Source organism: Capsicum annuum, unplaced genomic scaffold (genome assembly GCF_002878395.1).
Source record: "Capsicum annuum cultivar UCD-10X-F1 unplaced genomic scaffold, UCD10Xv1.1 ctg4117, whole genome shotgun sequence".
NCBI lineage: Eukaryota > Viridiplantae > Streptophyta > Magnoliopsida > Solanales > Solanaceae > Capsicum > Capsicum annuum.
In genome coordinates, this window is record NW_025848481.1 from 197,791 (window position 1) to 341,969 (window position 144,179).

General features: G+C 34.3%; 1 pseudogene; it reads right to left on the bottom strand.

Annotated features, from left to right (window-relative positions):
* Positions 1-9,302: 9,302 nt before the first annotated feature.
* On the bottom strand, positions 9,303-106,599 carry LOC124891840 (annotated as a pseudogene).
* Between the last annotated feature and the right edge of the window lie 37,580 nt (positions 106,600-144,179).

A 144,179-nucleotide genomic window follows, 5' to 3' on the forward strand; every position in this document is an offset into this window, starting at 1 on the left:
TCCTGGACTAAGCTCAGATCTTTTCAAAAGAAAATTTACTAATAAACAGTTCAACAATTCACAACGGGAGCCATCTTGCTACCCTTTTCATAGTAATCAACATGTGAATTTCTTTTCTCATTCGAGTTCAAAAATAACTCTTTCAAGACCAAAAGGTCAAATCTTTCAAATATCAAGGTGTGTATAATACATTACTTCACCAAAGATCATAATCTCAAAGAGGGTTTAAATCCCATATATCAACACTTGAGCAAAACATTTCAAGATTCATAATTTGTATAGCAAACAAGTATAACTCATATAAAAATCTAGAAAATCAACTTGAAAAATGATATAACATCAAAAATCAAGGAATTTATCTTTAAGACATCACAAAATTATCATAGTTTCTTGAACAAGAATATAGGATAATAGTTTTCATCTCAAATTCATAATTAAACAAGTAAAATCACGTATCTTCGTAAGATAATACAAATTTTTGGGCACAAGAATGAAAGGATGTTCTTGTTGAAAACCCCACATACCTTTATGGTAAAGGATTCCTTGAAAGATTGGACCCTCAATGTTGATTGTGTAACCCTAATTGTTTTTCTCCTTTAGTGCTCTTGGATGATGAACTTAGATTGATAATAGGGTTATGATGTGTTTAGATTCTATTAAATTCGTAAGGTTAAGTTTAGGGTTGTGTATGGAGTGCCAAAAGATTTAATTTCCCTCAAAATAACCCAAAAACGGAGTGTTTAAGTTACTTGAAACCATAAGATATGCGTCGCATATGATATTGCATATATTTACATAGGTGCCGCATATGATATCGTATATAGTTACATAGGGGCCACATATGATATCGCCTATATTTACATAGGCGCCGCATATGATATCGCCTATATTTACATAGGCAACGGATATGCGATATGCGACTGGTTAGGCGATGCACTCTACTTCGCAAAGCCATAACTCTTAGCTCGGGTGTCGGATTTTGGTGAAATTGGTATCGTTGGAATGCTAATTCGATTCTCTATAATTATGTGTGTAGAAATATGAAGAAATACCATATATTTATCAATTTATGCTCATTCAAAGATGACCCTTGTGAATTTAAACACTAAAACTTGATGGATTTTGAAACTCTTAGCTTGTACTACATTAAGTGACTCATATAACCACATTTAACACATCATAAGATATATTATAACTAGGGTACTCTTGGTAATTTAGGTTCCCAAATATGGCTTACAAAATTAGGGTTTTCACATATACGAACAACGGTTCGTTTTCTAGCTTAGGAAAGTGCGGGGCATTACAATTAGTCAATTGATCACTCTACTCAGAACGAACACACTAAGATGATCGTGTAATTAATATGAGAATAATTGAAATTGTAATTGAACTTATCAATTCATCTTTAATTTTATTTATATCAATGTAGTTATTACTAATAATATCTAAATTTGAATCATTTCAAATAAAATTGGTCAATTAACACTTTACTCAAGACGAATACACTTAGATGATCATGTAAATACTAACTATGAGATTAATTAAAATCGTAATTAAAATTATCAATTCATATTTCATTTTAGTTAATTTAATTTAATTATTACCAATAATTGCTTGATTTTAATTATTTCAAATAAAATTGGTCAATTGATTATTCTACTTAAGACTAAACACTTATTTGATTATGTAATTACTATAAAATTAATTGAAATTGTAAGTCAACTTACTAATTCATCTTTAATTTTAGTTAAATCAATATAGTTATTTCTAATTATGGTTTGGTTTTAATCATCTTGATAAAATGGGTCAATTGATCACTCTACTAGGAAGAACACACTTAGTTGATAGTTTAATTACCATGAGATTAATTGAAACTATAATTGAACTTATTAATTCATGTTTGATTCTAGTTAAATAAATTTAGTTATTACTAATATAATGGCTTAATATGAATCAATAGATGACTCACATGTTGCAAAAGATGAGTAATCTGTTGAAAATGACTAAAAAGATAAAGACATCAGTTGAGAATGACCAAATAAATAAAGACATCTGTTGGAAATGACCAAACAAAAATGGACATATGTTGCAAAAGATGACTAACCTGTTGCAATAAATGACTCATCTATTGAAAATTATCAAACAAATATACAGATGTGTTGCAACAGATGACAAAGTTGTTGCAACAGTTGACTCATCTGTTTAAAATTATCAAACATATAGGATATATGTTGGAAAATAATTTAAAATACTAAAGATCAGATGTTTTTAAGAGAACTCAAATGTTTGTACCCTTGTCTAAGGTCTTGTCTTTAATTTTAGCTAAACCAATTTATTTATTACTAATAATTACTTAATTTGAATCATTAAATGAAATTTATCAATTGATCATTCTATTAAGGACAAATACATTAATTGAAATTGTAAGTGGAATTATCAATTCATCTTTAATTTAGTCAAAATCAATTTATTTATTACTAATAATGACTTAATTTGAATCATTTGAAATAAAATTGGTCGATTGATCACTCTCCTCGAGACGAATACACATAGTTGATCATGTAATTACTATGAAATTAATTAAAATTGTAAGTGAACATATCAATTCATCTTTAATTTTAGTTTTATTAATTTAGTTATTACGAATAATGGCTTAATTTGATTCATTTCAAATAAAATTGGTCAATTGATCACTCTAATCATGACGAATACACTTAGTTGATAATTTAATTACTATGAGATTAATTGAAATTGTAATTTTATCTTTAATTTTAGTTAAATAAATTTAGTTATTACTAATAATATCTTAATTTGAATTATTTCAAATAAAATTGGTCGATTGATCACTCTACTCGAGACGAATACACTTAGTTAATCATGTAATTACGATGAGATTAATTGAAATTGTAAGTGAACTCATTAATTCATGTTTAATTTTAGTTAAATCAACATAGTTATTACTAATAATGGTTTAATTTGAACCATTTAAAATAAAACTAGTCAATTAATTATTCTACTAAGGATGAAACACTTAATTGATCATTTAATTATTGAGATTAATTGAAATCGTGATTGAACTTAATAATTCATCTTTAATTTTAGTTAAATCAATGTAGTTATTTCTAATAATGATTTAATTTGAATTATTTCACATAAAATTTGTCAATTAATCATTCTACTCAGTACGAAACACTTAATTAATCATGTAATTAGTATGAAATTAATTGAAATCGTAATTTAATTTACTAATTCATCTTTAGTTTTAGTTAAATCAATATAGCTATTTCTAATGATGACTTAGTTTGAATCATTTTAAATAAAATTGGTCAATTGATCACTCTACTCAGGACGAACGTACTTCGTTGATCGTGTTATTACCATGAGATTAATTGAAAGTGTAATTGAACTTATTAATTCATATTTTATTTTAGTAATAAATTTAGTTATTACTAATAATGACCTAATGTGAATCAATAGATGACTAACATGTTACAACAGATGATTAATCTATTGGAAATGATCAAACAAATAAAAACATCTGTTGAAAATGATCAAACAAATATAGACATCTGTTGCAACAAATGACTCACTTGTTGTAACAACAAATTCATCTATTGAAAATTATCAAACAAATATAGACATCTGTTGCAACAGATGACTAAGTTGTTGCAACACATGACTCATCTGCTGGAAATTACTAAATAGACAAAATATATGTTGAAAATCAATTTAAAATACTAAATCTCAAATGTTTTTTAGGAGAACTCAAATGTTTTCGGCCTTGTCTAAGGTTTTGTCTTCAATTTTAGTTAAATCAATTTAATTATTATTAATAATTGCTTAATTTGAATCAATAAATGACAAACCTGTTATAAGCATTTACTACAGTAGATGACTTACTTGTTGCAATAAATAGGTGATCTGTTGGAAAATAATTAAAATACTATGAAACTCAAACATTTTTAGGAGAACTCAAATGTTTGTCCCATTGTCTTAAAGACTTGTCTTTAATTTTAGCTAAATCAATTTAGTTATTACTAATAATTGCTTAATTTGAATCAACAGATGACTAACATGTTGCAACAGATGATTCATCTCTTTGAAATTATCAAATAGATAGAAAATCTATTATAATAGATGGGTTATCCATTAGAAAGCAATTAAAATACTAGGAAACTTAAATGTTTTTGGGAGAACACAAATGTTTGTCCCCTCAATCCTTTTGCATTTGATGTATGATACACTATTTTTGTCTTCTTTACCTGTTTCATGAAATTTTTCATGTGTTTCATTTATTCGTTGTGCCCTTGTTAAAATTTTTAAAATTTTTTTAGGTCAAATTTTGTTCGTATATCACTTGAACATTACTTCATAGGTGATTTTATAAGTGTAATTATGATTTTTGTTGAATTTTTTATTTGGTATATTTGCTACTACTACAATGGATAGAACCTGCAACATGAATACAATATATGAGTTATTTATTGCAACAAATGAGTAATCTATTGCAACATATGACTAATCTATTGCAACAGATGACCCATATGTTAGATTCATGTTGCAACACTATAATACAAATTCAACAGATGAGTAATCTGTTGCACCAGACTAGTCATATATGTTGCAATAGATTATTCAATGTTGCAACAGATTAGTCAATATATTGCAACAGATTAGTCAATATGTTGTACCAGGTTATTCATCTGTGCAACAGAGGATTCACGTTACATGTTTTATCTACTGTTGAAAAAACAGCAGTAGCAGATATACCCAGATGAGAAATTCAACTAAAAATTATAATTTTACCTTCTAAAATCACCTATAAGTAGTTCCCAAGTGATATACGAATAAAATTTGACCTAAAAACTTTTTTAACAAGTAGCAATAGTAGTGGTAACAACAATGTTCAACAACAAGAAGATGATGACGATGAACAAGAAGAGATAATGAAGAACAAGATGATGATAATGAAGAAGAAGATGATGAATAAAGCAACAACAACAATGAACAACAAAAATCACGAAGAGAGAGAAAACTCTAATAAATGAGAAGAGAGAGAAACGTGCCTTTTTCCCCTCTATTTCTAGTTATATTAGGTTTTACATTGGATCAAAGTTTAAATTAAAAAACTTGTGGGTTATTTTCAAAATTTTCTTACTTTCTTGATCCTTAATAAATTAATTGTCACATCTACTCAATTATTAAGACTTGTGTTACTCACACTTCATTTTAAAACTCTTTTGTCACCTATAGCCCAAGGCCCCAACTTAGTTATTGTGAAAAAGAGCCTTGGAGTAACCGGTAAAGTTGTAGTCATGTGACCAGGATGTCATAGGTTCAAGACTTAGAAACAACTTTTGGCAGAAATGCAAGGTAAGGTTGCGTACAATTGACCCTTGTGGTGGGGCCCTTCCCCGGATCCTGCGCATAGCGGGAGCTTTAGTGCATCGGGATGCTATTTTTTTTATCAACTTAGTTATTGTGACATTATTGATTTAATTAGTAAGATTAAAAAGTGTCATGACATATCTAATCACTCCCCCCCCCTAAGTTCTTCATCAGCCTATCTTTACCTTTCTTACAAACTATTTCTGATAGCCTCTCATACTTTCTTAATGGTAAATTCACGCATCCCCTTTTCACATGCCCAAAACATCTTAGTATTGCTCTCCTCCTTTTGTCTTCTATGTAGGTCACACCTACCTTACTATGTATAAATATATACATTATTCCTAAATAATTCTATCTCTTCTAGTATGTCCACATATCTATCTAAATATCTTTATTTCTAAATATGTGCATTCTTGGTGTTCCAACACTCTCTCCCATACAATAATATATGCCCATCACTATGTATAACTTGCCTTTATGATTTGGTGACATATTCTTATCGCACAATACGCCGAACGTGAGCCTTTCCATTTCGTCTGCCCCACTCCAATACGATGTACAATAACATCATCAATCTCTTCATTTTTTTTGGATTGTAGACCCTAGCTACTTGAAACTTCCTTTCTTGGGAATGAATGTGTATCAATATTTACTTTTCCCTCTGTTTCATGTGTACTATAACTGTGCTTGCTCTCCAAGTACTCTATTTTAGTCTTGCTTAACCTTCCTTCAATTTTTAGGGTATTTCTCAAACTTAACTATGTGTGCCATTTTCAATACAATGTTATTTTCTAATAACACATACCATGTCACTGCTCCTAAAATATGTCGTGTAAGCTCCACCATCACTAACACAAATAAAATCAGGCTAATGGTTGATATCCGATGATAACCTATCCTTATCGAGATATGTTTTGAGCCATCTCCCAGTGCAACCCATCTTGATGGAGAAGTATTTTGAGACATCTCCCATTCTTATTACTAGGTCTTCATCGTACATCTCCTCAATTACCATCTATGAACACCATGTGCAAGTCTTTTTTTTATTTTTGTATTTTTTATTTTTTTTATCATACTGCTTTAAAAATCTCCTTACACGATAATAGGCATTTGTAGTAGATTGTCAAAAAATTAATCCAAATTAATTCTCAGAAATAAATACAACCACCCTCATCCTCATCTCGACCACCCTCTCTCGAACATTCACAAGAACAGTGAATCATTTACCTATAATATGGAGTGCACTGATATTTGGAGTTTCAGCGGAAAAATAAAATTAGTATAGTAGTAACAATACTAAGATAGGTTATGTAATTTTTTTTAGTTATGATTAGCATTCTTTTTGACAATAGTGTAAAACTATTACAAAAAAAATATAAGGAAAACTGACATCTTTATCCTAACAGTACCTAACATTTTTATAGTTAGTACATTGAACATAGTCCTAAAACTAAAAAAAAAAAAGGAATCACTACTTCTGTAACCAAAACATCTAGAAGACTATGAAATTGCTACTCCACCCAAAGTGAAAATCCATCCAGATGTTGACTGGTTATCAACAATGAACTTATCCAACTAGCATCACAAATATCTTTTTAAAACTGAAGGAAACCTTTTGTAACACCGAGAAAATACTTTTGTTCTTTTAAGGTATCCAAGTACACTAACAATTCCTTTCCAATGATCATTACTGGAATTGTGAGTATTTCTTGACAGTTTACAAACTGCAAAAGCAATATCCAGCCTAGTGCAATGCACAACGTACATTAAGCTACCGATTGCGCTAGCATAGTGTAATTGACTAATAAATCTTTTGGAGTTCTAAATCATTTTAATCGAAGCATCAAATGGAGTATTATATTTTAAAATTCAAATAATTAAATTTAGAAAGCATTGTATCAATGTAGTGAGATTGACATAAAGCAAACCCCTACTATCCTTTCTAACTTTAGTACCCAAGATAATATAAACTTCTCCTAAGTCTTTCAATTTAAATTGAAATGTTAAATATTTTTTAGTTTCATTATGCCTTTAATATTGGTTCCTGTAATTCACATGTCATCAACATAAATACGAACTACCACTCCATAATTTTTGAGACATGTCAAAAACACTATCCTTAAGGATAAAACTAGGAGCACATAAACTGACAGAGATTAAATACAAGAAAACTCAGCACAATATATAGAATATATGAGGAAGGATTTAACTTGATTTTTCTTAGAGATGTATAACAAATGAAAAGGACTAGGATATATACATAGGTAAAGAGAGTTTAGGTCCAAAATTCGGCTGACGTCCCAAACTTGAGTACTATGGTATTTGAATACGTTAAGAATTTGGTCACATGGTGCCACTGCTTTGATGAGTACTTCTCCATCAGCTTAGCCAGTTCAAGGTCAACTTTCCTCTCAAGTTCAACCTGCTGTTCCCAGTGTTTGCATCTCAAAGCCGCTATCCTATATTCGTGAGTCTGCACCAGAGTCACCCTCTCTTCCATGAACTCTTCTATTTCCTTATCCTACAATTTGATAAATTTTGTATTATCTCGGCCCTGAAATGCAAATGACAAATGAATAAGGAAAATCTGGATCTTTAGAAAACCACCAAAGCATCAATTTTATAGATAAAATATATCTGAGTTTTCCCTTGCAACATACATAGTAAGATCACGGCTATAATAAAACTGAAGTGGAGTCTGGATTGAGAATCAACTGACTTTTGTTAGGATTTTTGAAGAAATACTTTAGTGTTGTTTCATTGCAAAACAAATGTGAGTATGTAGATTTTGGAGATCATTGGGGTTTTACATAACGTTAAAGCTACTACTCAAAAAGGCTACTTTTTATGGGCGTCCCACTAAAATTTGGCTTGTTAGTAAGAGATTTTTGAAGAAAAATTTCATTGAAACATTATCGAAGAACCTAATTTTTACGAATTTAGTTAATTTTTTGCTTTACATTTTGCTATTTACACTGCCCCAAATAAAAACATATTTTGTTGATTGTATAGACTTTGGGTTTTGATTTGATTTTTTGTCTTTTCAATTTGTATAGACAAATAGATCAAATAATAAAAATGTGATTATTATTATAAAAACTATCGAAAACAACCTTTCTACTTTTCCAGAGGTAGTGTATGGACTGCATATTTTACCCTCCCCAGACCCTACTATGTGGGAATACATTGAATTTGTTGTTGTTCTTGTTATTACTATAAATTTTGTAAACAAGAGTTAAATTCAACTTATCAGTCAACGTGAAAGTACAAAATAGTTGTCAACATTCAATGGATATTTCCAATTCTATTGTTAAGAAATTATAACATCAAGCCAAACATCATTATTATAATTTACGAGGAGAGGTTAACTATAAATTTGAAGGAAGAAGGAATCTTCAACTATGTTCTACACTTAAGTTAAAAATTCTTAAACAAAGATTACCCCAAAAAAAGAGTGATTAAGTCAAGAGGAAAAAAAATTATAGAAAATAGAATAGCGATCAGAAAGTAACAAAATAATGCTAGCGTCTGGATTTGAACTCTGGTATACTACGTGAAATTTCAGCGCATTTGCCACTGACACTACTTCCTCAACTGCTGCACCGGGTGGCACTTAAATAATATACCGGTTTTCTTCAAAATATATATATACACACAGTTTTTCAATCGAAGTTTGCGGGTGCAATGCCACCCTGAACCCCATTAGATCTGCCCCTGAGTCCTAACATCATAAATCATTTTGATTTGATCCTTGAAATACTGTGAGAAACAAGAAACCGTTTAGTCAATCATTCATAAACACTGCTAAAAGGAATTTAATATCAAAAATTACAATATGGAGTTAATAATTGAAGAATAAAGCATCATTTAAATACATGAAGTGGTCAGTAACAACAGGATTTTTTAAGGTGGTCAGTTACTGCAGCATTAACCTACGTTGCTCTGATTCTCCCAAAAAATATTGTTGCACCAGTGTTTGATCCTCCAAAAAGACACTACTTTTGGAGATCCAACATGCATCCTCTTTTTGGAGAGTCCAGGTAACATTAGCATTAAGTCAGTAGCATCTCAAGGTTTCAGAATTTGATCATATGGTGCAGGTCTGTATCTGTAAAAAATTTTGCATGCCTCTTCCAGTGTCTAATGGAGTTTTGCACTCACCAGTTCTTGAACGATATCAGTTGTTGATTATCATCTCTCATCTGCTTTGCTGAATTCCACACAGTTCCTTTATATGATCTTAGGTCAAACATCAACCTTGATTTCCCTAAAAATCACACAGGAAATTAAACTATAATCAACATATTTGTTAAATACAGGGAAGATCAGTGTTTATCTGAAGAACACCAATTTTTTCAGGGTGATATTAATCACAAATACCAGTTGAATGCTGGTTAAAGTTATCTATGTCTCTTTTATCTTCCATATAACCATAAATTAGAAGTTTCCCCACAGGACCATCTCTATCTCTTCCTATTTCAGAAAAGTGCTCACTGAGATGTTCAGCCTCTGCATAGGCCTCAAAAATTAACAAACTCATGCCACGATGGCCTTGTGGACCATATGAATGTCAAGCCTTGACAGCAGCATAAAAGCTAAAATACTCTAGCAGCTCTTAATTTCCCATTCCTATCTACTGAGAGAAAGAGAAGGTTGAGAGGTATTAGACAACCATCAATTAAATTGGTAAATAGAAGTATAATAATCAAATAGAAGACTAATAATCACTAAACCTTATCATTTTCATCTTTATCAAGCCTTGTGTTCATGATCACAACCATTGGTGGCCACACTATTTCTTTATCTTTAAATTCAACTCCATCCCGTTTTCCATACATTTCACTTGGCGGTACGACAGAAGTACCTCTCTGACGCAGTTCTTCCTCCAAATGATCAGCAAGTTCTCTGTGTAATTTAACCCTTACTCATTTTGTTTTTGCATGGGTTATCAATGATTGCAACCCTTTAAACCATTTAATTGTACCTGGACCCACCTTCCATGCAGCGCAGTACCACTGTCGTTCAGAATCATTAATTTTAGTAACAGTCAAACTATCACGAGATTCTAAAAGTTGTTTGAACCAACTATTTTTCTTGTGCATCTCATAAATCGTTTCAGTCACATCTGAATCAAAGTCATCATATTGAAGGTCATCATCACTTTCATCAATAAAATCCAATTCATTATCCTCAACATCATTTTCACCGGCCTTATCATAATCAGCAGCTGGGGGGAAGTATTCTTGGGATGAGCTGAGGCAGCTCTAGCAAACCAATCCCATGCATTTTTTGAGCAGGAGGAACTGCAGCAGGCGATTGGAAACCTCCATCACCCATCTACGACATTGCAAGTTCTCGAGGACCTTTAGGTACATACCAGTTAAATCTAGAACCTCTTCCCGATCAAACATTTTTTCGCACTCCCGATATATCAAAAACATCTGGATGACCCCAAGTTTTAGTCTTCTACTTTCCCCAAGCCGTTACTTGGATGTAAAAACATATGGATTGTGTACTCATGAATCAACATTCAATTACTGTGAAAATAAAACATAGGCAGTGCAACGTTTCACCAACATATAACATGCATGACTGATAATAAGAACAAGTAGGGACTACATCAAAAATATACAAGTGATAGGTTATACATATATATTATAATTTCATCTAAATCATTTCTGATACAAAGATACCAGCCTATAAAAATTAAACTGTAAATAGATAGCAGAGACTCTAAGACTCCCAATAAGTCTATCCTTGAAAAGCCACTACTTTTGGAGACCCGACATGCCCCCGGTGGCATATTTGGAGAGTCTAAGAAAAATTATCATTAAGTCATTAACATTTCAAGGTTTCAATCTGTTCACCTATGTTTTATGTTTTGTATATTTATTTTGTTTAAATTTAAATTTATCATGTACTATTTTTATTTTTGCGGTTTCCTATTTTTTTTTGTACTTAGATATTTTTATCATTATCATACTCAGTAATTAAAAGTTTAGCGGCACGTATGTTGCACGTGTGAGTCAAGTAATTAGATAAGACTTTGTAAAATATTATCAAAATGATTAAATATGAATGCTTTTGAGTAAATAATTATTTATTAATGGATAAATAAATTTTTATGCCACTCAATATGGATCATTGTATGGTGTCTTATTTGTTAAGATCAAGATGCATGTCTTCCTAGGATGTTTTTTCAAAAATTTATTAATTTCGTATTGTACAAGTACGAAAAATGTTGTGATAAATTGTGATACAAATACTCAAGTTATATATTCATTGAGCACGTAATATTGCTATCGATTTATTTTAGTTTCATATCATCTTATTTATTGTGAAGGGAAGCCTTGGAGTAAATGGTAAAGTTGTTGCCATGTGACCAGGAGGTCATGGGTTCAAGCCTTGGAAACAACCTCTGGCAGAAATGCAAGGTAAGGCTTCGTACAATACACCCTTATGGTCGGGCCTTTCCTCGGACCCTATGCATAGCAGGAACTTTAGTGCACCGGGCTGCCATTTTTTTATCAACTTGGTTATTGTGAAAATATCGATTTAATTAGTAAGTTGAAAATGTGCCATGTCTTGTCTAGTCACTCCCCCTTCCCCACCTAGTTCTTCATCATCCTACCTCTACCTTTCTTACAAACTATTTTTGTTAGCCTCTTACACCTCCTTAATGGTGTATTCGTGCATCTCCTTTTCACATGCCCAAAATATCTTAGTATTGCTCTCCTCATTTTCTCTTCTATGTAGGTCACACCCACTTTACTATGTATAACTATATACATCATTCCTAAATAATTCTTTCTCTTCTAGTATGTCCACATACCTATCTAAGTATTTTTATTTTTAAATATGTGCATTCTTGGCGTGCCAACACTCTCTCCCATATAATAATATATGTCCATCACTATGTAGAACTTACCTTTATGATTTGGTGACATATTCTTATCATACAAAATGCAGAACGTGAGCCTCTGTATTTCATCCGTCCCGCTCCAATACGATGTATGATAACATCATCAATCCGTTCATTTTTTTTGCATTATAGACCCTAGATACTTGAAAATTCCTTTCTTGGGATGACTGTGCATCAATCTTCACTTTTTCCTCTATTTCATGTGTAATATCACTGAGCTTGCTCTCCAAGTGCTCTATTTTACTCCTGCTTAACCTGAAACCTTTAACTTTTAGAGTATTTTTCCAAACTTATCTATGTGTGCCATGGTTAATACAATGTCGTTTCCTTATAACACATACCATGACACTGCTCCTAGAATATGTCCTGTCAGCTCCACCATCACTAAGGAAAATAAAAGCAGGCTAATGGTTGATATCCGATGCTACCCTATCCCGATCGAGATGTTTTTTGAGCCATCTCCTAGGGCAACCTATCTTGAAAGAGAAGTATATTGAGCCATCTCTCATTCTTATTACTTGGTCTTCATCGTAGATGTCCTCAATTACCTTAATGTATATCATAGGGGTGCCTCTAAACTCCTAACACCTCGCTAGGAACTTTATCATATATCTTTCAAGATCGATGAACGCCATGTGCAAGTCTTTTTTTATCATACTGCTTTAAAAATCTCCTTACACGATGATAGGCATCTGTAATAGATTGTCACAAAATGAATCCAAATTAATTCTAAAAAATAAATACAACCCCTGTTGGAACAATAAAGTTTTAATGAATGATATGTAAATGAAATATGTCACTCAATCTAGTTTAATCACATGAAGACAGAGGTCAGATCTCACTAGAAGACATAGACAAGTTTACATAAAATTCGCAATAGATAATCTCTCTTAATGAACTGAGAATCTCATGTGAAGAAAGAAGTGATAATCGAATAAGAAGTGGTGATTATGTAAAACACTAGAAGATAAGCTAAAGGAAGATTTTCATTCTGATAAGAGTTAAGTTGAAAGCAGACTTTGAATAAACAACAAACTCTGATTGATTTGAAGAGTTCACAGTAAGATAAAAGACTGATGACTTAGAAGGATTCTCTGGAGAGTTGTTATATATCGAGGGAGTAACTCACTTAGTTACTTACATACTTACAAAGATAGAAATATGTAACGCCCCAAAATTTCATCTCGAGATTCCACACGGTACTTAGGGATACATGTAGCCCCAAGCTAATCCTCGGAGATAGACTCTACCTCAAGGAATTCAATTCAACAATAGTCATGCACAGCAAAGAGATATACCACATCGGATTCAAGAAAAATACTGGAGAATACTAGACTGTACAACCAAAATATATTGAATGCCTGTACATACTAGCCCTCTAGTCTGACAAAGCCTCTATACATCAAAATCAAGGAGCCATTGGGACAAATCCCCAACTGACTCAAACAGTACTGAAAGCCATAACAACAGAACGATATCACCAAAAATATAGACACGGTCCTCGAACCATGAGGACTCACCACTGAGGGAACGTAGTTGAGTCACTCAAATATTGCTAACATGGCTACGGCTGAGTACCTGAACATACATTACGAGAAAATGTAGCCCATAGGAAAATATGTGGGTCAGCACTTTCGAATGTACTAAGTATGTAGGGGTGCATGCAACAAAGCAAATATCATTATCAATTTCATAAAAATATGCATATGTACAATGATGGCTCACTTGGCTTGAGTTAGATTGAAACATACTTTTAATGGTCTCATAGTAAATAAATCATATGATAAAAACCTCATAAATCATCATAAATAGCTCAACTCTTCAACTCAAAACTCGGAATGACTTGGTAATTTAAGAAATTCAACTCTTATGGACATGGGAGGTTCTTATGCCAATATAAACCATGTGAGCTACATGGAGTCCAACATTTTGCCCTCCTAAGGAGAGAACCCCAAATTGGTGGGAGCGTCGTACTCTTGCCAGGGAGTACAACCTAAATTTAGTGATCGCAATCTCATACTCGGCCTCTAGCCCACAATTATCAATATCAATTCTACGGTGGCACGTAGTTTAGGGGAAATACCATATTTACCGCTCGGTGCTAAATACTACTCCCAGACACAAGATCAGAATGCGTTAGAAAATCCACCATAAATATCACAAGGGTCTATCATGAAGACCAAATCAAATCTGTTTCTCATTTATCAAATCATAATCAATTTGTGGATTTCTAACTCGGCTCAAATCAAATCAATCTTTCTCAATATCAAAATGTATCAATTCATTAAATCATGACAACATCAATAACTTTGAGGAAATATCTATACTTATTGTAACAACTCAATCTCATGAATCAATATACTCAATAATCCAGTTTGTCATAAGGAAGCTTAAAGATTGATGCATATCTTCAAAGCACTTGAAATATCAACTCATAGTAGAAATATGAAATTCACAATATTAAATATCAAGTCATAACTTGGGAATAGAAAAATAATCATGTATAACAAACCTTGATCAGTTTATATTCTCATAATCTCATGATGAAGTAATTTGGGTATAAACCCACTTGCAAAATCATATAAATCCATGATAGAAATCATATATCAAATCCATGATATAAATGGGATGAATTCTAGTGCTTGAGACTCTATTCACACTTGTAATAAATGATTCTCGAAGCCCACACTATGAGGAACTTTATTCTTCAAGAAATCTTGAAGATTCATGGATGATTTTTTGAAGATTAAATTTTCTTGATTGAAACTCTAATATATATTCTTAAGAAGATTGGAAGAGAGAATGAAGAAATTAGGGTTTGGATAGGGATTCTCATATTTATATAGGCCTCCAAAAGATGGAAAAAATACCAAAATACCCTTGAAAACGTCCCTTAATTGATGAAAAAAATAACTAACGACATTCATGACAAGTCGTCAGACTTGTGACAAGTCGTCATGAAATATTGTCACAAAAGGGTGGATTTTATGATTTTCAGATCAAGGTTGACGACATTTTTTGACAAGCCGTCAAACTTGTGACAAGTCGTCACAAAATGTCATCACAAAATGTTGGATTTGTGACTTTTTGCTTAGGGTGAAAACTTTGTGATAAGCCGTCAGGCTTGTGACAAGTCGTCAAAAAATGTCATCACAAAATTTCTAGGCTGACACACAGGAGTAAAATGGGCATAACTCTTTTCTTTGATACCGGATATGGGTAAAATTTGTACCGTTAGAAAGATAATTCAATTATCTATCTTTTGGTAGGTTATAAGCTCAGTAATTCATACTATAACGAGAGATATTCTCATTTGAAGTTGAATATAGCAATATCCTTCCTAAGAATTCAATTGGTAAGGAATGTTTTGATTCACCTAATCGCTAGGACACCTTTAAGGCCTTAATACACATCACCCTTGATTAGAAAACAACCAAAGAACTATAATTTATTTCTCATGAGCTTGATTCATGGTTGCACTATTGGTTAGAGTCTCGGGGAATTACATAACATATCAATAAATTATCTGAGATGTTGCAAAGCTTGAGGCAGTCAAAGTGGAACCTATTCCTACTATGTAGAGTTAAGGAGTCTTAAACTTTATGTGTTAGGTTGGTTCTTGAGTTATATTGTTGTCTAGTATCAGTAAAGTATAAACTGATTTAGGAGCTTTGTCTTCAAGTGGGGGAACTCGAAGACTTGGGAACACTAACCTTGGGAAGGTTTGTATTTTGTAGAAATAGGAGTTAGAGTTTAATTCCTAGATTACAAAAGTGTTGTAATTTGTTGATTGTTGAGGCTCGGTTATTTTAGTGAAGTTAGGGTTAAATCCTGTAGTGGTATAGGTCATGGTTGTTTACACCTCTTTGAGCTGGGTGTTTTCCATGTAAACATCACTACGCAACTTACTATTTTAGCAGGATAGGAACATGTTAGTTAACCTATTCTGTTAGTAGAAAACTGCTAGGCTAAAGTAAGTAAGCAGTAGGGCACGTACTCTAACAAGTGGTATCATAGAAAGGTCTATTAAATAAGGTTAACCCCATAGAATAGATCACTATGATGAATTCCGCACTACCTACTGATCACAGTGAAAGTCAATCCACTACTAGGCCACCACTCTTTAACGGATCTCATCTTACTTGGTGGAATGCTAGGATGGAAATATTAATTCAAGGAGAAACTATGAGTTGTGGGTCAGAGTCACTAATTGACCTACTATCCCAATAAAGCTAAAAGATGGAGAACAAGTCTAGAAAGTAAGAAGTGAATGCACCGTTGATGATTTGGTTGCACTAAGGAAAAATACAAGGGCAAAAACATATTAGTTTGTGTACTAGGTATAGCTGAGTACAATAGAGTATCTACTTGCACCACTGCCAAGAAACTTTGGGATGCCCTGGTCATTACACATGAGGGAACCACTCAAGTGAGAAAATTTAGAATTGTCCTCCTCTTTACTGAATATGAGGCTTTTAAGATGAAGGAGAATGAATCTCTACATCAGATAATGTGAAGACTCACTTCTTAAACAAATGAATTGACTTCCTTGGGAAAAGTCATTACTACTGAGGAACAAGTTAAGAAAGTGTTGAGGGTCTTACCTAAGTGAAAATAGGATGCCAAGGTTACTGCAATTAGGGAGGCAAAGGATCTAGCTAGTATGACTTTCGATGAATTAATGGGTAACTTAAAGACCCGTGAGATGAATATTTATGAATCCAAGAAGGAAACGACAGCTCCTGAGAAAACCATGGCACTAAAAGCCTCAGATAGTGATGCAGAGGATGAACTAACTGGCGAACAGATAACATTTATAACTAAAAATTTCAACAATGTTTTCAAGAAGAAGAATGGAACAAGTAGCAATAGACGTTCTAGTGATAATCCTACTGGGTGTTATAAGTGTGGTAAAACTGCTCATTAAATCAAAGATTGTTCGGTTTGGGAAATTAAATGAAGAAAAGAAAGAGGTGAGAAAGAATTAAAAGATTAGACTAAGAAAAAAGAGAAAGAAGAATATTCTATGATTCCTGCTTGGGGATCTGACTTAGAAGAATCAGAAGAGAAATAGGTGGATGAAACTACTCTTATGGAAATTGGAGATTCAGATATAGCACCTATGAGGTAAGTGTTCCAGAACTTAAGAACAAGTTGCATCTATTTTCTAAAGAAAGCTCATTTCTATGATGAGTTCTTTAAATGATGACTTGCAAGAAAAACTTTTGATAAGGATGATCTTTTTAATAGTCTTTCAATTATGAAGTTTGACTGAATTAATATGGAAACTTGCAAAAACACTGTTGAAAAAAAACTCTCAAGGAACAAGCCAGCCAACTTTGTTCTTCAAATTTGATTCTAAACTCTGAAGTCTTAAAAACTAACTCTTTCTGAAAAAGAAAAAAGAATGGGAAATGCTGAACACGAAAAAATTGAGGTTGAGTTGACTAGGGTCAAACAATAATGTAATAATGAAAAGAATAAGGTAGAGAGGTTAAGTAAAGAAATTTCAATACTAAAACTTGATCTTAAGAGGGCTATCAGATGGACAAATTCCTCAAGAATTGTTCATTAATTGGGTATAAAAAATCACAATGGAAAGACTGGATTAGGATTTCATAAGAGCCACAGTGTTACTAAGGATCTATGTTATATATGTGGCAACCATGATCATCCAACTACTGAATGTCTTATTGCTTCTAAAAGAAGATCTAGTAGTACAATGCTGGCTATAAAATCTGACTACATGAAAATCCATACAAATAAAATGAATAACATACCAGGTCAAAGGAATATGAAAAACAACCTGTTGCCTCGATACGCTAGAAGAAATCTAATCCACCCTTATCCTCATTAGAAAGGACCCAAGCTTATCTGGGTTCCAAAATTTAACCCCTGAATGTTTTTGTAGGAGAAAGTGAAAGAAAGCAAGAAGCACTGGTACTTGGATAGTGCTTGCTCAAAACACATGCTAGTGATAAGAAAAAATTCCTTTCACTCTCTAAAATAAGTGAAGGGGCAGTTTTCTTTGGTGATGGCAAAAAGTTAACCATTACAAGAATTGGAAAGATTGAAACCTCTTAATCAAAGACACCGAAAGATGTCTACCTTGTGGAAGGACTAAAGCATAATATGCTTAGCATATCATAACTCTATGATAAAGGTAACATAATCATTTTTACTTCGGCAGGTGTTGAAGTCAAAAGGGCAGATACCAATGAGGTGGTATTTGCTGTAAGAAGATACAAGAATGTGTATAAAGTTAATATAATAAATATGATTGCAACAAGACTGACTTGCTTTAGTGCAATAGAAAATGATCTCCTCCTGTGGAACAAAATACTTAGACATGCAAGTCTAAAACAGTTAAACAAACTCTCTTCCGAAAGCATGATGCTGGGCTTACCCAAAACTAAGTTTAAGGACGAGAAAGTTTGCAGTGCTTGTGTAAGAGGGAAAAAGGTAAGGTCCTTATTCAAATCAAAGAACCAGGTTGGTGCAATCTAGTGCCACAACCTGGTCCAAATGGATCTTTGTGGACCAATGAGAATTCAAAGCAGAGGTGGAAAAAGGTATGTTTTCATAACTATTGATAATTATTCCATGTTTACCTGGACACTCTTTTTAGCTTCCAAAGAAGATGCCTTTGATGTCTTCTCCTTATTCATTAAGAAAATTGAAAAGAAGTTACGAACTTCCTTACTTTCTATGAGATTTTGTCATCGAATTTGAAAATGAAATTTTTTTAGAATTTTGTTCCATAAATGGTATAGATCACAATTTATCTACTCCCAGAACACCTCAGTAAAATGGACTAATAGAAAGAAAAAATAGAACATATGAAGAAATAGCCAGAACAATGATGCTTGTAGGAAATCTTGCAAAAAATCTTTGAGTTGAAGTAATCAGTACTACAATATATAGCATAAATAGATGCAGGATCAGACCTATTCTAGAGAAGAATCCATATGAATTACTAAAACGAAAAAAGTCTAACATCTCTCACTTTAGAACATTTGGTTGCAAGTGTTTTATTCATAATAATGAAAAGAAACTTTAGGAAAATTTGATGTTAGAAGTGATGAGGGAATTTTCCTAGGATATTCACATCATAAAAAAGCTTATAGGGTCTTAAATAATATAACAAACTATGTTGAGGAAAGTGTGCGTGTAGTATTTGATGAATCTTGTGCTAAGACTAACATGTAGAAAAAAAATGACTATGAAGAATAGGCAACAGAACAAATTGCACAATCTGGTCCATCGCCTGGAGAAGATGAATCTAGAGACACCTCAACAGAGGGAACTGGATTTGGAGGCATTTATATAGGGTAAATTGAACCACCATCTACTCCCAATCAAACTAGTCATGAAGATCCTAGCAACTCTCAAAAATTAATCCCAAAAGGTTACAAGTATCAAGGATCTCATCCTGTAGAAAATATTCTTATTGATCTCACCATAGGACTCACCACAAGATCAGTATTCGGGAGCTTGTATGCCTTCAAAGAATTCTTGTATGTGGTTGAACCTAAGAAGGGAAATAAAGCACTCTTGGATGTTGATTAGATCTTATCCATGCAAGAAGAGCTCAATCAATTTGAGAGAAGCAAGGTCTGACATTTAGTTCCACCCCTAAAAGACAAAACTGTGATTAGAACTAAGTGGGTGTACAGAAACAAAGTTGATGAACATGAAATAGTTACATGGAACTAGGCCAGATTGGTGGTCCAAGGAAACAATTAGGTGGAAGACATAGATTTTGATGAGACTTTTGCACCCGTGGCAAGACATAAAGTTATCAAACTTCTTGTGCCCTTTGCTGCTTATAAGGAATTCATACTTTACCAAATGGATGTTAGACATATTAATGAGGAAGTGTATGTAAAACAACCTCCAGGATTTGAAAGTAAGGAATTTCCTAACTAAGTGTACAAGCTTGATTTATTAAATATGAAAAGCTTTTCAATATAAAGCTAATATATTCATAAAACCATATAAAAGCCGTAAGAGAGTATGATGTTAAATTAACAATAAATGTATATGAAAAATAAATTCATGTGTGTACGTTATATTATTAAGTACAAACTTTAAAGAACTGGGGTAAGTTATTAACCTTATTTATGGTAAATTTGCAACTTTAATTAGGTTTAGTATTAAAACAAATTGGACTGTATTAAAATATAGTTAATTTAGGAAAATTTTGATAGTTTTGTATAAGACCCTTATTTAAATATTACTAAATCTCTAGTTATTTTGGTTTGTCGAAATTATTTTTTATATAAGATAAAATTCAACTTTCTTAAAACAAGAATTTTTATTAATTTCAAATTCTTTAATAATTGATATAATAAATAATAATAATTATTTAAGAAAAAAAGATGAAAACAAAATTTCGTTTATGCAAAATCTTTTAATGAATGAAAAAAAAGGCTGAATCACTTTTCTAAGAGAGTGTACATGCTTTGCACGTGTCTTTCTCATCAATCAGAATGTTCATTATATCTATATAGTTTGTACCAATCAATCAAAAGAATCTATTGTTAAAAATAATGATGATATGCCATAGCTCATAATTTGTTCACAATTGAAACATGTACATATAATTAAATTTTAAAACAGAATTCATCTAGAATCAAAACGAATAACCAATTTCTTATAACATAATGTAATAATCCAATGAATTTGTTCAAATTTGTATTTAAGTCAATATCAAATTATTAGTTGTACGTGTGTAATTATTAACAAAATCACAAAATAAATAATTAATTAACAATTATCTACCAAGAATACATGATAATTTTTTATTTTAAACTTCAAAAGCATACTAAAATCATTCTAAAAAACTTCTCAATTGTTGTCTATCAAAGATACATGATAGTTTATTTTTATAAACATAAAATAAAATTATACAAAAAGTTTAGAGAGCTTAACTCAAATCACAAGCAAATTTGTCTCTTCAATCATAGATAGCATCAATAATTCAAAAAGAAAAACGAAACTTCTCAGTAAGCAATTGTCGATCAAGAATACATGATGACTTGTTATTGTAATCTTCAAGAATACTAAAGTTATAGAAAACATAACTTAAATTACAAAAAATTCATCTATTGAATCATGAATACTATCAAGATTGTAATAATCAAGAATCAAGAATGTATTAAAAAAATAAGAAAACTTACCTCAAATCATAGGTAAATTTGACTCATCAATCATAAGATGTATCAAGATTTTCCAAAATTACTTCTCAAATAACAATTGTCTATCAAAATACATGATTAATTTATTTGTTGTAAATTTCAAGAATATACTAAAATTTTTGAAAACTTACCTCAAATTAGAAGAAAATTTATCTCTTCAATCAAAGAAAAGAAATAATAACTAAACCAAGAAAAAGCTATTACATTCTATAAAGCAATATGAATATAGCTTAAAGAACTCACCTAGTTAGGATAATAAATTGTATGGAGGATAAAAAAGAAGATATTAATTAGATTTTAAACTTTTTTTAATTTAAATATTAATATATTTCCTCCGTTACAAAAAGAACGGCTTAGTTTGACTTGACACGATGATTAAGAAAATAAAGAATATTTGTTTTCTTATGGTCCTAAATTAAAGATATGTGAAATGTACCAAAATGACATTTAATCTTGAAGACATAAAAATTTCACATGAAAAGTGGAAATGAAAGTGTTGTAAAAAAAAGAAGTCATTATTTTTGAAACACATGAAAAAAAATAAGTCATCCATTTTTAAACGGAGGAAGTAACAAATTTCCTACTTATTCTAATACTGTTTTTTGCTTTTAAACCTATGTTAATTAGGAAACTTGCTTATTGTAATATTGTTTTTTCTTTTTAACCTAGGTTAATTAGGTTTGTAATATTGTTTTTTCCATTTAAACCTATGTTAATTAGGTATCTTCTTCATACGAATATAAGAAAATTAGTAAGGATTCTACTTTCTGAAATTATTACTCGAGTGAATGTAAAAAAGTAGATTCCTACTCCTAAAATTAATACTAATATTTATAGTGAGTTTAGTTATAATAAGATTCAATTTTTATATAAGGTAAAACTATAATTAATTAAAATTATCTCTTATCATAAATTTTAGGATTTTTAATTTAAAAAAAAGTCTTACCATATATTTTAAACTCTTGAGTCCATACATTTTATGAGACAATATTATAAATTCAATTAAATAATAATTAGAGAAAATAGTGAAAAACTATTTTGTCTAGATCAGAGACTTACAATTAAAGAAAAAAAAGTTTGAATCACTAGTCTAAAGGTCTTCACTCTATATATATATATATATATATATATATATATATATATATATATATGTATATATATATATATATATATATATGGATATAGATATAGATAACATGACATGCATTATTTTATACTTCTTGATTAAATTTCAGACTATAGAATAAAGTTTTTCTTATTGGTCTGTGGTATGACAAATGATTTATTATTATTATTATTATTATTATTATTATTATTATTATTATTATTATTATTATTATTATTATTATTATTATAATTTAAAAGAGAGAGAGATTCTAATACCCCGTACTATTTTTAGCTCGATTCATCTCTTATTTGCATGCTTAAGGGGCTTATGACATGAAATTTTCACTAATTGTTGGACGCTTAGTCATTTTCAAGACCCTTAAACTTCAAGGATTTTCATTTTTACCATTCCGATCTCGAGACGTTAGTTTTTGAGTTAATTCGTGTAAGTTTAAAATTTTTTGAACGAGGATTGGGTCATGTTTGGATCACCATTCTGGCAAGTCACTGCGATAGTGCTGTGTCGCGGTACTATTCCCATTAGCGCATATACCGCGTCGTGATGAGGGTGTTGTGTCCAGTTCTTGATTTATAATTTGAATGCATGTGTCATAATATTTAGCCTAGTATGTCAAGTGCTTATGAGGTAAAAAATATTCATAGGAATCACCTAGAACAAAGTTGAGCTAAGCGCCTTTGATTCGTTCAAAGTTTGGTATTCGATCCTACAAGGGTCAACTTTGAACATGTATAACTTTGGACAAATATAGAATTTTTTAGCTCCAGACCCACCAAATTATATATAATTGAATTATATTTTCAATAATACCAATTTTGCTTTAATCTGATACCTGAGTGAAAAGTTATGATCATTTTCATCAGAACCAGTAAGTCACTGTGATAAGTCCACGTCACAGTTACATAGTTGAGTCCAGTTTTTTTGATTTAAATGATTGAGGGAAATTGGTTCTTTGCCCCCTAAACCCAATCTTTCATATCAGGACTCGGGGCAGCAGTTAGGGCATAAATTACCATTCTTCTTTAATTTTTCTCCCAAGAAAACCATTCTCTTCCCCCAAGAACAAATTCAATTCCTTTTTCCCCAAGGAAGAAAGAATTCAGGTTTCCCCAAGTTAAAAAATCTTCAAGAAAGCTTCAAGAATGGTGTTTCTTTCCCAAGTTAAGAAGTTTAAGGTATGTAGGAGTGGGAAAAAAGAGCCCAAAAACCCTTTTCTTTCAATTAAAGAATGAATTTTCTATCATTATGGTATTTTTTATGTTCAAGAAAGATTGAATTTCATATTTTCATAGTGTTTATAATTCAATTCGGCCCATGTGTGATTCCATGCAAGATTTTTAATTCCTCATGCTATGAATTTAAGTCTCCTATGTCATATCCAAGAGAATCTCATGTTATAATGTCAAGTTATAATTTTAGACATGTAATCATGTTGATTTCCCATGTTTAACATGTTCCCATGTTTAAGTTCATGATTCCCATATGTCAGATGAACTGTCTATGTTTTTGAATTTTGAACTATGATTTCCATACTACAGTTTTAATTGTTGATATCGTGCATTATGGTGATTTAGTGATGGTGGGTTATGAACACCCGATACCTATGTGTTTTAACTAATTTTTTTAGATTTTCATGTATGATTTAGTTAAACCGTGATTTATTCTTACTTAATTAGTTATTATGGTCCTAATGAGCACTATCAGTCATGACATCATGTTTAGTTAAACTTAGTACAATTTCAGTTCCAATATCACTTTATATGTTAATAATTACCTCAGAATCTGTATACACTTATGTTTTTAGAACACCATGACCTGATCTTATCTTATCAGCTTCAGTGTATGCACCAGTTAGTATTTTAGCGACTTTCAATTGGGAGTAGGATTTAGCAGAGAATGGAATGTGTGGGTTCAACGCATCCTACTTTCCTAGAAACTATGTGCCACCGTAGGTTAGGGGCCTTTCTAGAGAGTGTTTTCCCTTTCTTATTATGGGCTCAGTTTAATGATCACTACAGTTCAGGTTCTATTCTGATGGCAAGGATAGAACAACCCTCCTCAATGTGGGTCAGACGTTGGACTCCATGATAGCTCACATGGTTTATGTTAGTTACATGATAGCTCCCACAGTCTCAGTATAGTATTTAGTTTAGGTTTGCTTGACCAAAACATATAGATTAACAGTTATTCAATTATACAGATTTCTGTCTTTTAGCTTACAAGTTTATGCATGGTTTTACATTCTCAGATATCACAGTTTTCATGCATTCATGCATAGTTATTTTATGTTGTTCAGATAGTCCTGATCTCATATGCATAATACCCTACAATTTCAATCAAGTTATTCAGAATAATTAAAGTTCAGTTTTACAAAATTAGTATATAGTTACCAGTTATTTAGTATTTAGATGTCATTCATTCACTATTTAGTTATCGGTCATTCCATTAATAAGATCAACTTAGCCTATGTTATGTTTGGTTTTGTATGTTTATGGATTCGTGCTTAGTATATTTGTACATTCAGATCCTCGAGTTATGTCAGTTTCCATCACGTAGTTTCAGACCCAGTATTCATACAGTATCTATATTTTAAGGTTTTCCAGCTTCAGTTCTACTTATATGAGAAAAGTATAGTTTTTAAGAAACTAAGTGTAGTAATTCAACAGCTTATCAGATTTTGTTTGTTAATCATGTTTTAAGATATATTAGCTTTCAGCTTATTTCAGTCTCTTGGTGAGTCTACGTACAGTTGGCATGCATGTTTAAGATTTTGTATGAACTCAGTTTTACTTATTATATTCATTCCCACTTACTTAGTACATTTCAAAAATACTGATCCACATATATATCTATGTGCTACATTGTCTCATAATGTAGGTACCAGTTATAGCCTATATATCATAATCAGACAGTTATAGCTCTAGCCAGCAGGTGAAGAGTTCTCTTATTTTGGGGACTCCAGTCAGATTTAATTTATTTATTGTGTTGTGTTCTAATTTTCCATATGTATTGATTAGTGATAGTTGGAGGCATATCCTAGCTTCCTACAATCAGTATAGTAGAGGCTTCATAGATGTTAGTCAGAGTTAGTCATGTAATTTCAGTTTCTCTCTTCATATTTATCAGATTGTAAACTTTATTAGTTACATACTTATTCAAATTTCATTATGATTATGTTTCTGCACAGCAGAACTATCTATTTAATATATTCAATTAGTTACTAAAGCAGTATGCCAGTTCATAGGTTAGCTTGGGATCACTTGTGGTTCCAAACATCATGTTATGACTAGTGGTAGTCTTGGGTCGTGAAAAATATGGTATCAGAGCACAGAGTTCAAGTGTCCTAGAATGTCTATGAAGTCGTGTCTAGTAGAGTCTTGCGGAATGGTACAGAGATTTTTGTACTTTTCTTTGAAAGGCTACAGTGAATTTAAGAAATGTTTCCCTTTTTTCATATCTCAGATCATGCAGTAGAAAATTTCTCTAAGGAACTTACGCTGATTCTTATGTTAATCCATTCGTGTCATCTCTGCCTTATTCTTAAGGCAACAAAAATGGATAGCTTAAATTCTTACAAATAGAGCTTTCTCAGGAACTCCCACAGATAGTTATAGGATTGCATGCAGGCTCAAAAGTTTCCAATAAGTTCTTTTAATCGCCAAAGTTTTAAAGATTTCATTCATGTTCATGAAAATTGTGCACTAAGCTAAAGTCATATGTGCCCTCAGATCCTTTTATACAATCCTATGACTGAATATGTTCTGGAGTTAGAAGAATGAACCCAAAAGTTTAGTAGTAGTAAAGTAGGGGTAGTGTTTATATGGGTTTAGTAGATTATATATCTATGGAGCTAGTTGTATGAAGGGTGAATCAGTAGGCTTGAAATAGTGTATGCAAGAATTTAAGTTTGTTGATTTAAAAATATATGTAGTTGATGTTTGATATGTTGGTGTAATGGTAATTCTCATGGTTTAGATGTGATGTTAGTAGTCTACGAAGGAAGTTAGTATGGTTCATTGATGGTTTGGAGATATCCATGTTAAGTGTTAGAATCTAAGTTTGAATCTTCTAAGATTGTGCTAATAGAAAGAAAAGTTGAAGCTCTAGATAGTGTGAACTCTGGGTATGGTGATACTCCTAAAAATTCTAAGTTATTCAATGTTTAAGTTATTGTATTATGACTATTATGGTGCTAGAAAGATAAGAGTTGTATCTTAGAAGGAAGTATTTGCAGTGGGTTCTACACTTTCAAGTGTAGTCTTTCACGTTGAGTTTATTATTTATATGTATTGATATATCTCTAGCTCTAGATTAAAGTTGTTGTAGTTCAGTTTAGGGTTTGTTAAACGGGCTACAGACTTAGCATGATGACTTGAAGCTAAGGGGGAGACGATAGAACAAGTAACCAAGTCAGACTCTCAGATTCTAGTAGTGATGCCAGTATGTTGTAAAACAACAGTAAGGAAGGATAATGCCCAACCTATTCTTATCTTAGTGAAAAGTTTTGTACTTCAATCATCACGATTTATACTCATGCCTTACATATCAGTTCCGTGATCATAGCTCATATTCATGCATTTTTTATTGAATCATGCACACTTTTAGTTCGTAGTATGAGAAGTTCCGTTTACTCAACAGTACGAATTATGTTCCATGAATTTATAAATTCCAAACTCAGGTCATGTAGCTTATGACTTATGTACTCATGCTATACAGTATGTTCAGTTCCAGGTACCTATGTTGAGCTATTAATGATCAGCGAAATTTATATTATGTCATGAATGTCTTCAGTTTAGATCTCTTTAATGAATCCATGTTATGCATACTCTATTCCTCAGGCCTCAGTTAAGTGTCAAATTTATGCATAGTATCCTTTCATATTTCAAATCCTTATGTTCTAACCTTTCAGTGACATCTCCTTAGGTCAAGATAGTGATGATGAACAATTGTTTAAATGGGGAGAGAATATGTGTTTTTTGTTTTCATGGTTCAGACTTGTATTACAGTGTTATGTGTGTACTTTATGATTTTTTTAGTAAGGCTTAAACATGGAGGGAGTATGTAGCTCAACTCAGAATTTGGCAGGAATAGTTATACCTATCCATGCAAGAATTATAAGTTGAATCAAATAAGCATGGTATTTAAGGGGAAAAGTATAGTTGAGTATAAGGTTTCAGCATAATACACTCCGTATAGCCAGTAATTCAGTTCAGCAATCAGAAAGACAAGTTCCTATAGGTTTTCCATCTTCCAATCTAGTATTACTATCTGAAGGTTCATGAATATGGTCATTCCAAGAGGTATTTTGTTGGCATCCATGTAAATTGTGAATTTAGTTCATTTCATGCAACATGTTTCAGATTCAGATATTCAGTCATGATTCAGTTCGTAAGTTCCTGTGTATCTCAATATTTCCTTAGTATTTTGGCCAAGTCAGTATCATTCGGGCGACTAATAATAGCAAGGGGAGATGTTGAAATACCCCGAAATTTCATATCTTAAACCTTTTATCTTTTCTTCATGAAACCAGATCCAGCTTGCATTAATGGTTACTCATAAGTTGACTCTCTCATTTCTATCTTAGCCTTATAACTATTCTCATGTCATTGCATATATTTACGAAATCAGTTCAGTTCGCATATCATGCTCAAACTCAGATTATGCATTCATTTTCCAAGTCATGCATGTGCAGTATATGATCTCAGTTATCTTAGTACAGTATTTTCAGTCTAACCAGTCTCCTTCGAGGATGAATGTTTCTAAGGGGGAGATATTGTAATACCCTGTACTATTCTTAGCTCGATTCAAATCTTAGTTGCATTTTTAAGGGTTTTAAGGTTTGAAATTTTCACTAAGTGTTGGGGACTTAGTCATTTTCAAGGCCCCTAAACTTTAAGGATATTCATTTTGACCTTTCCGGCCTCGAGATGTTGATTTTTGAGTTAATTCATGTTCAAGGAGTGTAAGAAGCCTGTCTCGAAGAAGTTTCAAAATTTTCAGATGAGGATTGGGTCACGTTTGGATCACGAATCTAGCAAGTCACCACGATAGCGCCATGTCATTGTGCTATTTCCATTGGTGCATATATCGAGTTACGATGAGGGTATTGTGTCTAGTTCTTGATTAATAATTTGAATGCATGTGCCATAATCTTTATACTAGTATATGAAGTGCTTATAAGGTTAAAATGTTCATAAGGATCACCTAGAACAAAGTTGAGCTAAGCGCCTTTGTTTTGTCCAAAGTTTCGTGTTCTATCCTACAAGGGTCAACTTTGAATGTTTATAACTTTTGACATATATGGAATTTTTCAGCTCAAGACACACCAAATTGTAGATAACTGAATTAGCTTTCCAACTATATCGATTCCCTTTAATCTGATACCAGAGTGAAAAGTTATGATCATTTTCGTCAGAACCAGTAAGCCACCACGATAAGATCGCATTGCAGTGACATAGTTCCATCCAATTTTTTTGATTTAAATGATTGAGGACAATTGGGACTTTTACCCCTTAATCCAATCATTCATATCACGACTTGGGGGATTAGTTAGGGCATAAATTGCCCTTCTTCTCCAATTTTTGTCCCAAGAAAACCATTCCCTTTCCCCAAGAACAAATTCAACTCCTTTTTCCCCAAGGAATAAAGAATCCAAGTTTCCCCAAGTTCAAGAATCTTCGAGAAATCTTCAAGAAGTTTAAGGTATGTGAGAGTTCATCCATGAGTACCCTTTCACCCATGGAGCAGAAAAACCCTTTTCTTTCAATAAAAAAAGAATTTTCTATCATTATGGTATTTTATATTTTCAAGAAAAATTGAATTTCATGTTTTGTTTCTAATTCGATTCAACCCTTGTGTGATTGCATGCAAGATTTTAAATTCCTCATGCTATGAATTTGAGTCTCCCATGTCATATCCATGTGAATCTCATGTTATAATGTCAAGTTATGATTTTAGCCATGTAGGAAACCAAAAAAAAATTGCAAAAATTCTTCAGGTGACGACAAAGTTGATGGTATGTTAGTTAGGTGATGACTCGTCACCTTAGTCATCAATTTTATGTTGCGATTTACCATTTACTGACCTAGTCTAGTGACTGGATTTGTGGCTCATCACTTAGTTGATGGCTCATCAGCTTAATCGTCACCTAGTTGATAGACAGACACTACGAAGTAAAATTAGCGTAACTTTCTACTCCGATATAGGAGTTAGGTGAAATCTGATGCAATGGACAGAAGACTAAAATATATCTCATTTGATTTATATTAGGAGACCTAACTCGTTGTATTCTATTAGTAATGGTCATTTGAAATTCAACAAAATTGAAACATTTACTAAACCTTAATCGATAGAAAACTTCTAAACTTGTCTTTGAGTTTGGGGATTTTTGTGGCCCCAATTCATATTCAATGGTATATAAACACTAGAGAATTTATAATCACACTTATATTAACACGGAATCATTGGGTTCGGATCTATACACTTTGGAACGGTGGTTTGAATTCTAGCCCAAATATTTGGGGTGTTACATTATCTACCCCTTGGAATCATTCTTCCTCGAATGATAGGTAGGAACTTGTTGATTCTATAGAAGTATAGAATTAAGGAAGTAACCTCACATTAGGAATTTTTATTTTCCTTGACGAAACATACATAGGCATTTAAGAAAAGCTTTATGATCTCTCCAAGTAAACCGTGTAAGCACAAATCATGAGATAATGAGACTCGACATAGACATGATCTTGGCATGTGTTCTATGCCACATGATCATAGCATTGTGAGAAATTAATATTCCTGATAATCCTTGGACTGATTAAGATTGGTACAAGACATGAACTAACATTTTCTCCTGACATAAGAATAGAATAGAAACACTCTCTACCTCAATTGATATGTCTAATAGCCTTTAAATTTGCGATGCTTCTCAACTATGTTTTCAGCTATGAAAACCACATTTCAACATGTCAACCTTATAATTCCTGTGCTAGATAGATAACTAAAAATCTCGAGTCTAACTGTATAGTACTTCCATGTTGAAGCCTAACCCAGAGTAAAAAGGTGCTAGCTTAAGCTATAGGACCCTATACTCTTCATCCCTTTAGGAATATTACTTCACCTCATCACTATAATCAAACAAATTTCAGTTCTTAAATTGAGGATTACTTACCATATAGAACATTGGTTTGTGTATCTCTTAATCACAACATTAAAGCCTATATCTACTACATCCATTTTATAGATCTCCCCACTAAAACTAGAAACTTCAATAACTCTCACAAAGATTTTCACCACATATCCCCTTCGTAAATATTTCACGTAACAATAGTTCATCTCCCTCTTCCCTCTTCACCTATAACCTTAACTCGAGTAGCCACACACAAAATTTTAACCTTAAAGAACATCCACTCCTATATCTAAAATATTACTTCATTGCTATTATCACTATCATTCCAATATAAGGAAGGTCATTGAGGGACTAGCGTAAAAGCAACAGGGATGGGAGTGAGAGATGGTGCAATAGGGATGAAATACCTCATAGAAACCAGCTATATCATACGTAGAGGGTTGTACTGGAATAAACATAATGTAGCATAAGTTTTTCAGACTGGAAACAATGAGAGATATGAGTGCATTCATCATGAGCTTAATAATATAAAGCCGGAATTCATATATTTAGGAGTTGAGAATGACCATAACATTAATATACCTTATCACTGTGGGAAAGAATTGACATAAAATTAATCAATACATATAGAAAGCATGGTTTCTTAGAACTAAGCATGACATGAGACAGGGATTTATGGATCACGAGCAATCATAACATGGAGTTTGAGTACCCGAGAGCTTTGATTATTGAGGAACATTATTGCTTCTAGTTTGGAGGTCTGAACATGGACATAAGTTGAGTAGAGAACTCAAACCTTAGGCATTGGCATAACTTGAATACATAAGGCACTGATAGATGTCCTTTTAAATTGAAGTAGGATGAGTTTTCTTGAATATAATAAATTTATCAGGACTCTTCCCTGAAACTTACTACCATGAGAAAATTTGGGAACTACCTTAATTCATCATCTCCACCTAAGATCAAAGTTTCCATCCTAGACTTGAGGACATATCCTCTCATTAAATCTACGAGCACAACACTTAGCACAATGGGGTTATCACCATACACGTGAACACCAAACTCCCCTGATAGCTATAATATGAAGACACTACCTTCACTCTAACTTCTAGACTTACAACTTCATGCCACTAACTTTGGAACTATCTTACAACTCATATATTATAATACCTTAACATATACTACCACTGGGATGGAAATATTATTGCAACATTCTTCAACAAATCATTACCCTTACACGTGATATTTGCACTAAAGATATTGAAAAAGGACTAAATACACTTCTCACCTCTCGCTCAAATGCATGATTGATATAGATAGGGGTATACACTTAAGTCAACACACTTTGAAGCACTAATGGACTCCTCTCAAGTCCTTGCTATATTTAATAACTTTATGGATAACTCAATCCGAAAGGACCACATCATTAGGAACCTAAACTATTTAACTTGTACCACGTCAATAATGAGGCATGACCTATCAAATTCGATCAAGGAAGAAATTTGGATGACTTACATATTGATAACAGTATTTCACGATCTAGAGCATGAAAGAATATGAAACATATTCTAAATGCCTGGTAGCCTCATGATTATAAGTGTGGTGCACAACACACCCATAAGAATGACTCTACTAGAAATGACTTCATAGATACCCTAGGACCATGAACCATGCTCTTATAAAAAGCTTGTCACGTCTCAAGCTGAGGCCTTGGCCATGATGGGAAACCTAAAACACAAAGGACTGACCCTTTAGCATACTACCATAAGTATCATTCATCCATAAATCAAGTTGCAGAAGATATAATGAACTCAAGAAAACTCTTAAAATCAAATTATGATGCAACTGTGATGACAATACATTCCATCCACAAAGTCTCTACTAAAAACGAACTGTCTAGGCTGGGATAAGGCCCCCGAATGGACCATAAACTGAAATAATTCGACATATCAATAAATGCCCTCCAAAAGATGGATGGCTTACTAACTCGGTCATATCCAAATGTTTTACTGATGTGATGGACCACGGGACTATGTATCAAAACCTAAATTATGAGATAATACAGGCTCCATGAAGAACAATCAATATCAGGAATGTATTGGTATGCAGAACTAACCAAAAATAACACGTATTCCGTATAAAATAGCCGAGATCATTAACAAAACAATTTAACATAAGAGATATCAAAATACATAGGCATAATCAATGATCTTCAAAACACTCTTGTAAGTTATGATTCAACTCTTTATTTTAATTCTAAGCTAGATGGCCCACCCTACAAGTCTAATACCCACGGGCTATATGGGTCCGCCATTAACTAGTCGGTCAAGCCCCCAAATCCAAGTTTGTTGTAAGGATTGGGGTCTTATATACTAGTATAGTATACCAATGCTCAGTGACAAGTTTACATTGGACATTCATGTGTCTAGATTGACAATCATATATCCTGAGTCGGCAAAACATGGTTTCTAGCAATGAGTTGTCTAAACTCGTGCCTTATTCGGGTAATCATCGAAATCTCTTAGACCCTATTTTATCATTTTTAAAATATGCATCATTCTGAAAATATGGTTTAAAGTCTGAAAAGTCTGTATTCTAGTCTGGTCTGATTCTATTATGGCATTTGTCTTATTTGGTATCGCCATACCTAAACTTGCAAGTCATATAAGCCATATCATATCATGTCTTAGTCCTTTCATTCGATACATGTTATTTGACCACCAAAACATTAAGCACTTCAAGAGAGTTCTTATTTCAAAACATATGAAACTCATACGAAATACTCTCTTCTTAATACTTGGACAAAGTGTAGTCATCTCTTTTATCAATCACATGTAATTTATATTTTAGGACCAAAAAACATTTATAAATTAATAAAACACCCTCTCATAGGATAAAAAAGAAAGGAAAATCCATAATTTATAATGAAACATTTAAACTCAACCATTTTATCATTCGTATAACAACTACAACACATTAAAGACAATGGATTTCATAACAAGAGAGGGAGTTTTGTAAATCATACTTTATACAGATTCTCAAAACTCATAACATTTATACATATGAATATAATTCAAGTTTAGGAAAAACCCTATAGTTTAAAAAGATTTTATAATGAAACAGGTTCCCAATGCATGCTCTTCAACAATTTCAAAACCCATTATGTATACATTATTATATATTCCTGAAGATATTTCCATGAGATTTAGGATAGTGCCACATACCATTTTAATGAACGAAATTTGAGATGTCTTGAATCTAAGCCTTGGGAGCATGAGTTTTTGAAAGAAACACTAACTTTTCACTCTTGAGAGTGAAGAGGAGAATGAACGATGAAAAACTTACATATAATAGGCAATTGGCATTTAAAGATGTAACAATCCTCCCGATCGTTTGTGAAATTTTTTCATATTTCCTGTTTTAGCTATCCTCTGGCTTGTATATGTGATTTATGACTTACGGAGATGGATAGTACCGATTCTTAAGGTGTTTCAAAGTAAGTTCAGTCATTAGTTGGGTATTTTAGATAATTAATTTAATTAATGATTTAATGGGCTAAAGTTGCAATTTACTTACTTAGGTGGTCAATACAAGAATTAATTTAAGTGGAAAGCGTTTGGTAATTGATGATAGTGTTCATACCATCAGAAAGTTGGGGCTAGGGGAATACGACGATTAGCATATTTTCTTTCCCCATTCACGACTTTAGAGGGATCGACACTTTCAGGTAAGTATACGATTTCTTTCTTGTTTTTGTTAAGTTGTTCCTATTGTTATAATTTCATATCTATAATGAATGAAGGAAGAGTAAAGTCTTGACAGTGATGAGGGATACCAAGTTATGATTTTGTGATGTAAAAATTATGGTTGGTTGATGGATAGTAATAGTATTATGATGGCAATATATGTATATGGTGGTCATGGTATGCCAAAAGTGTTCTTAAGGATGATGTGATTGTGAATGGGAACAAATTAAAAGTGGCAGTAACATGTGCAAATAAGTTTCCTGGAAGCTTTACGTTATCTTTTCTTTAGATTAATAAATTATAATATATTAGTTTTATCCTTTTTCTAATCATTATGCAATAATGGCTAATCAGGGCTTACAATGATGAACAACATGAAGGTTAGCTAATTTAGGATTTGAAAATCCTAGTAATTATGATCTTAAAAACCCTTAGCCACTAATTATAGTTTCTTTTATTATAAAAAAAACTTTAGATTTAGATGAAAAAAATTTAAAGTAAAAAATTATAAAACGATTTTTTTTAGATTCGTATTCTTATGGGGATTATAATTTGAAACAGATTCCAGAACTTTGAGAAAGAAAAAGGAACTTGTGAGCTAACTAAATTTAAATTCGTTGGTTGAGGTAGGTTAAGATTTAATTGGAGTTTAAACTTGATTTAATTATGTGTATGCTCCTAAATTAGATACTTGTTAATTGGTATTCGGACATGCTTGAAATTGATGATGTTTGGATTATTGAGACGTGTATAAATAATTATTGAAAATTTACTTGAAGAAATTGCCTTATGACTTTAAGTGTACTTGTAAACTTGGTACATCATACTGTATGTTGTGTGGTAGTGTAAGTTTGATATTGATATTACTTGTTTATGGTGGATCGGGTACCACACCGGTACGGATATGTATATGGTAGATCGGGTACCATGGTTGTAAGGATATATATATATGTTGGATCAGGTACCACACAGGTACAGATATGTATATATTGGATCATATACCACGCTGATACGGATATGTATATGGTGGATTGGGTACCATACTAATGCAGATATATATATATTGATTGGGTACCATGTCAGTATGGATATGTATATGGTGGATTGAGTACCATGTCGATTTGGTACACGAACATAGATTATTCCCCGTAGGTCATGACTGTTTGGAAAAATTTTAGTCCCATTGCATGTGTGTACATATTGGTGTTGAGTTTGTGGATGTTTACAGTATGGTTGATACTTTTGATGGTTATGTAGCTTATTTGTGAGTACTGTTTGATATGTTAATGTTGTATTATTGATTCATTGGGTATTTGTTGTGTAATGATGCCTGTATACTTGATATTTGACTAATGTTATGTACATGTTATTAAATTGAGTTGGCCTATGATACCTACCAGTACATAGTGGTTTCTACTAATACTACCCTGTACTCTTCTTTTGTTGAGAGTAGAAAGCATTCCAGAGGCTCAGACATGACCTCACCTATAGAGTTTGATAGAAGATCTTGATCCAAGGGTGAGTACTCTATCTCTAGAATACCATGGGTCATCTCATTGGTTCTTGTTTATCTTTCGGGCAATGAAACATTCATTATTTACTTTATTTTGGATGTTTCTTTAGACATGATTTTTGTTAGTAGTTCTTGTATGATGACTTTCGGGTCTTAGGGATTTTAGGAAGTCTTTTGTTTGACTTTAGCATTAATAATGATTAGTCCTAAATTATTATTAGTATGTTGATTTTATGATAACATTATCTTAAAATTGACTAAGTTGGTATCAAAGAACTAGGTTCATCAATCTCATCGTACAAGAACATGTCAAGTAGATTCTTGTGGAATAGTATGAAGACATCTGTACTTTTCTTTGAGTGGCTACAGGGTAGTAAAAAAGCTCAATTCTTCTTTCTTATGCTTTATTACTTGATTTTAATTGGTATCTGGCGATTCCAATTGTTATCTAACTTCTTTTACTCTTTTCTCATAGATGATAAGAACACAAAAAAATAGGGCAATAGTAGATGTGCCTAAACCGGTTGTTGAGGCTGCAGTTCGGGGTAGAGGCCTGTTAAGAGGAGGACAAGGTGGTGGACGAAGAGTTGCCCACCAGGGACAGAGCTCAGGCTGCGAGACCAAATAGAGAGAGGATAGTATCTCCTCCCCTACATTGGGATTTGCCTGAGGTTGTAGAGGATAGAGCTATGCTAGTATAGAATGAGTGAGTGTAGGTTCATGAAGGGGTTCACTAGTTAAGGGATGTGCAACTTAGGTTTTGAGTTATCTGAGTAGTTTGGAATGATTAGGGACTATGCCCGCAGCACTCGCGGTCCAGCATGGGATGCAACATGCTACTGTTGTTGTAAGACCCCGTAGAATTCTAATCATTTGAGTCCTTTAAAGCATGCCAAAAGAGGTCCCAGACTTAGAAAATTTCAGCTAAGTTTTAGGACTTAGTTATTTCTAAAGCCCTCAAACTTTGATGAATTTGTTTACGATCTCCCCGACCTTAGAAAGTTAGTTTTTAAGTTGATTTATGATCGGAAAAGTCAATAGTATATCTTAGGTAAGTTTTTTAATTTTTGAACAAGCATAAGGACGTGTTTGGAACTTCAAAATAGAAGCTCAGGGCGATTAGCCCGCAGAGCGCTGCCCAGTCCGGTGCTGGGGTGTAACTCCCCGAATCTGGTTCCAGAATGCTACGCGGTGATCATAACCGTGAAGGATAACAAGCTAACCCATGACTGATATCTGTACCTGTATATTGCATAATATACTGAATAATGTGGAAACATAAACTGAAAGGACATAAGGTTCACATAACTAAAGTAAAAAATAACATCTAAATGGGGTATGAAATACCCAAAACAACTGAAATAAATTTCTGAACATAATAGTCTGGAAAGCCTCTAAATAACTCGACTGTCCGAGTAAGGAGTTGATGGGACATGTCCCCAAATAACTCCAACTAATAAACTAATTAATGAGATCCATGTCCTCAAAGGATGAGGACTCACTGCTAACTCTGACTGCTGATATTTGGAATCTATTGATTCTCTGGAACTCATGTCTCTGAACCTATGGTATAAGACACCATAGAGCAAATGCGTCAGTACTTTGAATGTACTGGTATGCATGTGAGGTAGGATGAATGCATGGGGTTCATATTCATGAACAATATTGACTAACTGACTAATATGAACGTGAGAATACATGCATGCATACATAGTAACTATATCTAAAATCGTGATAGCATGAGTATGCTGATGACTAACATCTCTAATGACTGAATTTTGATAACTGATAACATGGGTGACTGTATCTGACAGTCCTGAATATGATGGAACTAGCTGAGTTCCGTATTGTATCTGAGTTTACTGTGTATGATAGTCCTAAATTTTTGAAAAACTGTCTGAGTTTTTTTATTGATACTGTGGGAGGTAGTCATCTAACCGACATGCCCCATATGATGAATTACATTTGAATTGGGGTCTAATCTATGCCCTGATTGTAAAGGTGTCAATACCACAGCACTAGTAAGGACAACATGTGAGTGACCTTAATATAATAGGTAACTCTAGCGAGAAAGGTGGTAACCCTTATATAGAAAGCTAAGCAACCTCATCTACCCTCATATAATAGGCTATGATTTCTCAACCTATGCTAGCTACATAGTTCTGGAATGCAAGGATTGCTTCTAAGAATCGTACCCTCATATAACAGGTGATTTCCCATCCTTGGGTTCGTTTGGTGCTAATTTCTACTCCCATCTGAATAAAAACTGAACATGATTTCCAGAACTAAACATGGACTGAGTTACTAAATTCCGTTGACTGATGGAATACTACTGATAGCTGACAACTGACTGAGTTCAAGAGATCATGGAGATTTCTTGAGTCATAAGACTGTCTAAAGTCTAAGGATCATAGCTTGACTAAGAGTATCCTGAAAACATAAAATGGCTCTAACCACACAACTAATGTTTTGGGTACAAGTATCCCCAGGACTCTATAGAAGGGAACTGACGAAGCATGACTTTATCAAGTACAAGACCCACGCCAACAATACATAATTTAATAAGTTGTGGATTTCATGAAGTACAGGGTTTTCATACTATCTAACATGGACGAGAATGCTGATAATCATATCATAATCTTATATTCTAATATAATGGCCATTCCAACAATATACAAATTTAACAATGATAGCATGGAAATCATTTAAACATAAGAGGATGACAAGCATGTCACATTTAGCTTATGTCTTGAGCTATAAAGAATGATTTCTACTTTTTCAAGCATTTTGTCAACCATCTTGCATGCACAACTTAGAGCATAAGTGAATTCATCAAATTACATATCATAAGAAACTAAATTCATGAATTTTATCTTGCATGGTAACATAATATCATGATAAATACATAAAGATTCCAACATTGAAATCAATCAATGTCAACAACATGATTACAAATAACCCACAACATAAATACCATGATTTATCGATAAAACAAGGTTCTTAAGCTTCATGGATGGAAGGAATGCATGAATGAACATAATGCATACCTTAGTTTGTGATTTCATAAAGATTGACGGTGAAACTTTCATGAAATTGGATCGTCTATGAAAACCCTAGCTTGTTCTTAAGATAAGCTTGAGAGAAACTAGTATATTTTGGGTGAAAAGTGGTTGAATCATGTGTTAAAGGGATTAAATTGGGGTGGTAAGTTGACCCTTTTAACCCTGGATGCGTCATTTAATTTTAGTAAAAATTTTCCTAATTGGACCCTTTGCGCGATGCGGAGCTATCGCGCCGTGTCACTGGATTTTGACAATTGCGAAATTGAAGAATGGCGCGACGTGATGCCATTGCATTGCCCCTTCTTTTGCAACCTGGAACTTTGGTGAGATGCAGAGAAAATTACACCGAGACACTTGTAAAGGACAATTTCCATTTTAGATTGTGGCGCGGTGCACCACTGACCAATATGGCGCTGTTTTACGATGGAAACTTGAAATAGTCATAACTTCTTACCTAGTTATTGGATTTAGGTGAATTTTATATCAATGGAAATATTATTGAATTTCCCACATGACAAAAATAAAAAATCCTGAAAATACTATGTGGACGAAAGTGGATTAATCTTTCAAAGAAAGCTCCTAACATTTTTTTGAGAAGATTTCAAGCTTGGAAAAGGTATGGGGTATTATAATATCTACCCCTTGAGAACATTCATCCTTGAATGAGACTGAGAGTGAGGGGAAGAACATAAATAGACATACGTACTGAACACGAATAACTGAAACATGATCTCATAACTGACATGACTGATAACTGAATATGTCATACTGAACATACATATTTGATGCTAGTGTAGCTGATTCATGAATATATGACTGAGTTTTCTGAGGAACTAAGTTTCTCCCAATGGGAATACATGTCTGATGTATACTTATATAACTGAACAGAGATATGAATGCATGACTGAATAAGCAATGGTACTTGATACCAAATTTGTGATGAACACTGAACATAAAATTAGGTAAGCTTAATGAGAACTGGTTCTTTGAGCTTGATCTGAGTTGGAAGAGAAAAGGTGAGGATACTTGGTATGCATATCTGCTTCTGCTTCCCAAGTAGCTCCCTCGATGGACTAATTTCGCCAAAGAACTTTAGCTAGAGGGACTTCTTTATTCCTCAATCTAGGAGTCTGATAGTCTAGGATTTCGACTGGAATCTCTTCATAAGAGAGGCTATTCTGAACATCGATTCTCTAAATAGGGACTACAACTGCTGGGTCACATATACACTTCTTGAGAAAGGAGACATGGAAGACTAGATGAACTGAGTCTAGATCTGAAGGCAATTCGAGCTCATAAGCTACCTTGCCAAATCAACTGAGAATCTTGAAGTGACTAACATATCGAGGACTGAGTTTCCCTTTCTTGCCAAACCGCTTCACTCCCTTCATGGGAGAGATATTTAGATAGACATGTCACCAATCTCAAACTTGAGATATTTTCTACGAACATCTGTATAAGACTTCTATCGGCTCTGAGCAGCCTGGAGTCTTTCTTTATTTAACAGGACTTTTTCTAAGGCATCGAATACCAAGTCAGGCCCTATAACTGAGGCCTCACAAATTTCAAACCAACCAATTAGAGATCTACATATCCTACCGTAGAGAGCTTCGAATGGAGCCATATGAATTTTGGAATGATAACTGTTGTTGTATGCAAACTCAATCAAAGAAAAGTGGTCATCCTAACTACCCTTGAAATTAATTGTACACACCCTTAGCATATCTTCTAGAGTCTGAATGGTCCTTTCTACTTGACCATCTGTTTAAGGATGAAAGGCTGTATTGAGATGAACTTGGGTACCAATACCCTTTTAGAGCAATTTCCCAAAATAAGAGGTAAAATGGGTACCTCTGTCTGAGATAATAAATAGCAGAACATCGTCCAATATGACTAGCACCCTGATATAGAGTATGGCATAATCCTCGGCTGAATAAGAGGTATGGGCTGGAAGAAAATGGGCTGATTTGGTCATTTTATCTATAATGACCCAGACTGAATCATGCTGATGATGAGTTTGAGGCAAACTCATCACGAAGTCCATGTTCACTTCTTCCCATTTCCAAGAAGGAATAATGAAGTCCTGCATAGGACCACTAGGCTTTTGATGCTCTATCTTACCCTACTGTCATGTAGAGCACTTAGCCATAAACTCTACAATATCTCTCTTCATCCCACTCCTCCAATAGACTTTTTGTAAGTCGCAGTACATCTTTGTGGCCCCTGGATGAATAGGGTAGAGCACACCATGCGCTTCAGCAAGAATTCACTGCCTTAAGTCATCTACAGTTGGAACACACAGATGACCCTGACAACGCAAAACACCATCTCCCCCTTGGGAGAAAACCTACACTTTCTGATCTTGAACTGAATCTTTCAACTTGACTAGACTGGGATCTTTATCTTGCTTTTCTTTTACCTCAGAAACTAGAGATAATTCTAAAATACTCTGAATCCATATATCACCCTCATCTGTATTGACTAAGTGAATGCTTAGTCTAGAAAGATGATGTACTTCCTGAGCTAACTTCTTCTTACTATCATCCATCTGAGCAACACTACCCATAGATAGTCTACTGAGAGCATTGGCCACTACATTGGCCTTGTTTGGATGATAGAGGACACTTATGTCATAATCTTTCAAGAGCTCTAACCACCTTCTTTATCGAAGATTGAGATCTTTCTGAGAAAAGACATACTGAAGACTCTTATGATCTGTGAAGACAGCTACATAAACTCCATAGAGATAATGCCTCCAAATCATCAAGGCAAAAACTACGGCGACTAACTCAAGATCATAAGTAGGATAATTCTTCTCATGGGGTTTAAACTGTCTGGAGGCATAGGTTATGACCTTACTATGCTGCATGAGGACATAACACAAACCTACTATAGATGTATCACAATACACTACAAACCCATCTGAACCATCTGGAAGAGCTAGAACGGTAAATGAGGTGAGTCAAATCTTCAACTCCTGAAAACTCTTCTTGCAAGGATCTGACCACTGAAACTTGACTTTCTTCTGATTTAATCTGGACATAGGGGGTGCAATAGAAGAAAATCCCTTAACAAACCATCTGTAATAGCCAGCAAAACCCAAGAAACTCCTAATATCTGATGGAGAGACATGGCAAGGCCAGTTTCTTACTATTTTGGTCTTTCGAGGATCTACTATAATGCTATCACTGGAAATGATGCGACCAAGGAATGCTACTGATTTTAGCCAAAACTCGCACTTACTGAATTTGGCGAATAGCTGATGATCTTTGAGAGTCTGAAGTACTATCCTGAGATAGTTTGCATAATCGTACTCACTACGGGAATAAACCAAAATATCATCTATGAAGACTATGACGAACATGTCAAGTACTGCTTGAACACATGTTTCATCAATTCCATGAAAGTGGCTGGGGCATTAGTAAGATCAAATGACATAAATAGAAATTTGAAGTGACCATACCGAGTTCGAAAATCTATTTTTGGAATGTCACATTCCTTAACTCTGAGATGATGATAGCCGGATCTAAGATCTATCTTAGAGAAATAACTGGCACCCTGAAGTTGGTCAAACAAGTGATCAATTCTAGGAAGAGGATACTTATTCTTGATCATGACCTTATTGAGTTGACAGTAGTCCATAAAAATTCTGAGAGAACCATCTTTCTTGCACATGAATAATACTGGAGCACCATATGGGGAAATATTGGGTCAGATGAATCCCTCATCTAACAGATCCTTCAACTGTTCTTTTAGTTCTTTGAGTTCTGCTCGTGCCATTCTATATGGAAGAATAGAGATAGGTTGAGTATCTAGAAGAAGATCAATACCGAAGTCTATTGCCCTTTCGGGAGGAATTCCTGGAAGATCTTTGGGAAAGACCTCTGAATATTCATTCAATACTGGGACTGATTCAAGACTGGGAGTTTTGGAACTAGAGTCCTTAACTCAAACAAGATGGTAGACACATCATTTAGACATCATTTTCTGTGCCTGACGGTAGTAAACAAGATGAACTCTGAAAGTGGATACACTACCCTTCCACTCTAGGATGGGTTCATTCAAAAACTTAAATTGGACTATTCTGTTTATGTAGTTGACTATGGCATAGCAGGAATGAATCCAATCCATCTTGTCAATGACATCAAAATCAGTTATCTCTAATTCTACTAAGTCTGCTGAGGTGACTTTCTGAGATATCATAATTGGGAAGTTACTGTATACCCACCGGGCTATGATGGTTTTACACACTGTGGTAGAGACTGAAAATGGCTCTGCTAGCATTTCGGGACTAACTCCAAAATCAACTACTATATAAGGAGTGACAAAAGATAAAGAAGCTATTGGATCTAGCAAAGCGTAAACATGCACATAAAAGATCTATAATATACCGGTAACCACACCAGGAGAATTTTCCTGACCTTGTCATGACTGAAGAGCACAGAGATAATTTGGGTGTTGCCCACTAGTAGCACTGGAGGAGGCACCCTACTAATTTGGGTGACCGGATTGAGTTGAGCAGTGATTCTATTAACCCTGAGGACCTAGCTGAGGAAAGTCCCTGACTCTATAGCCTGGCTTGTCATATCTAAAACAAATACCACTGCTAGCTCTACAAATACCCTAATGGTACTTGCCAAAAGTCTGGCAAAGAGGATAGGTGCGGGCACTGCTAACACTGCCCTGGGACTTAGAGCCTAGCGCTCTATCTTTATTACCTTCTCTGAACTTAGGAACTGGAGCACTGGCTGAAAGAGCTGGAACTGATGACTTAGGACAAAAATAAGAATGGTTTTCTTCTTCTGACTTAGGCTGAGCAAAGTTCAAACTACTTGTCTTCATTTTCTTATCCTGTTTCTCCTTCATCTTAATCTTCTGCTCCTCTATCTTTTGAGCATGAGTCATAAGCCTTGCTAAAGTCATTTCACTAGTCAGCATGGTGGATCTACACTCATTAACCATACTTTCATTCACCCCTGAAACAAACTTACTCATCCTTGCCCTGCTATCTGCAACCATATGAGGGGCATATATGGCTAATTGAGTAAACTTAAGAGAATATTATTTAACTGTTATATTGCCCTACCTGAAGTTGATGAATTCTAGCACCTTAGCTACTTTAAGCTCTAGGGGAAAGAATCTATCAAGGAACGCTGAAGCAAACTCCTCCCACTGAACTAACCCAATATCATCTTCCCTCTCTGACTTCTACTGCTTGAACAAAGTATGAGCCATATCCTCTAATTGATATGAAACTAGCTAAGTACTCTTACTAGATGTAACCCCTATTATGTCTGTAACCATCTACACCTGATCTAGGAATTCCTGAGGGTCCTCGTTTGTCTTAGTCCAAAGAAAGGATGGAGAATTCATGTAGGTAAAGTCCTGAATCCTGGCTTCAATTGAATTGGCCACTGGGTTGTCCGAAATAATAGCTGGTCATTCATTCTAAGTAACAACTGACTGATCAAGAGTAGTGAATGTAGCCTAGAACTCTGCATGCTAAATATGTTCGTCTACGGGATCTTTTTGGACAAGATGGGCTTTTCTCTTGGGACGCATGTTCTGAAATAAGGAGGAGAAATGGATTAGACTAAGAGATTATATTGAGATTATGCTCACTGCATGACATAAATACTGAAGAAGGGAAACTGTTCCTAAAACATCTTATAGCCTTCTACACATAAATGTGGTGCACAACACACCCATGTATAAGAATCTACTAGATGTGGATTTCAGGTGTCCTAGGACTCTATTGAACCTTAGGCTATGATACAAAGTTTGTAACGCCCCGAATCTATTATCTAGAATGCTACAAGGTGCTCATGTGTCCAAAGGACCACAAGCTAACCCATGACTAATATCTGTACCTGTATGCTGCAAATATACTGAATAATGCGGAAACATGAACTTAAAGGCCATAAGGTTTACATAACTGAAGTAAAACATAACATCTAAACGGGGTATGAAATACCCAAAACAACTGAAATAACTATCTGAACATAATAGTTTGGAAAGGCTCTAACTGACTAAACTATCTGAGTAAGGAGTTGATGGGACATATCACTAACTAATTCCAACTAATAAAGTAATTAAGGAGATAATAGGGAAATAATCATATCCTCGAAGAATAAGGACTCACTGCTAATATCTACAATCTATTGAAGCTCCGGAGCTAATGTCTCTGAACCTATGGTATAAGACACCATAGCACAAATGCATCAATACTTTGAATGTACTGGTATGCATATTAGGTAGGCTGAATGCATGGGGCTCATATACATGAACAATACTGGCTAACTAACTAGTATGAACATGAGAATACATGAATCCATACATAGTAACTATATTTGAAATCGTGATAACATGAGTATGTTAATGTCTAACATGACTAATGACTGAATTCTAATAACTGATAATATGAGTGACTATATATGATAGTCCTGAATCTAATGGAACTAGCTGAGTTCTGTACTAAATCAGAGTTGACTGTATATGATAGTCCTAAATTTCTAAAGAATTATCTAAGTTCTTTTACTGAGACTGATACTGAGACTGTGGGAGGTAGTCATCTAACCAACATGCCCCAAATGATGCATTACAGTTGAATTGGGGTCCAATATATTCTCTGATTAGAAGAGTGGAAATATAGTGCCACTAGAAAGGACAATATGTGTGTGACCCCAATATAATAGGTAACTCTAGTGAGATTGGTGGGAAACCTCACATAGTAGGCTAAGCCACCTCATCTACCCTCATATAGCAAGCTATGATGTCTTAACCTATGCTAGCTACATAGTTCTTGAATGCAAGGATTGCTTCTAAGAATCAGACCCTCATATAACAGGTAAGTTCCCATCCTTGGGTTTGCTCGATGCTAATTTCTACTCCATCTGAATAGACACTGAACATGATTTACTGAACTGAATATAGACTGAGTTACTAAATTCCGCTGACTAATGGAATACTATTGGTATCTAACAACTGACTGAGTTCATGATACCATGGAGATTTCCTGAGTGATTAGACTTTTAGCTTGACTGAGAGTATCATGAAAACATGACGTGGCTCTAGGCACACAGCTAATGTTTTGGGTACAGGTACCCCAGTACTCAATTTAAGGGGAGTGATGAAGCATGACTTTATCAAGTACAAGATCCATATTATCAATACATAATTTAATAAGTTATGGATTTCATGAAGTACAGGGTTATCATACTATCTAATATGGATGAGAATGCAGATAATAATATCATAATCTCATATTCTAATATCATGGCCATTTCGACAACATACACATTTCACAATAATAGCATGGACACCATTTAAACATAAGAGGATAACAAGCATGTCACATTTAGCTTATGTCTTAAGCTATAAAGCATGATTTCTACTTTTTCAAGAATTCTATCAACCACCTTGCATGCACAACTTAGGGCATAAGTGAATTCATCAAATTACACATCATAAGCAACTAAATTCATGGATTTTATCTTACATGTTAACATAATATCATGATAAAAACATAAAGATTCCAACTTTGAAATCAATGAACATCAAAAATATGATTACAAATAACCCACAATATAAATACCATCATTTATTGATAAAACAAGGTTCTTGAGCTTCATGGATGGAAGGAATCCATGAATGAACACAACACATACCTTAGTTTGTGATTTCATGAAGATTGACGGTGAAACTTTCTTAAAATTAGATCTTCTATGAAAACCGTAGCTTGTTCTTGAGAGAAACTTGAGAGAAACTAGTATATTTTGGGTGAAAAGTGGATGAATCACTTGTTAAAGGGATTAAATAGAGGTGGGAAGTCGAACCTTTTAACACTGGATGCATTATTTAATTTTAGTGAAAATTTTCTGAATTGGACCCTTGGCGCGATGCGGCGCTATCGCACTGTGTCACTGAATTTTGACAATTGAGAAATTGAGGGATGGTGCGATGCGAAGCCATCACATTACCCCTTCTTTTGTGACATGGAAATTTGGCCCGACGTAGAGAAAATCGCATTGAGATACTGGAAAAGGACAATTCCCATTTTAGCTTGTGGCGCGGCGCGCCGCTGACCAATATGGCACTATTTTACGATGGAAACTTGAAATAGTCATAAATTTTTACCTGATAATCAGATTTAGAAGAATTTTATATCAATGGAAAGCTTAAGTATACCACGTGTACAAAATTGGATTCATCTTTCAAAAAAAGCTCCTAATATTTTTAAAGATAATTTAAAGCTAGGAAAAGGTATGGGGTCTTACATGGGGGGAGCTCGCGATGCAGCCCACGGTGCCCTGGCCAGTCTGGTCAGGGTAAATTTTGCAGTTTGGTTCTACATTCCTAAGGGAAAATTAGTCTTTTTCCTTCACCCAATAGCTCCATAACACGGGATTAAATCCCCAAATAACCAAATTGCTCATTCTTTTCACAAAATACTCTCAAGAACAAGTCCTAGCTTTAACAAGTTCAAGAATCAAGTCTCAAGAACTCACCCCAATCTCCATGAATTAACAATCATGGTATGTTAGGTGTTCATCGTTGGGTTTTCTTCCACCTTTGGAGTTTAAGAAATAGCATGAATTCTATGTTGAATTGAATTGTATTCATAAGTATTCATAAGTTGGGTTTAAAATCCATAATTAATTACAAGTTTCATGAGGAATAAATAGCATGTGGGTGTAGTTATATGGTTTCATGTCAAAAACCCCTTGAAATTTTAAGTTTGGATAGAAATCATGATGCTTACTTATTTATTATCATTATGTGCCTGGATTATGCTCCCCAAGTGTTTGATAAAATGTCCTTGAGGGTTGAATAGAGAAATCATAACATATTAGTACGTATACAAGTTTATACCATTTATGTTTGATAAAATGCTTCAATGAATGAATTGTGACAAAGTGGCTAGCTATCATGCTTTCAAGATTGAGCTATGTTTTACTTTCAGTGCTATCGAGTCTTGGGGGTATTCAATACCCAAAATCTTGTTGTTTACTTAGAATTTTAGTAGCTACAAAATAGTGTCAGTAATGTTGCGTACAGTAGAACTCGGTCAGTTAAAGAACTCTCTATATTTAGTTAGTTAATAGAACCCAGTGAACTCAGTCCCATTCAGTCAGTTAACCCGATCTGTTATAGTTCAGTCCAACCTAGTATAGTTTAGAAATCCATTTAGTGTCTATTCAGTTAGGAATGGGATTCAACACCTAGTGAACCCAAGGATGGGGACTCACCTACCAGTAGAGGGTGTTATCCTTAGAAGCAGTCCTTATGTTCCAGAACTATGAAGCAGCCGTAGGCTGAGACATCAACAAGCTAGATTGAGGGTTGATGATGTTTTTACCTACTAGATTGAGGGTACTACCATTCTTATTCAGAGCACTTTCCAGATTGCGGGGGACTCTTCAACATGTCTTTACTTGTAGAACGGTACTGACACCCTTCCTACTGGGGTTACAGGTTGGAGCTTAATCAGTTTAGAGAGAGGCATGTCAGTTATATGATTATTTCCTATAGTTTTCATTTCAGTCTCAGTATAGATCTCAGTTCAGTTCTACAGAATCAGGACTATCAGACACAGTCACTAAGTAACCAGTAATTCTATTATCAATAGCTTCAGTTATCAGTTGCTCAGTTATCAGAACTCAGTATTTAGCTTCAGTAAAATCTCAAATACAGTATACATGCATACACAGAATATTGCATTAGCATACTCAGTATTTACTGCAATTTCAGTTATTCATGTACTCTCATATTCAGTTATTTTATATCATTCAATCAATTACTGTTCATGCATATGAACCATTGCATTCATCCTTAACTCATCTAGCATACTAGTACATTCCAAGTACTGACGTATACCTTTTTTTGCGCTATGATGTCTCATATCATAGGATTGAACGCCCAGGTTCCTGACTGCATTTAGCCAGATCCAGTCAGCAGTATCAGATTCTAGTATTGAGTCCTCATCCATCAGGGATATGCTTGTATTTCAATTTTTTTGTTTACCAGTATTTCAGTAGCTGGAGTTAGTTGGGGACTTGTCCCGTCAACTCTACCTTTAGACAGATCAGATAGAGGGTTTTTAGGCTAGATTTTTAGGAGTATTTAGTTTTGTAGATTATTATTACTACAGTTAATATTCTTTATCAGTATTTTTGATCTCGAACCTTATGGTATAACAGTTTATACTTCTGCATTATTTCAGAGTTATTACTCAATTATTGTAGCAGGTACTATTCATAGGTTACTTGTGGTCCTTCGAGATTATGAGCACCGTGTGACATCGGGGGTGCAACTTGGGGTGTTACAAATTTTTTATCATAGCTTAAGGTTCAACAGAGTCCTAGGGAGTTTGAAAGCCACATCTAGTAAAGTCTTGTACATGGGTGTGTAGTGTTCCTCTCTTATGAACAAGAGGTTATGAGGCATTTTAGGAGCAAGTTCCCTTATTTTAGTATTCATATCGTGCAAGTGAGCATGAGCTCAAGTGAAAATCTCAATCTAATTATTTTTTCCTTTTGTCTGTAGAATATTCCTCCAAAGAGGACCAATAAAAGAAGGACTAGGAATCAGGTAGCACCTCTGCCTGCCCAGCCAGATCCCTGGATGAGTATTTTTCCTATGCTAAATTCAGAGCAGCCTCCACCACTCTAGCTCATTCTGTGGTAGCCCAAAATAAATGTCCTACTACTGTCCAAGACAAACCAGTGTCCAATACTACTACAGCTAGAATTCAAGACTTCACCTTTGAATCCTCCATCATTTACTGGGTCTAAGTATAAATAGGACCCACAAGAATTCCTTGATCAGGTGATAAAAGTCACAAATTTTATGGGGTTGACTGCTAGTGAGAGTGCTTAGTTGGCTGCATATCAATTGTAGGATATGTCTCACTCATGGTTCAAGTAGTAGAAGGAAGAGAGGTCCACTGATGTAAGGCCTATAGAGTAGGAGGAGTTTGCTACTATTTTCCTTAATAGGTTCTTCCCACTGGAGTTGAGGGAAGCGAAGGTTTTAGAGTTTATTAGTCTCAAATAGGGAAACGTGATAGTGAAAGAGTATTCCCTTATGGTTACTCAGATAGCTAGATATGCTTCTCATTTGGTAGCAAACAGTAAATATAAGATGAGTAAGTTAGTGTTAGGTGTATCTAACAGTGTGGTCAAAGAGTGTAGGACCACAATATTGATTAAGAAGATGGACATATCTAGGCTCATGGTCTATGATCAATAGATAGAGGAGGATAAGTATAAAGAGAAGGAGAGGGAGAACAAGAGAGCTAGAATAGGTAGCTTCAACTTTGCTCAGCCTAAGTCAGAGGGTGGTAATCATTCTCAGTTCTTCCTAAAATCCTAAGTTCCTTCTCTGTCCTAATCTAGCTCTAGTTCCAAAATTCAGAGATAGTAACAAAGACAGAGCATCAAGCCCTAAACCCTAGGGTATTGTTAGCAGTGCCCGAACAAACCCTCTTACCCAAAAATATAGCAAAAACCATTTGGGTGTTTGCAGAGCTGGCAGTGATGTGTGATTTAGATGTGCCAAGCCAGGGTGTAGGATTAAATATTATCCTTAGTAAGGTTTTCATGGTCAGTATAATTGTCTTTTAGCTCAGATCGGTCACCTAAATCAGTAGGGTGCCGCTTCCAGTGCCACCAATAAGCACTTCCTAAATAGACTCTATGCATTTTAGTCCTAAAAGGATAAAGAAAGTTATCGTAATGTGGTCACTGGTATATTATAAGTTTATCATTTACATATTTATGCTTTACTAGATCTAGGAGCTTCTTTTGTCCTTTGTAACTCCTTATATAGCTGTTGACTTTGGAGTAAGTCCAGAAATCATAGTAGGGCCCTTCTCAGTCTCTACCCCAGTAGGTAAATCTATCATAGCCTAGTGGGTATAAAGGAACTGTCCAATTATGGTATCTCAGAAAGCCACTTCAACAGACTTAGCAGAATTAGAGATGATAGATTTTGATGTTATTCTCGGCATGGATTGGCTTAATTCATGCTATGCTTTATTTAACTGCAGAAACAAAATTGTCTATTTTCAATTTTTGAATAAACCTATCCTTGAATTGAGGGGTAGTACCTCAGCACTAAAGGGTCAACTTGTTTCCTACCTAAGGGCGAGGAAAATGATATCCAAGGGGTGTGTCTACCATCTTATTTGAGTCAAGAATTCTAGTTCTGATACTCCTAGTATTGAGTCAGTTCTAGTAGTATGTGAATTCCCAGAGTTGTTTCCCGAAGACCTTCCTAGACTTCCTCCCAAAAGAAAAATTGACTTTCGAATAGTCCTTTTCCTTGATATTCATCCTATCTCTATTCCTCTATATAGAATGGTTCCAGCAGAACTCAGAGAATTAAAAGAACTGTTGAAGAATCTTCTTGATAAGGGATTCATCAGACCCAGCGTATACCCTTCGGGTGCACCAATTCTATTCATGCATAAAAAAGATGGTTCTCTTAGAATATGTATAGACTACCATTAGCTAAATAAAGTCACGGACAAGAACAAGTATCTGCTTTCTAGAATTAATGACTTACTTGACCAACTTTAGGGTGCCTGCTATTTTTTTAAGATGGACCTCAGATCAGGCTATGGTTAGCTCAGAGTCAGAGAATGTGACATTCCGAAAACTGCTTTTAGAATTTGGTATGGTCACTTCAACTTCTTAGTCATGTCATTTTGTCTTACCAATGCTCCAACAGCCTTCATGGACTTGATAAACCATGTGTTCAAGTAGTACTTGGACATGTTCATCATAGTCTCATTGATGATATTCTTGTCTTCTCTCGTAGTGAGAGTGATCATACAGACCATCTCAGAATAGTAATACAAACTCTCGGAGCCCATTAGTTGTTTGCCAAATTTAGTATCTATGAATTTTGGTTAAGATCAGTATCCTTCATTGGTCATATCATTTCTGATGATGGCATTAGAGTTGATGCTTAAAAGACTGAAGCAGTTGAAAACTGGCCCTGACCCATCTCTTTATGAAATATCAAAAGTTTCTTTGGTTTGGTTGGCTATTACTGATGTTTTGTGGAAGAGTTTTCATCTATTGCATCCCTCATGTCTAGATTGACTCAGAATAAAGTCAAGTTCCAGTGGTTAGATTCTTGTGAAAAGAGTTTTCAAGAGTTGAGGAGTCTACTTAATACAACCTTAGTTTTGACTTTTCCAGATGGTTCAGATGGATTTGTGGTATATTATGATACTTCTTAAGTTGGGTTAGGGTGTGTTCTGATACAGAGAGGTAAGGTCATAGCCTATGCCTTTAGACACCTTAAGCCACATGAGACGAATTATCCCACTTATGATCTTAAATTAGTAGCTGTAGTATTTGCCTTAAGGATTTAGAAGCACTACTTGTATGGAGTACATGTTAATATGTTCATAGATCATAAAAGCCTGCAGTATGTGTTTTCTTAGAAAGATTTGAAACTGCGTCAGAGGAGGTAGTTGGAGTTGTTGAAAGATTATGATGTGAGTATTCTATATCATCCAAGCAAGGCCAATGTAGTGGTTGATGCTCTCAGTAGATTGTCTATGGGTAGTGTTGCTCACATTAAGGATAGTAAGAAGAAGTTAGTTCAGGAAGTCCATCAGCTTGCCTGACTAGGTGTCTGCTTGGTTTATTCAGCAGAGGGTAGTGTAGGGGTGAAAAATAGTTCAGAATCATCTTTGGTTTCTAAAGTGAAAGAAAAGCAGGATAGAGATCCCAGTTTAGTTAAACTAAAAGGGGCAGTAAGGGATCAAAAAGTGGAGGTTTTCTCCCAAGGAGGAGATGGTGTGTTGCATTGTCAAGGTAAACTTTGTGTGCCATGTGTAGATGGCGTAAGATAGAGGATTCTTGCAGAAGTGCATGGTGTGCACTACTTAATTCACCCAGGGGCCACCAAGATATACCGCAACTTGTGGGAAGTCTATTGGTAGAGTAGGATAAAGAGAGACATTATAGAGTTTGTAGCTAAGTGCTTAATATGTCAGTAGGCTAAGATCGAGCATCAAAAGCCTAGTGTAGCTATGCAGGAGTTTAGTATTCGCACTTAGAAGTGGAAGGAGGTCAATATGGATTTTTTGACGGGTTTTCCCTGTACTCTCATCACATGATTCAAAAGGGTCTTGGTACCCAAGTTCATCATAGTACAACCTTTCACCCTTAGACAAATAGTCAAGCAAAAAGGACCATTTAGACTATAAAAGATATGCTAAGATAGTGTGCCATTGACTTTAAGGGAAGTTGGGATGACCACTTGCCTTTGATTGAGTTCGCATATAATAACACATATCATTCTAGCATTTAGATAGCTCTGTTTGAGGCACTTTATTAGAGGAGATGTAGATCTCCCATTGGTTGGTTTGAAGTACTTGAAGCCATTGTGGCGGGGCCTTAATTGGCATTTGATACCTTAGAAAAAGTTCAATTGATTAGGGAAAGGCTTAAGACAACTCAGACCCGACAAAAATCATATGTAGATATGCAAAGAAAAGATCTCAAGTTTGAGATTGGTGATATTTTATATTTAAATATCTCTCCTATGAAACGAGTGGAGAGGTTTGGAAAGAAGGGGAACCTCAGTTCCAGATATGTCGATCCTTTCCGAATTCTTAGTCATTTCAAAAAGGTAGCTTATGCGCTTGAGTTACCTCCAGACTTAGCTTCAGTACATCTAGTATTTTATGTCTCCTTGCTAAAGAAGTGCATAGGTGACCCTACAGTTGTAGTCCCTATAGAGGGTATAGATGTTCAGAATAACCTCTCTTATGGGGAAATCCTAGTCAAAATCTTCGATCACCAGATTCGCAGACTGAGGAACAAAGAAGTTCCTCTAGTCAAAGTTCTTTGGAAGAATAAGTCCGTTAAGGGAGCTACTTGGGAAGCAGAAGTAGACATGCTAACCAAGTATCCTCACCTCTTCTCCGTAAACTCAGACTCGGCTCAAGGTAATAGTTTACCTTGAATTTACTCAATTCCACACTCAAATTTCTATTATAATACTATATCAGTTCAGTTGCATAGCATTCTCATATCATGCATACCTTCATGAAATAGCTCAGTCATGTGTCATGTCTTCTGAACTTAGTCATACTTTAGTTATGCATTTTAGTATAATAACTCAGTATATCAGTATTTTTAATCATGTAATCATGTTTCAGTGGTGCATGTTTCTTGTATAAATTTAGTCAATATATATTCTCAGCTTAGTCAGTCTCATTTGAGAATGAATATTCCCAAGGGAGAGATATTGTAAGACCCTGTAGAATCCTAATTGTTTGAGTCCTTTAAAGAATTCCAAAAGAGGTCCCAGACTTAGAAAATTTCAGCTAGGTGTTAGGATTTAGTCTTTTCTAAATCCCTAAAACTTTGAGAAATTTATTTACGATCTTCTCGACCTTAGAAAGTTAGTTTTTGAGTTGATTCATGATCAGGGAAGGCAATAGTACATCTCGAGTGAGTTTTGGAAATTTTAGATAGGCGTAAGGGTGTGTTTAGAACTCCAAAACAGAGGCTCAAGGCGATTAGCCCGTGGCACCCTACCCAGTTCGGTGCTGGGGAAGCCCGTAGCGCCCTTCCCAGAGCGGAGCTCCTGAGCCTGCGGCGCCCTGGCCAGTCCAATTCGGGTAAATTTTGCAGTTTGGTTCTGTATTTTAAAGGGAAAATTGGATTTTTTCCTTTACCCAATAGCTCCATAACCCAGGATTAAATCCCCAAATAGACAAATTGCTCACCCTTTTCACAAAATCTTCTCAAGAACAAGCCCTAGCTTCATAAAGTTCAAGAATAAAGTCTCAAGAACTCACTCCAATCTCCACAAAATTAACAATCAAGGTATGTTAAGTGTTCATCCTTGGGTTTCCTTCCACCCTTGGAGTTCAAGAACCTCTTTTAAAAATTTTAAGATGATTGCTTTTATGAATTCCATATTGAATTGAATTGTATTTATGATTATGATGTTAGTTGGCTTTATAATCCATGATTAATTACAAATTTCATGAGGAATAAATGTGGGTGTAGTTATATGGTTTCATGTTAAAAAACCCTTGAGATTGTGAGTTTTGATAGAAATCATGATGCTTATATGTTTATTATCATTATGTGCCTGAATTATACTCCCCAAGTGTTTGATAAAATATCCTTGAGGGTTGAATAGAGAAATCATAACATATTAGTATGTATACAAGTTTATTCTATGTATGTTTGATAAAATGCTTCAATGAAAGAACTGTGACAAAGTGGCTAGCTATCATGCTTTCAAATTTGAGCTATGTTTTACTTTTAATGCTATCAAATCATAGGGGCATTCAATTCTCAAAATGTAGCCGTTTACTTAGAATTTTAGTAGCTACAGAATAGTCTTAGTAATGTCATGTATAGTAGCACTTGGTCGATTACAGAGCTTAGTGTATTCAGTCAGTTAACTGACCCCAGTAAACGTAGTTCCGTTCAGTCAGTTAACACGATTAGTAATAGTTCAGTCAAGCCTAGTACAGTTTAGAAATCCATTCAGTGTCTATTTAGTTGGGAGTAGGATTTAGCACTGAGTGAACCCAAGGATGGGGACTTATCTGCCAGTAGAGGGTGTGATCGTTAGAAGCAGTCCCTGTATTCTAGAACTCCATAACCAGCATACGTTGGCATATCAACCTGCTAGATTGAGGTTTGATAAGTTGTTTACCTGCCAGATTGAGGGTACCACCCATCTCATTCAAAGCACCTACCAGATTGAGGGTGACTCTTCATCTTATATTTACCTATGGTACGGTATTGATACCTTTCCAGCTGGGGTTATAGGTTGGACCCCAATTAGTTCAGATAAGGGCATGTCAGTTATGTGTTTATTTTCCACAATTTTAATTTTAGTCTCAGTTTAGAACATAGTTCAGTTCTACAGAATCAGAATGGTCAGACACAGTCACTAAGTTACCAGTATTCAGTTATCAAAACTCCATAAATGCATACGTATAATATTGCATTAGCATACTCAGTATTTACTGCAGTTTCAGTTAAACATGTACTATCATATTCAGTTATTTTATATCATTCAATTAGTTATTGTTCATGCATATGAACCCCTGCATTCAGCCTTACCTTATCTAGCATACCAATATATTCCACGTACTGACGCATACCTTTTCTTGCACTATGATGTCTCAAATGATATGTTTGGATGCCCAAGTTCCTAATCATGCTTAGCCAGACATAGTCATCTATATTATATTATAGTAGTGAGTCCTCATCCATTAGGGATATTCTTATAGTTTAGTTTACCAGTATTTCAGTAGTCAGAGTTAGTTGGGGACTTGTCCCATCAACTCCACCTTCAGACAGATCAGATAGAGGCTTTTCAAGCTAGATATTTAGATAGTATTTAGTTTTACAGATTATTACTACTATATTTAATATTCCTTATTAGTATTTCAGATCTCGAAACTTATGGCAATACAGTTTATATTTTTGTATTATTTCTGAGTTATTACTCAGTTATTGTAGTTGATACCATTCATGGGTTAACTTGTGGTCCTTTGGGATTTTGAGCACTATGTGACGTCTAGGGTGCAGACTCAGGGCGTTATAGTTTTAGACCCTTCAATTAAAGAAACATCAAGATCAAATGCATTTCCAAGATAGGTAGTGGTTCCGGTGATGACTGGAGATGAGCATGAGTTATTCTGTAAGTTTATCAAGATAAAACCCCCCATTTTTCATGGAACTTAGTGTGAGGATTCCTACGAGTTTATTATTGACTTTCATGAGATGCTTCACAAGATCGGTGTGTTGAGAGATATAGTGTAAAACTAGTTACTTTTCAATTTTAGAGGGATACTAAGATATGGTGTAGGGCTTACATTGAGTATAGGGATGCAGGTTAGTCTTGACTTGGACATAGTTTTACTTGGTTTTTCTAGAAAAGTACATGCCTCATACTTTGATAGATACAAAAAGGGATGAGTTTGCTAATCTTAAGCAGGGGAATATGTCAGTTGCAGCCTATAAGGCCAAATTTCATTCATTGTCTCAGTATGCATCTCACTTATTGAAAACTGAGGAGGAGAGGATCTATTTTTTTATGTAGGGGTTGAATACAGGTCTCCCTATTTCTGCTCTTTAGATAACATCTTCAGGTAGGTCTTTTTAGGAGATAGTTGATTTTGTCAAGAAGGTGGCGGGTGTAAGGAAAAAGGGTTATACTAAGGCATAAACAAAAGGCTTATAGAGGAGAAAGTTTCATGGGTTTCAGAGTTCATAGGGATACCCTGCCTATCCCATTTAGTCAGTGATACCGGTGTCTGTGGGATATCCATTGGGAGCTAGCCAGCCATTTTCAAATTCTGGTGGTTAGCTCGCTTCATCTTAATTAGCTCAGCAGCCTACCTTCGACCATATATGTTATGAATGTGGCAGAGTGGGCCATGTTAGGAGGTTTTGTCCTAATGTAAGACAGTTTGGTCAGTCTAGCAAACAATAGGCTCTTAGAGCTCTAGTTCCAGCAGGTAGAGAAGATGGTGGTAATGGTAGAAATTATCAACAGGGTGGTTGTGGTGTTCATCAGGTAGGTAGGGATGGTAATCATCCCCATTGAGGTGGTTCTTAGCTAGATAGGGGTGACTTCAGATTGGTAGTAGGACCATATCTATGCCTTTCTAGGTAGGCCTGAGGCAGAGGCATTAGACGTTATTATTACAGGTACTATTCTTTTCTATGACCAGATGGACACTGCATTAATTGATCCAGGCACTACTTTTTCGTACTTTTCTCCTAATTTTGCTGTGGGATTAGACATGGTGTGTGATTTGCTTAACTTTCTGATTAACGTATCTACTCATGTTGGTGATTCTGTTGTTATTGATAGGGTTTATCATTCTTGTTCTGTTATGTTTATGGGGTATCAAACTTGGGAAAATTTAGTAAATCTATACATGGTAGATTTTGACATAATTTTGGGTATGAGTTGGTTGTCTCTGTATCATGTTATATTAGATTGCCATGCTATGATAGTGACTGTGGCTATGCCGAGAATGGATGGACTTATGTGGGAGGGTGATTGTAGTCCTACTCCAATGAAACTTATTTCCTTTCTACGTGCAAAGTGATAAATTAGGAGAGGTTGTTTGGCCTTCCTAGCATATTTTTGGGACACTTCCATAGAGATCTTATATATTGAGTCAGTTCCTATGGTGTGTGAGTTCCAAGAGGTTTTTCTTGCAGATTTTCTTGGTATGCTACCAAATTGTGATAATGATTTTTGTATTAATCTAGAGCCAGGTACCTGTCGTATTTCTATTCCTCCTTATAGAATGGCTTTGGATGAGTTGAAGGATTAAGGGTTTTATTCGTTCGAGTGCCTCTCCATGCGGTGCTCCTATCTTGTTTGTAAAGAAAAAAGATGGTAGTCTTCATATGTGTATAAACTACAGGTAGTTGAACAAAGTTACGATCTGTAATAAGTATTCGTTGCCTCGTATCAATGATTTATTTGACTAGTTGCAGGTGCATCAGTATTTTCTATAATTAATTTGAGGTTTGGGTATCATCAGCTAAAGATTTGCCCTGACGATATTCCTCAGACTACTTTCCAAACAAAGTATGGGCACTATGATTTTCTTGTGATGCCTTTCACCTACTAATTTCTATCTTGTTTTATGAGTTTGATGAATGGGATATTTAGTCCCTACTTGGATTCTTTCATGATGGAATTTATTGGTGATATTCTAGTTCATTCTAAGAGTAAAGAGGAGAATAAGAATCACTTAAGGATTTTTTTGGGTTTGTTAAAAGAGAAAAAACCTTATGCAAAGTTTTCTAAGTTTAAGTTTTGGTTGGATTTTGTATCTTTTTAAGGGCATGTGGTTTCAAAAGATGGGGTGATGGTACACCCGCAGAAGATTAGAGCGGTTAAGAATCGGGCTAGGCCTACTTTGGTAATGGAGGTTTATAGTTTTGTTGGCTTAGCGAGTTATTACCTCAGGTTTGTGAAGGGGTTTGCTTTTGTGGCTACTCATATGATGTGGTTGACTCAGCAGGATGTACCTTTAATTTGGTCTGATGAGTGTGAGGAAAGCTTTCAGAAGCTCAAGACCTTGCTGACTACCGCCTCTATTATTGCCTTGCCAGTAGAGAGTAAGGATTTTATTATTTATTCTGATACCTCACATTCTTGTTTAGGTGTTGTGTTGATGCAGGAAAGAAATGCTATTGCTTATGCTTCTAGGAAATTAAAGCCCAATGAAAATAATTATCCTACTCATGATTTGGAGTTAGCTATTGTTGTTTTTGCTCTCAAGATATAATGGCATTACTTGTATAGGGTTCGTTGTGAAGTGTTCACTGATCACCGTAGTTTGCAGTATGTATTCACACTAAGGGATTTGAATTAAAGATAGCGTATATGGATGGTATTGCTTAAATATTATGAAATCACCATTCTCTACCATCTGGGGACAGCTAATATGGTCGCTCATACATTGAGCAGAAAGTCAGCAAGTATGGGCAGTTTGTCCTTTTCGAATGCTAGCAGACATCCTTTGGCTAGAGAGATTCAGACTCTAGCTAACAATTTTGTTTGACTTGAGGTGACTGAGAGTGGAGGAATTCTAGCCAGCATTGAGGCAAGGTCCATATTTCTTGATTATATCAATGCTAAAAAATTTGAGGATGCTTAGTTGAGCAAAATTTATGATAAGGTTTTGCAAGGTGAGGCCAAGGAGGCCATTCTTCATGGTGAGGGTGTATTGCTGATTAATGGGCAAGTTTGTGTACCCTGTGTGGATGATTTGATCCCTACTATTTTAGATAAGGCTCATTTTTGAAGTATTCTATATATCCTGGAGCGACTAAGATGTACCGTGATTTGAGGCAGCATTATTAGTGGGGCTGAATGAAGTGTGATATAGTTGATTTTGTTGCCAAATGTAAGATTTGCCGGCAGATAAAGTAGAAGCATCAGATGTCGTGTAGTATTCTTAAGAGGATGCCTATTCCTCAATAGAAATTGGAGAGGATAGCTATGGATTTTGTTGTTGGTTTTCCTAAGACATTGAGGAAGTATGATTCTATATGGGTTATTGTTAATTGATTTACTAAGTCGGCACATTTTACTCTAGTTTAGGTGACTTATAATGCAGAGTAGTTGGCCAAGATTTATCTTAAGGAGATTGTTTGACTACATAGGGTCCCAATTTTTATCATCTCGGATAAGGGTACTTAATTTACCTCTACTTTTTAGAAGAAGTCTTATGAGGAGTTAGGTACAAGGATAGACCTTAGTATAACTTTTCACCCTCAGACCGATGGACAGTCTGAGAGGACGATTTAGGCCTTGGAGGATATGATCCGTGCGTGTGTGATGGATTTTTGAGATTATTTTGATCAGTTCTTACCTTTGGACAAGTTTACATATAATAAGAATTATCATTCGAGTATCAACATGGTGCCAATTGAGGCATTATATGGGAGAAGGTGTAGATCTCCCATTAGGTGGTTTAATGCATTTGAGGTAAGACCATGGGGTACTGATCTGTTGAGAGACTCGTTAGAGAAGGTCAATTTCATTTAAGATAAACTTATAGCGACTCAAAGTAGACAAAAGGAGTATGCGGATTGGAAAGTTAGAGACATGCACGTTATAAAGGGTGAGGAAGTGTTGCTCAAGGTTTCACCCATGAAGGGTGTCATGAATTTTGGGAAATGAGGTAAGCTCAGTCCTAGATATATTGGGTCATTCGAGATTCTTCAGCATGTGGGGCCGGTGGCCTATAAGTTGGCTTTGCCTCCGAGTTTGTTAGGAGTTCTTCCTTTGTTTCACGTATTTATATTAAAGAAGTATCATGGTGATGGTAACCATAATTCATTAGGATTTGATCTTGTTAGATGAAAGGAACCTATTGCTATTCTTGATAGAGACGTCTGTAGGTTGAAGACTAAGGAGATTACATTTGTGAAGGTTCAATGGAAGAATCATTCTATTGAGGAGACCACTTGGGAGATCGAAGTAGACATGCATAGCAAGTATCCACACCTTTTTTTGATTCAGGTAATTTCCTATTTCTCTCCTTGTCATTTGTTGCCGTTCCGGGATGAACAATTGTTTAATTGGCATCTCATGTAACAATCCTCCCGGTTGTTTGTAAAATTTTCTCATATTCCCTATTTTAGCTCTCCTTGTATCTTGTATACATGATTTATAACTTACGGAGACTGATAGTACCGATTTTTGAGGTGTTCCGAAGTAAGTTAAGTCATTAGTTGGGTATATTTTAGATAATTAATTTAATTGGTGATTTAATGGACTAAAGTTGTAATTTACTTAGTTAGGTGGTCAATACAAGAACTAATTTAAGTGGAAATGGTTTGGTAATAGATGATAATATTAATACCATCAAAAAGTTAGGGCTAGGGGAATATGATGGTTAGCAAATTTTGTTTCCCCATTCATGGCTTTAGAAGGGTCGACACTTTCAGGTTAGTATACAATTTCTATCTTGATTTTGTGAAGTTTTTCCTATTGTTATAATTTCGTATATATAATGAATGAATGGTGAGTAATGTTTTGATAGTGATGAGGGATGACCAATTTAGGTTTTTGTGATGTAAAAATTACGGTTGGTTTATGGATAATAATAGTATTATGATGACAACAGATGTATATGGCAATCATGGTTTGCCAAAAGTGGTATTAAGGATGGTGTGAATGTGAATGGGAAAAAATTGAATGTGGTAGTAACATATGCAAATAAGTTTCCCAGAAGCTTTCTGTTAGCTTTTCATATGATTAATTAATTATAATATATTAGTTTTTATAATAAACATATTACTATATATAGTGAATGTGTACTTTAAATATATAGTGAATGTCTACTTTACTATATATAGTGAATGTCTATTTATGGAAAAGTTAGAAACCCAAGGTTAGTTTTCCCCTATAAATAAAGGGGCGGAGGTCTTCATTGTAATTAACCCCAACAAGAAATCTCTCAAGAGAAATAATAATCACTCTCTCTTCTCCCTCTATTCTTCTTCTTTGCTTTATTTTTCATAACACGTTATCAACACGAGACTCTATCAAACAAGTTGAGATTATAGATCTAAAGGTAATTTCAAGGTTAGTAATTCCTTATGTTCTTTGTCTTTTGCTACTAATGATATCATTATTATTGAATTTGAGAAAAAAATAATTGGTTTGGAACCATTTACGCTTTATATTTGTTCATGAGGAACAATATTAATAAAATATATGATGTTGAATTTAAATCTCATCTCATTAAGAGAGTAAGACATTGGATTAAAAGTTCTAATGCACCATGATGATAAGATGTTGGGTTCAAGTCCCTTCGATTTATTTCCTAAGATACCTTTATATGGATAAGATGTTGAGTTTGACTCTCAATGCACCATACTGATGATATTATGATGGCTAAGGCAAAATAATGGGTATTTGTTGATAAGACATGAAATCCAACCCATTGAATATGATCTATTCCATAAAGTGAATGTGGTAGCAATATATGATAAGTTTGAAATATGATGACTTACTTTATTCTTGAAGTGTATGTGGTAGCAGTTCATTATATGTCTGAAAGAAGACTAGTGATTGAATGCACGAATATAAGCATGGAGGTACAATATTATAATAATCATCAAAAGTGATAATATTTTTAAACGCTTAGTATGATTATAAGATATGTTAGAGAAAATTTCTCAACAACCAAATGTATGCCTCGATTTGCTCTTCAATTAGCAATTTCTTAAAAGAGATTGCAAGCTATAATAATTTGATAGGATTAACGCACGATTATATTTCATTCCTGGGGAATGAAAACCTTATTAATACAAATGTGCACTTGATTGTGATGGTATCCCAACTCACCTCCGAAAGAAGCAGAATAACTGAGAAGAGTTATTTTGAAATCTACTTCTAAAGTAGTACATCTGAAATTTATTCATGTAATAGTAAATTTGAAATTTATTGAAGAAAAAAATACATGTCATGGTAAACTTTTGTTTACTATTACAATGAGTTCATAAGTTGATATGAATGATTGTGGCATCTCGAATATGTGTATATTGAGTATTAGACATTTATTGAAGAACTAGAATATTCTTCAAGAATTGTTTATGTCACTTGTTCTCATGATAAGTTGGTTGGACCTACTAATGTTGGGATTTGATCCCTTAAATTTGAAAAGTATGAAAGGTGAATATGGGTCCGTTTACCTATCATGTGATATGTTCAAAAGATGCATCAATAAGATAATCACATGTACGTTTGTTGTCAACCTATAGTTTGACATTCATAAAGTTACTTGCTCAATATAAATTGAGTTAAGATTATAATTTTCAGATTATGTAATCAAGATAATTCATCTTGATAATGATCATTTAGCATTGAATTCCTTTGATAAATCACTGAATCATTGCTAATGCGAACAAAGATTCATGTATTGATTTGAAATACTATATACAAAAGTACGTGTATGCATCAAATCAATAAATTATGATTAAATCCCCTTAAAGTTGGTTCTGAGTCAGGTATCACACATTGTCCATCTAATAGTTTTGATGTGTGGTATAAAATTAATGAATCTACCAAAGAAGATGGAGGATGTATGTTAGTAAGGAGGGGATTACAATCATCTATGAAATACGTTAGGAATTATCTCTAGATCCTTATTCAAAAGATAATTTAAGTAAAATATCGAAAGCATCTCATATTAAGCTGCAAGTGCTCCTATTTTGTGTCCCTGCAGGACAAAGTCTATGCATGCATGAAGTGTGGTAATCCAATCGGGTCCAAATGAAATAATCCTTGAAAAGGATAAGGAGCAAATAATCATAATAAGAAGGCTATATGCTCTAGAAGAGTTTATAACATAACACTTCATAAAACCTTATGAGAGGTTCAGGTACCTGAAAATAATGAAGTGATGAGATCTCAAATTGTTATGTCACACTGTGAATTGATACAAAATGATATATCATCAATGATATTTTGGATATAATATTGGCGCAATACTATGAAAGACTACAAGGTTCTGAAATCTACATTTATTTAAGCATGCTGGTGTAGAAACATTCATCAAGTGCCATGAAAGGATGCATCTTGGTAAGCATAAAACTTATTTGATTTGCATTCTAGATACTTGAAGATGTCACTTATAAAATATTGAATATTGTCACTTGACAAAATTTATATGATAACTGGCTCAAGGATTCAAAATGTTTGAAGCATATAAAAGTTTCTAGGAAGCTTATTTATAATCCTTATATTGTATAAGCTTAAAGCTTGAAAATTATTGAAACTCTTCGAGAGTTTTCAGAAGTAATAGAATATTTGTATAAATGAGAAACATGCATAACTTAATATGTATTCATTCTGACCTCAAGAAAATAATGAGGAACTCCTTGGTTATGAAGTACCATATCTTAGTGCAATTGGTGCACTAATGTATCTTGAAAATACTATAAGGCGTGATATAGTGTTTTTAGTTAATTTATTAGCAAGATACAGTTCTGCTCCTGTTAGGTGACATCAGAATGAGATCAAACACATAAGTTTATTTTATTCGAAAGGCTGTAGTCCCGATCTTGTTGGTTATGCCGATGTTGGATACTTATTTGACCCGTATAAATCTCAATCTCAAATAAGCTATGTGTTCATATATGAGGTACTATCATATCTTGGAGATATGCAAAGCAGTCTATCACAGCTACTTCATCGAACCATGTTGCGATAATAGCTATTCATGAAACAAGCCAAGAGTGTGTGTGGTTGAAGTCCACGATACATCTTATTCATGAAAAATATGGTTTGAAATGTGATATAGTACCCATGATTTTTTATGTCGATAATGCAACATACGCAACACAACTTAAGGGAGGACTCAAGGAGATAGAACGAAACACATTTTGCCAAAGTTTTTCTATACACATGAGATACAATAGAATGGTGATATTAACCTACAATAGATTTATTCAAGTGACAATGTGACTGATTTATTCACCAAGTATCCTCTAATTGAAACTTTCAAGAAGATGTTGCACAAGATAGGGATGCGAAGTTTCAAATATGTTCTCATTAGGGGGAGTTAATAGACGTTGTACTCTTTTTTCCTTTCGAGGTTTTGTCCATCTGGGTTTTTCTTGTAAGTTTTTTAATGAGGAAGCCAATACACGTATTGTTAGAGATGTGTACTCTTTTTTCTTCACTATATTTTTTTCCCACTAGATTTTTTCTAGTAAGGTTTTAATAAGGCATATTATCTATCAATTAGACATTCAAAGGGGAGTGTTATAAATATATTATCATATATAGTGAACGTCTACTTTACCATTTATAGTGAATGTCTACTTTTTAATATATAGTGAATGTCTTTTTATGGAGAGTTAGAAACCCCAAAGTTAGTTTTTCCCTATAAATAAAAGGGTTTTCATTCACTATAATTAACCCCATCAAGAGATCTCTCAAGAGAAAAAATAATCACTCTCTTTTCTCTTTCTATTCTTCTTCTTCTTTGCTGTATATTTCATAACAGTTTTATCCGTTTTCTAATCATTATGAAATAATGGCTAATCAAGGCCTTACAACGATGAACAATATGAAGGATAGCTAATTTAAGATTTAATAATCCTAGTAATTATGATCTTAACAACCCGTGGCCACTAATTATAGTCTCTTTTATTATACAAACTTTGGCATTAGATAAGAAAAAACTAAAGTAAAAATTTATAAAACGTGTGTTTTTAGATTTGTGTTCTTATGGGGATTATATGTTGAAACAGATTTCGAAACATTGAGGAAGAAAAAAGAGCTTGCGGGCTAACTATATTTAAATTTGTTTGTTGAGGTAGGTTACAATTTAATTGGAGTTTAGACTCGATTTAATTATGTGTATATTCCTAAATTAGATACTGGTTGATTGGTATTTGGACATGCTTGAAATTGATAATGTTTGGATTGTTGAGGCGTGTATAAATGATTATTGAAAATTTACTTGATGAAATTGTCTTATGACTTTAAGTGTACTTGTGAACTTGGTACATCGTATTGTGTGTTTTGTGGTAGTGTAAATTTTATATTGATATCACTTATTTATGGTGTATCGGGTACCACACCAGTATAAATATGATTATGCTGGATCGGGTACCACGTTGGTACGGATATGTATATGTTGGATCGGGTTCCACGCTGGTACGGATATGTATATGGTGGATAGGGTACCACGCTTGTGTAATACATGAACATAGATTGTTCCCTACAGGTCATGACTATTTGGACAAAAATAAGTAACATAGCATATGTGTACATATTTTTGTTGAGTTTGTGAATATTTACAGTATGGTTGATACTTTTGATGGTTATGTGGCTTGTTTGAGAGCACTGTTTGATTTGTTATTGTTGTATTGTTGATTCATTAAGTATTTATTATGTGATGATGCTTGTCTACTTATTGTTTTATTTATGTTGTGTAAATGTTATTAACTTGAGCTGGCCTATGATACCTACCAGTAGATAGTAGTTTGTACTGATACTACCTTGTACTCTTCTTGTAACACCCTGAATGGTTGAGCTAAAAATAAAATAAATTGGATCGCTCTTCATATGTACTTAGACTTGAATCTAGAAATTTTATTGTATTTAAGTGTAAAGGTCATGTCTAAAGTGACGTAGGGGTGTTTGATATGAATTAAGGGCATAAGAAATGTCTAAAATAAATTTGAGTTGAAAGGTCCTTTAATGGCTATGTTTTCGTACACAATCATACAAGGATCAAGTTTAAACAAGCATATATCCTCTAATTATTAGAGTTACGTGAACCATTACCTATCAAGTAAAAGTTTATTGAATCTTCTTTCCAACGCCACCAATGGCTCATCAATCCGAGTCCCGAGTAAAAAGTTATGTGTGGTTTATTAGTAATAGTTAAAAAAACCATATACTAGATGAAAATTTCTTTATTATTATTTACTTCTTGCATTCTTGGAGGGTGATTTCATCCTTTCCTTTTCCCATAATCCCCAATACATTTCAATCCTCTTTTAATCTCTCTTTTTTCCATCAGTTTTATACATTAAAAAGTCCCCCTATTTTCCCTCAATTTTACATGTTAAAGACCTCACTTTCTCCATCAACTTTTATTGTATTTTCCCCATCAGTTTTTATCATATGATATTCATCAATAAATATCCTAATTCCTCCTTTGGATCTCATACTTCCAAGAAGTTCCAAAAAATTGGCTCAAGAAATCAAGTTTGGTTCCGTCTTTGCAATCTAAATTTCTTCAATGGCTTGTGGTATGTAAGACCATCTTTATGTATTCTTCAAATTTCATGTTCACCAATTCAATTTGTTCAAGATAAACTAGAATTGAAAAAACTCTTTATACTCCTATTCCTCAATTAAACGCATAAATATATTTTTCCTAGATACTTTGGGTAAGAAAAGAAAAGTAACATCTTTATTTGTTAATATCTCTTTCGTCCTTTTTACTGTTGATATGGTCTGACCCAATTGTAGCTTTATAAGAAGTTGTATAACTGTTCCACTAGTTGTAAGTCTGCTTCACTAGTTGCTTTGTAGGATTTTCTTCCCATTTTCTCAAAATATTGACCTGTTGGCCTGTTAAATAGCTCTTTGAAAATTGAACTTCCCATATTGATATTTTTAGATTCTTACATTGGGTGTTTGAGTTCACTTTTTACTGTTAATAACTGCTTTATCTCCTATTTGAATCTCATGTCAATCTGTTTTCCTGAATCTCAGGCAGTAGATGATTTGTAATACAATATCTTAGCCCAATCTTCCATGACAAAATCTCAGTCATACCATCATGTGAATGTTTCTATTAAATTTATAAGATATAATTTATGAAACTCTTAAAAGTATAATTCTTGTTCCATAATCAATAAGAAGGTAACCTTCCCGCAAAATTCGTAAAACTCTTTGCACTGTGATGTATACATTATGAATTTGCAAGTCTTAGTATAGTATTTTTACAAGAATACTTCCAATTAAGTACATGAATTATATCATATCAAACCATGAAATTACCGATAATGACTCTCCAATATTGATAGTGTTAACTCATGAATATGAACCTATTACGGTTAACTATCAATATGAGCCTAAAACAGCTATACATAATTATTAGCCTAAAAAGGCTAAACCATGAGCAAGAGCCTAAAAAGGCTGAACTATGAACATGAACGTAATAAGACTAACATTTTTATCAAGAACTAATCATATAAATAAGATAACATCAGGATCATAGGGGATTTAGTTAGCTGACTGTGAAGATATAGGTTGAAATGACAAATGTCCAAAACTGTGTTACCGACATAGGATAGAGATTATTCCGCAAGTCGGATGACTTTTTTTTTCATGTTTCCCAAAAAGGGGCTAACTACGGATGCTTTCTAGCAAATTATGTCATGTAATGTCCTATGCCCGACAAAGTATAGGATAGCTTAGCTGATCGGGCCGAGGTCAGGCTCCATGCGCTTACATGGTGGTTTATGACGGTTCACTACATTCTCCCATAAATAATAAAGGGAATTAAATCTACCTTACTTGATCAATTATAAATTTAGTTTATACTCTTGTTCCTTTCCAGTTGTTATCATTTACATTTGAATTCTATTGCCATTTTTAATCTCTTAATGTATTACCCTTCTGAAATAGTTTTCCATATCAATACATTTCACATATTGACTGTCTTTGGTGCTACATCATTTCATGATGCAGGTTCTGGATCTTAAGTCTGCGGTCAGGCACATCATTAGGATTATCATCTTCTGCTATAGGTGAGCCTCATTTCTACCGAGGGAAAATTTTGATAGGGCAATTTCTCTATGTTCCTTTCAGTATAAAGATATGCCGGGGCCTTTCCCTAAAAGTTATAGTTAGTCATTAAAAGCTTCACAGACTAGTTTAGTTGTCAGACATATCTTGTAATTATTTCTTATTTAACATGACTATTGTATCTGCAGACGTTATACGATATTAATGAACATTGATGAAAGACTTTCTCCTTTAAGGAATCTTATTTTATACTATTTCCTCACTATTCATTATGTTAGTTGTATGTTCATGTGACATGTCAGAATGTTCACTCGTACAAGCAATAGAATCGGGTGTGTGCAATGCATAGGGTCTCAGCTCGGGATGTGACACTTCTTTTATTGAGTGCAGAAAGAATTCCATAGGCTCAGACATGACCTCACCTTTAGATTTGGATAGATGATCTTGATCCAAGGGTGAGCACTCCATCTCAAGGCTGCAATGGGTCATCTTATTGGTTCTTGTCCATCTTTCGGGCAACAAAATATTCATTATTTAATTTGTTTTGGATATCTCTTTAGACATGATATTTTTTGGTAGTTCTTCAATGATTACTTTTGGGTCTTGGGGATTTTAGTAAGTAGTTTGTTTTACTTCTGCACTAATAATGACAAGTCCTGGATTACTATTATTATGTTGATTTTATGATAACATCATCTTAATATTGACTAAGTGATAGGCTAATAATTTGATTAGATGGTTCCCCCACATGAAGATTAGTGTAGGTGCCACTCATGGACATTTAGGTCGTGATAAAAGTGTTTTTAGTCTTGGGGGTATGGTTTGAGGTGAGTAAAAGACCAAAATACCCCCAAAAGAAACCTAAAAAATTGTAGAAATTCTTCAGTTGAAGACAAGGTTAGTGGTCCATCAGTTAGGTGATGGATCATCACCTTAGTCATCACTTTTAAGTTGGGTTTTACTATTTACTGACCTAGGATGACGACTAGATATGATGGCTCGTCACTTAGTTGACGGCTCATCAGCTTAGTCGTCACCTAATTGACTGACAAATACTTCTAAGTAAAATGAGCATCACTTTCTACTCTGATATCATAGTAATGTGAAATTGGATGCATTCGAAAGAAGACTAGAAGATCTTTTATTTGATATATATTAGGCCACCTAACTCATTGTATTATAGAAATAATGGTCATTGGAAGTTTACCCAAATTGAAACATTCACTAAATCTTAATCGATAGAAAAGTTCTCAACTCATCTTTGAGTTTGGGGATTTTTGATTGCCTCAATTCATATTAAAAGGTATTCCAGCACTATAGAATTAATAATCATACTTATATTAACGTGGAATCAATGGGTTCAAATCTATACGTGTAGGAATGGCGGTTTAAATTCTAACCCGTAAATGTGGGGTGTCACATCCTATTTCACCTTCTATTAAGTTGTAGGTATTTTATAGGATATTAACGACTACTATTTTTATATATTTAGGTTTAAATTTGGAGTTTTTATAGTAATGATTTTTTAATTAGGGGATCGAATAAAGACTCCTCGTAGTTAAAATTTGACATACTAGTTCATATTCTTATGAGAATTTAATATTAAAATAGATTTGAAACATTCAGAAGCTTTGAGGTACGGCCAGACCCTTTCAAGGTAGCTTGTATTTGAGTTCTTTGGTTGACGTAGGTGTCACGACCCAGACTAACAGATCGTGTGGGCACCAACGCTGTTCTAGGTGGCTAGGAGAACACATATTACCCAACTAAAATATGCAGAAGAGTTATGTTTTTATTGGAATACTAGATGAAATATAATAAAGTAAATTAAAAAATAATAAATAAACTCTTTCAATTTATTTTAGAAGTGTCCTTCCTTATCTAAAGACTTTTCCAGACATGTACAAGAGCTACCTATTACAACATAGACTGACAATAAAATAAATAATACAAGGACTCTAACATCTGTTGGGAAGAAAGTGCAGAAGTTAGTGATGAATATCACATTCATCTAGTAACTGCAAACTAACCTGCATTTAGTCTACACCTCAGGAAGAAATGTAGAAGAGTAGGGTTAGTACAACCACACGTACTGGTACGCATCATCGGCCAACCATGTTAGTTCATATAATCATAAAATAGAATAAAGGAAAATAATTTATGACATCTTGAATAGAATATCATTCAACTAAGGTTGTAATAACATTATTACTTTACCTATATAAGTTACATCATCCAACTATTCTTCCAACTCCATTAGTATTATATTCACTACTAACTTGCTCTAGCCTCATTAGTTTACACCATCAACCACAATCCAACGCTAATACATTACTATCACTCTTTATTTACTTATATCTTACATTACCCATATTTATAGGATAAACCCAATAATTATAGACAACTAACACTAAACTCTCGGGCTAACAATCACACACTCTATTATAGCATTAAGGAATAATAAATAGTCATTTGGATAGACTTTAATTACGGCAATTAAAAATGAAGTAAGTTGACCAACATATAGAAAGTAAACACCGAGTTTCACTTTTCCAAGCACATGTCACCCAATCAATCTCAAGAATAGAATCAAACAAGAAATACAAGTCAACTTATATCTCAGTAAGACACACTAGAGAACTCAAGTGTCATTAACAAACCTTATACATACTATTGAAAATGGATTAATTCAATTATTGAATTTTGGGATTGTTTCTTTGGTATTATTCATTGGATTCACCACTTTGGATCACTTCATTATCAATTCCTTTATTATTATTATTATTATTATTATTATTATTATTATTATTATTATTATTATCACCATTCCGGCTTGTGGCATTCAATCAAATCACATCTCACAACAATATTAAAAGTAAACGTTGGTCACATTGCTACTAACAATCTTTTCATAAGTAATAATTATGTCCTTTTAAACCGTATCATTAGCTCATTATCAGCTTATTAAACTCCACGACCATTCAAAATTCACACTAATATGTATAGATATGCTAAGGGACTTATATTTTCCTTACTAGTCTTGACCTGCAAAGGACAATCTAAGTCCATATACCATACCAGTGTGGTACCTGATCCTCCAAAAATAATTATTATAAATATTCATATTCGTACCAATCGCAGTACCCTATCCTTCATAAATAAGTAATATCAATATTCATATCTATACCTTCATGGTACCCGATCCTATATAAATAAATATCATCAATATTCATATTCGTACTGACTCTGTAAGACCCCATAAAAATCCTAGTCTAATTCAGTCCTATCAAGCATGAAAAAAGGGTCCCAGACATAGAAATTTTAGTTAAGTGTTAACACGTAGAATTATTTTTAGCCTTCATAATTCGATAATCTTATTTTTTATCCTTATAACCATAAAATGTCGATTTCTAAGTCGATTCATGATCAGGGATGTCAATAGGTCACTTTAGGTGAGCTTTGTATTTTTCGGGCATTGTTAGAAGCTTGTTTGGGTGTTGAAAATAGTGAGTCAATGTGATCTCGATGCATCGCATTGCCTATCGCATCAATAAATATTGTCCCCAGCATTCAGTGTAAATTCCAGTGAGCCAACATGATATCAATGCATCACGTCGGCCATCATATTGACCGCATCAATGCAGCGTGTCAGTGTATGCATTATTGTACACATTTTTTTGTAATTAAGTATGCATCCAGAGGGGTAATTAAGTCAATTTTCCTATCATCATTCAGCCCTAAAACACAAAATTAAGTTATCCAAAGGGATAAATCACTCACTTTTTCTCAAATTCTCTCAAGAACAAAACCCTAGGTCATTTTATTTTAAGTCCAAGCTTTAGGAACACACCAACGATTTTCAAGAATTCAATTACCAAGGTATGTTAGGTATTCATCCTTGGATTATCTTCCACCCTTGGAGTTCAAGAACCCCTTTTAAACTACAAGCTTATTATTCCATGATTTATATGTTTGAATTAGATTGTGTTCATATATACATTGATGTTTGGTTTTAAAATCAAGATTCATTATAAGTTTCAAGTGAATTAATTAGTATACATGTAGTAATATGTGATTCTCATGCTAAGCCCTTGAATATGCAAGTTGAATGTTGTAGCCATGATGTTATGTTTTGATGATTTCTATGTGCATTGGTTTTGCTCCCCAAGTGTTTTCTAGAATGCATATGTAAATTTGAATGGTGAATTCATGACATGTTATTATGTGGTCCCATTCATGTACTAGTTCATGCCCCTCAAGTGTTTGACAAAATGTCTAAATGAATACATGGTGAATAAGTAGTTAATGTAATGCTTTCAAGATTTTGCAATGTTTTGCTATTGATGCTATCGAGTCCTGGGGGTACTCAATACCCAAAAATAGAGTTGTTGACCTAGAATTATAGTAGCTATAAGAATAGCCTTAGTAATGTTAAGAAAAGTAGTACTCAATTAGATATAGAACTCAGTCCAGTTCAGTTAGTCAACACAATCAGTAATAGTTCAGTCAAGCCTAGTACAGTCTAGTGATCAGTTCAGTGTCTACTCAGTTTGGAGTAGGATTCAGCACCGAGCGAACCTAGAGATGGGGAATCACTTTTCAATGGAGGGTATGACCTTTAGTAGCAATACCTCAGTTCCAAAAGTATGTAGCTAGTGTAGTTTAAATATATCAACCTGCCAGTTAAGGGTTGATAAAGTTTTTACCTGCCAGTTGAGGGTAACACACAGTTCACCTGCCAGATGAGTGTGATTCTTTAGTGGATTGATATAGCCATTGTTAGTACTTATGGCATGGTGCTAACACCCTTCCAACTGGGGTCACAGGTTAGACCCCAAATCAGTCTATAATCTGAGTATGTCGGTTAGATCATATTTCCCACAATTATAGTTTCAGTATTCAGTACTCAGTGATCAGTATTCAGTCTCAAAACATAGCATAGAACTTAGTTTAGTTCTATAAAATCAGGACTATCAGAAACAACCACTTAGTTCAGGTATACAAAATCAGGACTATCAGAAATAGTCACTCAGTAATTAGTAATTACAGGTATCAATCACTCAATTATCAAAAATCAATATTCAGTTTTAGTATAATCTCAGATATAGTGTACATATATATATGTACATACACAGTATTGTATAATTAGTATTTACAGTAGTTTTACTTAATATGTATTCTCATTCGGTTATGTTCATATCATTCAGTTAATTACTGTTCATGGATATGAGCCCATGCATTTCAGTCTCACCTCATTTAGTATAACAGTACATTCAAAGTATTGACGAATACTCTTTCTTTTATGCATATCATAGGTTCAGACACACGGGCCCCTGAATTTACTTAGCAGTGACACAGTGGTGAGTCCTCATATTTCGAGGACATAATTATTGTTTCAGTATTTTTAGTAGTTTAGTATATTCAACAGTTGGAGTTAGTTGGTGGATTGTCCCAACAACTCCCTATTCAGACAGCTAGAAGCTTTAAGAATAGACTATTTCAGATAGATTTTTAGGATTTTTCTTTTCAGTATTTCAGTATTTGCTTCAGTGTTTTGAGAACCTTATGGCATTTCAGTTATACTCCCACATTATTTTAGTATTAATATTTAGTGCTCACAGCAGGTACCAATCATGGGTTAGCTTGTGGTCCTTCGAGATCGTAAGCACCGTGTGACATCTAGAGTACAGACTCAGGGAGTTAAAAATATGGAATCAGAGCATAAGGTTCCACAGAGTCCTGGGTAGTCCTAAAGCTACATTGAATAGATTCGTGTACATGGATGTATAGCGCGCCATACTTATGGAAAAGAGGCATGATGCATTGGTAGAAAAAGTTTCCTTCTTCTAGTATTCAAGTTGTACGAGTGAGTATGAGCTCATGTTAAACTCTCTGTCTAATTTAAGTTTTCTTTTTGTTTGTAAAATATGTCGCCCAAAAACACTAACGAAAGAAAAATTGGAAACCAGCCAGTATCTCTGCCCGTTCAGGCAGATCCCCTGGATGAGCATGTTTCTCACATAGAATTCAAAGAAGATTTCACCAATCTAGCTCATTTTGTGGTAGCCCAGAATGAACGCCAAGCTGTTGTTCTGGCCAACCTAGTAGCCAATACTGATGTAGCTAAAATTCGAGACTTCAACCAACTGAATCCTCCATTATTTTTAGGGTCTAAGTCTGAAGAAGACCCATAACAATTCCTGTAAATTATGCAAAAGGTCATAAATATTATGGGGGAAACCACTAGTGAGAGTGCTGAGTTAGCTATATATTAGTTATAGGATGTGACTCATACGTGGTTTAAGTAGTGAAAGGTATATAGGGGCATAGATACAGGGCCTATAGAGTGGGAGAAGCGTGCTACTACCTTTCCAGATAGGTTCTTCCAGTTGGAGTTAAGGGAAGCCAAGGTTTTGGAGTTTATAAATCTGAATTAGGGCAATATGATAGTGAAGGAGTATTCTCTCAAGTTCACTCAACTAGCCAGATACGCTCCTCATGTAGTAGTAGATAGCCGATCTAAGATGAACAAGTTCATATCAAGTGTATCTAATAGTATGGTCAAGGAGTATAGGACCACAATGTTGATCAAGGATATGGACTTATCTAGGTTGATGGTCCATTCTCAATAGATTGAGGAGAAGAAAACTAAGGAGAAAGAGAGGGAAAATAAGAGAGCTAGGACAAGTAGTTCAGCTTTACCCAGCCTAATTCAGAGGGTGGTAGTCGTTCTCAGTTACGCATGAAATCTTCCATTCCAGCTCTGTCCTCAGCCAGTAATCTAGTACTGAAATTAAGAGATGGTAATAAGGATAAGGTGCCGGGCTCTAGATCTTAGGGTAGTGTTAGCAGTGCCCGAACAAATCCTCTTTGTTAGAAGTATGGCAGGAATCATCAGGGTGTTTGTAAATCAGGCAGTGACATATGTTTTAGATATGGGCTTCCTAGCTCAGTTTGGTCGCCCAAATCAGCAAGGTGCTGCTTCCAATGCCACCAGTGGGTAGCGCCCAAACAGATTCTATACACTCCAGTCCCAATAGGATCAGGAAGATTCTCCTGATGTAGTCACTAGTGTACTACAAGTTTATTATTTATATGTTTTTGCTTTGCTAGATCTAGGAGCTACTTTGTCCTTTATAACTCCTTATATAGCTATTAACTTTGAAGACAGTCCTGACATCCTATTAGAGCCCTTCTTAGTCTCTAACCCAGTGGGTAAATCTATCATAGCCTAGCGGGTATACAGGAATTGTCCGGTTATGTTATCTCAGAAAGTTAATTCAGCAGACTTAGTAGAGCTAAAGATGATAGATTTTGACGTCATTCTTGGCATGGATTGACTTCATTTATGCTATGCTTTAGTTAACTATAGAAATAGAATTTATTATTTTTAGTTCCTGAATAAACCTGTCCTAGAATGGAGGGGTAGTACTTCAGCACTTAGGGGTCAGCTTATTTCATACCAAAGGGCGAGAAAAATGATATCCAAGGGATGTGTCTATCATCACATTTGAGTTAAAGACTTTAGTTCAGAGAACCCTAATCTTGAGTCGGTTCCAGTAGCATGTGAATTTCCAAATGTGTTTCCCTAAGATCTTCCCGGAGTTCCCCCTGTAAGAGAAATCAACTTTCGAATAGACCTTCTTCCAATTACTCAGCCCATCTCTATTTTGCCATACAGAATGGCTTCAGTTGAACTTAAAGAATTAGAAAAGAAACTGAACGACCTCCTAGATAAGGAGTTCATCAGTCCCAGTGTTTCTCCATGGGGCGCACCAGTTCTATTCGTACGTAAGAAATATAGTTCCCTTAGAATGTGTATTGACTACCATCAATTGAACAAAGTTATAGTCAATAACAAGTATCCACTCCCCAAAATTGATAAATTGTTTGACCAACTTCAGGGTACCAGGTATTTTTCTAAGATAGACCTCAGATCAGGCTATCATCAGCTCAAAGTCAGAGAATGTGACATTCTAAAAATAGCTTTCAGAACTTGGTATGGTCACTTCAAATTTCTAGTCATGTCTATTGGTCTTACTAATGACCCAACAGCTTTCATGGACTTGATGAACCACGTGTTCAAGAAGTACTTGGACATGTTCATCATAGTCTTCATTGATGACATTACTTGTCCATGTTCGTCATAGTCTTTATTGATGACATTTTTGTCTACTCCCGCAGTAAATATGATCATACACAACACCTCAAAATAGTATTACAGACCCATAGAGCCAATCAGTTGTTCGCCAAATTCAGTAAATGCAAATTTTGGATAAGTCAAGTGGCCTTCCTTGGTCATATAGTTTTCGATGGTGGAATTAGAGTTGATCCTTAAAATACTGAAGCAGTAAGAAACTGGCCCAGACCCATCTCTCCATCAGATATCAAGAGTTTCTTGGGTTTGGTTGGTTATTACTAATTATTAGTGAATGGATTTTCATCTATTGCATCCCCCATATCCAGATTGACTTTGAAGAAAGTCAAATTCCAGTTGTCAGATTCTTGTGAGAAGAGTTTTCAAGAGTTGAAGAATCGAGTAAATACAACCCCAATTTTGACTTTACTAAATGGTTCAGACGGGTTTGTTGTGTATTTTGATTCTTCCAGAGTTGGTTTGGGGTGTGTTTTAATGCAGAGAGGTAAGGTTATAGCCTATGCTTCTAGGTAGCTTCAACCATATAAAAAGAATTATCCCACCTATAACTTTGAGTTAGCAGTTGTAGTGTTTTCCTTAAAGATTTGGAGGCACTATTTGTATGAGGTACATATTGATGTGTTCACAGACAATAATAGTTTACAGTATATATTTTCTTTGAAAAACTTGAACTTGCATCAGAGAAGGTGGTTAGAGTTGTTGAAAGACTATGACATGAGTGTTATGTACCATTCGAGAAAGGCCAATATAGTGGCTAATGGTCTGTAACACCCCGATTCGCTGAATCGAAATGCTACACGGTGCTCATGACCTCGAGGGACCACAATCTAACCCATGACTGATATCTGTACCTGTATACTGCAAATCATAATATAATAATGTGGAATACATAGAACTGTAAGGCCATAAGGTTCAATTGAATAAAACTATGTGGGTGAAAATACACAGAAAAACTCAATCTGAACGTAAATCTGATCATAAATCTGAAAGCCCCTAAACTATTTGAATAAGGAGTTAAAGGAATATGTCTCCAACTAACTTTGTAAAACTGAACTGAAGAAATAAATAAATTAATTAAATCATATTGTCCTCGAATCAATGAGGACTCAGTGTATCTCTGCGACTGGAATGCTACCGCTACTGCTAGGCTAGAGCTCGTGTCTCGAAACCTATGGTGTAACATGAAAAGAAAGCACTATAGCACAAATACGTCAGTACAACTGGAGTACTCAGTATACGACGAAGGTAGGCTGAACATAAAGGGTTTCATTCATGAACAACACTGACTAACTAATATGAATATGGGAGTGTAAACAAATGTATATAGAAACTGGGACTGTGAATACATGATAGCATGACCTGTAAGCTAATACATGGTTTACTAATAAATGTCATGACTGATACTAAAACTGATAACATGGACAACTATATCTGACAGTCCTGTATACACTGAAATCTGAAGAACGCCCTAAGTTCTTTTACTAAGACTGATACTGAAACTGATAACATGGACGACTGTATCTGACAGTCCTGTATATACTGAGCTGCAGCATGATTTTTTTGACCCAAAAGACTTGACTGCAGACACTCCCTAATCATGTGGCCTAGCTTGCCTCAACCAAAACAGACAGCACTACCGGCTCTGCAAATTTCCTTGTAGTTCTTACAACAAGTCTGACAAAGGGGATTCGTTTGGGTACTGCTAACACTGCCCTGAGATTTAGAGCCTGGCATTTTGTCTCTATTGCTGTCTCTGAACTTTGGCACTAGAGCACTGGCAGAGGAAAAAGCTGGAACGGTTGACTTAGAGTGAAACTGTGAACGATTTCCTCCATGTGACTTGGGGTGAGCAAAGTTGAAATTACCTGACCTTGCTCTCTTGTTCTGCCTCTCCCTAGTCTTAAACTTCTACTCTTCTACTTGCTGGGCATAGTTCATGAGTCTACCTAAGGTTATATCACTGATCAGTATCACAGATCTACACTTATTTACCACGCTATCATTGACCCCTGACACGAATTTACTCATCTTAGCTCTATTTTCTACAACCATATGAGGAGCATACCTGGCTAGCTGAGTAAATCTGAGAGAATACTCCCTAACTGTCATACTTCCCTGCCTGAGGTTGATGAACTCAAGAACCTTGGCTTCTCTCAGCTCTTGGGAAAAGAATCTATCTAAGAGGGCTGTGACAAATTCCTCCTACTCGATAGGGCCTGTATAATCTAACCTCTTAAACTTCCACTATTTGTACCAATCATGAGCAAAATCCTGTAACTGGTAGGTAGCTAACTCTGCATTCTCAATAGAAGTAACACCCATGATGTCAATGACCTTCTGATCTAGGTAAATGAACTCCTGAGGGTCCTCATCAGACTTAGACCCATGGAATGATGGAGGGTTCATCCGGGTGAAGTCCCAAACCCTAGCTACTTTGGGATTGGCCAATGGATTGGTCGGAATGACTAGTGGCCGTTCAGTCTGTGCAGCCATTGACTGAGCAAGTATGGTAAATGCGCCTCTAAACTCTGCATGGGAAACATATTCGCCCAAAGGATCTTCGGGCTGAAGAGATGGCTGGTTTCTTCTCTTTGGGGCCATGGTATAGAATAAGAGAAGAATGGATTAGAATGAGAGTTTAACTTGTGATTATGCTCACTAGGATGACATGAATAATGAAGAAAGGGGACTGTTCCTAAAACATCTTATAGCCTCCCGCACATAAATGTGGCGCACAACACATCCATGTGCAAGGCTCTACTAGATGCAACTTTTAGACTTCCTAGGACTCTATTGAACCTTAGACTCTGATACCAAGTTTGTAACACCCCGATTTACTGAACTGGAATGCTACACGATGCTCATGACCCCGAGGGACCACAACCTAACCCATGACTGATATCTGTAACTGTATACTACAAATCATGATATAATAATGTGGAATACATAGAACTGTATGGCCATAAGGTTCAAATGAATAAAACCATGTGGGTGAAAATACCTAAAACAACTCAATCTGAGCGTAAATCTGAACATAAATCTGAAAGCCTCTAAACTATCTGAATAAAGAGTTGAAGGAACATGTCTCCAACTAACTCCATATAACTTAACTGAAGAAATAAATAAATGAATCTAATCATATTGTCCTCGAATTAATGAGGACTCACTGTGTCTCTGCGACTGGAATGCTACCGCTACTGCTGGGCTAGAGCACGTGTCTCAGAACCTATGGTGTAACATGAAAAGAAAGCACCATAGCGTAAATGCATCAGTACAACTGGAGTACTGAGTATATGAGGAAGGTAGGATGAACATAAAGGGTTTTATTTATGAACAACACTGACTGACTAATATGAACGTGGAAGTGCAAACACACATATATAGAAACTGGGATCATGAATACGTGATATCATGACCTGTAAACTAATACATGGTTTACTGATAACTGTCATGACTGATATTGAAATTGATAACATAGACAACTATATCTGACAGTCCTGTATATACTGAAATCTAAGGAATGCCCTGAGTTTTTTTACTGAGACTGATACTGAAATTGATAACTGACAGTCCTATATTTACTGAAATCTGAAGAACGCCCTGAGTTCTTTTACTGAGACTGATACTTAAACTATGGGAAGTAGTGTTTAACCGACATCCCCCATGTATGTCATTATGGCTAAGATGGGGCCCAATTTCTGCCCCGACTGGAGGGGTGTCAATTCTGTGCCACGGGTAAGGACAGCCTGTGACTGACCCTTATCTGGCTAGTACTCAATTAGAATGGTGGGAACCCTAAACTGACGGGTTAAGACACCTCATCAAACCTAATCTGATAGGTTAAGATGTCTTAAGCTACATTGGCTACGTAGTTCTGGAACACAAGGATTACTACTAAGAATCACACCCTGAACTGGTGGGTGAGTTCCCATCCTTGGGTTCACTTGGTGCTAAACTCTACTCCTATTTGGAGGGACTGGACATGAATAACTGACTGTGCATGACTTAATCTTACTCAATTCCATTGACTGGCAAAATTTTACTAATATCTGACAACTGACTAAGATCATGAGGTTTTCCTGAGTCACATGACTGACTGAAGTCTATGGAATCATAGCTTGAGTTCGGATATCATGAAACATTACATGGATCTAGGCACACAGCTATAGTTTTTGGGTACAAGTACCCCCAGGACTCGATGGAAGAAAACTGAACACATGACTAACTTGATTATAAGAGTAGAGTCCATAATTTATAATATCATAAGTAGGGATCTCATACTAAGCTTGGTTATCAACAATTTATTACATGGAAAGGATTTCATATCACATGGAAGTACTTGCGCAATCTTAATATCATGTTCATTGCATAATCATATTGGCAACACATACCAATAGCATGGAAGTTCTTATGGATTGCATGGTTATCATACATCTTGTTCATAAGTAGGATTTGCAAGTAAACATAGCATAATCTCATAATAATAGTTCACGATCATTCCAACAACATTTATAAGGCACATTATCAACATATAAGTCATTGGAACGTAAGGGCATATCATGAATCCTTCACTTAGTCACAATTTAGCTATATTGCATGATTTCTAGTTTCTTAGGCATTTTATCAAACACCTTACATGCACATCTTCAGCATATATGAAATCATCAAATTATACATCATGAACAACCAAATTTACATATTTCCAACTCATATGATATCATGAAATTCAAAAAAAAACCCATATAAAGATTCCATCTTGGGAATCACCCAATATCAACAACATGATCATCAATGCCCAAAAATATAGAAATCATACTTTATAATGAAAAATAGAGTTTTTGAGCTTTATGGATGAAAGGGATCCATAAATCGACTCACGCATATCTTAGAAGTAAGATTCTTGATGATTGACTGAGGAATTTCCTTGAAATCGGATCTTCAAGCTTAGTTATGAAAACCTTGTTATTTTTCTATTTTAGAGCTCTTGGATGATGAGCTTTGAGATGATAATCGGGTTGTAATATATTTAGAAGCTATATATTTCGTAGGGTTAAGTTTAGGGACGTGTAAGGAGTGTTAAAAGACTTAATTATCCTTAAAATAACTTAAAACAGAGTGTTTCTGGCATCTGGAACTGACTTAGGAGGCACCCAAGTGATTGCCTAAGATAGGTTGGGCGGCGCCTAACCAATTGCCTATGCTTGGGTTGGGTGGCGCCTAACCAATCGCCTATCCTTACTGTCTCTCACGAAAATGGGCATAACTTTTCGTTCAGATATTAGATTAAGGCAAAATTCATATCATTGGAAAGCTAATACGATTCTCTACAATTTGATGGGTCTAAATCAGCAAAAATACCACTTTAACATCGAGTTATACTTGTTCAAAGATAACCCTTGCAAAATCAAACTCTAAAACTTGATGTATTCAAAAACTCTTAGCTTGTATTACCTTAAGTGACTCATATGAACATGCTTAATGCATCATAAGCTATCCTATCACTAGGATATTCATTGTAAGTTATGTACTCAAGTATGAGTCACATGATAGGAGATTTCATACGTAGGAATACTTATTCACTTCCTAGCTTAGAAACATGCGGTGTATTACATGCTCTCAGTAGATTGTTTATGGGTAGTGTTGCTCACATTGAGGATGGTAAAAAGAAGTTAGTTTTGGAAGTTCATCAGCCTGCCAGGTTGGGTATTTGTTTGATTGATTCAGCAGAGGGTAGTGTATGAGTTTAAAATAGTTTGGAATTACCTTTGGTTTCCTAAGTGAAAGAAAAGAAGGACGGGGATCCCAATTTAGTTATGCTGAAAGAGTCAGTCAGAGATCAGGAAGTAGAGGTTTTCTCTTATGCGGGAGATAGTGTGTTGGGCTTCCAGAAAAGGTTATATATGCCATGTGTAGATGGAATGAGACAGTGGATCCTTGTAGAAGTGCATAGTGCGCGTTACTAGATTCATCCTGGGGCCACTAAGATGTATCGCAACTTATGGGAAGTCTATTGGTGGAATGGCATAAAGAGAGACATTGCACAGTTTGTGGCTAAGTGTTCCATGTTCCAGCAGGTTAATATTGAGGATCAGAAGCCTAGTGGATACATGCAAGAATTCAGTATCCCTACTTGGAAATAGGGGAAAGTGAACATGGACTTTGTGATAGGTTTGCGTGGTAATTATCATCAGCATGATTTGATTTGGGTCATTGTAGATAGGATGACCACATTCGCCCATTTTTTTCCAGTTCATACCTCTTATTCTACCGAGGATTATGACAAGATCTATGTTAGAGCATTGGTCAGATAGTATGGTGTCCCTTTTTCCATTATTTCAAATAGAGGTATGCAGTTTACCTCTTATTTTTGGAAAGCCTTCATAAAGGGTCTTGGTACCCAAGCTCACCTCAGTACAACATTTCCCCCTCAGATAGTTGGTTAAGCAGAAATGACCATTCAAACTTTAGAAAATATGCTAAGAGCTTTTTTTGTTAACTTTAATGGCAGTTAGGATGACCACTTACCCTTGATTTAGTTCGCGTATAAAAACAGTTATCATTACAGTATTTTGATGGCTCAGTTTGAGCCGCTTTATAGGAGGAGATGTAGTTCTCCCATTGGTTGGTTTGTGGTAGGAGAGACTGCGTTGGCATGGCCTGACTTAGTATTTGATAACTTAGAGAAGGTTTGGTTGATTAGGGAAATGCTTAAGACAGCTTAGAGCCAAAAGAAATCGTGTATAGATGTTAGAAGAAATGATCTCAAGTTTGAGATTGGTGGTTTTATGTACTTGAAAATCTCTCCCATGAAGGGAGTAAAGAGTTTTGACAAGAAGGGAAGCTTAGTCCCTGATATGTTGGTCCTTACTTAATTCTCAACCATTTTGGAAAAGTAGCTTACGAGCTTGAGTTGCATTCAAACTTGACTTTAGTGCACCTAGTATTTCACATCTCCTTGATAAAAAAATGCATTGGTGACCCAACAGATGTAGTCCCTATTGAGAGTATAAATGTTCAGAACAATCTCTCGTATGAGGAAGTCCTAGTCTAAATCCTTGATCATCAGATTTGTAGACTAAGGAACAAAGAAGTTCCTTTGGTCAAAGTTCTTTGGTGGATCAATGCGTTGAGGAAGCTTCTTGGGAAGAAGAAGTAGATATGCGAGCCTAGTATCCTTACCTCTTCTCCACAAACCTAAACTCAGCTCAAGGTAGCAGTCTCCCTTAGATTCACTCAATTCCATGCCCAGATTACCTTTACAAACTCAGTATCAATTACTATTGCATATTATTCTCATGGTATTCATGCATTCATAAATTAGTTCAGTTATGTAATCATGCTTCAGATATGCATGTTCAGTATGAAAACTCAGTTTATCAGTAGTATCAGTCATGTGTCTTGTCCCCAAGTTCAGTTATATCTCAGTTGTGCATGTCAGCACCAGTACAGTTTCACAGTAGTCTTAGTTTAGTTAGTCTCATTCGAGTATGAATGTTCCCAAGTGGGAGATATTGTAAGACCCCGTAAAAGTCCTAGTCTAATTCAATCCTATATAGCATGAAAAGGGGGTCCCAGACTTAGTAATTTTAGCTGAGTGTTTTCTCTTAGAATTATTTTTAGTCTTCATAATTTGATAGTATTATTTTTTATTCTTTCAACTATAACATGTCAATTTTTAAGTCGATTTATAATTAGGGATGTCAATAGGTCACTTTGGGTGAGTTTTGGATTTTTTTAACGTCGTCAGAAGCTTGTTTGGGTGTCGAAAACAGTGAGTCAATGCAATCTCGATGCATCGCATCACCTATCACATTGACAAATATTGTCCCCGGCATTCAGTGCAAATTCAAGTAAGCTGACGTAAAATCAATGGGTTACGTCGGCCATCGTGTCGACCCCATTAACGAGGCACGTCGTTCTGCGCATTGTTGGGCACATTTTTCTGTAATTAACTTTGCATCAAGATGGGTAATTAAGTCAATTTCCCCACTTTTATTCAGCCCTAAAATATGAAATTAAACTATCCAAAGGGCAAAATCACTCACTTTCTCTCAAATTCTCTCAAGAACAAAACCCTAGGCCATTTAATTTCAAGTACAAGCTTCAAGAACACACCAACAATTTTCAAGAATTAAATTACCAAGGTTTGTTAGGTGTTCATCCTTGGGTTTTCTTCCACCCTTGGAGTTCAAGAACCCTTTTTTAAACTACAAGCTTATTGATTCCATGATTTACATGTTGGAATTGAATTATGTTCATGTATGTATTGATGTTTGATTTTCAAATTAAGATTCATTACAAGTTTCAAGTGACTTAATTAGCATACATGTAGTAATATATGATTCTTATGTTGAGACCTTGAATATTCAAGTTGAATGTTTTAGCCATGATGTCATGTTTTGATGATTTCTATGTTCATTGGTTTTGCTCCCCAAGTATTTGCTAGAATGCATATGTAAATTTGAATGGCGAATTCATGACATTTTATTATGTGTTCCCATTCATGTACTAGTTTATGCCGCTCAAGTGTTTGACAAAATGTCTAAATGAATGCATGGTAAATAAGTAGTTGATGTAATGCTTTCAATATTTTCTCATGTTTTTCTATTGATGATAACGAATCCTGGGGTATTAAATACCCAAAAATCTAGTTGTTTACCTAGAATTACAGTAGCTATAAGAATGGTCTCAGTAACATCACGAACAGTAGTACTTAATTAGATATAGAACTTAGTAAACTCAGTCCAGTTCAGTCAGTCAACACGATCAGAAATAGTTCAGTCAAGCCTAGTACAGTCTAGTGATCAGTTCAATGTCTATTCGGTTAGGAGTAGGATTCAACACCGAGCAAACCTAGGGATAGGGGCTCACCTTCTAGTTGAGGGTGTGACATTTAGTAATTATCCCTTAGTTCCAGAACTACGTAGCCAGCATGGGTTAAATATATCAACATGCTAGTTGAGGGTTGGTAAAGTGTTCACCTGCCAGTTGAGGGTAACACACAGTGCACCTGCCAGATGAGGGTGGTTCTTTAGCAGATCCATACAACCATTGTTAGTACCCGTGGAACGGTTCTAACACCTTTCCAACTAGGGTCACTGGTTGGACCCTAAATCAGTTTATAATCGGGGTATGTCGATTAGATGATAACTCCCACAGTTATAGTATCAGTATTTAGTACTCAGTAATCAGTATACAGTCTCAAAACATAATTTAGAACTCTGTTCAGTTTTACAGAATCAGGACTGTCAGAAATATTCACTCAGCTCAGTATAGAACTAAGTTCAGTTCTACAGAATCACGACTGTTAGAAATAATCACTCAGCTATCACTTAGTTATCAAAAATTATTATTTAGTTTCAGTATGATCTCAGATATAATATATATATATATATACATGCATGGTATTGCATAATCAGTATTTACAGTAGTTTCAGTTATACATGTATTCTCATTCAGTTATGTTCATATGATTCAGTGAGTTACCGTTCATGCATATGAGCCTATGCATTTTAGCCTCACCTTATCTAGCATACTAGTGCATTCAAATTACTAAAGCATACTCTTTATTTTGCGCTATGATGTCTCATATCATAGGTTCAGACGTACGGGCCCCTGACGGTACTTAGCAATTCAGGTTATCAGCAGCGACTACAGTGTTGAGTCTTATATTTCGAGGACAGAATTATTGTTTCAGTATTTTCAGTAGTTTAGTATGTTTAGCAGTTGGAGTTAGTTGGGGGCTTATCCCAACAACTTCCTATTCAGAAAGTTAGAGGCTTTCAGACTTGACTATTTTAAACAGATGTTTAATTTTTTTCTTATCAGTATTTTAGTATTTATATCAGTGGTTTTAGAACCTTATGTTATTTCAGTTATACTTCCGCATTATTTCAGAATTAATATTCAGTGCTCACAGAAGCTACCAGTCATGGGTTAGCTTGTGGTCTTTCGTGATCGTAAGAACCGTGTGATGTCCAGGGTACAGACTCGGGGTATTACAAGCGTGGTACCCGATCTTCCATAAATATGTAATATCAGTATTCATATTTGTACTGACTTGGTACTCGATCCTTCATAAATAAGTACTATCAATATTCATATTCGTACCGGTGCGGTACCTGATCCTCCATAAATAAGTAATATCAATATTCATATCATTACCGGCGTCGTACCAAATCCTCCATAAACATATTATATACATTTTATTAAATTCACACTATCCATCGGGATGGAATACGATGTACTAAATTTACAAGTGCACTTAAAATCATAAAGGAATTCGATTAAGTGCTTTAATTTATTAATATTTTGACCCTATCTCGGGCATTATTTCAATAATTCATCACGATCATCAACAAGTCATTCGTGGAATTAATTCAAGGAGTTATCATTACCAAACAAACCTCTCATGGGAATCCAATACATAAAGTATTTTTATCAATACCAAAACATGAATATCACGAAATAAATTACCATTTAACACTTAGGCATCAAGTCTCTATTGGAGCATTGCTTACTCATTAAATATTAAAATGTCACTATACTTTTATCAGTACCAAAACATGAATATCTCAAAATAAATCACCATTTAACACTTAGGCATGCAAGTCACTGTTGGAGTATTACTTACTCATTAATTGTTAAAATGTCACTGCCTGTTTCCATATAATATAATCATCCCACTAATTCAAGTCATGTATCCTTTAGCTATTACCATGCTCATCAATACTTGATCCTAACATGATTCTCTTCTTCATATTATTGTCCAATACATACAATTTAATATCATTATAACTCAATTAGGTTCATTACTAGAACAACGAAGAATTATCATGTCCACATACTTCATTTACAATAATTTCCTTCCAGGTACATAAAACATAATATCACAAATATCACACAACTAATCAATAATGTAGTTTTCGGGATTAAAGTTAAGTTCTAGTATCTTTACCTACCTCAACTCCATGCCCGCAGGCCTAGACATGCTTTATCCCATTAATTCTAAATTATGAAAATATAAAATAACATAATTTTCTAGTCATTAAATCTAGTCTACCTAGACTCCAAGATTTTGGGAAGCAAGCTACAACAAGGATGTTCTTTCCTTTCCTTCATGCATTAGAATAAACAATCATCTAAAAGTCAAGCAATTATAAAAGTAATTAAATAATTACTATTCAAAAAAATATCTTGGGGATTCAAACACACTAATTATACTCTTAAGTCAAGGTCTATATTATTCCCCAATTCAAATAACCACTAATTAGCTCTTTCAAGCCTAACCCAACTCCATTAATGGAGTTTTTATGCTAAAGGTCTCATCTTTATGGAACTCAAGTTTCCTAATCATGAAAATTCATAATATAGTTTACGAAATTCATGCTAGGAATCTTTAATTTAGAAATTAGAATTAGCTGTAGGTAATATTAAAATTGCCCATGACTTTTTTCCAAAAATATTCCACCATTAAAGATCTTTCTAAGGATTCTAAGATGTTAAAGGATTAAAAGACGAAAAAAATAATGGAAAAACTTACCTCTGTGAAAGAATTTAACCTTAAGCTTTGGAAAATCACCTCTTTAGGGTTGGGAAATGAAATTTGAGATTTTAAGACCTAAAATATGTCTGAAGATGATTTTAATACAACCAGAAATTTTGCTACAATGAAATCCCATTTCAGTTAGGACAATGCTTAGTAAAACAGTCATAACTTTTTACTCCGAATTAGGATTAATGAACGGTTTGCTTGTTGAAAAGAGGACTTAGATTTCTTTGATTTAGTAGGTATTGGGCCCACAACTCCTTATATTCTATAAGATATGATCGTTTGAAGTTGGCCCTAATATAAACCCATATCAAAACTTATCGGAAATAATGTTTTATACTTAACTTTATGTTAGGAATATTTTATGATCTTAATTCATACCTAAAGAACTTTAAAACTAATGTTTTTATATTAGCACTCGTGAATAACTAAATTAATCAGGCTTGAGTCTATCAAGACACATCCGAAGGCTAAAATCTTTGCCGAAAAGTTTGAGGTAATGTAATAAATAAAATTTTAGCTAATTTGGACCCAAATTAATTTGATCATGAATTTATTACGAATAATTTAGTAACAATGAATGGGTCATTATAATTGGTTACAGTTTAATTCGAGTTTAAATTCGATTTATTATGTGTATGCTTCTAAATTGAATGTTTGTTGATTGGTATTCAGACATGCTTGAAATTTATGATATTTGGATTGTTGAGATTTGTACAAATAATTATTAAAAATGTTATGATCAGATAAAATAAGCAATACCACAAAGTAAAAGAAAATAAAAAGAAGACATCAATTTATATGGAAACCCTTGATGGGTAAAATCATGGGCAGAGGAGAAGGATTTTCACTATAATGAAGAGGAGTACCATAAGGAAACAAAAGTCTCAATGACATAATTTTGTGTTACAGCGAAAATGACCCAGTGAATGCACTTATATAATATGTGCATACAAATAAATCCTAAGTCAAAAGACATATAGGTCTAGATCCCTCCGCTAAAAATGTATATAATATGTTTATGGAGGATCGGGTACTATGACGGTATGAATATGATAGTGATATTACTTGTTATGGAGAATTGGGTACCACGCCGAGAAAGTACGTGAACATAGATTGTTCCCAACAGGTCATGACTAGTTGGCCAAAAATAAGTCCCATAGCATTTGTGTATTATGTGAAGGTGTTTATTATGTTGTTTGAATTTTTTGCCCTTCATTATAATAGTCTCCTTTTGACAAAATTAACTTTTTCCCATTTTCACAATTCATTATTTAATTATTTTCATAATATTGACACCTAAAATATGTGAGATGAGGACTAAATTATATGGTAAGACTTTTTTTAAAAATTTTCAGTTAAAATATATGGCAAAAAGTAACAAAAAATTCTATAAAAATATAAGAACAAAATTGGGCTTTACAATAAACTAAAATTTGGTTATCATAAAATCGTCTTTGACAAAACCCTACATATAAATTATAAAAGGAAAATCGTGGCTTTTAATATTTCTTTGATAAGTTATAACTTTTGCCTTAATTTTATGTGTATTTGGAGAAAAAATATATATATAAAACACAATGTTACCATATCCTTGGACATGTTTCATGCTAAGATCCTATCACAAGGTTGAAGAGCTTTTTATTTTACTCCACCTTTGTGGACTTTGTATTACTTTTCTAGTGTCTTTGATTTTCTGCTTTGATAGTCATTATGGACTTACAATAATTATAGCTATTAAACGACTGTGTTTCTTTAATTTATATATACCTCCAAAAGTTTAACGACTAAGAAAATACTTCTATAATAATCAATCAATTTATAGTATAACATATCACCACAGGTTTTAGTGTTTTAAATGACTATATATCTGAACAATCAAAATTTTATTTTGTTTTCTTCTAACAAGTTACTTAGATGTTTTGGTCACACAAGTAGTGATACCTTTTTAAAAAAAAAAAAATTTGGAATATGTTCAATGTACTAACTATAAAAATGTTAGGAACTGCTAGAAAAAGATATTAGTTTTTCTTATCTTTTTTTTTGTAATAGTTTTGCACCATTGTCAACAAGAATGCTAATCGTAACTAAAAAAAATTACATAACCTATCTTAGTATTATTACTACTGTACTAATTTTATTTTCCGCTGACCATCCCAATCAATGCACTCCATAATATAGATAAATGATTCACTGTTCTTATGAATGTTCGAGAGAGGGTGGTCGAGATTAGGATAAGGAGGGTTGTATTTATTTTTGAGAATTAATTTGGATTCATTTTGTGACAATCTACTACAGATACCTATCATCGCGTAAGGAAGTTTTTAAAGCAGTGTGATGAAAAAAAAAAGAGACTTGCACATTATCTTCATCGATCTTGAAAGACATGCGATAAAGTTCCAAGAGAGGTGTTAGGTGTTTAGTATTAACTATCTTTATTTACCTCTTGTTACTAGTTGTTATAATGTTTGGAGCATATTTAGGAATAGTTAGTTGTAGATAATGTGTAGACAGTGGCCTGCACTTACGTCTAGTTAGTTGTATATTGTGTATTTAAAATCTTGCTGCCAGAGTTAATAAAATCATCTTTTTAATCTCCTTCTTTGAATCTTTATATGGTATCAGAGCCCCATAAGCTCCACTAAGTCAGATCTATTTCATTCTCTTTAATCTTCTTCATCTATGGCTCCAGTAAATAATGCTACTGATGTCAGTGGTTCTACAATTTCTACCACTACTCATGTGGTACAATTTAATCCTGTTGCTCAGTTACCTATTAAACTACAAGGTAATCTCAATTTTTCAACATGGACAACTAGTAATGCTACTAAATGGGCATCACTCATGGGACATCTTGATGGAACCACAATTGATCCATCACCTACTATTACCCAAAATGGTCTTACTATACCAAATCCCAGTTATCAGATCTTGTTCTCTCAGGATCAATTGATCCAACAAGCAATTGATCCTACAATTGATCCAACTGTTGCAGCAACACCATCTGCAAACAAAGCGTGGGAACTCCTTCACACAACCTACGGCAACATAAGCCATAATCATATTTTCAGCTTGCGAGATCTACTGCAAAATACCAAGAAGACTTCCAAAACCATTATAGAATACTTGTAGGAGGTTCATTCCCTCTCTGATGCTCTTAAAGTTGTTGGTTCACTTGCCAATGATGATGAACATATTGTCAAAATTTTAAGTGTCCTTGGCCCCGAGTATCATGAAATCTCTGTTGTAATACAAGCACAAGACTCTCCTTTGAGCTTTAAAGAATTATTTCATAAGCTCACATATCATGAGCTTTTTCTAAAACATCAATATCTAGAAAAACCATCTATGATCACAGCTGTTGTTGCTCAGAAGTTCAATACACCTCTGCAATTCAACAGGAACAATCCTCACTTCAACAATAAACCACGGAAACCATCGCAGTCTCAATAATGGAATTCTAACAATCAGCAATCAAATTCCAACAATTAGCAAAACAGGCTCGCTCCAAGTCACACAATCATTTTGAAGCTAAGGCTAACTTTGCATCTTTGCAACATTCATCTAGAAACTCTTGCGTTTTAGACTCTAGAGCAACTCACCATGTCACTGTCGAACCTCACAACCTTGAAGACTATACAGGAACTGAAGAAATCTCTATGGGTGATGGTAAAACCATTCCCATCACTCATGCTATTTCAACTCAAATTCAGGCATCTAAATATGCTTTTAAGTTTTCTGACACACTTTGTGCTCCATTAATAAAAAATAATCTCATCTCTGTTGCTAAGTTTTGTCAAGATAACCTCACATTCATTGAATTTTTTCCTTTTACTTTTGTTGTGATGGACTTGCATACTTTAAAGCTGTTGGTACAAGGACGAAACAAAAATGGACTATGTGAGTGGCCATATTTGCCATTCCACTCATGGAGATATAAGATAGGGTGGATTCACATATTAAATACTTCAAATTTCTGGATTGATGGTTAGACAATCCAACATTTCTAAACACAGTGGAGACTTGCTGGCAAAATCCTTGTACAGGTACACCTATGTGATGATTTCAATAGAAGTTGAAGAGATTAACTGCAACTCTTAGTCATTGGTCAAAAATAGAATTTAGTGACATCTATGCTAATGTAAAGAAGTATGAAGAGAAAGTTAAAGAAACTGAGGAATAATTGATCCTAAACAGCACAGATGGGAATCGATAGGAGTTTCACAGGCTGCAGGCTAAATACATCAGACATCTCAAGGTTGAGGATATTATATTAAGACAAAAATCTCAATTGCATTGGCTTAAATTTAAAGATGCAAATTCCAGATACTTTCATGCTCTTATCAGAGGGAAAAAAAGAAGAATGTTTATTCACAAAATCAAAAAAATGAGGAAGAGGAATGGATTCAAGGTGATGCTGATATTGTTGTTACTGCATGTCAACACTTCCAAAATATGTTTACTGGGAAAGCTAAAAATGTACAGGAAGAGATATTAGTCAATATTCCTAAGTTAATATCAGATGAGCAAAATGATACTCTGCAGGCATTCCCTACTCTAGAATAATTGAAGAAGGTTGTGTTTTCAATGAGTGCTCACTCAGCAGCTGGTCCTGATGGTATGAATGGGAGGTTTTTCAGTCTTGTTGGCACATCATAAGGGAGGATCTTCTACAAGTAGTTATAGCTTTCTTTTTTGTTCATAGTATGCCTAAATATTTCTCCCACACCTGTCTAGTCCTACTTCCTAAAGTTACTCACCCCAAGAAACTCTCTGAATATAGACCTATTAGCTTGAGTAACTTCACTAACAAGGTCATTTCTAAACTCATCTATCTCAAAATTTCCCCCATCCTACCTTATCTTATATCTGATAATCAATCTGTCTTTGTGAGAGGTAGGAATATAGCTAAGAACATTATGCTTGCCCAGGAGATCATCAGTGGAATTAAGAAACCAGTGGTAGGAGGAAATATGGTTATTAAACTTGACATAGCCAAGGCCTATGACAGTGTGTCTTCGTCTTATACTTGCCTTGTTCTGACAAGATTTGGATTTGGTGAGAGAATTATTAACATAATTTGGAGGATTCTATCATACAACTGGTACTCTGTGCTAATAAATGGTACCAAACATGGTTTCTTCCACTCTACCAAGGGATTGAAGAAATATGACCCCTTCTCTCGTATTTTATTCATTCTTGGGGCTAAAGGTTGTCAAGAGCCCTAAATACACTGCACCATCATCCTCAGTATTATGGTTTTCGCATGGAAAGACATGGCCCTTAGATTAATCATCTCAGTTTTGCTGATGACATAAGCATATTCACTACTGGTAGAAAACAAACCCTCAGACTACTTATTAGTACTTTGGCTTCTTATGAAATAGTATCAGGCCAAATGATCAACAAGGACAAGAGTCATTTTCTATTACCAGATCAAGCTTTTCCCTCCACTATTGCAAGGGTTAAAGTTGAAACTGGTTTGTAGCATAAACACATCCCCATCACATACCTTGGATGCCCAATCTATATTGGTAGACAAAGAATCAGTCATTATGCTGGGTTGATTAGTAAAGTTGCTTCTAGAATATGAGGTTGGCACTCCAGATTGCTTAGTTATGGTCGTAAATCTATCTTGGTGAAACATGTCCTACAATCAATTCCCATTCATACCCTTTCAGCATACATATCCCCTAAAACTATTTTGAAAAACCTTGTTAGCCTGTTTGCTGATTTCTTCTGGGGATGGAAAGACAACAAGAAAAACTATCATTGGACATCTTAGAGACACCTTTGCTTCCCTACTAATGAGGGAGGAATTGGTATCATACACATTGCTGCCACTTGTAGATCTCTGCAGTTGAAGCAATGGTGAATCTCAGGACTAGAAACACTCTTTAAGGAAATTTCTTTCTAGCCAAATATTGTCAGAGAGTTAATGCTATGGCCAGTAGAGGTTGAAATGGGCAATCACTGATATGGAAGGCAATGATAAAACACAAGAAGGAAGCTGAATATCATATGTTCTGGAGAATTAGATCAGGTACATACTTCTTTTGGTGGGATAATTAGTCTAGTCTAAGACCTCTACATAACTACAGAGCTAATGGTATTAGATCAAACAATGTTAAGGTTGCAGCATACATAGCTGAGGGTGCATGGAATGTGCAAAAATTAACTAAAATTCTTTCCCCACAACTCTACAAGTTATCCTCAAAGTCTCATTTAATTTAAAAGATAGAGCTGTTGATTTTCCAATTTGGACACTGAATACAAGTGGAGAATTTAGTTATTCTTCTGCCTAGGGACTAAGTAGAGAGCACAGAGACAAAACCATGATAAATACTTACGCCTAGCACAGGTTGATCCCTTTTAAATGCTCCTTCCTTCTTTGGAGATTTCTGAGAAGGAAATTGCCTACAAATGACAAACTCACCCAGTTTGGTATTTCTCCTGCTACCTATGGTTGTTGTTCTGCTTCTAGATGGGACACCATCCCATATACCTTTGTCAATGAAACCTTTGCTAATCACATCTGGCATTATTTATCTTCCTCTTTGGGGATGATTCATGACACAACTTCACTTAAAAATTTAATGTTGAAGTAGTGGAGTTCTAATGTTAATAATGGTGCTCATAAGTTGGTGATGCAGGTTGTTCTCATTATTATCTGCTTGAATTTCTGGAAAAATAGATGTGTTGTCAAGCATGGTGGAAAACAGCCTCAATTGGCTAGAGTTAAATTTCTCATCTACAAGGACATCAATCAGTTATTACACATTGGCTTCCCATACATTCCTTGGCTACTGGATGGTACTATTTGATTGCATATGTTGAGAAATATAGATAAGAGACAAAAGTAACAACTGTGTATTGGTCTAAACCACCAGCTAATATAATTAAGTTGAATTCTGATGGTAGTGCTCTCACTAATCATGGAAAGATTGGAGCGGGGGGGAGGGCTCATTTCTTATTTATGCCTATGCTATACCTTCGGGCCAGGGGACCAACAATCAAGCAGTAATAGAGGCTGTTGTCTGGGGACTATCTTGGTGTCTGAGGAATAATATTCAATATATTATATTGGAGGTGGACTCTAAACTCTTGGTCAAGTGGATAAGAGAGAAAATACCAATCCCATGGAAACTATAACCTCTAATTGAGTCCTTGCTTAAACTCATTGCAAAGTTCCAATTGTGTATCTGCAGACATATTTGAAGCCAACCTTGTAGCTGATGCCTTATCCAAAGTAAGTCATCTGTCAGATCAACTTCAGTATTATTTCCATTGCTGTTACCTTCCCTTAGAAGTAGCAGGTTATTTTCATCTAGACAAACTGGGCATGCCAACTTTTAGAAGAAGAAAGTTGAACAGGTTACATAAACCACCTTAGAGCAATCTTAGTATACCACAGAGTTAGGTAAATATTCTTGGTACATTTCATTTGCTGTAGTTTGCAATTTATCTGAAACCATAGATTGGAGGTCAGGTTCCCCCCCCCCCTATGTATAGCTTCTTGTGATTAATGATAAGGCTTGGGGGTGATGCTCAGCCCCTAAAATTTATTAAAAAAAAATATTTGCCATCCAGGAAACCCTTCATTCACCTTGCCTCAATAAAAGCCCCACTCCAACTTTTGCATTGTCGTTTAGGTCATCCCCAATCTAGAATTTTAAATTTTATTTTAAGGAAATTTTCTTTACCTGTTGTTGCTAGCAAAGAAAAGTTTGAACTTTGTAATGCTTGTTCTTCTAATAAAGTGCATTATTTTCCATTCCAACGACTCACCTTGTCCCATAATTTTTCTCTCCAGATTATCTTTAGTGATTTATGGGGACCATTTCCCATTTTATTACTAGACAAAGAGTTATATTATTGCATTTTTGTTGATCCGTATACCAAATATACTTGGTTGTATGCACTTAAAAATAAAAGTGAGGTTGCATCAATATTTCTAACGTTTCATCCTTCAGTAGAAAATTTATTCAAAACAAAAATTTCTTCACTTTATACAGATGGAGGGGGTGAGTTCATCGGTCTTCACCCCTATCTTCAAAAACATGGCATGGAACACTTAATTTCTCCTCCCTACACACCATAACGTGTTGCCATAGCTGAACATCAACATTGTCATATTCTTGAAACTACTAAAACCCTTCTTTATAAATCATCCTTACCCTCTAAACTTTGATCTTTTGCCTGTCAATATGCAGTCTACCTTATTAATTAACTTCCCACTCCCATCCTCAATAATGAGTCACCCTACCAAAAATTATTTGGTCGATCTCCTGACTATCACACATTAAAATTTTTTGGTTGTCTTTGTTACCCATGGCTTAAACCTTATACCCAAAATAAACTTGAACCCTGGTCCACCCTATGTGTGTATTTAGGTATCTCTCAGACTCACCATGCTCACATGTGCTTTGACCCCGTCCAGTCCAAAATTTTCATCAGTCGCGATGTTCAATTTTTTGAAAAAGAATTTTTTTTGAACAATCATCAGTCGCGATGTTCAATTTTTTTAAACAATTGTTCATCCATTTACGAAAATATACTTCCCAATTAAGTTGGGAAGTTACTGACTCCAAAGAGGACAGTCCAACAATAACTCAAACTACTCCTCTCTCTATTCCATCCGTTATTTTAGTCCATGTAGAGTCCAACTCCAACAATAACACCTATTCCCCTAGCAATGATCACTCCAATAGCAACAACCAAGTACTAGTAGCTCTAGAGATATCAGGTAATACACATCTCCATGTTCCTTCTTCTAATCAACTTCCTGCACCTTTTTCTCGACACTGCTACACCTAAACCTTTGCTCACATACCATTAATGAAAAATCACAAACCTACAATCCTACCAACCAATCCTAACCACTAGTGAAGCCACTCCTCAACCCCTGCCAACCCAACAAGGTTCAAATCCCACAAACCAATTACTTGATCCCTCTCCTTTAATACTTTATGCCCCAATTCCACCACCATCTTCAAATATTATTATAACTCAGTCCTAGAATAATATCTTGAATCCTAAAAGTAAACTTTCCTTTCTGCCCCATTTGACACCTACGCCTGTAACCTTCAAAGAGGTTGATAAACATGAAGAGTGGAGACAAGCGATGAAAGTAGAATATGATGCTTTAATAAAAAAATCAGGCTTAGGAACTTATGCCGCAAAATATGTCAACAAATGTTGTGGATTGCAAATTGTTGTATAGGATCAAGAGATAAGCAGATGGTTCTATAGATCGTTTCAAAGCTTATTTAGTTGCAAAAGGGTTTACACAGTATCCTATATTAAATTTTCATGAGACATTCAGTCCTATTGTTAAACCAATAATCGTAAGATTGGTGCTATCTATACCTATGCAACACAATTAGCCAATCCATCAACTCGATGTCAATATTGCTTTCCTATAAGGATAATTGGATAAAGAAGTTTTTATGTCTCAACCCCGAGGCTTTATTAATCCCTAATTTCCAACTCATGTATGCAGACTAAATAAGGCTATCTATGGCCTCAAACAAGCACCTCGGGCTTTGTATAATGCTCTGCATGAACATTTGCTTAAACTCTGCTTTGTCATAACAGAATGAAATACCTCTTTATTTATATAGAAGCATTTAGCTGTAACTATTTATGTGCTTGTCTATGTTGACGACATCATAATCACTGGAAACCATCCATACATGATTAAATTTGTCATCAATTCCTTGGCAGAAAGAATTTGCTTATGTCTGTGATCAGGTTCACGCTCATCGAGTTCATGTTACTCATACTCATGCTTGTGATCAACTTGTTGATACCTTCACCAAGCCACTGCCTAAATCAGCCTTTATTAGGTATTGTTCCAAGTTAGGAATTGTTGCTCCTTACTTAACTTGAGGGGGTGTATTAACTATCTTTATTTACCTCATGTTACTAGTTGTTATAATTTGATTAAGTCTCTGATGTTTGGAGCATATTAAGGAATAGTTATCTTTAGTTAGTTAGCTATATATAATGTGCAGATAGTGGCTTGCACTTTAGGTCCAGTTAGTTGTATATTCTGTATTTAGAAGCTTGCTGCCAGAGTTAATAAACTTATTCTTTTTATCTCCTTCTCTAAATATTTATATTTAGCGGTGCCCCTGTGATATACATTAAGGTAATTGAGGACATGTATGATTAAGACCTAGTAATAAAAATGGGAGATGGCTCAAAATACTTTTCTATCAAGATAGGTTAAACTAGGAGATGGCTCAAAATACTTTTCTATCAAGATAGGTTACACTAGGAGGTTGCTCATAACACATCTTGATCAGGATAGGGTAGCATTAGATATCAACCATTATCCTACTTTTATTTTCCTTAGTGATGGTGGAGCTGACACAACATATTTTAGGAGCACTGACATAGTATGTGTTATTAGCAAATGAAATTGCATTGAACATTGCACACATAGTTATTCCTTGAGAAATACCCTAAAAATTAAAGGCTTCAGTTTAACAGGACTAAAATAGAGTACTGGAGAGCAAGCTTAGTGATATTACACATGATAGAGGGAAAAGTGAAGATTGATACACACTCATTCCCAAAAGGGAATTTTCAAGTGGCTAGGGTCTATAGTAAAAAAAATAAAGAGATTGATGATGCCATCATACATCATATTGGAGTGGGGCAGACAAAATGGATAGGCTCACGTTCGACGAATTGGTAGATAAGAATATGTCATGAAATCATAAAGGTAGGTTCTACATAGTGATGATTTGACATATTTTATTATATGGGAGACAGTGTTGGCACACTAAGAATGCATACATTTTAGAAATAAAGAAGCTTAGGTGGATATATGGACATACAATAAGAGATAGAATTATTTAGGAATGATGTATATAGTTATACATAGTAAGATTGGTGTGACCTACATAGAATACAAAATGAGGAGAGAAAGACTAAGATGTTTTGGGCATGTGAAAAAAAGATGCGTGAATTTACCACTAAGGAGGTGTGAGAGGCTACCAAAAATAGTTTATAAGAAAGGTAGAGGTAGGCTGATGAAGAAATGGGGGAGGAGTGATTAGACAATGCATGATACATTTTCAACTTACTAATTAAATCGCTATTGTCATAATAAATAATTTGATAAAAAAGGGTAGCCCGGTGCACTAAAGCTCTCGCTAGGCGTAGGGTTTGGGGAAGGGCCCCACTACAAGGGTGTATTGTACGTAACCTTACCTTGCTTTTCTATCAGAGGTTATTTTCAAGGCTAGAACCTGTGACCTCCTGGTCATATAGAAGCAATGTTACCAGTTACTCAAAGGCTCCCTTTACAATAACTAAGTTGATATGAGCAGGGGTGGCTCAACAGTATTGGGGGCCTAAAGCCAAACTTCGATGAGTGACCTTTGATATTTTTTTTAAGAAAAAAAATTATATATTATATAATTTTTATTTAACATGTATTTTTCTAGCTTTTTGAGAAGCAAAGTTACGAATAAATATCTTATAATCAATTTCTTCTAATAATTCTCTTTCAATTGATAATATACCTAATCCACTCAATATCGCTTGAGACATTGTCGATCTCAAGTAAGATTTTATCAATATTAATTTTGAAAAACTTCTTTCCGCTGAGCAAACTATTACAAGAACAATAAACATTATCCTATAAGCAATACAAGCATTCGGAAAACAATCATGTCTTTATTTTTGATCGAGTATATCAATTAAAGTATTGTCATCTACTTGTACTATCACCCTTAATGCTCTTAACTCCAAAAATAATTCTAAACCATCAATATCAGAATGATTATTGTATTTTAAAGAACATTCAAGATTAAGACAATGGTTTTACAAATTTGCATCATCTAGTGATCTCAATTTTTTTACCACTAAATATAAATTCAAAAATATTTTCATAAGATTCAAATTGTTCAAATCTATTTAGAAGAGAAACAATAGCTTGGTCTACTATATATAAGAAGTACTCAACTCTAAAAGATTCTACGGGAGACCTTATGAATTCATTATTAACAGTCTCATCAAATTATTTTTTCTATGTAGTACACGTTTTGTACAAAATTCAGGTTCTACATTCATCTCAAATGCAATTGTTTTAGTAGAAATCATAGAACCTACAAATCTTTGCTCTCTATATTTTTTTAAAAAGGAAATTAAACCCCTTAATTGATCCATAGCAACATCAATATGCTTATCTTTTGATTGCAAGGATTAGCTAACTGAATTAACTGAAATAAAATATCATGCCAAATAGTCACACCCAATAAAAGTTCAAAATTTTCAAGTTCATATGTTGCTCAGCAACTAGCTTCAAATTTAGTTTTTGGATCCTCGCTAACTTCTGCTAATTTCAGTAAAGCATATTTTATTTGTGGAGTTTGAAATCTTGTGGCCTTAAATACTTTCAATACAATTTTTTCATCGCGTTTGTGACAATGATTTAAGAGATAGGTCAGGTACACTATCTTTTAAAGTTTTCCATTACTTAGTAAAAGAAGAAAATAATATATATACGTTGTACCACTCCAAAAAATGAAATAGCCTTTGTGCAAGAATTAACATCACAAAGTATTAAATTTAAATTATGACAACTGCATGGAATATAAAATGATCTAGGATGTATATCTAAAAGTTATTTTTGAATTCCTTGGTGTTTTCCCTTCATATTAGATCCATTATCATATCTTTATCCTATTAAATTATCAATGTCAAGTCCAATATTTTTAATTTCATCTACAATAACTTCAAAAAGGCCTTTACCACTTGTATCATCCACTTTTAGAAACTCTAAAAAATACTCAATAACTTTTATTGGAGCTGCTAAAATATCCACACTTCGCAATATCAAAGCCATTTGTTCTTGATGACTAGTATCCGGAGTGCAATCAAGTATAATTGAAAAATACTTTGTTTCTATAACTTTTTCAATAATTTTATTTTTAATTTCACTTGCCAATAAATTTATTAACGCATGTATATTATGTCCTGAGTAAGGATTGTGAATTTCGTCATGTTTAATTTGTCGAATATGCCCTTGCATGATTGGATCAAGTTCAGCAATCTTTTTATTATAATTAAGGAAAATCCATTATTCTCTTGATAAATTTTCTCATTTTTCCCCTACATGTCAAATTACTTTTTTCGAGAGTTTTTATTACGACAATAATTCTTGATAATACATTTTTTCAGTGTTCTCTATCCCTATTGATTTGATCTTGAACATCTTTATCAATTATTTTATTTTTCTTCAATCTTACTGCTAAATCAATCCATGAACCCATATTTATAATATGTTCTTTGATATCCCATGAGCTTTAAGTTCAGCACTAAGGTTTCTCCATTCTCTACTACCTTCACTTTCTAGTTTACTATTACTAATATTAGAATTTGTATTAAACAATTTACAACAAAAATAAAATACTTTATCTAAATCTCTAGAATAAATTAACCATTTTTCTTTCTTGCCTTTCCCCATTTTCTAAAATTTGAAAATAGTGGACATTAGAAAAATGTCTTGATAATTTATCATTTGGAAAATTTGTATCACTAATTCTAATTGGTCCCTTTTCCACTAGTAAGTCCCTCAATTTTGTATCGATATTGATCCATTGACTAGGATCATATATATTTTTAAGAATAAAATTATTTGATTCATTAAGTTCTTGATTTTCTTGAGGAACTATATTAGATTTCTTATTAATTTTTCCTCTTAATTTTGAATATTATTACTCCTATCATGTAATTCAGCTAAATTAATAACTTTATCATCTTGATAACATTCTCCGATATTTTCTAATTCAGTTATCTTATTATTTATTAAAAATTTATCTAAACCTTCTTTTTGAGATTCTACCAAAATTTCAATTCATTTTTTTTTAAGTTTTGAAGCACTGGATTCATATTTTCTTGTTGACATATTTAAATTTTAATAAATAGTAAAAGAATAATTTATATCTACTCAACTAAAATTTTTAAAAATATCAATAAACAATAAAATATGTCTACCAAATATCAATTTATGCTTGAACAATTATTTAAAATAAAAAAAATAAAATTAAAATAATAGAACCTAATTTAATAACTTGATCTCAAAATATTATCTTCAGTCTTCAAAAACTATCAACAGTCTTGATATTTAAGAAAAAATTGAAATGAATAATAATAATGTGAAAAAGATCTCTTGAACAATTGAAGTTTGAGGATGTAAGAATTGAAAAAAAAAAAGAGTTGAAGGTAAATAAATAGAGAAGAAATAGGATGAATATCAAAATATGTACGTTAGTTTCATTAATCAAGAAAAGGAAAATGAAAGATCTCATTTTAATTGGAAAGATACAAATAAAAAGTTGTAATTAATTTTTATTCTTTCTTCCATATTTTTTTTTATAAATATGTATTTTGCCTTTTTTAAGACTTAGTCGAATCAAATTCTTTAAATGTGTATTTGCCTTTTAAAAGTTGTTCCTTTTTGAAAGAAAAAACGTTTGAGGAGTATTAATAGGGCGGCCCTTTTACTCTTCTTTAAGCCAATTATAATTTTTGCTTTTCTTAAGAAAAAAAGGTTTAACTATTCTTGGTACAAATGGGGCCCCTTTACTCTTTCCAAGTTTTAAAGAAATTAAACATATATATATATATATATATATATATAAATGTAAAGGGTGCCCCCCAAAATTGGGGGCCTAAAGCAGTGTATTAAGTTGCTTGACCAAAAAGTCAGCTCTGGATATGAAACCAAAATAAATCTGTAGCAATATTACCTTCTCAATAAAGATATAACTTAAGTACCTGTATCACAATTTATCACTACATTTTTAGTAGTTGTATAATATGAAATTAATAATTTTTTGACAAAACATCATAACAAGACATGTATGTAATCATATTTTCATACACTTTCTACAAATGCTACTTTTATTTGACAATAACTTCATAATATGTATACAATGGTTAAAAAAAAACAACCATGTTTTTAAAATTAAGGAAGAAACTTTAGGACATGAACCATTGCAATCATAGTCGATGTTATTCATATTCATATTTAAATTATATTGTTGAAATATCTAAAATAGTGAAACAACTAAACTGAATATTTATATTTGTTTGAACATTTCTATGATCTATAAGTTTTCTCTTTAATATTATTTGCACAATAACACCAAATGGTAGATCCAAAAGTAATTTTTAATTAAGTGAGAAAAAGTAATACTAACTTAGTTGATTGTGTACAACTGTAAACTATAATAATTATAAGTAGAAAATTATATCCCACTAAAGAAACATCCCTTTCTTTCCTGACTTCAAACTTTGATTTAGGAGCAACTTAATATAGTTGGTTTCCTAAATCAAAACTTTAAACTGAAGCTTTAAAGAAAAAAAAAAGTATTTTTATATTTTCTTATTTGAATTTTATTTCTTTACTTTTTGCGATGCAAAATTATGAAGAAAATTATTTTATAATCAATTACTCCAATAATTCCTTTTTAATTTATAGTTTATACCTAAATCATTCAATTTCTAGATGTTGTTGATCTTAAATTAAAATTATTATCAAATAAATTTTAAAAAAAAAATTTGAGACAATTGTTATAGGAACTCTATAAGTAATATATACATTTAGAAAATAATTTTAAAAATTATAATATTAAAAAATTTCTTAACTTTCAACTCACTTTATCCGACTTTAACTATTGTTTTAATTCCTTTTATGTCCATTAAGCAAAACAATAAATTAAAGGTGTAGTTTATTAAGTTACTCCTATTTATTCAATGTGTCTTTTAGAATCTAGAAATATTAACAAGAGATTTCTTTACAATGTATCTTTTAGAGTCTAGACGTATTAAAAAGAAATTTCTTTAGCATTAAGGATAAAGTTGAAATAACTTTTAACTTTATTCTTGAATTCCTAAATGAATGATTTTTAAGATAAAGTGACATTAAAATGAAAAAGAGAAAATATTAAAAAGCACTCAATATTTTTTTATGAAAATACTTTACTAGATTATAACCTTAATTTTTAATAAGTTGGGGGCCTAAAGTTTTGCTTCACTTTCTATAAGTTGAAGCCAACACTGCTTTGATTATTGGTTGGATTTAAATGTTTAAATGATATCCACCCATCTTGATCTTAACAAATAAGACACTATATAATGATCCATACTGAATCGTATAAATATTTATCTATCCACTAATGAATAATTATTTACTCAAAAACATTCATATTTAATAATTTTGATACTATTTTACAAAGTATTATCTAATTACTTGGCTCACACGTGCAATGCACGTGACGCTAAACTAGTAATTATGAGTTTGTATAAAATATCTATGTACAGAAAAAATAGGCAATCACAAAAATAAATATAGTACATTATATAATTTGAATTTAAAGAAAATAAATATACAAAACATAGAACATAGGTGAACAGATTGAAACCTTGAAATGCTAATGACCTAATGATAATTTTACTCGGACTCTCCAAATATGCTACTGAGTAAATGTTGGGTCTCCAAAAGTTGTGACTTTTCAAGGATAAACTAATTGAGAGTCTTACTATAGTCTCTGGTATCTATTTATAGTTTAACTTATATAGGCTGGTATCTATGTGTATCAAAAATTATTTAGGTGAAATTAGAATATATATGTATAACCTATAACAAATGTATATTTTTTATGTATTCCCTACTTGTTCTTATTATCAGTCATGCATGTTATGTTGGTGAAACGTTGCACAGTCTGTGTTTTATTTTCACTATAATTGAATGTTGATTTTATGAGTACACAATCCATATGCTTTTTTCTCCAGATAATAGCTTTATCCAAAGATGAGTTTCACCAATCCTGAATAAAATGATGAGATAAATCTAGGTGTTCGATATATGGGCTTGAACTCTGAACAAAATAATGGATGAGAAATGTATGCTAGGAAGCCTTAAAACAAGTGTGCAAAGAGAGCTGAGAAGGAATGGTCTCCTCAGAATTCCAGTACAAAATCTTGGGGAAAGTAGAAGACTAAGACTTGGGGTCATCCAGATATTTTTGATATATCGAGAGAGCACAAAAAATTTTGGATTGGGATGGGGTTCTAGATATAATTGGTATGCACCTAATGATCCTCAAAACTTACAATTCTGCAATTGCATGATTGATTTTTTCCATCGACTGCTCTAGTTCCTTCTGCTTGGGAGAATGCTTGGGCTTGGTCTGCTAGAGCTGCCTCAGCTCATTACAAGAATACTTCCTCGGATACTGATGTAGATAAGGCCGGTGAACATGATGTTGAGGATAATAAATTGGATGAGCATGATATTGATGATGATAAGGCCGGGGTTCTTATTTTCTTTTTATCTTCAAACACCCATAAAATGAAGACAAAAGTTATCAGTGTTGATAAGTAAACACTTTTTTTCTTTTATAAGTTATAACTTTTGCCTTTATTTTATGTGTATTTGGAGAAAAAAATTAGAACCCTAACCTTATCATCATCAGCATCATGTTCTTTCAATTCATTATCCTCAGCATCATGTTCACTGGCCTTATCATCATCAGCAACCAGGGAAGTATTCTTGGGATGAGCTGAGGCAGCTCTAGCAGACCAATCCCTAACATTCTTCCGAGCAGGAGAAACTACAGCAGGCGATGGGAAACCTCCATCATGCAGCTGCGACATTGCATTTTTTTTAGGATCATTAGGTGCATACCAGTTATATCTAGAACCCCATCCTGATCCAACATTTGTGTGCACTCCCGATATATCCAAAACATCTGGATGACCCCAAGTTTTAGTCTTCTGCTTTCCCCAAGCTTTTGTATTGGGATTCAGAGGATACCATTCCTTCCTAGCACTCTTTCCAACCTTAGTTTTGGGCTTTCTAGCATACACTTACTATCCATCATTTTGTTCAGAGTTCAAGCCCATATATCGAACACCTAGATTTATCTTATCATTTTGTTCAGGATTGGTGAAACACATCTTTGGATGAAGCTGTTATCTAGAGATAAAAATATATGGATTGTGTACCCATAAATCAACATTCAATTATTGTGAAAATTAAACATAAGCAGTACAACGTTTCTCCAACATAACATGCATGCCCAATAATAAGAACAAGTAGGGAATACATAAAAAATATACATTTGTGATAGGTTATACATATATATTCTAATTTCACCTATATCATTTTTGATACATATAGATTCCAGCCTATATAAATTAAACTGCAAATAGATAGTAGAGACTGTAGTAAGACTCCCAAATAGTTTATCCTTGAAAAGCCACTACTTTTGGAGACCCGACATTCACCCGGTTGTATATTTGGAGAGTCCGAGTAAAATTATCATTAAGTCACTAACATTTCAAGGTTTCAATCTGTTCACCTATGTCTTATGTTTTGTATATTTATTTTGTTTAAATTTTAATTGTATCATGTACTATTTTTATTTTTGGTTTCCTAGTTTTTTTGTACTTTGATATTTAATATCAAAGTCAGCAATTAGTAGTTTAGTTGAACGTGAATTGCACGTGTGAGTCAAGTAATTAGATAGGACTTCGTAAAATATTATCAAAATTATTAAATATGAATGTTCTTGAGTAAATAGTTATTCATTAATGGATAAACAAATATTTATGGGACTCAGTATGGATCATTGTATGATATCTTATTTGTTAAGATCAAGATGACTGGATATCATTTGAACCTATAATTCCAACCAATAATCAACACAGTGTTGGTTTCAACTTAAAGCAAATGAACCCAATACATTAGTCCCCCTTATTTTTTAACAATTAAGGTTATAATCTTGTAGAGTATTTTCATAAGAAAATATTGAGTACATTTAAATATTCTCTCTTTTTCATTTTAATGTCGCTTTAGCTTAAAATTCATTAATTAGGAATTCAAGAATAAAGTTAACAATTTTTTCAACTTTATCCTTAATACTAAAGAAATTTCTTGTTAATACCTCTAGATTCTAAACGACATATTGTAAAGAAATGTCTTGGTAATACGTCTAGATTTTAAAAGACACATTGAATAAATAGGAGTAACTTAATAAACTATACCTTGCATTTATTGTTTTTCTTAATGGACAAAACAGGAATTAAAACAATAGTTAAAGTGGGATAAAGTCAGTAGAAAGGTATGAAATATTTCAATATGTTAATTTTTTAAATTATTTTCTAAAAGCATATATTACTTATAGAGTTCCTATAATAATTGCCTCACAGAATTTTTTTTTTTAAAATTAATTTGATTATAATTTTAATTTAAGATCACCAACATCTCACGAGAAATTGAATGATTTAGGAAAACTATTAATTGAAAAGAAATTATTTGAGTAATTGAATATAAAATAATTTTGTTCATATTTTTTGTCTCAAAAAGTAAAGAAATAAAGAAGTCAGGGAAGAAAGAGATGTTTCTTTAGTTGCATATGATTTTCTAGTTATAATTATTATAGTTTTAAGTTGTAAACAATCAACTAAGCTAGCATTAGTTTTTCTCATTCAATTAAAAATTACTTTTGAATCTACCATTTGATGTTGTTGTGTACATTATATTGAAGAGAAAACTCGTACTTCATAGAGATGTCCAAACAAATATAAATAACCAGTTTAATTGTTTCATTATTGTAGATATTTGAACAATATAATTTAAATATGAATATGAATAACATCGACTATGATTTCAATGGTGCATGTCCTAAAGTTTCTGCCTTAATTTAAAAACATAGTAGCCTTTTTCTTTTTAAACAAATATATTTATCATGAAGTTATTGTCAAATAAAAGTAGCATTTGTAGAAAGGATACGAAAATATGATTACATACATGTCTTGCTAGGATGTTTTGTAAAAAATTATTAATTCATATTGAACAGTTACGAAAAATGTAGTAGTAAATTGTGATACCAATACTTAAGTTACATCTTTATTGAGCATGTAATATTGCTATTGATTTGTTTTGGTTTCATATCAACATGGTAATTGTGACAATATCGATTTAGAATGTTAAAACTGTGCCATGCCTTATCTAATCACTCCCCCTCCCCCCTTTCCCCCAGTCTTCATCAGCCTACCTGTACCTTTCTTCACACATCTCTTTTTCACTTGTCCAAAACATCTTTTTAAACTTGAAGAGCATGCTAAAATCATTAAAAATTAACTTTTCAATGATTGTCTATCAAAAATAAATGATAGTTTATTTTAATAAACATAAAAAAAAATATACAAAAATTTTAGAGAGCTTACCTCAAATCACTTGCAAATTTGTCTCTTCAATCATAGATACCATCAATATTTCAAAAAAAAAAAAAAGTAGAAAGGTCTCAGTAAGAAATGTGGATCAATAATATATGATGGTTTATTATTGTAAACTTCAAGAAAATATTAAAATTTTAGAAAACTTAACTAAAATCACAAACAAATTCATCTATTTAATAATGAATACTATCAAGATTGTAATCATAAAAAATGTATTAAAAAATTAGAAAACTTAACACAAATCACAAGAAAAATTATCTCTCCAATCAAACAAGAGATACAATAATAAAATAACTAAAAAAAGTTATCACATGCTATAAAACAATATGAATATAGTTTAAAGAACTCACTTGGTTAGGAACAATAAATTGTATGGAGAACAAGAGATGGATATTAATAAACTTTTAAAAAAATTTTAAATATAAATATTAATATAACAAGTTTACCTTAGACCTCACTTTGTGGGAATACACTGAGTTTGTTGTTGTTGTAATATAACAAGTTTCCTATATATTCTAATATTGTGTTTTCCTTTCAAACCTAGGTTAATTAGGAAATTTACTTATTCTAATATTGTTTTTTCCTTTTAAACCTATGTTAATTAGTTTTCTAATTATTGTCTTTTTCATTTAAACATATGTTAATTAGGCATTTTCTTAATTCGAATATAAGAATATTAGTAGAGATTCTACACCTAAAATTAATGCTTGTGTGAAAAGAAAAAAGTAGATTCCTTCTCCCATCATCAATGCTAATATTTATAGTAAGTTTAGTTATAATATGTACAAATTTTATATAAGGTAAAACTATAATTGATTATAAAATTATCTCTTATCACATATTTTAGAACTTTTAATTTAAGAAAAAGTCTTACCATATATTTTAAACTCTTGATCCCGTATATTTTATGTGACACTATAATAACTATAATTAAATAATAATTTAATAAAATAATGAACAAACTATTTTGCCTAAAAGTGAGAATTTCAATGAAGAAAAAAAGTTTGATTCACTTTTCCAAGAGTTTTCACACTTTCAAAATACTATAGATTATAGATTATAGATATATATGGACATGATTTCGATAACATGACATGTATTATTTTATACTTATTACTTAAGTTTTAATACTATAGAATATAATTTTAATTTAATTGGTCACTCATTATAGGTATTATTTTGTACAATAAAACTGAGTTTTTTTTGTGGTAAGACGAATGATTTATTATTATTATTATTATTTTAAAAAATGAAGAGAGAGAGAGTTTTTGTGGTTTTAATTTTGTCTTGAAAAGTATGTATTTTATGAGACACATATAAAGAGAAGGAAATAAAAATTTATTATTATATAATTATAATAATTGATTATTATTCATCTTCAACTTATTATGCAAATTACAGGGATCAAGTTTTATTCAAGTTCTAAGTATTACCTGAGATGTTTGCCTTGCCGTGCTTTTAAATGGTGAGATTTCAAATAAAGAAGAGAAGATGAAAGCCGAACTGTTGCAGAACCTCATTAATAATGTAAATGAAAAGGTGCGAAGACTTCAAGTTTTTCTACATCTGGAGAAAAAAATCCCCTAAGACACCTGTTCTTAGTAAAACTTTGTAGGAATTTAATAAAAACTCACTTTGATGGTGCATTCATTGTCCTTAAAATAATTTAAGCCTCCCACTTATACTTGTTGTAGGGATTTGTGTAACACCCAAAAAATTTATAATCGTCTTGCACCCAACGTTGTGTAAATGGAAGAAGATCCCCCAACGTTATTGGAAGTTATTTATACATTTATTAAGGCCTCAAGTAACTCCAAACTCCTGTCCAAGTCAAAACCTCCCCTACCGATTGTTTTTCAGTGAATTATCTTGCTATAGTCAACTTCAAATGAGCATAACTTATATATTATATAGTGTTTTTGAGCTCATAATCCACCAAATAATAGGTAGTTGAATTTTGTTTCCAATGCTTCTAGTTTTGCCTTAATCTGATGTCAGAATAAATTTTTTTGGACATTTTACTAAAGCCCTGTCAAGTTGTTTATCTACCTACGCACCCTATCTATAAGCTGTAAGAACTACTTATAGGCCATAGGTTGGGGGATCGTAAGTGGGTCCTGAGAGCTGAAAAAAGCTCTAAAACTTACAACCCTACCTACAGGCCATAGGCATTACCTACGGGACGTCAGTTAGGGGTCATAAGTAGGTTCCGAGAGCTGAAAAAGTGATTTGATGCCTACGACCCTACCTACGGGCCGTAAGTACTACCTATGGGCTGCAACTGAGGTTGTGGGGACTTTTTTTGAATTTTTTTGGGATAATCATAGGGGTATTTTCGTCATTTTCCCATTTGATTTTATTGTGTACATAATATTGAAGAGAAAACTTATACATCATAGAAATGTTCAAACAAATATAAATATCAAGTTTAGTAGTGTCAATATTCTAGATATTTCAACAATATAATTTAAATGTGAATATGAATAACAGCGACTATGATTGCAATGGTTCATGTCCTAAAGTTTCTGCCTTAATTTAAAAATATTGTAGGCTTTTTTTCTTTACCATTATATAGATATCATGAAGTTATTATCAAAGAAAAGTATCATTTGTAGAAAATGTATGAAAATATGATTACATCCATGTCTTGCTAGGATGTTTTGTCAAAAAATTACTAATTTCATATTGTAAAACTACGGAAATTGTAGTGATAAATTGTGATACAGATACATAAGTCATCTTTATTGAGCACGTAGTATTTCTACCAATTTATTTTGGTTTCATATCAACTTATTTATTGTGAAGGAAGCTTTTGAGTAACTGGTAAAGTTGTTACCATGTGACCAGGAGGTCATAGGTTCAAGCCTTTGAAATAGCCTCTAGCAAAAAAGCATGGTAAGATTGCGTACAATATACCCTTGTGGTCAGGCATTTCCCCTGACCCTACGCATAGTGGGAGCTTTAGTGATTTCATGACACATGCCGATGTAATACCCCGAGAAATATTTCGTTGAAATTTTGTGCGTAAACGTGTTGGGTTCTATCTTCTAGAATGAATTATAAATTTTTCGAGTGGAATGTCTTAGATTATGACCAACCATTGTGTAGAGTATCAAATAAGATTTCCAACTATATGTGTATCATCCAAAACAGACACCCGATCGACGAGTTATGAACATTCCGATCGAACCATGAATAGTAGTGAACGGTAAAACATGCAGGAAAAAGTACTGAGGCCTGGCGTATTCTTGCTCTAAATTTAAACGATCATAACTCCTTGTACATAATGATCAGGGTGATATACTATATATCAACGGAAATCTCTACGAGTCCTCTTTCCAATGAAATTGGTTTCATCCAATTTTTCTAGCGGAGCAAAATGTTATGGTCGATCTACTTCAGCCTACCAAAAGCAAATTTTTGAGTCAACTTCAAACGATCATAACTCCTCGTACACAATGATCAGGTTGAGATACTATATATCAAAGGAAATATATGAGAGTCCTCTTTCTAATGAAATTAGTTTCATCCAATTTGGATATTGGAGTAAAACGTTATGATTGATCCACATCAGACTATGAAAACAGTCCACCAAAGGTCAGATTCAAGAATTATTTGATTTTTAGGGGAGTTATGGTCATTCACCCTCACCCAAAATCCATCCAAATCCTATATTAAAGCCTATTAGAAGCATTATATGTTATATTTCATCAAATTCCCTCAAAAAGAAAACACTAAGCTCCTACATCAAACTTCAAGGACCTCCAAATTTCACCATTAATTCTGCAAATTTATTCAAGATTCCAGGTTCCTAATTCAAGAACCTCCAAAGTTCACCATTAATTCTACAAATTTATTTAAGATTCCAAGTTCCTAATTCAACAATCCAAGAACCATCATTCAAAGGAACGATTAACATCTCAAAAATGAGTATCGATCTAAAGTTCATCATTCAAGGTATGTGGGGTTTTTTAACAAGAACTCTCTTTTGTTTTTGTGGCCCAAAGTAATTTTCTTTACAAAGGCATGATTTTTATTTGATTTTTACGAATTTGAAGCATGAACCCATATCTTATGATGATTATTATGAAATCTTGATGTTTGTGATTTTAAAAGATGAATTTACATGTGTGGATATATAAAGCATAAATCTTGAACGATATTTATCATGATTTTTATATTTGGGTCGTGAATCCCTATTGGAAATTGTGTTTTTTTGAGAAAGTGTGTGTTACCAGCACGTTGATTTTGAATCTTTGAGATATTTTGAATGATTTGACCTTTTAGTCTTAATGGAGTTGTTTTGAACTCGAGTGTGAAAGAAATCCACAACGTGGTTGATTTTGATAGATGGGAAGCATGATGGCTCCCGATGTATATTTATATATTACTGAAATTATTTTGTTATGGATTGTCGTTGAAATGATCTAAGCTATGTCCGGGAGAAATCTTTAGCACCAAGTGGGAGGTATAAAGTGCCTTTACTTCCCTAGAACTACGTGCCCCCGTAGGAGTGAGCCTGAGGCTGATTTATATAGTGATCACTAGTTTGTGTGGATTTGATATCGATAGTCCTACTCTGATGGCAAGGATAGGACAGCTATACCCAATGTGGGTTGTACGTTGGACTCTGTGTAGCTCACATGGTTTATGTCGGTTATAGGGTCTCCTAGTGTGTGTGTGTTTCCTAGTGTCTATAGTGAATAATGAAGTGATTTGAAAGTAGAATTGTGAAAGTTATTCTTTCGAAAGATTTAAATGATATTTACATTATGAGAATTGATATTCTTGATGAACTAAAAGTGATTGACAAATTATATGATGACTCACATGTGTTATTGTACTTATTTCATCCTCTCATGATTATGATGATTTTCTTTGAGCTATATGAGTCTTTCATACATCCTGCATATTTCTTATAAATATTTATGATGATGATGTTTATAAAACTGCATACACCCCCATATACTCGGTTCCTTTGCATGGTATGACCCACATCTTCAGATGTGGGCTATATTTTCTCGGAATGTAGGTTCAGATGCTCAGTTTCAAGTTCGATAGTGATTCTTTGGGCATGCTGTTCTACATCGTCTATTGTGGTAAGTCCTCATGTTCTGAGGACGTGATGTCTGATGTTGGTTTCACGGAATTGTTTACATTTGATAACTGAGTATGAGTCAGTTGGGGCATGCTTCAATGGATCGCTGGTTTTATTGATTTTCTTAGAGGCTTGTTAGACCAGTATAGATGTTGGGAGTTGACTAATAAGTCATATTTTGTTATCTTTCTAAAATTCTTTTATTCTTGGATGATGATTACTCTGTTGATATTTAAGGGTTACTTATGGAATCCCCGTTGATTTGTGTTGAACTAAATGACAATGGCTCAAAGGGTTAGCTTGGGGCTACTCGTAACCTCAAGCACTGTGCGATGCTTTGGGACCCATTTTTCGGGGTGTTACAAACTTGGTATCAGAGCCTAAGGTTTTAAGGTGTCTTAGGTCTGACAAGCTGCGTTAAGTAGAGTCTTAATCATCGGTGTGTAGCGCACCACATCTATGACCAAGAGACCATAATATGTTTTATGAAAAAGTGTGATTCTTTCTTTCAGAAGTCTATCGTGCTTAAAGTGTCTCTCTCTGCTATTGATTTGTGCTCTCTCTTTCAGAAATATGCCTCCACGTCGAACAAGAAGAAATAATGATGGTCAGCAACCTCAACCCGCTGACCCATTGAATAAAAACGTGTCTCATACTGAATTTCTGGTAGCTTTTCAGGCACTGGCCTAAGTTGTTACTGAAAATATTTAGGCCAACCCAGCCTCAGCTCCACAGTAGCAGGGAGGTGATTTAGATTCTGCCAGGATTCGTGACTTCATGCGGATGAATCTGCGAGAATTCTATGGGTCCAAGTCTGATGAGGATCCACGGTTATTTTTAAAAGAGGTGCGGAAAATTACTCAGGTGATGCATGTGTTTGAGGAAGATAGTGTGGAGTTGGCTGCGTATAGGTTGAAAGACCTTACTTATAACTGGGTTGTTTCTTGTAGGAAAGGTAGAGGTGAGGGAGTTATCCATACAACTTCGCAAGAGTTCCAGGATGCATTCCTAGATAAGTTTTTCCCTTTGGAGATAAGGGAGGCGAAGGTGGAAGAGTTTATGAACCTATAATAGGGCTCTATGACTGTTAGGGAGTACTTTTTAAAGTTCAATCAGTTGGCCAAGTTTGCTCCTGACTTAGTGGCTGATAATTGGGCTAGTAAGAGTAAGTTTGTGACTGAAGTGTCTAGTTATGTGGTTAAGGAGTGTAGGTCTGCTATGCTGAATAGTGAGATGAATCTTTCTAGGCTGATGACTTATGCCCAACAGATTGAGGCAGACAAGATTAAGAAGAGATATAGAATGAGAGGGAATAAGAGAGCTAGGTCCGAGTAGTACGAATAGGGTCAGACTAGATCGTAGGGAGGGAGTCGCCCTCAGTATCAAGATCATTCATCTACGCCAGCACCGTCATCTACTAGTGCTCCTGTGCCTAGAGATAGGCAGGAGCAAGGTAGCAGGTCATATGCATCCAGGTCCCAGTACAGTGCTGGTAGTAAGACAAATCGTCCCCTGTGTTCTAAGTATGGTAGGGCTCATTCGGGTGAGTGTTGGGGTGACAAGAAGGGTTGTTTCCGATGTGGTGACATGGGTCACAGAGTTAGAGATTGTCCATAGGATGGACAATGGCGTCGTGAATATTGCCCTCAGGCCCAGACTCAGACTATTATTGCTCCAGTTCCAGCGACTCGCCCAGCCCCAGCTTAGGGAAACTCTTCTAGCAATGCTAGCGGGCAGCGCCAGAATAGATTCTATGCTTTACCATCCCACCATGAACAGAAGGACTCTCCCGATGTTGTTACTGGTATGCTTCATATATTTCAGTTTGATGTGTATGTTGTGTTGGATCCTGGATCCAGTTTCTCATATGTTACACCTTTGATTGCTGTGAATTTTGAAATGAGTCCTGAGATTATTCCTGATCCTATCCTAGTTTCTACCCCACTGGGTGATTCAATTATTGCCCAGAAAGTGTATAAAAAGTGTCCAGTTACCGTTCTTCACAGAGTCTTGTTGGCTGATTTGATTGAGTTAGACACGTTAGATTTTGATGTGATTCTGGGTATGGACTGGCTGTATTCTTCTTATACCTCTATTGATTGTTGGACCCAAGTGTTCAAGTTTTAATTTTCAGGTGCATCTATGTTTGAGTGGTCTGGGAATTTTGTGTCACCCAAGAGTCATTTTATCTCTTACCTCAAAGCTAGAAAGCTTATTTCCAAGGGGTGTAATTACCATTTGGTTAGAGTCAAAGACACTAAGTCTGAGACTCCTATTCTCCAGTCTGTTAACGTCGTCAATGAGTTTTCTGATGTCTTTTTGGATGATCTTCCAGGGATACTTTCTAATAGAGAGATAGAGTTCGGGATTGATCTTCTTCCCAATACTCATCCCATTTCTATTCCTCCTTACCGTATGGCCCCTGCAAAACTTAAGGAGTTGAAAGAGCAACTCTAAAATCTATTAGATAAGGGTTTCATAAGGCCTAGTGTTTCTTCTTGGGGTTCTCCTTTGTTGTTTGTGAGAAAGAAAGATGGCTCTTTGCGTCTGTGCATTAATTACCGCCAACTGAATAAAGTCACCGTAAAAAATAAGTGCCCCCTTCCGAGAATAGATGATTTGTTTGACCAATTGCAAGGTGCAAGTTATTTCTCAAAGATAGACCTTCATTCCGGCTATCATCTACTCAAAGTTAGGGAGTGTGACATCCCAAAAACTGCTTTCCAAACTCGCTATGGCCATTTTGAGTTTCTTGTTATGTCTTTCGGGTTAACTAATGCCCTAGCAGCTTTCTTGGACCTCATGAATTGAGTGTTCAGACCATATTTGGAGATGTTTGTCATAGTGTTCATCGATGATATACTAGTGTACTCCCGTAGTGAGGATGAACATTTTGATCATCTCCGAACTATCTTGCAAACCCTTAGAGATCACCAGTTGTTTGCCAAGTTCAGTAAGTATGAGTTTTGGCTAAGGTCAGTTGCTTTTCTGGGTCATATCATTTCTTCTGAGGGTATTAGAGTTGATCCCCAAAAGACCAAAGCTGCTAGAAATTTGTCTAGACCTATTTCTCTGACTGATATCTGAAGTTTCTTAGGTTTAGCTAGCTATTAATGCCGTTTTGTTGAGGGTTTCTCCTCTATAGCATCTCCTATGACTCGATTGACCTAAAAAAAGTGAAGTTCTTGTGGTTCGAATCTTATGAGAAGAGTTTTCTAGAGTTGAAGACTCGACTCACTTCAGCCTCTGTTTTGACTTTGCCTGATGGTGTTGATGGTTTTATGGTGTAATGTGATGCTTTGAGAGGTGGGTTGGGTTGTGTATTGATGCAGAAGGGTAAGGTGATAGATTATGCTTCTAAACAGTTGAAACCCTATGAGAAAAATTACCCCACCCATGACCTTGAGTTGGCTGCTGTTGTGTTTACTTTGAAAATCTAGAGACACTATTTATATGGTGTCCATGTTGATGTTTTCACTGATCATAAGAGTCTGCAGTATGTGTTTTTCTAGAGAGAATTAAATCTTAGGTAGAGATGATGGTTAGAATTGTTAAAGGACTATGATATGAGTATGCTATACCATCTGGGCAAGGCTAATGTTGTGGCGGATGCCCTAAGTAGAGTGTCCATGGGTAGTGTTTCATATGTGGTAGAAGGTAAGAAAGAGTTGGCTAATGATGTACATCGTTTGGCTAGATTGGGGGTTAGGTTGTTTGACTCTACTGAAGGTAGTATAGGGGTTTAGAGTAGTTCTGAATCCTCCTTGGTTTCGGAAGTGAAGGAAAAGCAATACTTAGATGCTAGTTTGGTCAGACTGAAGGAGTCAGTCAAGGACCAAAAAGTAGAGGTTTTCTCCCAAGGGGGAGATGGTGTGTTGAGATTGCAGGGTAGATTGTGTGTCTCGAATGTTGATGATCTGAGATACAGGATTATGGCTGAAGTGCACGGGGCACGATATTCTATTCATCCTGGTGCCACCAAGATGTACCGAGACTTTCAAGAAATCTATTGGTGGAGTGGCATGAAGAAAGATATAGCAGAGTTTGTAGCTAAGTGTTCAATATGCCAACAGGTTAAGGTTGAACACCAAAGACCTGGTGGTATGATGCAAGAGTTTAGTATTCCCTCCTGGAAGTGGGAAGAGATAAATATGGACTTCGTGATTGGTTTACCTCCTTCCCGACGCCATCATGATTCCATTTGGGTTGTGGTTGATAGGTTGATTAAGTATGCTCATTTTTTGCCTATTCATAGTTTATATACTGCTGAGGATTACGCTAGATTGTATATTCGAGAGCTAGTCAGACTGCATGGAGTTCCCTTGTCTATCATTTCGGATAGGGGTACTCAGTTCACCTCACAATTTTGGAAAGCTTTTCAGAAGCGTCTTGGTACCCAAGTGCTTTTGAGTTCTGCTTTTCATCTGCAGACCGATGGTCAGGCTGAGCGGACCATCCAGACCTTAGAGGATATGTTGAGATCTTGTATACTTGACTTTAAGGGAAGTTGGGATGATCACTTACCGTTGATAGAGTTTACTTACAATAACAGTTTCCACTCTAGTATTGACATGGCTCCGTTTGAAGCCTTATATGAGAGGAAGTGTAGATCACCTATAGGTTGGTTCGAGGTGGGTGAAGCAGCTATGAGTGGTCCTAATTCGGTATTTGAGGTTATGGAAAATGTTAAGTTGATTAGGGAAAGGTTGAAAACTGCGCAGAGTCGTCAGAAGTCATGTACGGATGTTAGAAGGAGAGACCTTGAGTTTGAAGTTGGTGACCTAGTGTATCTGAAAATTTCACCCATGAGGGGAGGTGAAGAGATTCGAAAAGAAGTGGAAGCTTAGTCCTCGTTATATTAGTCCTTACAAAATTCTTAGCCGTGTTGGTAAGGTAGCTTATGAGGTAAAGTTGCCTTCCGACTTGTCCTCTATTCATCCAATATTCCATGTCTCCATGCTTATAAAGCATATTAGCGATGTTGTGGTAGTGGATTCCTCTGTGAGTGCTAACAAACAAGAAAATCTTTATTTTGATGAGATTCCTATTGAGATTCTTGATTTCAGTGTCCGAAGACTAAGGAACAAAGAAGTTCCCTTGGTAAAGGTGTTGTGGCGAAACCAATCTATTGAGTGTGCAACTTGAGAAGCTGAGACGAATATACGATCCAAGTACCCACACCTATTTTCCGCGAATTCTGATTAAGCCGAAGGTACCATTCTTTCGTAAATCATGCACTTTTGATAAAAGTTGCAGCAGTTCAGCTGTCATTTATTATGTGTTCAGCTGTAATTTCTTGAATTTATGCATTCTATGTTGCATTCGGAGTGAGAAACGATGTGGTGATGAGTCTAACGAATGGTTTCAGCTGTATTCTCTATTCCCAATCTAATCTTGGCATGTCTAGCATCATTCGAGGATGAATGTTTCCCAGTGGGGGATGATGTAACACCCCAAGAAATTTTTCAATGAAATTTTGTGCGTAAACGTGTTGGGTTCTATCTTCTAGAATGTCTTAGATTATGACCCACCATTGCGTAGAGTATCGAATAAGCTTTCCGACAATATATGGATCATCCAAAACGTAAACTCGAGCGATGAGTTATGAACATTCCGATCGAACCGTGAATAGTAGTGAACAGTAAAACGTGCAGGAAAAAGTACTGAGGCCTGGCGTATTTTTGCTCCAAATTTAAACGATCATAACTCCTTGTACATAATGATCTAGGTGATCTACTAAATATCAATAGAAATCTCTGCGAGTCCTCTTTCTAATGAAATTGGTTTCATCCAATTTGTCTAGCGGAGCAAAAAGTTATGGTGGATCTACTTATGATCGATCTACTTCAGCCTATGAAAAATAAATTTTTGGGTCAACTTCAAATGATTATAACTTCTCGTACGCACTGATCTAGGTAAGATACCATATATCAACGAAAATATATGAGAGTCCTATTTCTAATGAAATTTGTTTCATCCAATTAGGATATTGGAGTAAAACGTTATGGTTGATCTACTTCACACTATCGAAACAGTCCACCAAAGGATAGATATGAGAATTATTTGATTTTTAGGGGCGTTTTGGTCATTCCCCCTCACCCAAAATCTATCAAAACCCTATATTAAAGCCTATTAGAGGCATTATAGTTTATATTTCATCAAATTCCCTCAAAAAGAAAACCCTAAGCTCCTACATCCAACTTCAAGAACCTACAAAGTTCACCATTAATTCTGCAAATTTATTCAAGATTCCAACTGCCTAGTTCAAGAACCTCCAAAGTTCACCATTAATTCTGCAAATTTATTCAAGATTCCAAGTTCCTAGTTCAAGAACTCTAAGAACCATCATTCAAAGGCACGATTAACATCTCAAAAATGAGTATCGATCTAAAGTTCATCATTCAAGGTATGTGGGGTTTCTCAACAAGAACTCTCTTTCGTTCTTGTGCCCAAAAGTAATTTTCTTTACAAAGGCATAATTTTTATTTGATTTTTATGAATTTGAATCATGAACCCATATATTATGATGATTATTATGAAATCTTGATGTTTATGATTTTGAAAGATGAATTTACATGTGTGGAGACATAAAGCATGAATCTTGAACGATATTTATCATGATTTTGATATCTGGGTCATGAATTTCCATTGGAAATTGTGTTTTTTTGAGAAAGTGTGTGTTATAAGCACGTTGGTGTTGAATATTTGAGATATTTTGAATGATTTGACCTTTTGGTCTTAATGGAGTTGTTTTGAACTCAAGTGTGAAAGAAATCCACAACGTAGTCGATTTTGATAGATGGGAAGAATGATGGCTCCCGATGTATATTTATATATTACTGCAATTGTTTTGTTGTGGATTGTCTTTGAAATGATCTGAGCTAAGTCTGGGAGAAATCTTTAGCATCGAGTGGGAGGTATAAAGCGACCTTACTTCCCTAGAACTACGTGCCCCCGTAGAAGTGAGCCTGAGGCTGATTTATATAGTGATCACTACTTTGTGTGGATTTGATATCGATAGTCCTATTCTGATGGAAAGGATAGGACGACTCTCCCCAACGTGGGTTGTACGTTGGACTCCATGTAGCTCACATGGTTTATGTCGGTTATAGGATCTCCCAGTGTGTGTGTTTCCTTGTGTCTATGGTGAATGGTGAAGTGATTTGAAAGTGGAATTGTGAAAGTTATTCTTTCGGAAGATTTAAATGACGTTTACATTATGAGAATTGATATTCTTGATGAACAGAAAGTGATTGACAAATTATATGATGACTCACATGTGTTATTGTACTTATTTCAACGTCTCCTGATTATGATGATTTTCTTTGGGCTATGTGAGTCTTTCATACATCCTGCGTATTTCTTATAAATATTTATGATGACGGTGTTTATAAAACTGCATACACCCCCATATACTCGGTTCCTTTCCATGGTACTGACCCACATCTTCGGATATGGGATGCATTTTCTCGGAATATAGGTTCAGGTGCTCAGTTCCAAGTTCGACAGTGATTCTTCGGGCACGCTATTCTACATCCTCTGTTGTGGTGAGTTCTCATGTTCTGAGGACGTGATGTCTGATGTTGGTTTCACGGAATTGTTTACATTTGATAACTGAGTATGAGTTAGTTGGGGCATGTCTCAATGGCTCGCTATTTTTATTGATTTTCTTAGAGGCTTGTCAGACTAGTATAGATGTTGGGAGTTGACTAATAAGTCATACTTTGTTATTTTTCTGAAATTATTTTATTCTTGGATGATGATTACTCTGTTGATATTTGAGGGTTAATTATTGAAACCCCGTTGATTTATGTTGAACTAAATGAAAATGGCTCAAAGGGTTAGCTTAGGGCTACTCGTAGCCTCAAGCACCATGTGACGCTCTGGGATCCATTTTTTGGGGCGTTACAGCCGAGGCCCTGGCCGTGACGGGCATCCCGAACCTCGAAGCCCCGAGAGACCACTTAGCATACAATCATATGCAAAATCCATACATAAACCAAAGTGTGGAAGATATAACAATATTCATTGAAAAAATTATAATCTGAAATGTGCCACAAGATTTGCAATACATCACTTCAACTACCGTCTACGAAGCCTCTATTGAATACTAACTATCTAGGCTGGAACAAAGCCACCGATGGAACCATATACTAAAAGACTCAACAAAAAAGTAAATGTCTTCTAAAATATGGATGGCTCAACAACTCTATCATTATCCATTATTAACATATTATGTGATGTACCATGGAACTATACTTTAGAACCTGAAATATAGGGGGTCAATACACAAAGGTACTGGTACATAGAACAATCCAAAAATAAAATATATTTTTATACAACATAGGTTAGAGCATTTCATAAAAGCATGTCTGCATAAAACAATTGAAAAATACATGGGCATAATTTAATGAGCTTCAAATCATCTTCCAGAAAGCACGACTCAACTCTTTATCTTACTTCTGAGTTAGGTGGTACACCCTACATATATACAATCCCACAGGCTATATGATATCCGTCCTTAACTCGACTACCAAGCCGCCAACCCAAGTTTGTTGCAAGGGTTGGAGTCTCTTATATCTACTACTCCACAAAGCCATCTCCAGTGTACAATCCTCTATTTCAGGGAAAAATAAAACTCGTGTCGGCAAAACGCAATTTCGAGCAATGAGTTATCTGAACTAGTGCCTTTTTTGGGTAACCACCTAACTCTCTTAGAGCCCATTTTAACCTTCTAAAAACATGCATCTTATTAAAATCATGATCTGAATTCTGAAAAATCTGTAATCTAACCTGTTCTGTACCTTCCATGGCATTCATTGGTTTTGGTATTGCCATACTATGACTTGCAAGTTATATAAACCATATCATATCATGTCTTAGTCCTTTTATTCAAAACATGTTATTTGACGACCAATTCATTTAAACACTTCAAGAGAGTTCTTATTTCAAAATAAATGAAACTTGTGTAAAATACTCTCTTTTCAATACTTCAACAAAGTGTGGTCATCTCTTTCATGAATCACATACAAGTCTTTATTAGGAAACATAAGCATTTACAAAACAAGAAGAAAAATTCTCTCATTCGTTCATAAAAAATAATAAGCCATAAACTTTAGAAAAATATGTAAACGCAAACTTTTAATCATCCATGTAAACAATCCACTAAAATTGTAAAGACAATGGGTTTCATAAAAAGATAGGGAATTCCATAAATCATTCTTTGATATAATTTTTTGTACCCATAAAATCTATACACATGAACATAATTGATTTTTATGAAAAAAATCCATGGTTTAAACAAGATTTCATCATAAATCAGGGTTCCAATGCATGCTCTCAAAACAATCTCAAATCTCATGATACGTGTGTACATTTATACTTTGGATTCTGTAAGAACTTTAAAACTTATGCCCATGAAATTTAGGATAGCCCAACGTACCTTTTGATGGAGAGAAATCAAAGAGAATGTAGAAAAACTAGACCCCCGGAGCTTGAATTCCTTAACCCTAGGTAGTTTTCCCCTCTTGTTCTTAAGGAAGATGAACTAGGGATTTTTAAAGGGGAAATAACGTGAATAAGTGTTGTAATTTGTCTATAAGTGTTGAGGGACTGAATGGGACATGAAATGACTTTATTGCCCTTTAAATAACACAAAAATGGAGCACTTTTGGATTGTGAAATGACCCAGGGGACGCCCAGAAGATCGCCCAAGCCAAGGTGGGTGTCGTATGTCCAATTGCACACCCTTTCCAGTGGCCCATTGCAATTTGTCAGGCGGCGTACAACCCTTTGCATAAATATAAATTTTTGATCGGGTATTGGATTAAGGTTAAATTGGTATCGTCCGAAATATAATTCAATTATCTACAACTTGGTGGGTGTTATGCTGCAAAATTCTATGTATATAAAAAGTTATACACATTCAAAGTAGATCCTTGTAGAATCGAATAACAAACTTTGGACAAATCAAAGTCTCTTAGCTCAACTTTATTCTAAGTAATTCCTATGAATATTTTTAACCTTGAAAGCACTTTACACACTAGGATAAAGATCAAGACATATAAATTCAAAAGTAAAGCATGGGATTATAGTTTGCACACATAAGAACAACGCTTCAAAGTCTAGCTCAGAAGTGCGGGGTGTTACATTATCTCCCCCTAGGGATCATTCATTCCCAGTTTTTGAAGCTCTAAGAGTATGAAGTAATGTAACCTCGCATTGAACAGTTTCTTTCCCTTAGTAGAATATGAAAAGGCATCAAAAGAGCTTTATTATAACCCCCTAGTGAATCGTATAAGCACGAAGCATGAGATGATAAGGATTAATATAGAGATAACCTTGCACATGATTTCTAGGGATCATGATCATCACAACATAAGGCATGAGTTTATAGGGTGATAATATGCCTGATTTACATTGGTACAATCATGAAATGAGATTTTACGGGAGATAGGAATGGAAGCCTTTTCTAACATGCAAGATACACCGAAAAAAATTAAACTTAGCGACACTACTTGTCTATGCCCCCAAAAAATAAATAACATACATCATCATTTCAAACTTACAATTATCCCATCACACATCTAACCATAAGAGTTTGAGTCCCACTACTTTGTACTTCTATGTTGGAGCCTAATGCGGAGAAAAAGTGTGCTAAATTAAGCTATGATGCCTTGTCCTCTGCTTCCCATTTAGAATATCACCTTACCTCATCACTATAATTCCACCACCTCAGATCTTGATTAAAGGAGTACCAACCACATATCACATAGGTCTGTGATTTCATAAAGCACAAAATTCAAGCCTATCATTACTACACTCACTTCATGGATCTCCCAATTAAGACTACCACATTCAATCACACTCACAAGGATTTTCACCACATATCCCCCTTTCTAACTATTTCACATAAGGAAAGTTCATCTCCTTCATTTCCCCTTCACCTATAACCTTAGCTAAAGAAATCACATCAAAATTTTTTCCTTCAAGAACATCTACCCCCTACCTAAGACTTTACTATGCTTCAACAACCACTATCATACTAACATATGTATGGTCATTGAGGGACTCGAGCACAAGCATCATAAATGGGGGTAACCTTATTTAACTATAACTTATACTTATTACACTACTCAAGATGGGACATGAGGTGAATATATGATACAATAGACATGAAGTACTTCATATATCAAATGTCTAGATCATAAATAAAGAGTCATTTGAACATAAACATCCACAACATGAGTTCTTAGGAATGGAAACAGTGAGAAACATGCGAGCATATATCATGAGTTGTATAACATAAAGTCAAAATTTATGAAGTCAACGATTGAGACAAGGATTAATACTTGAAGATATTTCTTCTCATTTTCAGAGTTGAGATAATTATGAGTTTGCTTAATCTTTATCACTTTGGGCTATACCCAATATAAAATGATTCAATAATATATAGAAAGCATAGTTCCTTAGAACTAAATATGATATGAGACATGTATTTGTGTGTCATGAGCATCACTACATAGAGATTGAATACTTGAAAACTTGGAACACTAAGAAACATTATTACTTCTAGTTTGGAGGTCAGAACATGAACATAAGTCCAAAGGGACTTCAAACCATAGGCATACGTATGACTTGAATACATGACATAAGGCATTAGCGGAATGACCTCTTAAATTGAAGTAGGAGGAGCTTGCTTGAATAGGAATAGATTTGTCATGACTCTTTCCTTAAACATGCCACCATGAGAAAATTCAAAACCTACCTTAGTCCATCATCTCCCCCTTATATCAAAGTCACAATCTTAGACTTGCGGACCTATCCTTACATCAAATATATAGCCATACACAAAGGGGATATCGCCATACACATCAATGCTAAACTTTCCCTAATAAACTATATTCCGAAGGCCTTCCTTTCTGGAAGTGCTACTCTTAACTTTTGCTAGCCTCTATAGCCATTACCCTGCAACTCACACTCTCATGACCATACATTTCCTCACCCCCTATCACATAACAATTCATTCTCCATTACTTAACATACTCACATTAAACCTCTAATCGTAGCTTACAACTTAAAAAATTTGTAAAACTATACCAAAGGCATATATTGCCTACCTATATTTCCTCAATTCAGCTCTAAAGAACATCACACAACAACTCTTTAGTCTTCCCCATACTACACAATTCAAGAATATAACCTAGGTAAACATAACACTTGTACACATCAACCCTTATCTAACAACATGCTATCAAGGGGTTTCAACTTATTATTATATACCTAACACTCTTATCTTCTTAATGACTCAACCACAATTCATCATTTCACTCTAGTCCTCATGTACATATATAACAATTATCCACTATTTCTTCCAAAAATTGCCAACCTAGGCCATTTCACATCTCACATTAAGCCTACTAGTTCATTCCCACAAAACATGCATCATTAATCTTAAGCCACTATTCTTACCACCACACTCCGCATCTAAAGTTCAAGCCTATAGTATAGCATCAATCATATACAACAGATGAGTCATGCCATATACTATACTAGTCCATCTAATTGGGAAATCAACCTAAATACATCATTTCACTTAACTACTACCTACAATCACATCCTCTCCATGGCATCACTATCACACCTGAAAATATACTACATACCTTTTTACATGAAGTACTAGTTTACAACTGCTAGAGAAAAGACAATGAAAGAGATAAAGTCACATAAAAGGGACAGTCGATCATAATCGTATAACATAACCCATTACGATCTTATCAACATATACCACTTTCTCACATCATATTTGCTTAACCATATATACATCCCCACTACCTTCAAGTTCCATATATATCAATCATTTTCTACCTATAACTTATTGACTAATCTACCACTTTCTATTCATAACTTATAAATGATTTCTATAACCACCAAAACTATCCATTCTGAGCTCTTTTCTATATTTAATAAATAACCAACATAGCCAATCACTTCCTTCACAGACTACCATACAATCTACAAATCTTTCTATAACATCAACCCATCACCATAAAAGAGCAAACCACCCCCAGTCAAGGGTTATACAACAAAAACTACTTATTTATGTAAAGTTACCTTTACTCTGACTTCTAGACTTATAACTTTATATAACTAACTCTGGGATCATCTTACTACCAATAGGTTAGACACCTTAACATATACTACTACTAGGGTAGAAATACTGTTCCAATATTCTATCATATACCTCTTCCCTTTAGCATACATCTGTAATAGAGATTTTGAAAGGGACTGAGTACATTTCATACCTCAGGCTGAAAAGCACGATTTCATTAAGATAGAGGTATACACTCAAATCAATAAATTTAAAGCACTAATGGACTCCTCTCAATCCTTTGTGCTATTTTATAAATTCATGGACAACTCAATTAGAAAGGACCATATTATTGTTGATTTAAACTCTTGAACTTATATCGCCTCGACAATAAGGCCTGACCTATAAATTATAGGAAGGAAGGATTTTGGATAACTTTTGTATAGATGGCATAATAGCACAATCTAGAGTATGGAAGAAAGAGAAACAAGTCCTAAATACCCTATAGCCTCATGATTATAAGTGTGGTGTACAACACACCCATAAGTAAGACTCTACTAGAAATGGATTCATAGACACCCTAGGACCATGATCCGTGATCTAACACTAAGCTTGTCATGACCCGAGCTGAGGCCCTGGCTGTGACCGGTATCCCGAACCATGAAAGCCTGAGAGACCCCTTAGCATATTATCATAAGTAAAATCCATATGTAAATCAAAATATGGAATATATAACAATGTTCATTGGAAAACTTATAATCTAAAATGTGCCACAAGATATGAAAATACAACACTTCAACTACCGTCTACGAAGCCTCTATTGAATACTAACTATCTAGGCTGGGACAAAGCCCTCGGTTGGACCATTTACTGAAAGACTCAACATATAAATAAATGCCTTTCGAAAGATGGATGGCTCACCAACTCTGTTATTATTCATTCTGAATATCTAATGTGATGGACCATGGGACTATATACCTCAGAACCTTATAGGGAGTCAATACACAAAGGTACTGGTACGTAGAACAATCTAAAAACAAAATATACTTTACACAACATAGGTGAGAGCATTTCATAAAAGCATCTCTGCATAAAAAAATTGAAAAATACATGGGCATAATTTAAGGAGCTTCAAATCATCTTCTATAAATCATGACTCAACTCTTAATCTTACTTCTGAGCTAGTGGTATACCCTACATATCTACATTCCTATGAACGATATGGAATTTTCCCTTGACTTAGTAGCCAATACCTTAACCAAAGTTTGCTACAAGGGATGGAGTCTCAACTCTGGACTACACCATAATCATTGCAAATATACAATTCTCCATTTCAGGACAAAATAAAACTCGTGTCGGCAAAATGTGGTTTTCGGCAATGAGTTATCTAAACTCATGCATTCTTCAGATAACCACCTAACTCTCTTAGATCCTATTTTTAACATTCTTAGATCATGCATCTTACTGAAATCATGATATGAAGTCTAAAAAATCTGTAATCAAGTATGTTCTGTATCTGTCATGACATTCATCTATTTTGGTATCGTAATATCAAGACTTGCAAGTCTTATAAGCCATATTATATCATGTATTAGTCCTTTTATTCAAAATATATTATTTGACCACCCAAACATTTAAGCACTTCAAGAAAGTTCTTATTTCAAAACCTATGACACTCATGTAAAATACTCTCTTTTCAATAATTCAACAAAGTGTGGTCATCTCTTTCATTAATCACATGCAATTCCTTTATTAGGAAACATGGGAATTTATAAAAGAAGAATAAAACTCCTCTCATTCATTCATAAAACAATAATATCCCATAAACATTAGCAAAATATGTAAACTCAAACTTTTAATCATCCATGTAAACAATCCAACAAAATTGTAAAGATAATGGGCTTCATAACAAGTGAGGGAATTCCATAAATCATGCTTTCATATAAATTTTCATACTTATCATATTCATACACATGAACATAATTCAAGTTTAGGAAAAAACCCATGGTTCAATCAAGATTTCTTCATAAATCAGGGTTCCCAATGCATGCTCTCAAAACAATCTCAAATCTCATAATACATGAGTACAAATATACTTTAGATCCTATAAAAACTTTAAAACGTATGCCCATGAAATTTAGGATAGTCCCACATACCTTTTGATGGAGAAAAATCATAGAGAACGTAGAGAAACTAAACCCCCGAAGCTTGAATTCCTTAACCCTAGGTAGTTTTCCCTTCTTGTGCTTAAGAATGATTAACTAGGGATGTTTTAATAGGAAATAATGGGAATAAGGGTTGTAATTCATCTATAAGTGTTTTGGGACTTAATTAGATGTGAAAGGACTTTATTTCCCTTATAATAATACAAAAATGGACCACTTTTATCTTGTGATATCACCCAGGCGACGCCCTGCAGATCACCCAAGGTGGGCGTCGCATGGCCAATTGCACACCTTTTCTAGTGGATCTTTCCTATTTGTCTGGCGACGCATGACTCTTTGAATGAACATAACTTTTTGGTCAGGTATCGGATTAAGACAAAATTGGTATTGCTAGAAAGCTAATACAATTATCAACAACTTGGTGGGTCTTAAGATGCAAAATTCTATGTATATAAAAATTTATACATATTCAAAGTATACCCTTGTTGAATCAAATAACAAGCTTTGGATGAATCAAACTCTCTTAGCTCAACTTTGTTCTAAGTGATTTCTATGGACATTTTTCACCTCAAAAGCACATAACACACTAGGATAAAGATCATGATACATGAATTCAAAAGTAAAGTGTGGGATTATAGTTTGCACACATATGAATGATGCTTTAAAGTCTATCTCGAAAGTGTGGGGTGTTACAATTGCACCGGGATGTCCTTTTTGCTATCAACATGGTTATTTGTAAGTTAAAAATATGCCATGACTTGTCTAATCGCTCACCCTCCAGTTCTTTGTCAGCCTACCTCTGTATTTCTTATAAACTATTTCTGTTAGTCTCTCACACCTCCTTAATGGTGGATTCACGCATCTCTTTTTCACTTGCTCAAAATATCTTAGTCTTGCTCTCCTCATTTTTCCTCTATGTAGGTCACACCCACCTTACTATGTATAATTATATACATCATTCCTAAATAATTCTATCTCTTCTAGTATGTCCACATAGCTATCAATCTTTATTTATAAATATATGCATTCTTGGCGTGACAACACTCTCTCCCATACAATAATATATGTCCATCACTATGTAGAGCTTACCTTTATGATTTGGTGACATATTCTTATTACTTAATATGCCGAATGTGAGCCTCTTCATTTCGTCCGCCCCACACCTATACGATGTACGATAACATCATCAATCTCTTTATTTTCTTGGATTATAGACCCTAGAAACTTGAAACTTCCTTTATTGTGGATGACTGTGTATCATACTTCACTTTTCCCACTGTTCCATGTGTAATATCACTAATCTTTCTCTCCACGTACTCTATTTTAGTCTCGCTTAACCTAAAGCCATTAATTTTTAGGGTATTTCACCAAACATAACTATGTGTGTCATGTTCAATACAATGTTATTTCCTAATAATATATACCATGTCACTGCTCCTAATATATGTCAGGTCAACTCCACCATCTCTAAGGCAAATAAAACTAGGCTAATGGTTGATATCCAGTGCTACCCTATCCCAATCGTGATATGTTTTGAGCCATCTCCCAGTGCTGCCCATCTTGGTAGAGAAGTATTTTGAGCCATCTCCCATTCTTATTAATAGTTCTTCATATTAAATATCCTTAATTACCTTAATGTATATCATAGGTGCACCTCTAAACTCCTGACACCTCCCTAGGAACTTTATCGTATATCTTTCGAGATCAATTAATACCATGTGCAAGTTTTTTTTATCATACTTACAACGTTCTAAACTTGAATACTATGGTATTTGAATACTATAAGAATTTGGTCACTTGGTGCTATTCCTTTGAAGAGTACTTCTCCATCAGCTTAGCCAATTCAAGGTCAACTTTCCTCTCAAGTTCAACCTCCTGTTTCAGTGTTTGTATCTCAATGCCGCTATCCTATATTCATGAGTTTGCACCAGAATCTCCCTCTGTTCCATGAACTCTTCCATTTCCGTATCCTGTAGTTTGATAAATTTTATAAATTTCTCAGCCCTAAAATGCAAATGACAAATGAAATGTAAGTAAAATCTGGTTCTTTAGAAAATCACCAAAGCATCAATTTTATGGATAAAATACGTCAGGAGGAATAATATAATGTATGAATTTCCCTTGCAACATGCATAGTAAGATCATGAATATTATAGCTGAAGTGGAATCTAGATCGAGAATCAACTAGCTTTTGTTAGGATTTTGAAGAAATACTTTAGTTTTGTTTCTTTGCAAAACAAATGTGAGTGTTTAGATTTTGGATATCATTGGGGTTTTTCTATGGGGGAAATAGAACTGAGACCCTACAAGAATAGTTATATGGGTAAATTATTTTCTGAACATGTGAAGTTGTGGCTTGTGTAAGGGTAAATTGTTAGATCAAAACCAACTAGGAATCAAAGTAGTGTTTCCAAATAGTAAAAGATATTATGAAGAAAAAGAATTCCAAGATGAAAAAATCTAGATGCAAAATTAAAATTGCCCAAGTGAAAAAGGAGGCCAAGAAAGACTGTTTTTGTTCTCCGTGCCCCTGTTGGAGCCACTAATTTTCATGCTGCGCAACTAAATAGATATATCAAAATTTCTTCTAACACGAATCAGGGGATTAATAAGAAATAATTTGTCTTATATTGTTTCAGATGTAATAAAGCAAAGGAAAAATACCTACCAAACTACAAATACCTAAATGAAGTGTTCAAAATAAAATTTTACCTAGCTCAATGATCCTCCACCGAGGAAGTATTTTCATTTGATTGTGTGACAATCTCACGTGGCTGATGTTGTATTCTTTCAAAATTGTCCTCCTGAACAATCTTTGAATCATAAATCATTTTGATTTGATCCTTGAAAAATTGTTTTTGACTCTCCATCTATAGAAAGGGTAATTAGGCAAGATAGTAGTAAGCTTCTTGCAGAGTTAGAAATGGAGGAAGCAAATATTTTACGAGTGGAAGAGAGAAAGGAAGAAGATGAGGGAGAAATAAGATTAGAGATAGGAGAATAGGCTTGCATTCATTTTGTATTCAGCATGTATCTTGTCTTCCATATATATAGACTAGCTTGTAAGGTTTCAATGAACTAACCTAATCATTAACTAGTCTATGTAACTAACTGTAAATATAGTTATAATAGAAAAATTAGATGTAAGCCTACTCTATTTACTTTTCAATTTTCTACATGCTCTATATCTTCAACACTCCCCCTCAAGCAAGGAAGGTGTAAAGATGTCACAGATTCCTAGCTTAGTATTGAGATGAACTTATTGTGCTCTTGTCATCCTTTTTGTTAGCATGTCTGCAAGTTGATCTTGAGTTGCAATATAGTGAGTCCTGATGATTCCTTCAAAAATTTTCTCCCTTATAAAGAAGAAATCAATGTCAATGTGTTTTTTCTTCTAATGATATATTGGATTTGCTGCTATTTGTAGAGCTGACTTGTTATCACTGAACACATCCATAGGTAGCACCACTTCACTTCCAATTTCCTTTATCAGACCTATAATCCATATAAGTTTGACTGTTACTACTGCAAAGCTTCTAAATTATAGCTGAGCTCTTGGATACAATGGCTTATTTCTTTTATTTTCAGTACACTACTGATTCTCTAATCTCCATAAAATAGATAGTCACAGACCTTTTACTTTGAGGGAAGGATGCCCAATCTGCATCATAGTAGGCACTCACTCTATTATCTGAGCCACTAGACAACAACACACCCTGACTTGATTTACCTTTAACATACTTTACCACTTTGAGTGCCACCTCCATGTGTGACTTCTTAGGATCTTGAAGGAACTTACTTAGTGTTTGAACACAAAAGGGTAGGTCTGTTCTTTTCATAGTTAAGTACAACATATTAATAATCAATTTTTGATAAGCAACTTGATTGTCTAGTGGATTATCAGTAGTCTGGTTTTGCTTGACATGCTCATCAAACTATCTAGATGTTAGCTTGATGTTACAGTTCATAGGGGTAGTTAAAGGCTTGGTTGTTGTTAAGCCTTGTTCAGATAGTAATTCTAATGCATATTTTCTCTGACGCATTAATATTCCTTTGTTAGATCTTTCAAACTCTATTCTAAGGAAATATCTCAGCTCACTTAGATCCTTCATCTTGAAGTTTTGGTATAGAATTGTCTTTATCTCTTCTATTAGCTTTAAATTGTCTCCAGTGATTAATATGTCATCAATATACACTGGCATAAGAATGATTCCTTCTGTTTTCTTTATGATATACAATGATGGATCATATTAACTTTGAATGAAATGGGATCTTACCAAAACCTCTGATAGCTTGGTATTCCATTGCCTTGGAGCTTGTTTGAGACCATATAGGGATTTGAGTTGTCTATTTACTGCATGCTCCCCCTGACTTGCTAATCCCTGAGGTAGGTCCATGTACACTTCATCATCTAGATTTCCATTTAGGAATGCATTGTAGACTATCCATTTATTAAACACAACAGTGTTTTCTAGCTACCGCAGTAAGTATAGTTCTTACTGTTTTCATCTTCATAAAAGGCAAGAATGTTGGTTTGTAATCAATTCCATCTCTTTGTCCAAATCCCTTTGCTATAAGTCTATCTTTAAACCTCTTAACTTCACCTGAAGCCTTATGCTTTACTTTATATATTCATATGCAACCAATAGCCTTTTTTCCTTTAGGAAAAGGAACAATCTCGCAAGTGTGACTGGAATTCAAGGCTTTTATTGAATTCTTCTGTGCTTCCACCCTTCTAGGATCTTTGCAAGCCTTAGAGTAGCTTGTAGGTTCAGCAACACATGAAGTTTCCTACACATATCTCGTATAGGATTGGGAAACTTTATCATATGACACATGATTAGCAAGAGCACGAGGTACCTTCTTTGTATTTTTAAAACAAAATCATTCATTCATGCTGGTGACTTTCTTTCTCTAGTAGACTTTCTTTTATCCTGAGATGCAGAAGGTTGAGTTACAGCTTGTGTAGTAGTAAGACCACTATGCAATTGTTGTTCTGGCTGAATATCCCTTTGGCTTCTATTTGATCATCTTTGGTATACCTTGGTTATGAACTGTCTAGCAGCAGGCACACTTGGTACTAGCTGCTTGCTGGTTACCTGAGTTAGGAACCCCTTGAGATGAGACATTTACAAGAACCTGCGGAGGTGTCATAGAATCACTTGCTACTGGATATTGATCTTCCAAAGAAAATATATGGTGAGGTGATTGAGGCTGCTTCTTGATCTTTTTAAAATAAAATATCTCATCCCTGAATAAAACATCTCTACACACAGAGAAGGTGTTAGCAGACATATCATACACTACATATCCCTTTTGAATGCTAGAATAGCCCATCATAATACATGCACTGTGCTTTAGACATGAGCTTATCATTTTTATTCAATACTTTGGCATAGCCAAGGCATCCTATTACTCTTAGATGATCACAGTTTGGTTGTTTACCATATAGCTTCTCATAAGGACTTACAAACTAAATGAATGAACTAGGAAGTCTATTAATGATATATACTACAGTTAGAACACAATATCCCCAGAACCTTATTGTAATTTTTGATTGAAACCTGATAGCTCTTATTACCTCTAGGATATACCCGTGTTCTCTCTCAGCAACACCATTTTGTTAAGGAGAATATGCACATGTAGTTTGATGAATTATTCTATTTTACTGGAATAACCTTTTACATACTGAGTTAAGAGTACCATTATCAGTCCTAATCACCTTGATAGTCTTCTCAAACTGAGTCTTGACATACATAAGAAAGTGTTGCGGTTGAATACAAACATCAGATTTAAGCTTTAACAGAAATATTCAAGTAAACCATGAAAAATCATCAACCACTACTAGAAAATATCTGTTGCCATTCATAGTTGGTACTTTGTAAAGTCCCCACACATCCATGTGGACAAGATAAAAACAATATGTACTTTTACTATTGGTAGATAGAAAAGGTTTCCTAGTTTGTTTAGCTCTAGGACACATACTACATTGCTTTATTCTATCTTTTATTACTTGAATTTGTTGAGATATAACTCTTTTAAGCGCACTAGTTGATGGATGTCCCAACCTTTGATGCCACAAATCTACATCATTCTGAGCTCTTTCCATAGTTGGTTCAATAGATGCTTTAGTTGCTACTCCTACTTCATCCCTTAAATGATCTACAAGCATATATCGACCACCATCAATCTTAATAATCCCCCTCACCTTTCCAGTACAAAGATCCTAGAAAACACAAAAATTAGAAAAGAAATTCACCAAGTAATGCCATTCCTTAGTCACTTATGATACTGACAGAAGATTACATGTAAGTTGTGAAATGTGATCGACATCTGTAATGTTATTTCCTTCTTATAAGCAACTACTTCCCATATGAGTGACCATTGTAGTGTCACCATTTAGTATATATACCCTCTTTGGTTTCTTCAATTCTTTAACACTCTTTTTAAGTAACAACTCCGAGTCCCCAACCATACGATTAGTAGCATCAATAACTATAATCCATTTCCGTGAATCAAAAGAAGCTAAACAAGCAGAAATACCTGCACTTGTTACATTTGAAGAGTCACTAAGTGTGTTGAAAGAATTGTTCTTGGTTATAATTTGCAAGATTTTCTCATATTGTTCCTTGGAAAATATAGCATTTCCCATCTAACTTAATTGCTCCAGCTAACTATCAAACACCAGTGATTGTCCTACATCCTTAGTAGACCATTTCAGTAGAGAATTAGAATGAGAACACTGACCTGCACACTGATTATAGCCACTTTGATCTACTGAATATTCATGATGACCCGCAGACACATTGTAAGTTGAGTTAGTCCCTTCATGCCTGAACTTCTTCTTAGCCTTCTAATCTTCAGTTAACTAGTCTATGTAACTAACTGAAAATATAGTTATTACAGAAAAATTAGAAGTAAGCCTACTCTGTTTACTTTTAAATTTTCTACATTCTCTATATCTTCTAGATAAAATTTATCCAAACGAATCAGAGAAGAGGGCTGAGGACTGCGTGCTCCAGAAAAGAGAATAGCAAACAACAATGACATGCAAAAACAAAATCCAATTACAAAGAGAAAGAAAAGTTATATGTTGACAAAGTTGTCCTAATGTCAATCATAAGCAAATTTTGAACATCATGTGTGCAACATGCAACTACTGTGAGGCACAAGAGACAGCTTAGTCAATCATTCATAAACAACGCTAAAAGGAATTTAATATGAGAAATTACAATACTAAGTTAATAATCGAAAAATAAAGCATCATTTAAATACATGAAGAGGTCAGTAACAAGAAGATTTTTTAAGGTGGTCAGTTACTGCAGCATTAACCTATGTTGCTCGGATTCTCCCAAAAAATATTATTGTACCAGTGTCAGATCCTCCAAAAAGGCGCTACTTTTGGAGATCCAATATGCACCCTCTTTTTGGAGAGTCGAGTGACATTAGCATTAAGTCAATAGAATCTCAAGGTTTTGGAATTTGATCATATAGTGCATATATGTATTTGTAAAAAATTTTGCATACCTCTTCTAGTGTCTGATGGTGGTTTGCACTCACCAGACTGAGAGACTCTCCAAGAGCTTTAGCTTTGTTCTTGAACCATATCATTCGTTGATTATCATCTCTCATCTGCTTTGCTGAATTCCAGATAGTTTGATTATATAATCTCAGCTTAAACTTCAACATCGATTTCCCTACAAATTACCCCGAAAATCAAACTTTAATCAACATATTTATTAAATACAGGGAATATCAGTGTTTCTCAGAAGTACACCAATTTGTTCAGGGTGAAAATAATCAGAAATACCAGTTGAATGCTGGTTAAAGTCATCTATGTCTCTTTAATATGCCATATAACTATAAAGCAGACGTTTCCCCTAGGATAAAAGCAAACTGGATAGCGTTCCCATGCATCTCTATCTACCCAATTAAGAAAAATACTCACTGAGATGTTTAGCCTCAATGTATCCCACTACAGAGGCCTCAAAAATCAACAAACTCATGCCACAATGGCCTTGTGGACTATATAAATGTCAAGCCTTAATGGCAGTATAAGAGCTAAAATACTCTAGCGGCCCCTGATTTCCCATTCCTATCCACTGAGTGAGAGAGAAGGGTGAGAGGTATTAGATAGCCATAAATTAAAGTGGTAAATAGAAGTATATCAATCAAATAGACGGCTAATAATCACTCAACCTTATCATTTTTCAACTTTATCAAGCCTTGTGTTCATGATCACAACCATTGGTGGTCACACTATTTCCTTATCTTTAAATTCAACTACATCCCTCCTTCCATACATTTCACTTGGTGGTACGACCGAAGTACCTCTCTGATGCAGCTCTTCCTCTAATGTTCAACAATTTCTCTATGTATTTTCACCCTTACTCATTTTTTTACATTGGTCATCAATGATTGCAACCCTGTAAACCATTTAATTTCACCTGGACCCCCTTTGGTGTAACGACTCTCCCGGTCGTTTGTGAAATTCTCTCCTATTTCCTATTTCCTATTTCCTATTTTATCTCTCTCCGTTGTTTATGTACGTGAATTATGACTCACGAGATGAGTAGTATCAATTCTTGAGGTGGTTGGAAATAACTAAGTCATTAGCTGGATTATTGAGTTTTAATTAAGTTAACCTTGACAATGGTCAAGTTTGATCAAGATGACCTCAAATTAGTATTTTAGTGATTTCAATAAGTTTGGAACATACTTTTTAGTTAAGTTACGTATCTAATTTAATTCTATGGGGTTGTGAACAAATTTTGAGGAATTATTAAAAGTTGATTATTAAATAATTAATTAATTAAAAGTAGTGGGTAAAAACTACAACTATTTCTTCTCATATAACCCAAGTTATTGAAGTCAGTAGGTTAAACTTTAAACTTTAGCAAACTTTGAAACAATGGAGGGTTTATTTGTGGTGGAGTTGCAAAGAAGAGGTTCTCAACAACTTGAGGTTAGTCTAACTTAAACTAATTAATAGGCAATAGCAATATCATGTCAATTATGAATTTATGACGTCTTATATTTCAGTAACTTGAAAAAAAAAACTCAGAGGAAGTGGAAAGATTCTCCACTTTAATGATTACTATAATCATTACTTATAAAGTAATTCAAAAAAAAATAATAAACAAACAAATCTTTGGCCAATTGTTTAATAATTAATAAAGGGAAAGTTTGTCTGCTACTCTTTTGGGTTTTCAGCGTGGTACTCCTATGTCGTGACCCGAGCTGAGGCCCTAGCCGTGACGGGCATCTTAAACCACAAAGGCTCGAGAGACCACTTACCATACTACCATAAGCATCATTCATACATAAATCAAGGTGCGGAAGATATAACCAAATCCAAAAAACTCTTATAATCAAATTATGCTAAAATTGTAATGACAATGCAATACTCAATTTCCGTCCATGAAGCCTCTACTGAAAACTTACTGTCTAGGCCATGACAGGGTCCCAGATAGACCATAAACTGAAAGAAGTCAACGTATAAATAAATGTCCTTCGAATGATGGATGACTCACAAAGTCGGTCGTATCCAAATGTTCTACTAATGTGATGGACCTTGGGATTGTGCCTCAGAACCTACATTATGAGACAATGCAACCTCCATGTATTGGTATGTAGAACTAACAAAAAATAACATGTATTCCATATAAAATATTCGAGAGCATTAATAAAACAATTTAACATAATAGATATCAAAACACATGGGCATAATCAATGAGCTTCAAAATAAGTCATGACTCAACTCTTTGTTTTACTTCTGAGCTAGATGGTACACCCTCCAAGTCTAGTACCCACGGGATATATGGGTCTTCCATTAACTCATCAGCCAATCTCCCAAATCCAAGTTGGCCGCAAGGATCAGGGTCCTACATGCTAGTCTAGTATACCAATGCTCAGAGGCAAGTATACATTGTCCATTCCCATGTCCGGAATGCCAATCATATTTTCCGAGTCAGCAAAACACGATTTCTAGTAGTGAGTTGTCTGAACTCATGACTTTTTCAAGTAACCATCTAACTCCCTTATAGCCCATTTTAGCATTTTAAAAACCTGCATCTTTTTGAAAATATGATCTGAAGTCTTAAAAGTTCGTAGTCTAGTCTGGTCAGTTTCTATTATGGCATTTATCTGAGTTGGAATCATCATACCAAGACATGCAAGTCATATAATCCATATCATGTCATGTCTTATTCCTTTCATTCAAAATATGTTATTTGACAGCCAAAAAATTTAAATACTTCAAGAAAGTTCTTATTTCAAAACATATGAAACTCATGCAAAATACTCATTTTTCAATACTTGGAAAAAGTGTGGTGATCTCTTTCATCAATCACATGCAATTTATATTTTAGGTAAAATACCCTCTCATATGATCACTAACCAAGTAAAATCCACAATTGATAATGAAACATTTAAACTCAAGCTTTTTATCATTCATATACTAACCACAATACATTAAGACAATGGATTTCATAACAAGAGAGAGAAGTTCATAAATCATGCTGTCATACAGATTCTCAAAACTCATAACATTTATACATATAAATATAAATCAAGTTTAGTAAAAACTCAATAGTTTAAACAAGATTTCATCATAAAATGGGGTCCCCAATGCATGCTCTTCAACAATTTCAAAACCCATTGCGTATACATAATTATATATTCTATAAGCTTCCTAAAGGATAAAATCATGTCCATGAGATTTAGGATATCCCACATACATTTTTGATGAAAAAAATTTGAGATATCTTTAATATAAGCCTTGTTAGCATGAGTATTTGAAAGAAACCCTAAATTTTCTCTCTTGAGAGTAGAGAGGTGAATGAACGATGAGAAACAGACATATAATGAGCAATTGCCATTTAAAGAATGTTTTTAAGTCGTGGGGTAGGGGTAGGGTTTGAGGTGAGGAAGAGATCAAAATACCCCTAAAGAAATCAAAAAATTCGCATAAATTCTTCAGTAGATGAAAAGGTTGATGGACAATCAGTTTAGTGACGGCTCGTCACCTTAGTCAACACTTTTAGGTTGGGATTTACCATTTACTATCCTAGGATGATGAATAGATCTGATGGCTCATCACTTAGTTGATGGCTCGTCAGCGTATTTTATGGCTCGTCAGCTTAGTCGTCACCTAAGTTATGACTTGTTAGCTTAGTCATCACCTAGTTGACTAATAGCCTTTAGATTTGCGACGCTTCTCAACTATGTTTTCATCTATGAAAAGCACATTTCAACATTTCAATCTTATAATTCCCGCACTAGATACATGCCTAAAAATCTTGAGTCTAACTGTAAAGTACTTCTATGTTGAAACCTAACCCAGAGTAAAAAGGTGCTAGCTTAAGCTATGGGAACCTATACTCTTCATCCCTTTAAGAATATTACTTCACCTTATCACTATAATCAAATAAATTTCAGGTCTTAAATCAAAGAGTGTTAACCACATAGCACAGTGGTTTGTGTATCTATCAATCACAACATTCAAGCATATCTCTACTACATCCATTTTATAGGCCTCCCCACTAAAACCAGTAACTTCAATCTCTCTCAAAAATATTTTCACAACATATCCCCTTCCTAACTATTTCCCGTAACAACAGTTCATCTCCCTCTTCCCTCTTCACCTATAACCTTAACTCGAGTTGCCACACACAAAATTTTAACCTAAAAAAACTTCCACTCCTATATCTAAAACATTAGTTTGCTACTACTATCTCTATCATTCCAATATAAGGAAGGCCATTGAGGGACTAGAGTACGACCATCAGGGGTGGGAGTGAGATACGGTGAAATAGGCACAAAATACCTCATAGAAACCAGCTAGATCATACATAGAAGGTTGGATGGGAATAAACATATGTAGCATGAGTTCTTTAGACTGGAAAAAAATGAGAGACATGAGTGCATACATCATGAGCTTAATAAAATAAAGCCAGAATTCATATATTTAAGAGTTGAGAATGACCATAAGTTTTATAAACCTTATCGTTGTGGGAAAAACCCAACATAAAATGAATCTATACATATAGAAATCATGGTTTATAGATCACGAGTAATCATAACATGAAGCTTGAGTACCTAAGAGCTTGCATTGTTGAGGAACATTATTACTTCTAGTTTGGAGGTTCGAACATGGATGTAAGTTGAGTAGAGAACTCAAACCTTAGGCATAGCCATAACTTGAATGCATATGGCACTGATAGATGTCCTTTTAAATTGAAGTTGAGCGAGTTTGCTTGATTAGGAATAGATTTATCATGACTTTTCCCTGAAAATTACCACAAAGAGAAACTTTGGAAGCTACCTTAATTCACCATCTCCTCCGTATATCAAAGTTTCCATCATAGACTTGAGGACATATCCTCTCATTAAATCTACGAGCAACAGACTCAACACAATGGGGTTATCGCCATACATGTGAACACCAAACTTCCCTAATAGCTATAATATGAAGACACTACCCTTCAGGGATACTAATCTTAACTTTTCTAAGGTTCTATAGGCGTGACCCTATAACTCACTCTCTCATAAGCACACACATTCACCCTTCTTGACATATAACAATCAATTCTTCACTACCTAGCATACTAGCATTACACCTCTAATTTTATATCCTAACAACTTAACAAAGTTTTTAAGACTAGACCAAGAGCTCACACCATCTATCGATATTTCCCTAAATTTAGTTCTAAATAACACCATATAACAACTCTCTAGCCTTCAACATATTAAGAATTTCAAGAACATGAACTAGGCACACATGAAACTTATACACTTAGGAGCTTATCCGACAACAAACTACTAAGGACCTTATCCGACAACAAACTACCAGTGGTTCACCTTATTCTTATAAACCCAACTCTCTTATCTACCTAGTGACTCAGCCGCAATTCATTGTTTTTACCCTAATCATCATGTATACATGTCACAATTTTTTACCACTCAAGTTTTCCATAAGTTTCCAACCTAGGCTATGACACACGTCAAATCAATCCTACTAACTTACTCTCACAATTCTCGTATCACTATTCTCGAGTTAACATTCTAATCACTGCAATCCACATCTAAAGTTCAAACCTCGTATCTAACACCAATTATGCACAACTGATGAAACATTATGTATAATATACTTATCCACCGAATAGAGAAATTAACCTAAGTTCCTACTTCTTGTAAATATGACATACACACACATTTTCCTCCATGACACTAGTACTACACCTTAATATTTATTAAACCTCTTCTCATAAACTGTACTAGTTTACAACCACTAGAAAAAAATCAAGGGGGGGGGGGGGGGGAAGTCACATAATAAGAATAGTCGATCTATCTCTTATACTATAACCCATTATGATATGCTGGAATATTCTACTTTCTCACATCCTATCCACTTACCGATGCATACATCCCAACTACCTTCAGAATTCTATAACCATCAATGAGTTCGACCTTCTTAGATTTCCCAATTGAATGCAAAATTATAAATTACAAGCCAATCTACCTTTTTTAGTCACCACCTAAGAGTAATCTTTCTCTACTACACTTCCCCCTTTCAACTATGATTTAATCATCATAACTAACCTCACCCTCTACTAAAAACTATAAATCCATAAATCATGCTAAAAATTTAGCCAATCACCATAAAAGGTAATACCACTCTCTACTCAAAGGTTACACAACCACCACTACCTTCCTCACTTAAGAGTTACCCTCACTCTGACTTCTAGACTTACGACTTCATACCACTAACTTTGGAACCATATTACTACTCATATATTATAACACCTTAACATATACTACCACTCATATGGAAATATTGTTCCAACATACTTCAACAAATGATTACCCTTATGTGTAATATCTTCAACAAAGCTTTTAAAAAGGGACAGAATACACTTCTCACCTCTACTCAAATACATGATTGATATAGATAGGGGTATACACTTGAGTCAACACACTTTGATATACTAATGGACTACTCTTTAGTCATTGTGCTATTTCATAACTATATGGATAACCCAATCCGAAAAGACCACATTGTTAGGAACCTAAACTATTACTCTTGTACCACTTTGCTAATGAGACATGGCCTAAGAAATTCGAGAAAGAAAGGAATTTAGATGACTTTGGAAAACACTATAGCACGATCTAGAACATGATAGAATAAGAAACATCTCCTAAATGCCCGGTAGCCTCTTGATTATAAGTGTGGTACATAACACACCCATAAGAACTACTCTACTAGACACGGCTTCGTAGACACCAAGGACCATGAACCATTCTCTTATACAAAGCTTGTCACGACTTGAGCTGAGGCCTTGACCACGACGGGCACCCTAAACCATAAAGGCCCGAGAGACCCCTTAGCAAACTACCATAGGCATCATTCATACATAAATCAAGGTACGGAAGATATAATAAAATTAAGAAAACTCCTATAGTAAAATTATGTTGAAATTTTTATGACAATACACCACACAATTTTCGTCCACAAAGCCTTTACTGAAAACTAACTGTCGAGGTCGGGAAAAGGCCCTTGGATGGACCATAAACTAAAAGAAGTTAACATATCAATAAATGCCATCCAAAATATGGATGGCTCACCAACTTTGTCGTATTTGAATATTTTACTGATGTGATGGACCACAGGAATGTGCCACAGAACCTACATTATGAGGCAATGTAGCTGCCATGAAGGATAGTCTATACCTAGAATGTATTGGTACGCAGAACTAACCAAAAACAATATGTATTCCATATAAAATAGTTGAGAGCATTAATAAAATAATTTAAAATGATAGATATCTAAACATATGGGCATAAAAAATGAGCTTCAAAACATTCTTGAAGTCATGACTCAACTCTTTGTTTTACTTTTGAGCTAGATGATACACCCTATAAGTATAGTACCCATGGGCTA